The 144179-nt window shown below is 34.1% G+C and overlaps 6 protein-coding genes and 3 non-coding genes across 10 annotated transcripts; 8 read left to right on the top strand and 1 right to left on the bottom strand.

The window, feature by feature from the left end:
* Positions 1 to 38269: 38269 nt before the first annotated feature.
* On the top strand, positions 38270 to 81590 carry P5CS (Delta[1]-pyrroline-5-carboxylate synthase). Of its 2 annotated transcripts, none has more exons than XM_089636971.1 (10): positions 38270 to 38362; positions 38930 to 39228; positions 49917 to 50081; positions 66260 to 66403; positions 71519 to 71626; positions 74097 to 74270; positions 75410 to 75598; positions 78364 to 78556; positions 79483 to 80490; positions 80987 to 81590. In XM_089636971.1, exons 2-10 carry the CDS (start codon positions 39064 to 39066, stop codon positions 81247 to 81249), a joined length of 2409 nt encoding a protein of 802 aa, XP_089493097.1. In that variant the 5' UTR covers positions 38270 to 38362; positions 38930 to 39063; the 3' UTR covers positions 81250 to 81590. The 2 variants fall into 2 exon arrangements, with proteins under 2 accessions (XP_089493097.1, XP_089493098.1); XM_089636972.1 differs by having other exon boundaries at positions 38347 to 38362; positions 38790 to 39228.
* On the top strand, positions 54063 to 54181 carry LOC149419657 (5S ribosomal RNA). Its single transcript, XR_016302818.1, has one exon. It is a non-coding gene; the product is annotated as a 5S ribosomal RNA (ribosomal RNA).
* LOC149419656 (5S ribosomal RNA) lies at positions 54505 to 54623 on the top strand. Its single transcript, XR_016302817.1, has one exon. It is a non-coding gene; the product is annotated as a 5S ribosomal RNA (ribosomal RNA).
* LOC149419655 (5S ribosomal RNA) lies at positions 54947 to 55065 on the top strand. Its single transcript, XR_016302816.1, has one exon. It is a non-coding gene; the product is annotated as a 5S ribosomal RNA (ribosomal RNA).
* Positions 81591 to 85673: 4083 nt separating the features above from the next.
* LOC149419653 (putative delta-1-pyrroline-5-carboxylate synthase) lies at positions 85674 to 97171 on the top strand. The gene is made up of 7 exons (XM_089636970.1): positions 85674 to 85968; positions 86238 to 86405; positions 87466 to 87579; positions 89234 to 89335; positions 90841 to 90993; positions 92323 to 92502; positions 94268 to 97171. The coding sequence occupies exons 1-7, from the start codon at positions 85945 to 85947 to the stop codon at positions 94415 to 94417; spliced, it is 891 nt and encodes a 296-aa protein (XP_089493096.1). The 5' UTR covers positions 85674 to 85944; the 3' UTR covers positions 94418 to 97171.
* An 18338-nt stretch (positions 97172 to 115509) lies between these two features.
* On the top strand, positions 115510 to 116562 carry LOC149419652 (uncharacterized). Its single transcript, XM_089636969.1, has one exon. It carries the CDS (start codon positions 115682 to 115684, stop codon positions 116450 to 116452), a length of 771 nt encoding a protein of 256 aa, XP_089493095.1. The 5' UTR covers positions 115510 to 115681; the 3' UTR covers positions 116453 to 116562.
* Positions 116563 to 118552: 1990 nt separating this feature from the next.
* LOC149419650 (tubulin alpha-1B chain-like) lies at positions 118553 to 128373 on the top strand. The gene is made up of 5 exons (XM_089637512.1): positions 118553 to 118787; positions 119683 to 119872; positions 126294 to 126576; positions 126745 to 127101; positions 127607 to 128373. The coding sequence occupies exons 1-5, from the start codon at positions 118553 to 118555 to the stop codon at positions 127862 to 127864; spliced, it is 1323 nt and encodes a 440-aa protein (XP_089493638.1). The 3' UTR covers positions 127865 to 128373.
* On the top strand, positions 120927 to 123738 carry NO66 (Bifunctional lysine-specific demethylase and histidyl-hydroxylase NO66). The gene has a single exon (XM_089636968.1). It carries the CDS (start codon positions 121067 to 121069, stop codon positions 122930 to 122932), a length of 1866 nt encoding a protein of 621 aa, XP_089493094.1. The 5' UTR covers positions 120927 to 121066; the 3' UTR covers positions 122933 to 123738.
* A 670-nt stretch (positions 128374 to 129043) lies between the features above and the next one.
* LOC149419649 (aldehyde dehydrogenase family 16 member A1-like) lies at positions 129044 to 143896 on the bottom strand. Its single transcript, XM_089637217.1, has 9 exons — positions 143664 to 143896; positions 141531 to 141897; positions 140253 to 140406; positions 138700 to 138779; positions 137476 to 137579; positions 136037 to 136574; positions 135074 to 135134; positions 132905 to 133054; positions 129044 to 129821 (listed from the first exon to the last, which is right to left on the bottom strand). Exons 1-9 carry the CDS (start codon positions 143736 to 143738, stop codon positions 129269 to 129271), a joined length of 2082 nt encoding a protein of 693 aa, XP_089493343.1. The 5' UTR covers positions 143739 to 143896; the 3' UTR covers positions 129044 to 129268.
* Between the last annotated feature and the right edge of the window lie 283 nt (positions 143897 to 144179).

The following is a 144179-nucleotide window of genomic DNA, read 5'->3' as shown; positions in this document are numbered from 1 at the left end:
TTCTATGTAACCCTTTCAGACCAAAATTAAAACTTGCAATGGTAGAACATATTTGGTACTAGTTAAAAATTAGTGGAATTATTTGATGCTAGTTAACAATTGGTGGGATTATTTGAAAATTTTAGATTTTTAAAAATTATTTAGAAGTTATTGCTTCTTTTATTTGAAAGACCATTAGGTCCCAGTTATCGTGTTACACGTTAAACGACAAATCGTATACCTACTGTGAAAAAAATACCATATAAAAATCGATATTGCCAACATATCTTACACCCAGTCGCATATCGCGTGGAAATCAATTTTGTGGCCTGTAATCAATATAATAATAATTATTATTATTAGATGACTTGTATAGCGCCGTTTTTGTGCAAAATCACCTCAAGGGCGCTGATCAATATGTTTTGGTAATCTTTCAAGTTGACTTAACTATTTTGTAAGCGGGTTAATATTTAGTTACAATTGGGAACTGACTTACCCCTACTAACGTAACGTGGTGGTTCTTTGGAACATGTCTTGTGATAGCACCTTTGTAAACTTTCCAGGTTTTTTCAGAAAACTCGACATTAATTCACTCCGAGGGTCACTCAAAACGTGTATAGAAATACTCGTTGTTGATGACAATGCATTTTATGGCAATCGCGGACACACGCGGATGTACAGGTATTTCTCGGAAATCATTAGTAATTACTATACGAAAAAAATATCGATCCTACCCGGTCGGCATTTGGCGAGGTAGGTAGAGTTTTCGACTCCAGTTCCTGGGTACAAAGGTTTCATCCTCATTTAAAGCAAAAAACGTTTTATATAAAACAGATGTGACAAAAATGTGCTGTTAACTGTTGATTTTTTTTAATTTAAAAATAAATAAATATGAAAAGCAACCAAAAAGGAAAAATATCTCAAAATATTAAAATCTCCTTTGTTGCAAAATTCCACCGGTTTTTATAAAAAAATAACACCGTTTTTCGCCAAACATAACGCAAATTTCACAAGAAAATAACCTGACAATCAATGAATGACTAAGTAATCCAAATTTTTCAGCATTTTCAATGAGCAGGAAACTGAAAGAAATACGCGAGGTCTAGTTTTTCTTCATTCCGTTGATAAATAGCTCCAGCCTCCTTTCCAACGTAATCAGGCCTTTCAAATCGCTCCCTCGACATATCTGAATGTATCCATTTTTATACCTCCTTTATTCCTTGACTCTAGAAAATAATTTCATTTTCACCCTTCGCAAAATGTAGGTTTGATTCTAAAGCGCAGCGTTTGCCTTATTTTGTTTTTGCGCTGAGAAATAAGGTCGATAAATAAGGGACTGTATAATAAATTAACTTGATGGCTTCAAAGAAATAAGGGTTGATAGATAACCAAGGAAAGGATGGTGTTTGCTTTCCATTTGACCAACTATTTCCCTCTGACCCATTTAACAAACAAAGACCATGTTAAGGCGAAATAAGACTCTAATCATTTTAATTACTTCTGTTGAACGTATTACTAAAATCTAAAATGTTTTCAAAGGGATCCCTACGGACGTAAGTTATTTATATTAGAGATTATTAAAAACAGGACCTGACGATTAAATTATTGAATGTAAAACGGTTTGAAAATTTTATAAAACGTTTTTCAACTACAAAATTAGCGGTAATCACTAGATTTTATTTTTCTAGACGATGAATTATTAATTTCCCGAGAGATGCCTCTAGAAACATTTGAGATTTTATTAATGCGTTAATTAGAAATAATTAAAATAAATTTCACGGAAAGATCGGTTTTCTAGCCTTGCTAGGGCAAAGTCGACCGTGCGTCCTTCCATTACGCTGGGCCGTGCGTCGAATATTGTTTTAACACGACTTCATCACAACCAAATTCAGTCATTCAATCTAAAACTAAAATGATAAATCATTAAGGCGATGCCGTACGTAGTAATGCAAAATCATGTGTTTTTGGTTTGAATATTTGGTCGCCTAGAAATGTCTCAGATACTTTAAATAAATATCGCGAGTATAATACATCTTGGCCTTTGAAATAATCGAGAATTTTTTACATCAGTCTTTTTATAAGCCCAGAAAAAAATATTTTTTAAGGCCTATGAAAACTGCTTTAAATTTTTTTCTAATTTCCTACTTACGAACCCATTTTTGGTTATGGTTTTATTGTATAATGTGGCAAATTTAGTTATTTATAAAATGATCGGAAAACATTTAAATATTTATACCTGAACATCCAAAAAATAAAATAAAAAGCACTTTTTGGCCATGTTTTTTTTTGCCTAAATCAAAACAGCTGGATGATGTTAAGCGGGAATTTAAGCCTTATCGCCATCTACGTAAGGAGTGTTATTAATGGCGGCTCGATTCAAAATATTATACGACGTATGGCATCGCCTTAAAACTGTTCTTCAATATTTTCCAATAAATTTTGTCATTTTGTTATTCGCTCTTTTCTTTTTGTAACCCCTAAATATTAAATGAAGAACACAGATCAAATAAAATGAAGGGTTACAATGTAGCTACTCAACTTACAAAGTCAACCTCCACATGTTACCGTGTAAATTCACTAACTAATACAAAAGGGCATGGTACAATATCCAGACAAAACCTCGGTAACAAATATGGGCATTCTGGTGTAATAGATATTTTCAATTATTATTTAAACCTTCTATCTTATAAAGACTCCTCGAGAATTTTCATTATTTTAGAAATTTCATTTTTTTTACGTAAATACCGCACAAGTTTCCCAACATCTGGAGCCAGTGAAACTATTGGATCCCCAATTTAGGAATTTTTTGAGGGTAGAGGGAGTAGGGAAGAGAAAGAGTTGAGTAAAAGGAAGATAGGAAAGTACCTGGCTATTTAGATCTGGCAGCCAAACATGGCTAAAGCCAATTCAAGCAACGTTTCAATTCTGAATGGCGGTCACACCAGGGTGATACTGATAGTATATTAAACTCTAGAACGTGCCTCCAAAAAACTATGTATTATTTAAATAAGTAAATTATTATTATTAAAAGTATGTTTATTTATTAAAACATTTATCTACTACACATAAAGCAGGTATACAAATTATAATTATTTTAAATCTGACTAGCCATTGCTAAACAGAGAATAAGAATAAAAAAAACTCGTTTCGGGAAGATACTTTTCGCTTTGAGAAAACGCTCTCTCAGGGGTATAACATTTCTTTGATGTTATGTTTGGGCTTTGAGCTTTGAGCTTCGAGTTTTGACCTTCGAACGTTGATTTTGAAGCTTTAAGCTTCGAGTTTTAAGCCTCGAAGTTTCAGTTTTGATCTTTGGGACTTGAGCTTCGAACTTTGAGCTTTGGGCTCTGAGCCTTGAGTTTATAATTTTGGGCTTTGAGCTTTAGGCGTTAGGTTTTTTAAGATAGTCGAATAAAGTTATTTGTCCCTGGCGTAGCCTGGTCTTCGTGCTGAGTTTTTCTTCATGAGAGAGAATTCAGATGATACAGTGTTTTTTTTTTTTTTTATATTTACTCCACACAGGAGGCCCTCAAACCGCCCGCTACCAACACAAAATCAATTTTATATATTAGAAGAAGGTGAACCCCGCAATTCTTTGCTATTGCTAAAGCCTTTCTCGAGCATCTCCGACTTTTTCCTCCATTCACTACTACAGGGTTTTCCAATAAGAGGTGTTATTTTGAATAGCCCGCTATTTCGGTAGATGTTACTTTTGAAGCTGTCATTTTTTGACATTTGACAAGTAGAAACTACGCCATTAATAAAAATGGAACGATACACGCTTCAACAACGCATTGAAATTATTAAAATTCACTTGAGTGAATCAAATGCAAATCATCTTGAGTGATGAGGCCCATTTCCACCTCAGTGGCTTCGTCAACAAGCAAAATTGTCGCATCTGGGGCTTGGAAAACCCAAGAGTTATTGTTGAAAAGCCTCTCTATCCTCAACGTGTGACTGTTTATTGTACTTTACTTTTTCGAAAATGAGGCTGGAGCAACAGTTACGGTGAATGGATTGCGCTATCGAGAGATGATTAATGATTTTTTATGGCCGGAATTAGATGGTATTGATCTGCACAACGTTTACTTTCAATAAGACGGTACTACGTGCCACACAAGCAACGAAACCATTGATCTTTTACGATTGAATATCAAAATAACAACTCTTATTGGAAAACCCTGTATTATTTCGGTATTGATATCTCTCCTATTTAATATTTTGTATGGGTATTCATAAATTATTGGAAGTTGTGTAAATGTCAATTTAACATAAATAAATTAATATTTTTAAATATGATGTAATAATGAACATTCCTACCCGTATACATCGAAATAATTCATGAATAGCGGTTCCTCAATCAACATTCCACTAATATTGTGAAAATGTCCTAAATGTCGAGAATGGTCAGCTCAGTTCAAATCATTGATTTTTTATGAGAGTATAAATGATTTTAGTCAATCGTTATGAAAAAAAAAATCATAATTTCTGTAAATAATACTCAATTCTTTGTCTATGAAATTCCGTTTTGACTTGACATTATCTTCCTTGTGTACATTTTCATATTTCATATTTTTAATTTCTCTATTCATGTACTCATATATAAATGTGCTCTCCTTTCGCTATCATCTCTGTTTTTATTTTTCCATTCATTTGATGTCATTTTAATGGACATTTTTCCGTAAAATAACAAATAAATAAATATATCATTGAAGAAGTATATTATATTTTATTTTCTTCAGCGATAATACTTATTACATTGGCGGGTAAAGCCTTCAAAAATTGAAGAAAATGTTTTTTCAAATAAATAAATCATCACGATAAGAACCTTGAGAGTCTTGGCCATTTCGTTAAATCGTCCTCACTCCTGCCTGTTTCTTCTACATGTAGAAAAATGAGAATTGCTGATTTATTACAAAATCTCTTCAAATTACTGGTAACCCGGATAGAGCCTGCAAGCCGCTTCCTGATAGACTTAAAATCGTAATAATATTGGAACATGTGTTCATGCACCTGCATTTGTCTTAATGATACAAAAATGCTCGTGACAAAACATTGGTATTTTACTAAAATTTTATCAAGGTACCTATCAATTCAATGGTTAACAGACTGAAATTTCTTTTTTAACCGGATTACGAACAATTTGAAGAGATTCTTAATAAATTATCAATATTTTTTATCAGTATGTTTTCTCCGTTTATCTGTCCCTAATCTTCTTTGTCCTGCATACACATTAAAGAAATTCCTCTTTGGTGGTAGGTTATCTTCCAGGTTGGCAGATAATCTACCACAAAGATACAGTTTTATAAATCTGGTTATTGACCCATCCGAACAATTTGATTAGCGCGTGGTAACACATCTGTCGGACTATGAACTCATTTTTATCAATCATTTTTAATGATTCAACTTTGAAAGTTCCGCTCAAAAAGATCCAATACCCTTTTGCTATTCTTCGTTAGATTCCAGATATGTTAAGAGTATTTTATTGGATTTTACATTGAAATTGGTTTCTTCTCGAGAGTATTTGTCTTGAATTGAACTGTTTTATAGACATTGCAACTATTGGTTTGGGTGTTTTTTCTATAAATTTTATAATTGTTGTTTACCAAGAGGTCCAAAACATTGAGTTCGCCATCTGCTAGCTTAGTTCTGCATCTTTGCACAAGCCCCATTTTATTTTAATTCAAATATTATATTCAAATATATCAAATTAGTCGTAATACGCATAGAATAAAGAAGAATACTGAATCCGAGAATGTTTGCCTTTCTTTTTAAAAAAATAACCGCTTGAAAGGTTGGCTAAAAAAGGGGAAGCGTAATGCAGAATAATAATCCAAAATACAATTATAGAATAGTATCATTTTTCTATCGCTATGTATAAAATAATAACCTAAATCAACCTGAAAAATAATTGCTTTACTACTCGTCACGATATTGGAAGAATTTCAAAGAAATTGGCAATATGTTTTCAATATACTTTTCACAAAGTACTTCCAGCAAACTAAGATCTGAAAAATTCAAGGTGAAGTCGTATCCGTCGAAATAGATTGATTTTACTAATTTTTATTCATACCTTGCTTAATTTTTTCCATTGCAGGTATCTTATAGTAATTATTAGTGAACCTACTTATCTACTTTTTAAGTGATCGATTCAAAATTAGTAAATTATTATTTTCCATTTCCGGTATTTTAATTTATTTTATTACAGTAACTTGAAACGAAATGCGGTTTTGGTAATATTCATATAAAGAATGTGTCACGATAATAAATAATAAACATTGTTTTTATTTTCATTATTCTGTCTCTTATTCACATACCCTTTGGGAACATTCCTTACTAGGAGGTTTCAACTAACAAATTGTGAGAAACATTTTTACCTACGCATTGCCATCGTCTCCATTTCAAAGCCATTGTGCTTGGTGCCGAACGAGTAAAACATAGAGTAATTTGGGTTATTTATTGCGGCTATCGGGGGGTTGGGAAGGAGATAGGGGAGATACTGCCAGTGAAGAGATGGTTTCTCTCGTAAGTGCCAACTTGTTGGAAATTTAAATAAGCAACGTAGCTGCTGAGGAAAATTGTTTAGAAATTATCAAATCGGTTTAAATGTCAAAGTGATATTAAAAAAATAATTGTAACTCAACTTATTGTAATGTATATATTATTACGTATTGTATAATTATATACTGTGAGCGTAAACAAGTTATTAATTGTTTTAAGATTAGAAGCAATCCGATTTTAAAAAATTGCTTCTAATGCATATTATATTGATAATAGTTTGACTTTTTTAAAAACGTACTTTCGGGTAATTTCCTTCGAATTTTTCAATTAACGTCATGATTTGAGACCACTCCTTTGTCTTTATCATACGAATAATCCAATTGTAACAAAGAATAAGAATTTTAAAAAGTAGGAAGTAAAAACTGCACATGCCACCAAATGCATAAGTCATTAGGTGTCGCGTTACTTTGGTTGAAAATGGTAACACCTTGTTATCATTTTTTTCCCTATGAGTTTCTCAGTTTCGTAATATGCCACTGTCCATTATTTCGATAAAATGCTTCAACCCAAACAAAACACATTTAAATATTGTTTTCTCTTTCCCAATTTAAAGACAAAGTATAATTAACCCACAAAGCCCCTCCTGGTCTGCGGCACCAATCGTCATAATTAATTCCCAAAACTTTGCAGAAATTTCATCAAATTTATATTTTCTGATATTGTATTGCTTCAGTTTTAGATTAAATTCGGTTTGCATAATTAATTATACGAAAATAAATTTAGTCAGGCTTGTCCTTTTCGGAATAAATATATTTATGGACCGAGTTTCTACTCTCTCTCATCCCAAAGGACCAGTGTAATTTGAGACGATAGGGCGTTATTTACTTTTCATATTTTGGTCATTAACATTAACGGCTAGATCGTTAGGGCGTTTTTGTTCTGATAGAGAAATTTTATTATGCTCTTAAAATTCATTAAAAAAACTATAAATGTGTCCAGCGGCGTAATAAAGCTCAATTCCTCAAACATAATTTCGATTCATTTTCTCGAACGTATGAAAACCATCTTTTTGGAATGAGTTATTGAGTTTATTTTTATCTTGTTTATTTTTTTTAAATGGTGTATTCCAGAGGTGCGGAAGTTTGTTCATAAGTCAAGTATTTTGCCTTTCCCGTATCAGAACCGTTAATTACATCGGTTACGAATCCAGACAAATGCAAATTTATCCAAAAATTTTCGTTATTTTAATAATGTGTTTTTTTTATTTTGATTAGTTTTTGGGTTATTAACATATGAACAACTTCCTTAATGATGGACACTGTAACGCTATCCAAAACGTTTGCTTAAGTAGGAGGAAGCCCAACACCGCATAGTAACCCAAAAATTAATCGCGATATGCTTTTGGCCTCGAAAATTTCAAATCATAATATTTAATGCTTCTTATTTAATTTTCTGGACAGTGAGGAATACATATGGTAGTTAGGACCAGAATTTTTGCACTTAAAATCCCGACTTCTAGTATTACGCAGTGTAATTCAAAAGCTTATATTATTAAAAGTTGAGGAAAGAAGGAAATGGTAAGAACAAGTCAATCAAATATATTAGACTGCTTTGCCAAAAGTTGGAATAATACAAGTATTTTAAACCCTATGACAATTTAGAAACTACACAAACGTCCCAACTACCCGAAGTTTTGAGGCATCTATGCATCGTATCGCGAGGTACGAGCATGTATGTATCGTAAGCTTTTTTGTATCGTTCCATTCTCTTCGCATGGGCCTGTGGGGAAATAAAGTGATGGACCACGCTACACAAAACTACCCGAAGCTTGAACGTTGGCATTACCAATAGTGATATCGTCAGTTACCAGCTACAAGTAGATAAGTAACATTATCAAAAAAAAAAAAATCCATTTAATTTTTCAAATGAGTTTTTAATAATCAATTGTTCTTTGCAATGTACTTTCAAATCATTGAAAACACATTGATACATTTTAAAAATAAATTTTTCTTTTCAACGTTCTTTTAAATCATTGAAAACACATTGGTTCTTTTTAAAGGGCATTGTAAACAAAACTTAATCATTAAAAAATCGATTTGAATAAAAGTTAGTTAGCCACTTGTTCTTACCGTCGATATGTCGTAGCGTAAGAAGTTGAAGTAAGTGGGGAAGAGGAAGGTTGTAAACTAGGTGGCTATTCAGTTCTGGTCACCAAACACGATCGGAGCCATTTCAAGCAACATTTCGATTCTTAATTGTGGTCTTTCAACAAGGACTATATGGAAATCCAGAAATAATTATACCGAATCGGTGGAAATCTTTAATTCATCACAAATACAAAAGATTGTTACTGAGATAGTTTACTTATGTATAGTAAATATGCACTGTAGTAATGTATAATTTTCAATATTCAAATGGGCGTTAAAAAGTTAATAAATAAATGTAAGACGTAAAGTACATTATAATCTACGCGTTCATAGATGGCGTTAATTTAATTATTTTGTGAATATACTCTGCAAGTAAATCTTTAAAAAATTAAGACGAATTATTTGTTTGCATCGGTGATTCTATCCAATATTGTATTTGTATGCCTTTCTTGAAACAATTGAGTTTGTATTCATATTCATAATGCCTATGTAAGGGCGTAAAAGTGTAAATAATGAAATTAATGCCATCTATCATCGCGTAGATTATGACTTACGTTACGTTTACCCTTAAACTCCTCTCTTCTTCCATCCCTCTTTATTCTCTCTCCAGTCTGTCTTTTGATATGATATAATGTATCATATCAAAAGACTGTATAGTCCTCACAAAGAAACAAAGTCTTTACAATATCTGAAAAACTTTTATTTCAAAAGACTTCGACAAGAAATATAAGCATCAGGTTAATATTCGCGAAAAGTTTCTTTTCTTAAATTTCCTGCTTTATTTGGTGCCAAGATAAGATACTCATTTTAATTTATGAGAAAGTCGAGGAACGTCAACGAATTTTACTTCCGAATAATTGAAAATAAACTGCCTAGGGAATTTAATGAAAATTGAGATCGGTGCGACTTCGTCGTTCTTTTTAGGATTGTTAGAATATCACCTTTTTAATAACCTTCTCGAAATTACCAACACCTTCACATATTAGTTTTTTTTAATATACCGGACACGCGAGACTATCAAAAATATTTCTGTTTTTGGTGCAGACAATCATTATTGAAATAAAGGAATTTCTTTGGAAAACAGTAGTACCGTATTGGAAACAATAGGAAGTTCATATGAAACATGACATAGTAACTAAGATGGGAACCCAGCAGTAAACGTATAATTAATTCATAGTTCGCCATTTTTTTATTATATAAACGCATTACCAAATCATCTTCATAAAAACACTATGTAACCCACATGTTGATAATGTTAGTGCCCTCGAGGTAATATCTTACGAAAATGGCCCTGTAAAAATTATCCAATTATACAGGTTGTATGGGCATGTACCCGACAAACATATTCCTTAGCACATTTGGAGTAAAAAATATTATGGGCGCTTTACTGTCCGGAAACATTTTTTTCAATTTAAAACAAAAAATAAATTAAAAATTCTACACTCCGTCACTGTCATTGGCGTTGTTTCTTGTGTTCAACAGCTGTTATTAGCAAACGTGTCAAAAAGCGTCCTCGCTCTTTAATACACACTAAATAATAATAGTTAAAAATGAGACGAATGGTGCCATGCCATTTCGTTGTGATTGTAAAAGCGCGCCAATGTCGGTACGTACGTTCATTATTCAACGAAACTCGAATAAAATATTGCCAGATGGGTTTTTAAACTTTGACAAAGGATAAAACATTGGTGACATGTGGTGAAAATATGAATAATAAATTTTTTATTTAAAAAAATATTATCGGACAGCTAAGTGCCCATAACATTTTTTACTCCAAACGTGCTAAGGAATAGCTGGTTAAAGTTTGTCGGGTACGTGCCGATACACCCTGTATAAAGTTATAATTTACTGAGTATAGCAAAATCATTGGAAAACTATCTATTTTTGGAGATGACGACCTCTGAGCTTTTTGCCATAGAGGTCATATATAAAATAAACGTTATAATATTATTTTTATAACGTCAGCCACAGACATAGGAATTAATAGACGAGAAGATAATGGCGAGGGGTAAAATCAACTGTTGAAGAACGAAGGGCGTAAGGCTGACTGTGATTCGTCAATAAATCAATCTGACAGTAAATAGGCATCTCGCATTATAATATCACCATTTACTTCTTAAAAGTAAAATCTGCTTTTGAATGAATAGACATTTTTGCATGGGAGCGCAAATTACTCGCCACGTTATGAACAAATTTGCGAAGTCCAAATTTGGCAAAAAAATTCGGTTGTATTTTCAGAGTCGAATATTTCGTTTAAGTATTTAGTTAAGACACTTTTATAAATGTTCATAATTTACTTCCCAGCAACCAACCAGCTTTGTGTTTCGCGTCCAGACGTTTCTCGATGTGATAGTATAATATGTTTCTAAAACTGATCTATATTATACGATGTGAATATGCTTAAAATAAAGTAAAATAATGCTTATATATGGAATGTAATACGACAATTGGGTTTATTCTCTTTTTCACGTCTATTTTTACAAGTTTTCATAGTACAAGTCAACATTTTGCCGTGTTATTTCGTAAAATGAACCGATGATGCCTCGACCATAGTTCGCACAAGAATGATGACGTCACGTTTTCAAATTTCACTTGAGGCCATACGCCAGCACAGCCGGTTCCAATGGAACCGGTATGGGGAGTGGGGATAATACGCTTTTAATCACTTAGGGCAGGTCTACTAATATTCATATGTCTATGACGTCAGCCTATTTCTCGCAAAGTTTTATCATCAACCAACAGAAAAATATCGGTTGTTTTTCCCAAAGAACTTTTATGATTAATATGTTATTTTAATGAATTCTTTTGATAGACCACTTAAATAAGTCGAACCAATATTCGAAAGCAATCTTAATATGTCTGTTAAGACAAACGATTTATATCTTATTTCAAGAATCTGGGGGAACTTTTTAAACGTATTAGTTTATGGAAAGAAGGTTCTTGTCAAATATATAATGAAAAATCTTAATACATAATTCACCTTCGACATTAATCACAAAATGTTACGGGTAATGTTGTGGAATTTTAAATTCAGTGCCAGAGCGGAGAGAGGCCGAGGTAAAAATATGTCTAGGGCAATAAAATCACAATTCTCAATATTTTACGCTGAAATCTAGCAAACTGAGCATGAGACCATTGCAAGATTCTCAAAGACTGCGAGATGGGGTACATTTTACAGGTAGAGAGAATGCCATATGAAATCATATCAAAATTCATGACTGTGTGGGTGCCCCAGTGGAAGCGATCGATAGGCAGATAGACTGCGTGGAAGAGGATTGCTGCAGAACTGAAATTTAATGAGTTCTGGAGACGAATATTGAGGGACCGCAGCCAGTACAGAGTAACGATCTCAAAATACACTTATTTGGATATTAGGTCCACCTGAAAAAACCTTCGGCAACGGAGGCCGCCAAAGGGAAAGATCTGATCTTTTCAATATTTAATTAAGAATGTGAATATTTCATTTATTTATTATTTCTTTACATACATTACAGTGTCTACCAAATTATTTACATTTGTATATAATACATAAATTTAGAACTGTTGTTAATATGGTGTTTGTTTTATGCTGGGTGTGAGGTAGGTTTGAGTAGGTGACACTGTGGTGGGTAATGTTATAATATGTTTCGTGAACACCTCACTGGAAGAACCTGTGCTGAGTTATTATACTGTGCATTATATTTACGTAAAGAATTATCTGATTTTATTATATGCAGTGGATAATATCTGTTTTTAAATAATTTCTGTAATTAAATTATATCTACATTAAAATAATATCAATAATTAAATGATATGTATAATATCTACAATTAATTAATATTTAAATAGTATCTTTAATTAAAAATATCTATATTTAAAAAATATCTACAAATAATTAATATTTATATTTAAATAATATCTACAATTAAAAATATCTATATTTGAACAAGATCTACAATTAAATTATATCTACATTTAAATAATATCAATAATTAAATGATATGTAGATATAATTAAATAATATCCATATATAATAATATCTAAAACTGTGTAATGCATGTAATTAATAATATCTGTAACTAAATAATATCCTTAATTAAATAATATTTATAATTATGTTATATCTATAATTCAATAATATCTGTAATTACATAATATGTACAATTTAAAATTATCTATAATTACATAATATCAATATTTAATAATTATCTACAAATAATAATATATTTACATTTAAATAATATCTATAATTAAAAATATATCTTTTTAAACAATATCTACAATTAATTAATATTTATATTTAAATAATATCTTTAATTAGAAAATATCTTTATTTAAAAAATATCTACAATTAATTAATATTTAAATACTATCTACAATTAAAAAAATCTTGAATAAAATAATATCTACATTTAAATAATATCTATAATTTACAAATATATTTAGTAAAATTATATCTATATTTAAAAATGTATTTAATAAAATTATATCTTTATTTAAATAATATCTAAAATTAATTAATATCTATATTTGAATGATATCTATAAACGTGTTTTGTACTGTACAAGGGATCATTTTATCTGTCTTGTTGATTTGTCAGAATGATAGCCTCACTAATTTATCCTTTGATTTGAGAACTCAATTCTCATAGGAGAACTATTTCAAAGCAGACTTGAGCTACAATGATTTAGCGCATCTTGCTTGATACAAATCCCACGTGGCTCTCTGCAAACAAGTTGTACAATTACTCAAACTTTGCATTGCACCCATTGCACAGTAGTAGCAGTGGTGTAACTTCAAAATACTACCCAACCTGCCAAAATCCATTCCCTCCCAAACAACCATAAAAAATCTTAATAGTTCTTTCGTGTCAAAAATGTAGAGAAAACAAACCAATGTAGGAAAACTTGTTCCAACTAAGCGACTTATGTACGTTTTCTCGTGTAAAAAATGTACATAGAAAAGTTTTAAAAAATGTAAGTTTATTTGATAATTATATTCAAATTAGCCGTGTTCAGTGTTCAGATCTGAACAGTCGAGTGCTTCCTTCCACTTTCCTATCTTCCTCCCATTCTCACTTCCATCAACCTCAAAACATCACAAACATCACGTAACTACCGGCTGCGCCAAAATTGTTTACTAATGTATTGAAAGGTAGATAACGTCATATAATAATAATTATGGCAATGTTTTTTTTCCTTAAGGCGATGCACTACGAAGTAATGCAAAATCATGTGTTTTTGGTTTGAAAATTTGGTCGCCTAGAAATGTTTCAGATGCTTTAATTAAATACTGCGAGTAGAATACATCTTAGCCTTTGAAATGATCGAGTATTTTTAAGTAAGTCTTTTTATAAGCCCAGAAAAAAATAATGTATAAGGCCTATCAAAACTGCTTTAAAGTTCAAAATCTCCTACTCACGAAGACATTTTTTGTTATGATTTTATTGTATAATGTGGCAAATTAAGTTATTTATAAAATGATTGGAAAAAAAAATCATATTTATGCCTGAAAATCCACAAAATAAAATAAAAGACACTTTTTGGCCATGTTTTTTTCTTGCATTAATCAAAACAGGCGGATGGTGTTAAGCGGGAATTTAAACCTTATCGCCATCTACGTAAGGGGTGTTATCGATAGCGGCTCGATTTAAAATACTACACGAAGTAGTGCATCGCCTTAAATTGTTAATTGGATTGATTGACCGATTTATACAATAATACTAGAGCTAACTTAGTTTAGTACAGAAAGATTCTGAGATTCTGATCACATTACTCTAAAGGTTCATCTGTTATCTTCTCACTCTAACACTACGTAAATCAACTTAGCATCTTAATTCAACAAGCAAATTCTGGACAATTTAACGTTTGTGTGGCATCCACGTAATTAAAAAAATGCTCGTAAACCTTTAAACATGTTTTAACAGAAAGTTGTGGTGCATTTTCCTCGGATGGCATTTACCTGATCAATATTCATTATATGGACTTGGTCTAGCAAAAACCTATTTTAATACGATATGACAAAGCCCGTCATCTAAGTTGAGTTAACGATATTTGCGAGCACGGTCAGAATATGATTCCGGCAGTCGATAGACAAAAGCCGCCGCTTTTAGCGCGGCCTCCAAGATGTCAGATATGCATAACTGCATATGCACAATATGCACAACTTTTTGGATAATGTCGTTTGTTATGCAAAATAACTGGCTTATCAATGAATGGAGGTGAACTAACTAAGATCTTAAAATTTTAAAACATCGTATACTATCACTTTTTCAATTCGACATTGTCAATTGATTAGTATTTTTAAAATTTACGTAGCCGTGTAACGTTTAGGATTGTCAATTCATAAAATTCTTCAGTGTTTTAATTAATTTCATTATTAATATCAGTTTGGCTATTTACAGCGCAACCGTGCTCGAAAAATCGGTTTAAAATTATCGGCAATTACGCCTATCCATCTGATATTATAAAGTGGGCCAGAAAGACACCCCCCGTCCTCGGGTCCCTCGCACCACAAAGTTGAGCCACTGCACACGAAGAATTAGGGCCCTAGTATTCTCAACCCGTTGCAAGATATAAGTAACAAGCGGATGCATAACCGTACTATTCCAATCAAAATAATGCTTTTAGATTGCACAACTGACTCTCTAATCAAGCGGAGGCACATTATAGAATGCAGTATAAACGCAGAACAAGCGCATAGAAACCGACTAACCAACAGGCATCTCCCACAGCAGCTAAAAGGCTACTGCGGTGCATTACATAATTATAATGCACAATACGAAACTGCGGCAGAGGTTTTTTATGCATTAGCGCAGATTGCGACAGATGTGGCTTACCGGGGTACACGTATGTGGGATGCACTGGTTTGGGCAAAATTAATGTAATTAATAAGGAAAGTTATTGTAATTACTAGGAAAATTTATTGCAAATATTTAGGGAAAACTGTCGCAAATAAAACTATAAGGGAAGGTTGTTATAGTATATTGTGAAAGTTAATTCGATTTATAAACCGCATGGATCTCTGCTGCATTGCTTTAAAGTCTTTCATTCGATCGACAGTCTAATCTTGATGATACGATACGACTATAGGAACCAGGAGCACTGCAATCCTGGTGCAACTGGTACTCCAGGGGACTTAATAATAATAGGCCAATGTTGGACTGTAGGATGTAGGAATTGATGCTGTGGTTTTCATTTCTCGCTTTTCTCCTCTTTTTGCTTCTCGTTTCTTCTGGCTTCCAGCTTCTTTCTTCACGCTTCCAGCATCTCGTTTCCAGCTTCCCGCTTCCAGTTTTCCACGTATAGTTTTTGTTTTAATACTGCTTCCCTTTTTTCTCTCGTTTGTCGTTGCTTCATGCTTTCCGCTTCCGCTGCTTCTTACTTTCTGTTTCGGGCTTCACGCTTACTGATTTTTGTCTCTTTGGTTCACGCTTCTTACTTCTCTCTTCCAGTTACTTGCCTCCTGCCTTAGCTTTTCAGGCTTCTCAATGCTTCATCTATTTATAAAAAAAACTTATTTGATTTTATATCTCTTTTACGACAATGCTTATTATTATTTTAATGAAGGGTAATTTTTATAAAGTTTTTTTTGTTTTTTAATTTTTATAAAATTTTACTTTACTTTAAAACCAAAAAAAACTTTTAAACATTAAACTTAATTTTTCAAAGCAAAAAAACCTTTTGTTTTCTTGATGCTTATTATGAAATAAACTTTTTCCGAAATCAAACTTTTCACAAAATAATCATTAATTATAAGATACTATAAAAATGGGGCGTTATGGCTTGATAATCTTAATAATGAATTAAAATCTGCTCACTCATTAAATCTAGTAGAGACCCACTTCCCTTCACACGCGAATAGTTTTCACTCCTCCTCCGGCTTAATTAATATAAATTCTGATGAATAGTTATTAGAAACCTTGCAGTGAAGGGTGTATTGTAAGGGCCGGCTCAGCCTTGCCCTAGAAGTGGGGACAGGCCACTCGGCTTTCCTAAAAACGCTGAATATTCAAATTTTCAAACGCTTTATTTTAAATACGACCGTTATTATACCTACATAATATATATAATCTGATATAACATTTGAGTGAATGTGATTAATTATCTTGTTCCTAATAAAATACAATAAGAAACTCTTTGCTCAATTTCATGTAGTTGTTTCTCGCACCAATTTTACGTACAATTATTCTTGTTCGTATGTTCGTGTGAGAAATGAAACTTGCTCTGTCATTATATTTAATTTTAATAACTGTTATATCTGCCTTTACTCCAGCAGACTCGGGTGTTAGGAACTCTTATAATTAGTAAAAGGTTCTTAATATAAAATTGTTTATTTACGTTACAATAACCTGTCTGGCTAGCTACACTGTTCGTTACCCGAGGGTAGGTAAATCTCTGAACGCCCAGATGCTTGCTCTATGCGATAATATCTCTCGCTAGTACCTGTTATACACTAGCGTCATCTGGCGGGCCCTGGCGTAGGCGTTATGTCTACCGCCATCTACCGATTAGCTACTCAACCTAATTACCATACATCACAATAAAATATTATTTGAATACATTTATTTGGTGGAATAATATGTATAATTGGTATGTATATATGTAATATATTATAAAATCATGTGTTATTGGTTTGAAAATTAGATCGCTTGGAATTATTTTAGATTCTTTAATTAAATACTGAGAGTAGAACACATATTTTACCTTTGAAAATATTTGCTCTTTTTTGATCGTCTAAGTCGTTTGATGTCATTTTTTAAAAAAAAAACAAATTTTGGGGCTTGTAAAAGCTGTTTTAAAGTTATAAATATCCTACTTACGAACCCACTCTCGGTTATGGTTTTTTTGTATGGTGTGGAAAATTATGCCCTTCAGAAAATGTTAATGTTTGTGCCTGAACTTCGCAAAATAGGATAAAGATAATAACACTTTCAGCGACGTTTTTTCCTTGCATGAAACATAACAGGAGGTTGATGTTAAGCGGGAATTTAAGCTTTATCGCCATCTTTATAAGGAGTGTTATCGTCAGCGGCCCGATTCCAAATCTTACATGATGTGTTGCATCTTCTTAATAAATAAAACTTTTTTATACCCAACCTACGACAAAACCAAGTTTTTTTGTTGTTATAATTTAATTTACAATACGGCAAGATTAGTACTATTATTAGTAGAACCCGCCAAATCAGATATCGGTAGCTTATGCCATTTAGCGAGATGTTATCCAAATTTATAGGGCCGGGCCGAGACGTCCCTACCAATGCTACCCTAGAAGACCACAACACCAAACCGGCACGTGGCTGAAACTAGAAATAAATTTCATCTTAAGAGGAACGGCTGCGGTGCCTGTTTCATACAAAATTTTAATTTGGATTTACGGCTAAAATACTAGAGTAAACTGTTTTTTTTTTTTTTAGGTAAATGACATGGTAAATATAAAGTACGCATATGGATCAGATTTTCGATTTTTGCCTTAAATTATAGAATATAGGCCCCAGAAGATGACGATTTTACATGATTTTACGAGGCATCTTTGGCAATTTTTTGTGTCCAAATGGAAGATATTTTTTGAAAAAATCTCACATATCCCGTCTCAGGCATATAATGAACTATACAATAAAATTTGAATCTTCACTGAAAAAAGTTTTATTTGCTTCAAAAGCCGAATTTGGAGGCCACAAATTCAACGTATATTTAACTAGCTTTTTTGTTATTGTCTCATTCGCACTTTCTTGAGTCGGGCTGGCTAGAGTAGGTGAAGCACGGGCCGGGGGGCAGGGGCCTCAGAGAGATCGCCTGCCTAACAAATACATGCATACATACCTACGTCAATCGTCCTTCATTTTTTATTATTATTGCTAGTGTATGTATATGTGACATTCGCAGTCAGCCCGCGCGGACATATAATTGACGAATTTGTTACTTTGTTTACGAATAATATTATTTTTAAACTCCACAGTTTTTAACCGAAGCATCCCCAAATAATTTATTTCATTCAACATGGGTAAGTAATCATTATTTGAGCATTTTTAACAATGATAATTAGGTTATGAATTAGGGTACTCACGTTATTGATTTTTATAAAATGTTATTTGTCTTTTAGGTCGAAAGTGGATACGTGGTAAGCCACCCAGTATGCACCGGAAAAAGAGGAAGTGCAATGTCAAAAAGACAGAAAGAACTCGGAACAGGTGAAAATTAAATGCAATATTTAAATCAATATTTATTATAAGTATTTATTTTTTACGGTAAAAATTTAAATTTAAATCGATGTGAATTGTGGGATTTTGAGCAAACGGTAAGCAAATAATTTTATTTTCACAAGAACAAACTCTCGAGAATGTACACAATAACATCAAGATACCATCTTTTGGTTAGTAGTGAGAGTTTCATTTTATTGCCGTTCAGCTTTTAGTTTTGATGACAGTGTTTTTACACATTGGTACAATTCAATATTACACCGACGATCTTTAATTAAAAGTGATTAAATTTAAGAATAAAAACCGTCCTCCATTTTTGCCTATAATTGCTTGTACTATTTTGTCGAATTTGTAAGTATAATCACTACACATATTGATCATACCTTGACAGTATAATATGCGGTCTTTTGTTTTCACGGTTTGATGCCTGATTTTTTTTCTTTTAGTACCGATGTGATTGAACCCGAAATATCATCGCAGAAAATGTCAGACGTATCACCCGACATTATATAACATATAAGTAATGCCTTTAGTTAGAAAATTTGGAAAATTTTGTGGTTGACTGACAAATTTTATGAAATTAAATTTTTAATTAAATTTTATTTATGTAATTATTTATTTGCTTATTTATATTGGAGTCTGTTCTTACTATACAACTACTACCTGTCCGACTTTTTTTTTATTTTTCACCTTGTGCACATGTATTGTGTAGATTATAAAATAGGGACTAACTACCATAAATGTATTCCTCACTGCCTAGAATGGACGGAAATAATTATACCGATTCATTGAACATTTTTTAATAAAATATGCTTGTTGCTATTATTCTTGCTGTTATTGTGCTGCTATTTTTATGGTTATTTTTATTTATAGTTGTATTACTTAATTTTGTTGTTCACATAATATTCTTCTTACACAACACTTAAAAATAATCTCGACCAAAATCCCAGTGATAAAGTCAGTGCGTGTTCGGAATTATATACACAGCGACACGACTTAATAACTTTCTTCCAGATAAAATAAAAAAAATGTGATTCACAAAAATTTCAAAAGTAATGTAAAAATTAAAAAATAAAAGATTATGTCAAAGGTACGGCCTTTACCGGTGCACTTACACAAATTTTAAGTAAGTGTATATTTCTATTCTCTACAATTATATTACTTACTGTTCATATATTATTTACTGCTGTTAATTCTATGTACTTATCTAATTTATAAACTTATACACCTATTATTACTATTATTATAATTTCGTCTGTGGCCACATGTACGATGCACGTGTACAATTTCCGTATCTCCTACAATAATACACGTATCTGCTAATTTAAATGAACTAAACAAAAGGGTGATTCCCCGTTTAGATGCAAATATATTCACGCACAAAAGAAAAAAAGCATTTCTCTTTTACTGGCCTTTTATGCGTGATATTGTCAGTGCCTAACGTGTACATGCGCATATACCAACACTATTAAAGAATAGGTCGGAAGCCCTTGTATGCTGTGCTGCTAATGGAATGAACTAAACGAAAGGGACATTTCACCGACTTCGTGCAAATATTCAAGCATTGAACTTAATTTCTTTTTTATTTAATCTCATATTATCTAACTTTTTTTGATCGCTTGCAACGTCAGCCGTACTAAAAGCCAGGTACTCCCTCTCCGTTCCCCGCCGCACGCTCCGTTAGAGAGGGACACAGGACAATAAATATTTTTGCGGGAGTCGAAATTTCGTCCGCGAAAACAACGCTCTTAAGTAAGACAAATCGTTAATTGCCTGTTAAGAGTTTAGTATGAGCACTTAGAGCTCTGAGCCCCGATAGTTCTTAACCTATATTACCTGGCTAACTAACTTTCATGGCGGGATTCACCATTCAAAGTTGAGTGACGCGCTAAGTGGGCTATTAGTTAATCATTATGTTATTAATATGTCATGTTCGGTGGAAATTCTGAAACGGAAATTAAGGCAATGCCATACGCAGTAGTGCAAAATCATGTGTTTTTGGTTTGAAAATTTGGTCGCCTAGAAATGTTTCAGATGCTTAAATTAAATACTGCGAGTAGAATAATCTTGGCCTTTGAAATAATCGAGTATTTTTAAATAGTCTTTTTATAAGCCCAGAAAAAAGTAATGTATAGGCCTATGAAAACTGCTTTAAAGTTCAAAATCTCCTACTTACGAACCCATTTTCGGTTATGATTTTATTGTATAGTGTGGAAAATTTATTTATTTATAAAATGATCAGAAAAAAATAAATATTTATGCCCGAACATCCACAAAATAAAATAAAAGGCGCTTTTTGGCCATGTTTTTTTCTTGCATAAATCAAAAAAGAAGCGGGTGGTGTTATGCGGGAATTTAAACTTTATCGCCATCTACGTAAGGGTTGTTTTTGATAGCGGCTCAATTTAAAATATTACAATGACGTAGTGCATCGCCTTAAGGCGACACAATACCCTGATAACGGGGATTTGCCCCGACGCTCACATTTTAATTATTTCTGATGAGCTTATTACTAAAATCTTAAATGTTTCTAGAGGGATTCGAAGGGATGCAAGTTATTTATATTTAAGATTAATAAAAACAGGACCTTACAATTAAATATATTATGTAAAACGATAAGTACATTTTATTAAATGTAAAATGTTGTAAGATAAGCGGCAAGTACCAGATTTTATTTTTCTAGACGATGAATTAGTAACTTCCCGACGACTCCCTCACAAAAGATTAGAGATTTTATTAATGTATTCATAAGAATTAATTAAAATAAAAACACTCGCGAAAATTCAATTTCTGGCCAGATACACGAAAGTCGACCGCCAGTACTCCAAAACTCTGGATTGTTCGTAGTATATTTGTGTGCGCGTTGGTAAGGAGTTATTACGTAATGACTCAGACGCCGCCAAAGTTCCGGCCTGTAAGGTTGTGTGTCATCCGGCCCGTCGCTGCGGTCATTTCTTTTGCGTATTATTTTATTTAATCAAACGATTACTTTGAAATCTATTAGTGAAATTTTCTTTTTTTTATAATTTAACTTCTTCCTCAAGTGAGTAAAGGTTTTTTATATAAATAATAAATATAAATATAAATAATAACCAATACAAAAGAATACATTATTAAATGCGTAAATGTGTAGGCACTTGAGAAAAAAGATGACACTAAAGTATTGTCGTTATGTTATTACGTATCATTTCTAGCCCAAGTAGACTTTTTTACTATTAATCCGTTTTTTACGACACTTGGCGAGCTGGCTGTCAATCAGCGGCACAGAATGTTATAGAGTGGCCCCTTCACTAGAATCGTTTTCCTTTATTTACGCCCTACTGGGCTTTTACATAAATTTCTAACTATACAGTCGTTGTATAGTTAGAAATAGAGTAGTTGTAACAATAGTATATCTAATAAATTATGGTAAAATAAAAGGAGTTTTTTACTAAGGAGTGGTATTCTCTTATATTTCAATTAAGTGTTTGTGAAGAGTTCGTTTCATTACTAATACTCCAGGGCAATTAGCGATTCGCGATCGTAATTATTCCGGTAGTCCCAATTTTTTTTATATGTTTTATAAACTGGTCCCCTGATGTAAAATCTGAATTTCCGACCTTGGCACACCTGTGCTCGCGCCGCCATTTTGAAAAAAACCGGCCGAAATCGCTCCAAAATCTAGTTTTTCCAAAATATCTCATTTCCAATGCAGATTTTGGCTAAATTAGCTAAACAATTAAAGTAGAACATAAAATTACTTACAACTTTTGCGAAAACAATTTTCTTCAATCTCTAATAGGTACCGAGGTAGAAAGTCGTAAAGGTGCGTATATTTTTGAAAAAAACAAGTTTTTTGCGCGACTAGCTTTGGTTTTTTGTAAATATCTCGTTTCCAGTACAATTTTGTGAAAAAATTATTGATACTAATTTTGTAGAAAATAAAATTTCATAAAATAAATAGGTATTTAATTTATGTGTTTTAACTCTAATATGTATCCAAGCTCTAATCCACCAAAACCAGTTAAATTACCCAACAACAAATTTTTGAAATTCGAAAGTTTTTTTTTCCATAAAACAAAAACTCTACATCGAAAGTTTTTCTCCATACAGACAATTAGACATATGTCACCTATAAAGTACCTAAAGTCATTCGAATATTAAAAAGAGTCATTAATCTTTTAAGTTTAGATTGTTAGATCATTTGTTGTAGATAGAATTGTGCAATTATCTCCCCAAGTTACTGCACTTACTTACGTTGAAATGATTTTCAATTTTAAGGTAAAATTGAACCAATTTATAATAAATCTCTTGGCTAATATATATACTTACGTTTCAGTTAAATATGGGAAAACAGAAGACAAAAGGAGTTTTATCCCGAACAAAATTACGGCACCAAGGAAAATGTTTAACGTATAAATAAATAACGTATAAAAATATAAATTATATACCTATTTATTTTATGAAATTTTATTTTCTACAAAATTAGTATCAATAATTTTTACACAAAATTGTACTGGAAACGAGATATTTACAAAAAATCAAAGCTAGTCGCGCAAAAAACATGTTTTTTTCAAAAATATACGCACCTTTACGACTTTCTACCTCGGTACCTATTAGAGATTGAAGAAAATTGTTTTCACAAAAGTTGTAAGTAATTTTATGTTCTACTTTAATTGTTTAGCTAATTTAGCCAAAATTTGCATTGAGAATGAGATATTTTGGAAAAACTAGATTTTGGCGCGATTACAGCCGGTTTTTTTTTAAATGGTGGCGCGAGCACAGGTGCGCCATGGTCGGAAATTCAGATTATACATCATGGGATCAGTTTATAAAACATATAAAAAAATTGGGACTACCGGAATAATTACGATCGCAACCCCCTTTTTGGCGCTATGTGTACTGGCCTATAATACGGAATCCCCAAATATATCGACAACATTCTCACATTTATAACCCAGATAACATGTAGGTACGTTTATCATCAACAAATCAATACAAAAACCGACCAATATCATATAACAACAAAGGCAAAGGCATATGGCAACAAAGAAAAAAAGAACAGGTATCCGCTAGTAAGCAGGGTGAAAAAAATCAAAGGCAGAATAAAGAACACAGAAAAAATGTGCAATTAATGCTTGCTTCTAGACTCAGCAATATACCACCTCTATCTATATTACAGCAGGTAATTTATACACTTGTATATACCCGTCTATACGTACTTATACGCTCGTGTGTATAATTCCAAAATTTGATTGAAAAGTGAATTAACATAATGTTTCTAATATTGTTTTTATTTCATCACGAAAATACTTAATATATCAATAATCCGATGCCGAAAGGACCGATTTCACCGGAGAAAAATTCTGAGCAAGTAATAACTGATTTAAACATATAATTTTATTATGAACGTATTGAGTCGTAAAAAATTTTCAAATACATATTTCCCATACATATTGTTTTCAATTATATATCCGTAATAGAAATTTTAAACCGTTAAATATTTATGTTATATACAGAAAGCCTACCTCAAACATTAACGAATTCTTAATGTATCATGAATCTATTTTAAATAACTGTACAGATGATACCCTTATCTTTGGTGATTTCAACATTGACATTCTTCAAAAAAATAATACATCTCTTAAATACATCAACACGCTAGACTCATACAACTGTTTCATATGTAACACATCCTATCCTACACGAGTAACAGATACCTCTACTTCTCTAATAGACCATATCATCTCAAACAGACAAAATATTTCCTCAACTACTGCAAATATAGATGCCTAGCTAAGTGATCATAACATTTTGATATTAGATTACCAAAACAGCTTGAAACATCACACTAATAATAGAATACATTCTTTTTAAAACAACACCAAAACCGATAAAAACATGTTAAAAACATATGTAGAATCCCACAACTTTCCACACCAAACCACCAGTAATGCCAATGAAATCTATAATAATTTTAATGAATACATCAAAACAGCAATAAAATCATCCCAACATAAATCTGAGTTACGCATAGGAGACCAACGGAGGGGTAATACTCCATGGTTTGATGCAAAATTAAATGCACTTATCAAACAGCGCAACAATGCGTTTAAAATCTGGAAAAAAAATCAGCAAAGTGATATATTCACAGCACTGAGAAATAAAACAAGAAATCAAGTTACCAACTATAGAAGATATGCTAAAACCAAATACTACACGACTATATTTAAAGAAAACCTGCGTAATCCGCGACAGACATGGAAAATAATAAATGCAATTCTAACAAATAGCTCGACACCCCAGAAAGATGAAATTGAATGTCTTCTCATTAAGAATGAAGAAATAACATGCCCAACACAGATAGCTTCAACTTTTAACAACTTCTTTATATCAGTTGGGGAAAACTTAGCAGCTACAATTGCATCATATCCAGATAATTCTATCACTATAAACACGGATCAAAAAGCAATCCAGTCCTTATACATGGCCAAAACAAATAAAACAGAAGTTCTCAGTATCATCTCTCAACTAAAGTCTAATGCATCTCCAGGTTTAGATGGAATTACACCAGTGTACCTGAACTTTTGCAAAGATATATTAGCTGACCACCTTGTATTTCTTATTAATCAATCCCTGAATAGTGGAATCTTCCCAGATCAACTAAAGATAGCAAAAATAATTCCGATTTACAAAGATGATTGCAAAAAAAATCCTTCTAATTACCGTCCTATATCCATCTTCTTTGTCGTCTCTAAAGTTTTTGAAAAGGTTATTAAGCTTAGGCTCACTAAATATCTCCTATCAAACAATTTACTCGCATCCAGACAGTATGGATTCAGAAACCAATCTAACACAAAATGTGCTGCCTTCGATTTTGTATACGCCCTCCAAAAGCATATAGACCAGGGTAAGCATGCTGCAGGCTTATTTATAGATTTAAAAAAGGCTTTCGATACGGTTGACCATGGGATACTACTAAAGAAGCTAGAACACCTAGGCATAGTAGGCACTCCCCTGAAGTTACTGTGTAGCTACCTCTCTAACCGACACTGTCAGACCTTTGTTGGAAAGGGGACAAGCAGCATGGGAACGATAAAATGTGGCGTGCCTCAGGGCTCCGTACTTGGACCATTACTATTTTTAATATATATAAATGATATTGCTAAATGGGGACTTAAGGGTACAATACAACTCTATGCAGATGACACAGTGATTCTTTATCACAATAATGATTTAAACGAACTTGAAAAGGAAATGGAAAGGGATGTAGCTTGCCTGGCAAACTGGCTGCGATTAAACAAACTTAGCCTAAACATAAAAAAAACACATTACATACTGTTTGCAAATAAAAAAATGTAAGTCTTAATATAAGTCTTGATAATAACCACCTTGAAAGGGCTGATGTTACAAAATATCTTGGCCTTTTCATTGATTCACAACTCACATGGAATCACCAATTTAAACATGTTCTATCCAAAATTACTCCTATAACTGGTGTTTTATATAGACTTCGCGGGTTACTTCCCCCCTCTCTATTAAAATCGATTTACCATGCTATGATTCACTCACATCTAATATATCTCGCCGGAATCTGGGGATTTGCTACAAAAAAATGATTTCAGAAGTCCAAGTCGTCCAAAATAGAGCCCTGCGAAATATTTTCAGTTTACCTTGGGACACACATGTCAAAGACATCTACAGAAACACCCAAATACTTCATTTTAATACCATTCCCACTTTTGAAATAACGAAAACTATATTAAAAGTAATTCAACACTCGGCACATTCCAACACTACACTCTATTACAATTACGACGTACACCAACACAACACAAGAAATCACAACAAACTACATATACCAAAAATCAAATCAACAAAATATGGACTAAGATCCCTGGAATACATAGCTCACACAAAATATAATCAACTACCCAACGAGATCAAATGTGCAAGTCAATGTAAAAAGACCCAAACTAACATACTCAAACTTCATCTTATTAATGACTATCTGAAATAATAATGTTGTGTATGTCCCATCATATGTCCATTTAATACATACAGCTATATGTTTCATGTAATGCGTATCATTCCCGCAATGAGTTTATTAACTCCTGGGAGTACAATGCTTTATATAATATACTATATTCTGTATTGTATACTTTTAATAAAAAAAAAAAAAAAATAAAAAAATTGACGTAAATAAAGTAAAAGTTTTGTTTACACAGGAAGAGAAGAAACCCGTTATTCTGGAAGGAAGGAGAATAGAAGACATATTTTTTCTTTAACTGTATTAAATAGAATTTCGCAGCACGACTCTTTTTATGATTGTAATTATCTAACTTAGAGATAGTTGAGCGTATACTTCGAGATGACAAGTTCTGGGAAGAAAAAATGCTTATTAAATTAACTAATTTTTAAATGGATTGCATTCTTGTCGAGCTTATCGATCCTGGAGTCACAAGGTCTATGAATGTTCGTGATGCTCCACATATCTTAGATATTGTATGTAAAGAACGTCAATTTGGAAATCGTCGTTTAGATTTCGACGAAATGCTATTTATTGAATAATTATTTTCGTTTTTTATATAAAATTATTTTTACTATTTCTAACTTATATTATAATAAATGATGGCCTTTATACAAAAAAAGTTGCATCTTATGCTTTTTACATTACATAATTATTTGTTTTGTAACTTTTTGTAAACGATAATAATAAATATTGAAAATGACTGATATTTTATTTATCTTGTCAATATATTCAGATATAATTATAATCAGATATTATGAAAATGATTCGTGATTGAATACCGTATTGCTTTGACATCTGTCAATGAAGAACACGTCGGTTACGAGTCATAAGTTACTGCCTACCGTCTATCAGTATGGTTACAGAAATCTGATAAGAATCATAAAATCATGAGCTCCTTCTGCAATAGGTAACGTTTCTATCGAAATTTACCTAAAACATGCACATTCAACTTAATATTACTATTCACATAGTTTGAAAGACGCCCATTATTAAGCATTTCATGTTCAAACCTTACTCATGGGTACCATCTAGTGGATTTCATAGCTGCTCTGACTTCGAACCGAGTTGACCGCGCTTGGTCAACTCAACGTGTCGTGTTCCCCGTTCAAATTTACTTCATTCCTCCACACCCCGAAACATTATAATATTTGTTTCGATACCGCGGAGCGCAAGTGAAACTTTTTTGGCTTCGCCCACTTAAAGCGCGTTCACGCCCATAACTGATATATTTTTAGGATCTTATTTCGTCTTAAGTGAAACTGCTTTAAGCTTGGAAGTGAAACAACTTGATGACGAAGCTGATTTTCATCTACATACCTTGATTGTGAATTCCGTATCTTTGCGTGAATATATTACAATTATAGTTTTGCAGATGGCCAGAAGAACAACTAAAATACACAATGTTTACAGTGTTTTTATTCTCTTAGTCAAAATAATGATTTAAAATGAAATAGTTAAACTATTTGTGTTGTGATATTTGATATTTTTTACGCCCTTCTAGGCTTTCACATTTATTATTTTTTTATTTTATTTTTTTTTTATTACAAGATAATACATTACAAAATGATAACAAATTTATAATGCATTATTCCCAGTGAGTTGACAAAACTCATTTCGAGAAAGACAACATTAGATTAATGACAAGACAAAATAAATACATTAAAATAAATAAACGCAGATGTTTTTTTATTTTTTTTTTTATAGTGAATACCTCACAAGAGTCCCAACTGCTCCCGTCTGGAGCCAGTGAGACTATGGCATCCCCAATTGGGGGATGTTGTGAGGCTGAAGGTAAGTGGGGAAGGGAAAGAGGAAGGTGGGGAAGTACCTGGCTATTCAGATCTAGTCACTAAACACGGCTAAAGCCATTTGGAGCAACGTTTCAATTCTGAATGGTGGTCTTACACCAGGGCGATACTGGTAGTATCTTCCACTCTGGAACGTGCCGCAAATATACTATATATTATTTTAATTAATTAATTGTGAAATAACACAATTTAATCAAATAAAATTTATTTGCGCACGCCGGGTTCGAACCCGCGACCTTCGGAATGGCAGTCCAATGCGTTACCACTGGACTATGTCGGCCGTCAAGATGTTAATATGGAGTTCCAATGAAAGATTGTGTTAGTCATTAATAAAACTGCTGAGGAAATAGCTTCTAAGAGCTTTTGCAAATGTTTTTTTGTTCGTTGCCGGAAGTTTCAAATTACTAGGTAATGCGTTATATTGCTTATGTGCAATGTATTGTAAGGAGTTAATTCCAAATGTATTCGTGTAAGTAGATGACGATAGGTGTATTTGATTTAGTGATCGTGTTTTGTGCTGAAGAACAAGATAAAAACATAGTATAAGTAGTGAGATATCGACAATCATACACAAAGCTTTTAAAGCATGAAATAACATTAAACTGATAAAATAAATATGAAACAATATTATTCAAACATTTTAGAGCAAATAAAATACTATGGAAACCAGAACAATACCACATATAAGACAAATCACTAAAAGTTAATTGCGCTACTATAATTTGTAGGATTCAACGTGCTGGAATAGATTACGCTTAATTCAATAAATGTTGGCAGTAAATATATCAATAGGACTCCTAAACTTGTTGCCCAGGTAATGCATCCTATTGGTTAGTGAGTGTGTATGATAGTTAATTGTAAATGAATTTGTATAAAGAGATACAAATTTCCGAGGGTAAATCCGTGAAAAGTGATCATACTGAGTCTGCACAGGTGTAAACAAATGATTCGTCTTAATAGTTTAAGGCTTACAAAAAAATATTTTCATAAAATAATTAAATTAACACCATGTATGAACGTGTAGATTATAACGTAATTTATGTTAACCCTTAATGACGGAGCTGTTTATAGTGCTTATACCGATATAGAAGTTTTTCGATTCAAATTGAATTAATAGAGACATCTGTTAAGATTTCTGTGAAATATTTACATATCACAGTCTAGAATCTAGATCATCCGAAGTTTTTAAACGATTTGTGGTGAAACCTTTAAAATATTTATATTAGTGTTGGAAGAAGTATTGAGTAGATAATTGACCGTTGTTGCAATGAAACAATTTTTTAAGTTTTTTGCACTGGACAAATTGTTAAAGACTCATTGCGCTGCCCTGGTTCTTGTATGTTCAATAGGCCTTTTTATGGACGGATTGTTTTACAGAATTTGAACAATTCATCAAATTTTAAAGTTGATTTACAATTTCTGTGGAGGTTCTATTCTAGTTTTATTATTATATCATCATTGGCCAGTGACTACACACAACTGGAATAATAACAGATCTTGAATTTAACCGGCGACTACTGGCCACTGGCTCCATCTTGCGGACTTCCCCGCAAGCTCTATGCACTGCCATCTGTGCGTGCATCTATGAAGCTCTTACTTCCCAACAATATCTAATATTTTCTAAGAATAATATGTATGTTTATATTCCTATTATTATCTCTTTAATACTGTGCCATTATATATGTTTCTATTACTATTCTTGTATATCTAATGCTCTCTTGAATATTATGTATGTTTGTATTACTACTATTGTCTCTTTATTACTGTGCCATTATACGTTGTTGTATTACTCTTCTTGTTTTCATCACTGGTGAAGATTGTGTGTCTTCTTGGTACTCCAGGAAGTCAAAAGTACGGTGGACCTGATTGACTGATGACGGTCTCGAACCGTTCTAGCAACGCCGGATATATTTGTAGGTACTGGGGCTAGATGCGGGAGCAGGGAAGCGCGGCGCGGATCACGTGCACGGTGCACGGGCACGGGGCGGGTTAGCCACCCATCGTCATTTGCAGCTGAGCATTTGAACAAGACTCACCGGCCGTGTGCTAAGAACTGCTCTAGGTACCTCGATGTCGCCGTGTTTATATAGGTCACTCATTCGAGAATAAATCGGTCCGTTGGCGGCTTCGCTATTATTCTAGACAGGTAGATGCAGCGTCGTCTTATTTGTAGATTCCAATGTGATGCGCGTTTCATGTATTGTGCTTCTAGAATCTATTAGTAGCTGCCGCTACATAAAGTATTCAAAAATAATTGAATTGAAACATTGCATAATTCAAAATACATCTGGAAATTTATCAGATCGTAAAAAAGCACACAAGATTTTTTCCAGAAATACTTGAATATCTTAACTGCCATAACCATAAATTATCGAAGATCAATTTCTCACATTTTTATGAATGTTCTATGCACGCACCCTAAGCCCTGTCATCGAAATATACGCGTAGATGAGAGGGTGAAAATTTATAGATTTTGCGGGCGTTATTATGATGTATTTTCGTCCATTTTGTTCATGGCCCATTAATTAAAGCCATTAACGTGTTAAATTAAGGTAATAAAAATATCCTGCTCAATCATCTTTAATCGGCTGATAATATTCAAATGCGTTTTTAATGAGCCATTATGTTTTATTTATCTGTAGAACATTAATTAAAACAATGATCTTGGTTATTTCACAATGTCTGTGGCTCACTTATTTTAGGGACATCTATTCAGTTTCCGATATCCTTCCAATCACGATCCTTTCCAATCAATCAACAGCTGAACAAATCAACACCACTAACATCAAGCTACAAGACACCCACAAAAATACCAACACAAACTATGAGATAAAATCTTTGAAGTACCTATATTGCCAACGCACTGTACACAGTGTCTTTAAATGCGTCAAAGTTTAGACCCGGACAAAGTTTTTGAATGATTTAATTGCTGAAAAGGGGAAAAAAGTAAAGATTCTCAGACTGAAAAAAATAAATTAAAGTTTTTTGGTATCAATACGAGATATAGATTCACCAGTTTCCCGATTTGTCTACGAGTTTTCGAACATCCTCTGTCTAATAGTAAACCTAATAACTGTGTATAAAAAGCAAGAATAATAAAACATTGAATTTTGGGTAAACAATTTCATTTTCCCAGTTTGTGAATTTTCTGTATCATGTTTCTTTGAAAATTGTTAATATTATCTTCTTCAATGATTGAAATAATCGAGCAGTAAAAACAGAGTTTATTTTTCTTCAATATATACACTGATCAACTATTTCAAAGACTTAATAACATAAAAATAGGTTTCCACGTTCAAGGAGTATGGGTAAATATATTAAGTACACAAATTATAGGGTTCTAATAATATTAATATGATCCGTCCAAATTAATCGTTATGGTTTTCAAATGTATAAGCAAACTCATGCAAACACCCACAGAATGGCTAGACGGTAGAAAAACGGATGTTAGTCGTGGCCTCAAATACCTGGCACATATTATCACAGACGATCTGAAAGACATCGAGGAAATGGAAATACAAAGTTGAAAGATATGCTTTAGACCAGGTATACGAAGGTAACCTCAAATGGATACTATTAAACGCATTCTGCATACGCTGAACACTTCAAAACTGTGGATAGATCCCAATGACATAATCTAAAAGTCGCCTACAATAAAGCTGCTGCCACACGCAAAGCTCACATCAAAAGTTAATGTACAGCGCATCATCTTTTCTACCGACACACGACGCTATCAAATATTTCTTCCTATGGTAGGAGAGGGGGTCAGTTGAATTCGAGAGCGGCCGAGGAACATAATTTCATCTGTCAAAGTGACAACTTTACTTACTGACAGCTTGAGCACGTTTTCGAAATGGATGATACTTGTCGCCTATTGCTGGATCTGTTGGACAACAATGAAAACAATCAACAAACGAACAAACTAGAAGCTTCTCTATGTAGGTATCAAGCCGTCCAACTTTATCAAAAAACCGAATGATATTACCATATAAACATACTGAGATTAAAAATATGATTAATTTTGAAAGGGCGAAAATTTGTTTACTTCAAATTCAAATATTGATTACATTTATATTTTAAATATATGTTAAGTATGTTTGCCAAATAAAGTTTTTTTTATGTTTCTAAATTTACTAGCACACATGACGATATGAGCTAACATAATAAATAAGAAATGCATTATTAGGCTGCTTATGTCATGGCTGTCAAAGGGAACACGGAACTTAGTTGGTAGCTCCGTAATTAAAATGACCCCCTCTCCTTTTTACGGCGGAGAGGGGGACGCATAACTTTTCAAATATCGCGTCGGGAGCGGTTACGTAAAATTAATTCGGTTAGCGAAGTTCAGAACCACACTTATAGCGCGTTATCTTTTTACGTGTGTCGGGTCTGTATGGGATTGTATGGCGAGCGCTATTGTGCTTTATATTATCTGTTGATGTGAGCTTTGCGTGTGGCAGCAGCTTAATGTTTATAGCCGACTACTCCGCCTGCCGAGATGCTGCAGCGCTGCGGAAATGTTCCTGGAGATCTTCTCCGCCAGCATATGGGAAACTTATGGCGCAGACTACGCCAACCAAATAATATAATAATCATTCCCATGGTTGCTTAAATGTAGTCTCCCTGGTGGTCTTCTGGAGACGGGAGATGGTAAAATATCCTCCAGACATTTTTCACTTCTTTTCCGCATTTTTAATTTATTTTTTTTGTTACAAAAATACATAGTTTGTTGTCGATTTCCCGAAAATGAATAAATATATTTAATTAATGAATTTATCCAATTATTATGATAGGGAATGGATTTTATATTTACTCTTATGTCACCCGAACGCGGCAATATTATTTTTTTCTTATAAAACGCGAAAACTATTGCCTCATTATTAGCCGAGAGGCAGACAATTTTTTCTCTAATAAAGCATTTAATTGGTCAAAAGACGGTCGTTAGTGGCTTCTTGACTTCTGTTTTCAAACTATTTGTTTAGTGTCACTGTCAAACACTGACAGAGCCGGATCTACAATTGAGGAGCGGTTTCACGAAATATCTGCAAAAACTTTTTTTGTGGGACGGTTTTAAGTGATTAATGGCTAAATCAATTTTGGGATTATCTTTAAATGGACATTCAAATAACTGTAAAACATGATGCATATTAAGAAACCACAATTCATTTGTAAAAAGCCATCTTTATTTAAAATGACGTTGAAATTTGCGAATTTTTGAGAAAACATAAATATCTACCTTTTAAAAAAAAATTCACCATCGCAATATCCCTTAAATTTTAGTTAACAAAAAATTTAATAAATGTGTGCTTTATTTAACACTTGAAAAATAATACATTTGTATCAAAAAATTTTGGTAAAGAATAAGAAACAAAGGGGGTAAACTTTTTTAGGGGGTCTATTTAGATACATCGATTTAAGATGATAATTTGAATATCAAAATAATACCTCTTATTGGAAAACCCTGTATATAAGTTCGCTGCTGTGTTTGCTTCTCACGGATCGCTTACATTATATATGCACGTAGTAATTTCTTTTCGATATATTTATCATTTTCTATTACACATAAAGCAGGTAAATATATTGAATTTTTAAAATCTGAATTACTCATTTCGTACAGTTTTAGGTAGATTGCCACAATTGCGCAAAGGACCCCATCGGGTCTGGCGCAACTGCGTTTGGCACGACATTTTATCCAAATAAATAAACCCTTTTATTTCCAGTACATGAAAAATGCTTAGTAGCAGTTTTGTATAAATTTTTTAAAATCGGTTATGAAAGACAAAGAACTCCTGACGCACTTAATGAGCGTCCAGAATGGAAATATTTTCTGTAGCAATCTGATACAGTTTGAAATAACCAATTATTCAGAAAGGCGGGTTTCTGTCGACTGTTTTATTTTCTTCAGTTTTTATTATTTTTTTTATATTTTAAATGAATATTTACAGAATAAAAAATTCCAATAACAAAGATACATTATACAAATACACAATCATAATTGCCTAATTAGCGATTTAAATTTATTAATGCTCAGGTGGAAAATGTCGATGTCAGAGGCTAGTGAGTTTAGAAGGACTATCATTATTCCGAGAGGCATTGCTGATGGTAAGTTAGTCCTACATCTCGGAAGAATGAATGGTTTGTGCCTACGCGCTTTTGCAAAGTTATCAGGGACGTAAAATAAAATTTTATTCAAAATTTGTGGATTGTTGATGTGACCGTTCAACAAGTTATAGGCCCGATCAGCAACGCAGCTTTTCGCCTGTTGACAAAATATCGATACCCAGCATTCCGGAAAGGAAGGCTGATGGGTATAAATAGGGATAGTACCCGAAGTCTCTAAGATAAAGATAACGTAAAAAATTCTTTTGTACTTTCTCCACCATCGAAGTGTACGTAGCATCCCAGGGTCCCCATATTATTGAGCCACTTTCCAAAATACTACGTACTAAGCTAAAATATAGCATGCAAACCACGGCAGAGTTGCAGAAATGCCTGGAGTTACATAGCACAAATCCAAGCACTCTCAAAGATATTGAATTATTTAATTTTATCATATTCAATTAAAGCTTCGAATATCTACACCCAAAATATATGGAATTCCAATTTGTGATGATTATTTTTTGGGATTTTAGAAATCCTTGTGGTATCCTTCCTCCAAGCAGGTGCAGGTACTCGCTGTTTTTTAAGGTTTAATAATTTCTGGTAGCGCCTAGTTCCTATTCCACCCCTGCCCTTCAGAAGAAGCCAGCATTTCGGTCCATTACAGCCACTGAATAGATAGTACGCACTAGAAATGTTTTCCATGTAGATTTGAACAAAAACGAATGTCGCCTTTGACTTCAAACCATTTAGTACGCGCTCTGTCTCTCTCACACTTGCCTGACATCACAAATCGCCATCCCATTTGAATTTCATGTATCTTGCTGTTCCGGTTCTAGAGTGTTCCGGTTTGGTGTTTGGTTTTTAATAAAAATCTACACTTTTATTACAAGATAATTTCCATTTAAAATTTGCATACTTGGCCTTCAAAATAAGGCAAAGAGATTTCTACAAACTATACCCATGGTCTTTTCCAACCTCTAATGTTAGAATTTTGATATTTATTGAAAAAAATTGCACCAATTTTTATTCAAAATTAGAGGAAAATTACTGTCTACATCTGTTAAATATAAATAATGAAATACAGTTCTGTGTTTGGAATTCGAGGCCCAATTGGCCAGATTTTTGGATCTTGAAACAGGCCCACATGGCACTTCTTGTCAGTCTATGATTACAGCCCGTGACAGTCTCCGCCTCCAGGAAGAACTGGCGGTGAATTAATTGCCCACCGCCCCCCTCTGTCGCCCCCTAACCACCGCCACCGCCAACCGCAGCCGAGACATATTACTGCCAAACTTTTACAGATTAAAGGTGACCCCAGAGGTTTATTAGAAACCCCTAATTGTCGTCCTAATGGATAACTGCGACTGTTTAAAAATAAATTACCAAAATCGCTTCGTTAAAATAGACACCACGGAGGATTCCCAGAAGAACGAGCTGAATTTGACTAAGGGACAGAATTTTAGTTGATTTTTAAGCTCGGCTTGAGAAACATTTACTTCGTCAAGTTGCTACTTGACAACCCAATCTGACTCATAACATTCCTGAATATGCTGAAGTTCGAAGTCAAGTCGAATAGAACTTCTCGATCAGGTTTTCCTCCCTCCCCATTTTAAAATACATTCAGATTCAATCAAAAAAATTCAACGTAAATTCGACACATTAATTTTAAACTCGGTATTCCCACTGAAAGCACAAACTATAGTTATTTGATGAAAGAATTAAATTTATTAATACTCAGATCGAAAAATTATATCCGACTTAATATTTATGTTCAAATTGTAAATGGTAGTGTCGACAGCCCAGATTTACTTAAGCTAATTTAATAAGCCCACGAGAGCTGCTCGTTCCAAAATCATGTTATGTAACAATACCAGGACTGATTATTTCCAACACTCACTTACACCTAGATTACATGTGCCCAAAACAAACAATTGGTGAACTTACTTAAGACTTGGCTTACTGAATAATAATTAATTTTTATTAGCTTACAATAATTACTTATGTTTTCATAATTTTCTTTTGCTATATTTCTATAAAATTTTTATTTTTTTGTTTTATCTAATTGTAAAAATTTAACTGTAAACACACTATAAGATTTATAATGTAAAGAACCCGTTAGATAAACTGCTAACAAGTAGTTTATCGGGTCTTTTTTGTCCTTATATTTTTAAAGCGTTTAAAAAAAAAAACTTTTTTAAACATGAAGTTGGTAATAGATACGCAGATGAAGCAGATCTATTTAACTGCACGGTGTAGGTACAACAAGGCTAAACAATCATATTTTTTCAGTCAGTATTAATTTAACCTAAGTCTACCTATAAGTTTCGCTTGTACTTGTACAGGGTGTAGCAAAACAGACAATGTTTTGAATGCCTGGTACATCCATTTTCAAAAATCGAAAAATAATCATAATTATAAGTTTCACATACAAATCAGTACAAAAATAGAAAAAGGGAGGTTAAGTAGAACAAACAAAAAAAACAAAAAATTAAACAGACAAGGATATACACATAAGCTAAAAGCCAAGGTAGAAATTTACAAGAAGGTACTTACCCACTAATACATTGGTAAAAATAGATTATGCTCGATTACAAATACAGGAGATAGAAAAGGAGAGAAAGAAAGAAACAAGTCAAAATCCAACACGACCAGATACGTATTTTCGTTTATATATGTTTAAAAAAAATATAATATCTATTTCTAATCTGTCTATGTTTTGTATCCAGCTTTTCATTTAAGTTTTAAATGTTAAAATAATTTTGTGAATTTTGAAAGAGATGTTTAAGTGACACCTAATAGATTAAGATCACTCTTTTAATAAATCCTCGGGTATCGATGTGCTGCATAGAAATGGGATACATTTACGTTTTAACAATCTAGAAACTGTGGAAATAAAATCCTAAAAATAAAAAAAAACCAACCGATCTACTTTCACCCTTACCTCCCCCTCGCCCTCACAACCAAAGTTGATGTTGTCTCACCCTCTTCTATGTTTACTATAAATACTCTGTAACTATGTTTTTGATTGAATATGTTTTTATATAATCCTGATGGAGTTCAGGGTGAACTGAAACCGGTTGGTTTTACATATTAAAAGTATATACAATAAGGTTGTATTAAAAATTGACCGATCAGTGGCTGGATGCCACCCAGGCGTAGTGTATTCAACTCCTCGCCTAGCTAAGTCCTCCATCACAACACAAGCAAAATTTTCAGCTTAGTGTGGTGATAGTAGGAGGTTTTCAAATATTGTTAGGTTATTCTTAACCCGGGAATTTTCGCCTTCGTTTTTTGAATTAAAAAAAAAATCACACAATCAAACTTATTATTTTCTACGTATTATAATTATGTATATCCACAAAGTGTTTAAATAATTACAAGTTATCAATAAACTTTATAGATATATTTTCGCTATAAGGAACATAATATCATTTACAAATAACAAAGTTCACCAACTCTGAAACCAAACAATCATTTTATCTATGTTAGCTAGTGACTTTCAGTACGGTATTATTGTTCTTCTATCGCTGTACTTGCTTCAGATTAAAGTTCTTACTGCGATATCAAGTTCAAAATGTCAGTACTCGTTACACTTACTTACTAAACGGATGTGTTACGTCTTATTTAAATTTCAAAAGTAAAAAAAAATGCTTTTCATTATTTTATCTGTTCATTTTTGTGATATTTTAAAAAAATAATTTAATACAATTCTGTGTGCAAAACGTGCGTCCTATCGTATTTCCTTAATGTGCTACATCGACACTCTTATTTTTAATTTATTTAAATTAACTTTATCACTATATACCATTAGCGATATTACGTAACTAGAGGTCACTTTGTATAGTCTAATCATTACTCGATTTACATAAAAATAGAATTTTCACCAAATAAATTTAGTAGGGCAAGTGTGAAAGATACTTTCAGTTTTGCCTTGGTTTAATACCACCATTCAGAATTGAAACATTGCTTGAAATGGCTTTGGCCATGTTTTGTTACCAGATCTGAATAGCCAACTACTTTCACCTTCGTTTTCCATATTTATTTCTCTTCCTCACTACGTTCAGCCTCACAACAATTGAGGATGCCATAGTCTCACTGGCTCCAGACATTTAGGAGCAATTTGGACTCGACTATTCACATTAAAATCAAAATGTCGCTTACTTACGCACCCAGAATTGAATTAATTATATTTCGTACATTTTAGTAAAGTTTTACCGGTATCGACAAAAAAAGATATTCGTTACTTAGCTTGTACGTTAACAGACATTTCGGAAGTAAAATCCGTGCAGTGCTCTGAGAGTGGTTCACTCACTGTCAGTTGACAGTACCTGTGACGCGATGTTGGGTCAGCAAGTATGTCGCCTGTCAGCGGAAGTGCTGGGTTCCGGAAGGCTGCTGGCGACCGGAAATGGAAGGTTCTACCGGATGGGTGGCGCGGTGTGCGTGCGCAGGTCCTCTGTCTTTGAGACCAGAAAGGCGTCGCCGGAAGTGGTGCCAGGCGAGGTGAGCAAGAATTAATGTATCCCCCTCTTGCACACACCTAAATCGGCTCAATCAGAAAACAATGCTTTAAACAACTCTAATTCTTGATATACAACACGGTAGATGAGTCCTTCAATGTAAATTCGTGATATACAACACGATAGATGAGCCCTTCAATATAAATTCGTGATATTCAACACGGTAGATGAGCCCTTCAATGTTAATTCGTGATATACAACACGGTAGATGAGCCCATCAATGTAAATTCGTGATATACAACACGATAGATGAGCCCATCAATGTAAATTCGTGATATACAACACGGTAGATGAGCCCTTCAATATAAATTCGTGATATACAACATGGTAGATGAGCCCATCAATGTAAATTCGTGATATACAACACGGTAGATGAGCCCTTCAATGTAAATTCGTGATATACAACGCGGTAGATGAGCCCTTCAATGTAAATATTTAATTTAGGAATAACTTACTATGAAGGTTATACCCGTTAATGTAATATGTCATTGAAGAAGAAGATAATAATAATAAATATAAAATAAACATGAAACAAAACAAGACACAGAAAATAAAAAAGAAAACGATCACAACTAGGAATCGAACCCATGATCTTTTGTCTTTATAGGTCCCAATGGTCGAGTGGTTAAGACGCCTGTCCCGTTATCTAAATTATCTCTTTCTTATTGTGTTTCATATTTTACAATGATAAATATTAAATGCTTGTCCAGCTTGGACTACAGTAACCATTCATTGCATGACCAAACCTCTGCCATGACATTCTCACCCCAACTATTTCGCTACGTTTGGTAACTTAGCAAGTGTGCCCGGGTTCATGGGGTCGGAGTTATCTGATGCGTCTGCCCACCTGTAGTGGGCCGGCTCGGGAGAGGCCGATTGAGGGAGACTTCTTTGACCTGTCCAGCCCGACTCTCTCGACCCAACGCAGGGAGAGTGTTGGATTCATACTGTACATCCTGACAACAAAAGTTCCTCTACTTAAAAATTACGTTCCACACAGCATCCCCATAGCCGATATAAGCCCTGGTGGAAATTAATTTCCTCAATGCTACCACAGTACTAGTAGGTTTTTTTTATTTTTTATTGTTCTTCAAAGTACAATCCCATTAACCCGCAATTAAGCAGTTTGTCAACAGGATGTTCATGTTCAATTACAATATAACATATTTTCATAATATTATTACTTATCACAATACAACTTATACATCATATTTATCACCAACCACTGCCATAATCAAAAGTATTACTAATACAGAGTATCTTTGCTTAGTAGCCATGTTTTCAGCATATATCTGAATCTCTGAGGTAATTTGCATTTTTTTATATTGCTTGGTAACATGTTGAATATTTTGGGCACGTTGTATTTCAGGGTTCGCTGTCCGTATTTATTGTTATGTTTTGGTACAAGCATTCCTTCATTTTTTGTGAACCTAGTATTATGTTCATGTTCCACTTTCCTCTTATATTCAGAGTCAGATATATGCTGAATCAATATTTTGTGCCATATAAGGCCTGTACCGGTAAGACAGTCAAGTTCCGATACAATAATGATATGTTTCGCCTCTGTGAAAATATCTGTTTTGGAACTAGTAATTTAATCATAGAATTTTGTACTAATTGTATGTAATTTAAGTTAATTTTGCAAGAGTGTCCCCATGTGGTTATTCCATATCGTAAAGTAGATTCTGCAAGTGATAAGTAAATTATTTTTAAAATATTCACAGGAACGAAACATTTCAATTTGTACAGTTTACCCACTATCGCCCTCAGCCTTTTACAAATTTTGTATATTTGCAAGTCCCATTTAAAGTTGCAATCAACAGTCACTCCCAAATAAACATATTCACTAACAAGTTCAATACTATCGCATTTGCAGTTCTGCAAAATACATGCAAAATTGTGGGATATTATTTAAGGCTTATTCAGAACTGAAGCATGTGGATATCGTATGTGCATCAATTTGGTTTTTTGGTATTTATGATTAGGCCTGTGTCGTGTGACCATTTTATCAGGGACGTAAAGTCATACTGCATATATTTAATACCATTAGATAATTGATCATCAGATATAACAAGAGCAGTGTCGTCTGCGTATACAAAATGTAAGAACCTTAAATTATATGAGCTAAGTTTGTTTTTAGCAGTGTTTACCTAATAAATAAATAAATTAATGTGGTTATTGGTAATCGAAAGGGCCCATATTATCAGTGGCTAGATAAATATTATTCACTGGAAACTAATTATAATATAAATATTGTATTTCTTATAGACATAACATATATGTTTCCACGCAAGTTTAATCTTTAACCTCTGTTCGTTGATTAATCTCAAGAATTATGGCACATTAGTTGATTGATGGCAGATTTGCATGTGTTTGTATGCAAGAGACCCATGACCCATTTACTCTTTCCTGACAAAGATGATGTAGGCCACCAGGGAAATTATTTTCCTCAGGGCCTCTGTGTGGGGTCAACTTTAAAACAAAAGGTAATTTATCAAGTTAGAAATAATGCAAATCGAACAGTCCTATTGCCCACCATCTGGTTATATTTAATACAACTCATTAAAATACCCCTAAATATTTGCAACGTAAAACTATCGATCATTGAAAAGCCTTTACAATTCTTAGATCTTTTTGGGTGGGATAACCTTCAGTATTTTATATCAGTGGCTAAAACCAATTTAGTTAGTTAGGGATCATGTTTCAGTAAGTTTGCACTATTTAAGTTCTGAATTAAACCTTCAATGAACATAAAACACTTGGAGCTAGTATTTATTCCCTGTACCATAAACTAAGGACGCGATAAACTTCAACTAATCTATTGTCCTAACCCGTGGTAAAAAATAATGGACGTTAGTATTATTTTGACTCTGCTGTGTCAGTGTTTACTATGATGGAATAAGAGATATCGGGTGCAGTTAAAGTGTAGAAAATTTCATCAAGATATATACTCGTACATCAACGCAAAATAAAGTATTATTAATTCTAATGTCATCAATAATATAGGTGAACTTCTGGGGTAAAGCGAAATGATATACAATTTATTTCTGATCAATAAACAATATATTTTGTTGGTTAATAAATACAAATTAAATGGTTTCATCAATAACCGCAAATTCACTTTGAAGTGTCATTTTAATTTAAATAAGATAAATAACTTTAAATGTACCACTATTTAATAAAAATAATCGACATGTTTCTAAAGCAATGGTTACTTCGTTTCAATGTCTTTGTCTAGGGGTGCGAAATATTGTACTGCACTTTTATCCAGACGAATAAACCTTTGGTTTCGAAACACGTCGATTATTTTGATTAAATAGTGGTAAAAATATTTTTTAAATGTTTGTGGAAAAGCTATGTTAATAAACTCACTCTGCCTCAAGAGGAAAATGGGTTTTGAAGTACTCAGTAAGCTTTGTATTTTTGTCGTGGTTCTGAATACAGTCTTGATGCTTTCTTTTCTCAATATCTCGGTAATTCTATCCGTTGCATTGTGAACATAAGCCAAGAAAGCGCAACCTTTTGGCTCTTGTTCAATTACGTACAGACTTTCTCAATGCCTCACGAGATTACTGCAGATGCAAACAGGATCTGCAGATTTGATAAGTAGGCTTACGAAGGTTAGGGGTTAGGTTACTGAGGAAGGAGATATTCTTGTCAGTTTTTACGTAGGATCTCTTTTCACTAATATGCCTCTAGAAAATTCCATGACAAGGTTCGAGGAAGATATTTGTAATCTTTTTGAAAATTGCCTGAAAAATACTTTGCATTCCAGGTTGAACTTTTTGAGCAAGTGGAAGGAGTTGCGATGGGCAGTTCGTTATATAATCAGTCCATTAATTCTTCTGTGCTGTTTTTGTTTTTGTTTATCGCAATTCTGCTTCGTAATTTGTAAAATAGTTAATAAAATTCACTGAAAAAGCCGGGCATTATGCAACAAGAAATAATTAGTATTTATTACATCCATCCATCCAGACCAAACTCACAATATCACTCGCCGCTCTGATGTGTTTGTTATTTCGTCACAAGTCAATGTTTTTATTTGTTGTTGTTATACTGACCCCACGATAAGGTCTTCGTATTGACATGAATCCGTTCAAACATCATCTTTATTTAATAATAATATTGGTATCTTAAACATATATAGACCGGAATCGTTATCTTATTAACAACCTATTAAAGTAATTCTTGAAATATTATCAGCCTTTCAATATCTTAGCATACATATCTGCTTCCTAGTTTTAATCACAAGTTTGAAGTCTATCGACAATATTATCACTATAGTAAAATATTTAAAACCTTTCGAAGATTGCATTTAAGTAAACAATTCATATCATTAAAAATAAGGTTTTCGTAGGTACTCTATATTTTCAATTTTCGACCTAAGTTGCGCCATCACGGCTAGAAGCCAATTTCAAAGAAAAAAAACTGATTAAACTGTTTAACTGGTTTAACTGAGGGTTGAGCCTTCCTACCCAGGGACTGGAGTCAACCGTGCTAACAACTAAGCCAAATCTCAATTGGGTAGTACCTACATTTATTTCGAAAGTGAATTGCAGTAATGTCATTGACGAAATGCGAAAATATTGAGATTTTCATAAGGACGTGTTCCGACATCGTCATTTACTAGAAGCATATCAGAAAATCTGTGAATTCATTAAGGCCTGCAATCCTGTTCTTAACCGGATTCCCAATAATATGAATAGATTCTAAATAAACTAGCAATATTCATTTTTCCGTCAAATCGAAAAATCCGTCTAAACTGTTTGTACGTAAATCCATAACTATTTACTACGTATCCTATAATCGATTCCGCTAATGCGTTATATTTACAATATAAAATATATTTGTTAACAACTTTTTAACGGTGATAAAATTTCGATAATATGGTTCTTAATCTATTACATATAATAGCTGATGTGTACCCGGCGTTATTCAACTTTTCTCTACATTAAATAAATATATTATGCATGTTTTACATACATAAATCTTTCGAAATAAATTTTCTAAATTATAATGAAAACCCTATCAAAATCCGTTGCGTAGTTTAGAAAAACTAAGCGCACAAACAGGCAGACGCTGATATCAAATTTATTTTTTACTATTTAGAAATGACGAAATGTGAAAATGTTAGGATTTTTATGAACACATCGACATTTTCACATCGTGACAATACAATGGTATTTTACTGAAAGTTTATCAGGAAACCTATTAATTCACTCGTTAAGGGCCTGTAATCCTGTTTTTAACCAGATTACGAATAACTCGAAGAGATTCTCAATAAATCAGTAATTTTTCTCCGTGTACGTAATAATCGATTTTTGTCTACTTACAATTCAAAGGCCATAAACATAAAATGAAGTCAAGATGAAATGACAAAACTAAATCGATCTACAAATCTATCCGTTCAGTTAGGTGTCGCTACTTTATTAGATATTGCACGGATAAAAATTAGTATTGCTAATTTGTTCATAAATTATTGGTAAACTGGTTGAAAACGAAATTACACAAGATCCCAGCTAATTTTGAACAAGAACTCGTATCTTCTCTGACCGTGACCGTTTGGTCCTCGGTTAGGGCTATGACCAGTTATTATTATTAAAAGCATAAGACAAATATGCTTATTTTGCGTGTTGATTTGTAATCTGTTATCACAGATACTCTGGGCAAGGGTCAAGGGATGATATAGGATGTTACCTCATACAGGACCCTACCGAGATACAGGCTGGGTTCTCATTGCCTCGCAAAACCTGGTCCGCCATCAATAGGTTAAGGTGCTCCCATAGCCGCTGTGCCCACATGATGCACAGATGGGGTCTTAAAGAGTCGGCGATGTGTGAATGTGGTGCGATACAGACCACCGAACATGTGGTCAACGAATGACCGCTCCATTTTATTCCCCGGCGGGATTGATGAGGTTCAATGGCGACGCCTGAGGTCCTAGACTGGCTCATAGACCTAGATATTCCCCTCTGACCCTCTTACCATACGAAAGAAGAAGAAGGATGTTATATTCCCTTAATTTTACCTAATTATTGAGCATTTCTTTAGATTAAACTAGCAAACAGATCACATTTTGAAAACTAGGTTTATTTTCAATTTATTCGTTTATGTTTAGCAATTCTTTAAACTTACCGAAATTTTGATTGAACTAACCAATTTAAATCTGTGAAATAATCGTGAATTATTGTTTGGTGTTTTCCTAACTTCAATGATACAGAGCAAAATTTGAATAGTAAATAACATGAAAACAGTTCTGGAAAACTTTTCAAAATGTCCAGTCTGTTTAACATCACGAGTTTTTGTTTTTTCATTAAGGCGAAGCACTACGAACTAGTGAAAAATCATGTGGTTGCTTTGAAAATTAGATCGTTTAGAAAGATTTCAGATGCTTTAATTAAATTCTGCAATTAGAACCCATCTTGGCCTTTGGCATACTCACGCAAAGCCTAGAAAAACTGGTTTAAAGTTCAAAATATGTTTTTTTGGATAACGTGGCAAATTAAATTCTTTGGAAAATTATCCTAAAACATTTATATATTTGTGCCTGAACTTTGCAAAATATAATTTATATACAAATTCACCTTCCCTATCTACTTGATTTTAAATGATGGTCTAAAACACCCTTGAAGGGTGAAAGCCAGGAAAATGTGTAAAAAAAAAATAAGAGCAGGCGGCTGGTGTTAAGCGGGAATTTAAACCTAATCGCCATTTATATAAGGAGTGTTATTGTTAGGAGGTGCATAAATACGATGGAAATTTAAATCTTTTTAACAAACTAATTGCCATATGAAAATAATATTTTTTCCTATTCATTCTCAGGCCTAGACAAAATAATAATATCATGTCATCAAATATTCCAGCTTGACATTAAGTTTCAATTTCGGATATTAGCCGTATTCGAACATTTGTCAAAATAAAACACAGCTTTTTATAAAACACAAAGCCGATGAACTGTTCCATATTATGAGTTTACAAGCATGCAGGGTGTCCGGGGGTAAAGTGCGCTAACTTCGGGAGGTGATACTACTTGAAAGTAGAAGTAAAATAGGCAAATATTTTTTTCGAAATTCCAATGTTTATTTTCCCATGCAAAAATTTATTTTTCAACGAAGATTTTTTTGTGTTCCCATTCAAGCAATTCAACTTTTAACCTAAAAAATACCTTAAAACAGTTGAATTTCTAAAAAGGTTTTTCATCTTTTTTACTTCTAAAATCACGTAGAATCATCCCCGAAGTTAGCGCACTTTACCACCGGACACCCTATATTTAAACACAATATGAAAACATATGCAGTTTTTTTTATAAATCGCCTATAAAGGTTATTTCCATCATTTTCTTTCATTTCATATTTTATAAAATCCTTTTTTTTTTTGGAAAACCTTGTACGGATGACTGGTGTTTGTCTTTTTTATAAGTTAAGTTATACTAGGGGTTTATGGTAACTATATATATATATATATATATATATATATATATAAATTATGTCCATTATGTCTGATCATGATAGATAGACTTGGAGGTGTAATGACTTTATAAAGATGTATCATTTGGTGACAGATATAGATATATAAGTAAGTTATCTCTTTATATATCTCTTTATACCATTATGTCTGACCATGATAGATAGACTTGGAGGTGTAATGACTTTATAAAGATGTATCATTTGGTGACAGATATAGATATATAAGTAAGTTATCTCTTTATGTATCTCTTTATACCATTATGTCTGACCATGATAGATAGACTTGGAGGTGTAATGAGTTTATAAGTACGTATCATTTGGTGACAGATATACCACCACGTAGCCCGCGTGATTAAAAATATCAGAAAATGTCTATTTTTGAGGTTCTTTTCCTTTTGTCCTTGCTAGATATTATACATACGTAATTTTAACGTCGGTACCAAGAGTTTAATGGGATTGATAATAACTGTTTGAGTCTTGAATCTCTCATAATTACCAATTGCCACAGTCAAGTTATTTGTGATTCATAGCTCCATAACACTGAAGATTTATTAAATCGATAGATGTGTACTGTGGGGGTGTCTGTGCCGAAGTTAAGCTCAGTTTCACCTTACTTCCAGTGAAATTGATCAAACCTTTTCAAATATAGAAATACTTATTTTATAAGCAATAATTATTAGCCTGAAACACTCATCCACATTGAAAAATCTCCTGATAAAAGATACATGATGCCAACGGGACTTGAACCCGTGTCCTTTCGATTTCCGGTCGACAGCTCATGTATCTTTTATCAGGAGATTTTTCAATGTGGATGAGTGTTTTAGGCTAATATTTATTGTTTATAAAATATTGTTACCCTTTGTGCTATGCATAAAAAATCTTGTCTTAAACATTAGTTTACCAAAAAAATAATAACAGAAATCCTTGTTTGTTTACTTTTTCAAATAAATGTAATAATTACACCGGCTTAAGAGTTGAAAGGTCTTAATCTCTCCGGCTAATTTGTTCGGTTATGGGAACAAACTTCTGTTGTCGGTGAAGTCAATTTGTTCGCTTCTCGGAACAGCTATCATGGTCTCACAGAAATTTTTGTATTTCCCTTACTGTCATGGTGATAAATTATGATCTAAACGGTGTTAGAAAGGAAAAAACTTCCACGATGTATGTTAAAAAAAAAAATAATTAAACGCAGAAGATTTAAAAACACGCCTCTACGAAAGCAAAGGTTCCGACCGCAATTCGACAAAATTTAATTAACTCTGTGTTAAATTTTTTTACATTTGTCTAGTGAAATATATATTTCTTTTTTCGTTATCAATCATTTTAGTTCAATGTTTACACGAAGTTTATAAGGTGTACCATTTTTTTTTGCAATATTTTTTTTTTATTTAAAAACCGATATGTTTATTTCTAATAATAAATTTTGAAAGGAGATTTTATTCACCTTTCAAAAACAGTGTTTGGTTATCGGTTATGTTCATAAATATTCCATTTATTTGGATTTTATCGCAAAACAGAAAAGCACACAAATTGGGTGACCGGATAAATCATCAAAATGATAATCCATCACATCTTCAAAAAGTTATATAAATTCATGGAAAGTGATGAACCAAATTTTTATTAACTGGATTAAGTAGGTTAGGTTAGGTTAGGTTTAAAATTATTTTTTTTAATCGTTTCTAATGACTTTATATCACTTTTCAAATGTGTGTTGAATTGTCACTGTGTTGAGTTATCATGGAACCCAAAAATTGAAACCGTTTTTATGAAATATAACGTTCAATATTCTAGAGTGCCACAATTTTCTTTCAAATCGGTTCAGATAACCTTTCTAGGGATTTATTGTACAGCGCTCCGTGATTACCGCAGTCTAGTCCTTATCCCAGGTAAGTATGGAGTACCTACCGAAAACTGGCGGAGTTAATTGCCGTAACTAGCAGCAGGTGTCGCAGGTAGTCGGTAGTTACGAGAGTCCTCTCGCTGGGCACAAGAGCTGTAACTCCATTCAAACTTCGGATGGTGAGCTCGGTGGCAAGGTGCTGCTAGTTAACCGATTATTGTTCTAGAAAAGCAATTTCCTGAGCAATACAACATACTCTCGAAGAAAACGGATATCTGAATTGAAATACCCAAGACGTCGTAAAGGTTCAAAATTAGACCCAAAAAACCATATAAAATCACTACGAAAGAAAGCTTGTAAACTTGAAAACAAAAATTCTATCAAATTTTTAAAGGAATCTTATAATATCGTAGCGTCATAATAAAATATATTTATTTCGGTGGTGTGTCTCTCCTGTGTAACTCTGGTTCAATGATCTCTGGAACTAGATATAAAAAAAACCATTTAAATTCATTACAAAAGAATGCTTGCAAACTTATAATTAGAAGTAATAAAATTTGAAAATTCGTAACATGACCATCAAAAATACTGATTTCTGCTGTGTCCGTCCTGTGTAACTCTGGTGCAATGATCTCTGGAACTCGTATTTGCTTTGAAGCTATGTGACATTTTAAAAATTGGAACAGATCAATGAATTATTCAAACAAACGAAAAATAATTTTATTTAATAATAATTTAGAATGTTCCGTAATTTTTCACGGGTCTGCGCTAGTCATATAATATTCGCAGTCAAATTTCCGTGGCTATTTCAAAATCACAAAGCTGTCGTCAATGCTTTGAGAACTGCCAAATACTTTTTTTTCTCGAATATTTTGATCAATCGTTGAACCAGCAGTACTCGAAGAGAATAGCCTATACTCAGGCCCTGAACAATTTCTTGCAATGGTAATTTTGTTCCTTCTCCCTCTATATATAGATTTTTATTTACACAAGTCGCATCTAGTTTGTTATTTATCGATGCCTTACAATTAGATATAACTATTGTGTATATTAGTTTGTACTGCTTGGCTCACTCTGGTGAACAATTAAACCGATCTTAACACCGTCATAAGATATTTAGTGTAGTTGGTACAACACCTTCTACGCGCGACAGGTATAAGCGATCTTTTACGACATTACATTTAAATGAAGTAGATATTGCGGTGTTAAAATCACCTTGAAAAGCAATCATGTTTACAATCAATTCTCGTCACTTTGAGAGACTAACTTTTCTACTAGTATTAGTGATAAAAATTTCGTGTATAATATTTTGAGTATATGTCAAACCATGATACACCAATAATATTTAGTGTCTAAATTTTTCAGCTCGACAGTCTGGATGACCGCATCGCCCGAAGACAGTCCTCCTTCGGAGAAAGGTCCCAGCTGAAGTACGCCAAGAGGCTGGTCATCAAGTTGGGCAGCGCAGTAATCACCAGGGAGGACTATAACGGCATAGCGCTGGGCCGACTGGCTTCCATCGTGGAACAGGTAACGGAATAGTAATACAATCCTTATGCAAGATGTAATACGGCTGCTATTCGCGACTGTACAAATAGCAAAATTGTGAGGAACAAGGTCGTGAGAGCACTTACGTTTCTTTAAGACCCCGTATTCCAAATTTCTACCGACATTTAAGGCAATGCCATACGTAGTAATGCAAAATCATGTGTTTTTGGTTTGAAAATTTCGTCGCCTAGAAATGTTTCAGAAGCTTTAAATAAATACTGCGAGTAGAATACATCTTGGCCTTTAAAATAATCGTGTATTTTTTAGATAAGTCTTTTTATAAGCCCGGAAAAAAATAATGTATAAGGCCTATGAAAACTGCTTTAAAGTTCAAAATCTCCTGCTTACGAACCCATTTTCGGTTACGATTTTATTATATAATGTGGAAAATTAATTTATTTATAAAATGATCGGAAAAAAATTAAATATTTATGCCTGAACATCCACAAAATAAAATAAAAGGCACTTTTTGGCCATGTTTTTTTCTTGCATAAATGAAAAAAGGCGGATGGTGTTAAGCGGGAATTTAAACCTTATCACCATCTACGTAACGGTCGTTATTGATAGCGGCTCAATTTAAAATATTACACGACGTAGTGCATCGCCTTAACATACTTACTTCCCTTGAACACTTATAGTCTTTCAGCGTTGATATAGCTAAACTGGGAAGAGGGTCGTATATTGCTCGGGTTAAATCGCTACTCATAACAATATGCATGCCTTTTTAGACTGACAGCATTTTATTCCAAACCTCAAAAACACGGTCATTTTCGAATTTCGCGTTTTGTTGCCAACTTAACGTTTCTACAGATATCATTGATCCGATCTGTTTTTATTTGCATTGAAATCCCTCTAATTCGATTATGCTATCGCATTTGCTTTGGTAAACCGATATTTCCATAGAAAATATCCCTCCAATAGTGCTGCAAATAAGTATCACTGCTTTTTTTACATTTTCATTAACTCGTTCAGGAATTCTTCATATTGCCGGCGCTATCCCAGCTATCACGACTCTATATTGAGGGGCCAGCCGATATAAATCTGACAGCTATATAGCCGGTAGACGCAACCGCAGCGGGTATGATTAACGTTTTCCAGAATCCCGACCTTATACGCCCGTATAATATTTATACCTCGATTATGAAAGACCTTTAAAGTTCTTAAGGCGAAGCTTAATGCTAAATCACTATTTTGATTAATCTTTATAACGACTTGGTGTACGTTATGAATACCAAAAAATATGCTTTAGATAAATTGCAAGTTATACTATCACTTCGCTTGAGTAGAATACAAATAAAAAATACATTACTCAATAAAAAATATAAATATAAACTACTAAAAAAACATTTTTTCAACAGAAATGTGTGTACGCGTAAAGGAAACAATTTTAAAAAATCAGTATTTTACCTAAGATTATCTGTGATTAACTTTTTTGTTTTCTTGTAAAATTATTTACAAAATAAATAAAAACCACTTTTTGCTTCAAATCGAACATTTGTAAACTCCGTTTGTCAAGGGATTTTAATGCCTATTACCTACAATATAAGGTATACCAAGAATACGCACATTTTTGGCTTGTAGCTTCCTCTTAAAAAAATAAATGTTATTTTTTAAATCTATCTCCATTCAGATGCCAAGTTGAAAAATTAATTATATAAAATTCCCGCGGTAGAAAAAAAAACAAAAATTATTATAAGAAAAGACGGTTGGTTCTATTTAAAATGCTGCAGGTATGAAAAAATGTCTCAGTGTTTCTTTACTTTCTTCGTACATCCAATACGCCTAATGCTACTTAACTCAGTTGTCGAGAGATTTTGCTTTATTTTACGTAAATAAATTTTATTAGCGCGCTCCCTCTTTCATTCGTATTTACATATCCCCCTTTGGAACCATCTTTTTCTATTCAAACGCTTATAACGTTGTCTTAATCAATGCCTAACATGATTCCATTAGTGTTGAAGAGATCGGATGATAAGACAGGACTGTAGTTTTTGTAGGCTTGATGAATGCGGTATTCAGAATTACACTGCATGCTCCTATTGCACCTTTGTGGTTGTAGTTGCTAGAATTCAAGGAAACTTTTGTTATAAAAAAGAGACAAGGAGTAACCAAAAATGTGTCCGGTGGCCATTATATTGTTTTATGAAGCTTGCTTTTGATGAACGAAAATAGAAGAAAGGCGCCTTGAGCAAGCAACTAGAATGCACATATTGTAAATTTGTCCAATCTTGAGTAATATGATAAATTTTCTCATGTCCTGCCACAGTTTTTACAAGATGATATCTTTTAATCTATTAAAAATATTTATAAGAATTTTATGAACATGTTTTGAGCTCGTAAAACTATGTCAATTATTGGGCTTAGAGGCACCCAATGCAATAACGTTGTGAGATTATTATCTTATCATATTTGATACATCGTAATGTGATATTTCTTGTGGATAAAATTTTAAAATTCATATTAAAAAATAGAATATTAAAATAACAACAGCAAAGGAATGGAATACGGTATTCTTTTAATATTTGCAACGTATATGTATTTAGTTTTGTCCTCAAGAAATTTGACGGTAACATATTTTTAAAACTTTATATTATTGTATTTATCATCATATATTCTCTATGGGGTATTAAACATTACCGTTGTACGTTTACGTAGTTGTGATAATGCATATTTTTGAAAAAGGCCTTGATTTTCTAGAATAAGCCACACATTCCTAACGCTGGTTGTGATAAAGACGAAAATTCCTTGTCGCTTCGTCGGAATATTTGGAATTGTGCACAAAATGTCACCATAGCATTTTTTTTTAATTTGTGAAACACGGGTACAAAGTCAAAAAAAATACAGTGTGTGGCAAGCCTACGCACGACGGAAGCGAAACTTTTAGTATTCTTCTCTCTCTCTTTTCATTTCATATTATTATTATTCAGAATGCTGTACATTATAGTTTTAAAAAGCATAAATTTATTTATAGGCGTGTTGTTAACAAATGAACGTTTAACTAGATTCCTAATATTGACATATTTATAAGTAGCATGTGATAAAAAAAAATTAAAAGTTATAGAAATATGGGATTCGAGCCCGGGTCCTGCATAACGAGTGTCGAACGCTCTGCCTCTAGACCACGAGGAGAGGTATCTCGCGCGACGAGAACCGCGTATAACGTGTACTCCTTAATTGACTTTTAACGTGTAAATTTTCGTTTTCAAACACGGCAAATGAATAATATCACATAACGTCTCGTTAACGCTTTATATAGGGTTGAATAGAAGATATATCGGCAGTGTGAAGTCATATCTGTCGTTTTTAAAAATATTTCCGTATATTTGTCCGTTTTGGAAAATATCTATCTTGTTTTAACATTCTCATACCCGTATGGAGTCATAATTTTGAAAACAATTTCTAAATTTTGAAAAAATTAATAATTGGTGTGTTTTTTACTAAAAAAACTTGTCACGCACGTCTGCGAGAATGATTAGTCGCGTTATCGGCCTTGATTAGTAATTTTAATGATTCAAAATAAAAATAATTAATCAAAATACCGAGTGACTCTACCGGCTCGATTTGTAAGCTATATTTCGACAAAAATATCATATAGGTACCGACCGTTAATTCTAGACAATTACTCGAGTGAACACCTGCCGGTCTAGAGTCTCACTAAATGGATTTAGACATTTCGGGAGACTATCGGTTAAAATTAACAAATTTATGTAATTTTTTAGAAAAATATTTTTAAAAATGTAGATATTTTCTTAAATGTATGCCTGACAAAGTCGCAGCACGAGAGCATTTTATCACTTTTCCTCGTTTAAAAAAATCACAAAAAGAAAAAAGTGGGTGTGTCAAGCCTACGCAAGACAGAAGTGAAACTTCTAGTATTCTTCTCTCTTATTATTAGGGCTTTTTTATACTAATTTTCATATATTTATTGGCAGGTAGAGTAGAAATTAATATTGTTTAGCGTTTGCCAACGACCATACCATGTTGAACACACCGGTTCTCGTCCGATCACCGAAGTTAAGCAACATTGGGCGCGGTCAGTACTTGGATGGGTGACCGCTTGGGAACACCGCGTGCCGTTGGCCCATTTTTTATGGTAATTTCATGTTTTTTTTTATTTTTTTATCGTTACTATCATTAATAATATCATAAAATTCTTTAACTTTTCAAGTATGCTACAGGCCTAAAATATTACTTAGTGGATTGATATTATGGTCAACCATTGAAAAAAAAAATTCCTGCAAAGTTATGGATGTAATTACGATCTTTTTCAAGCGCGTATGTAATGATTATTTTTATCAACGTCGCACACACCTTGCTAATGTTTTCAGTATTATTAGGGCTTTTTTATACTAATTTTCATATATTTATTGGCAGGTAGAGTAGAAATTAATATTGTTTAGCGTTTGCCAACGACCATACCATGTTGAACACACCGGTTCTCGTCCGATCACCGAAGTTAAGCAACATTGGGCGCGGTCAGTACTTGGATGGGTGACCGCTTGGGAACACCGCGTGCCGTTGGCCCATTTTTTATGGTAATTTCATGTTTTTTTTTATTTTTTTATCGTTACTATCATTAATAATATCATAAAATTCTTTAACTTTTCAAGTATGCTACAGGCCTAAAATATTACTTAGTGGATTGATATTATGGTCAACCATTGAAAAAAAAAATTCCTGCAAAGTTATGGATGTAATTACGATCTTTTTCAAGCGCGTATGTAATGATTATTTTTATCAACGTCGCACACACCTTGCTAATGTTTTCAGTATTATTAGGGCTTTTTTATACTAATTTTCATATATTTATTGGCAGGTAGAATAGAAATTAATATTGTTTAGCGTTTGCCAACGACCATACCATGTTGAACACACCGGTTCTCGTCCGATCACCGAAGTTAAGCAACATTGGGCGCGGTCAGTACTTGGATGGGTGACCGCTTGGGAACACCGCGTGCCGTTGGCCCATTTTTTATGGTAATTTTATGTTTTTTTTTATTTTTTTATCGTTAACATCATAAAAAATTTTATATCATTCTTTAACTTTTCAAGTATGCTACAGGCCTAAAATATTACTTAGTGGATTGATATTATGGTCAACCATTGAAAAAAAAAAAGGCGTTAAAAACAAAAAAATTATGTGCGATGGCCGAGAATCGAACTCGGATCAACTGCTTGGAAAGCAACTACGCTGACCATTACACCACCAACGCCAGTTGTCGAGATGAGCTAAGAAGCATTTATATTTTACTTCAAAACTTTGACTAGATCAAATGAACTTTAATCGGTCCCGCATTTTCGTTTCGGTCATGAGTTGGTTTTACTCCGGTACTCGAAATTGCATGACGCGGGTAAAGAAGTTTCACTTCAAAAAAAAATAGCTAAAGCGGGGATCAAACCTAGGTTCTTCACGACGACAGTCCGGCGCTCTGCCTCTAGACAGCGAAGCTGAGTTTGGAGAGTGACCTAAACTAGATATATAATATTAGCTAGGCTCCTATAGCGAAATGATGCCGTTTTTCGTGACGGTCATGAGTCGGTTTTACTCCGGTCCTCGAAAATGCATAACGCGCGTAGAGAAGTTTCACTTCAAAAATGTTTTCTTGTCATAATTAGCTAAGAATGATGGATATATTCGTACATACAATTACACGTGATTTTTAAAGTCCTGTTCCATTTTTCAACGTTTTCTTTGCATGTTTAAAGATATGTTATCTTGACTAAAACAACGAACGCAGTTTTTGTTGCATTTTTTTCCATTTGATTATGCATTGAGCTTTGCTATGGAATACTCTGCGGAGAGCCGGAACGAATTCAAAGGCTTGGTTTCTTCGAAGGTTTCCTGATACTCACAATTATTTCCCTGAGGGTTCAACTTTCAATTTATTTCATCCGAATACACAGAGAACTGTGGCTTCGTGCAATATACATTTTTCAGATATGAACTTCTTCTAGTGTTACCAAGACTTTGTAAATATACATTTTTGATTACTTTAGGTTTGCTTTGTCGCATTAGAGTATTATTTTGCTGCACGGTAGAAAATTTTGAAAATTATCTGTCCAAATCTAGACAAGTGAAATGATAAAGTAGATAATGTAGTATTTTACTGGACCACTAGACGATAATTTTCTTATTTTATACTAGCGCAGACCAGTGATAAATCACGGGATATTAAAATATTGTATTTTTTATAAAAGTCATAGTAATATTAAAAAAACTATAATAATTTTTAAAAATTACAACGGTTGAGAACTGAACCCCGATCAACTACGCTGACCATTCTAATATATTTGTGTAATGAAATTAGGTATGTTTTTTTTAATGTTAGTGAAAAAAACTCCAGTGAAAAGTATTAATGCTTAAAAATATATTTTCACACAGATCAATAAACGCTGATTCCAAATACGTATAAAACACCATCACATTAAATCACACCGTTTCCTTTGTACGACAGAATCTGCTGATTCTGACACGTTCTGACATCACAACCAGTCTACGTGAGAAATACATGTATGGTTTATAATGTTTTTTTTTCCGTAGTAATGCAAGTTTTTAAAAACAGGTTAATTGTTTATCAGGTTCGGTTATGGATGTATTTTCGCGCTTTGGTTCAATACAATAAAATTAGCGACGATATGCTAACATTTTTCTTAGGACGGGTAGTTTCGGAGAATTTGAACAATTCATCAAATTTCAACGTTCATTTACGGGTTCTGTGAAAGTCCTATTCAAATTCTGTTATTATATCATTATAGGCTAGTTGCTTGACAGAACTGAAATAAAAACAGATCTTAAAAATATCTTTCAGAGAACTTGAAAATTAACTTTGAAATTTGAAGAATTGTTCAAGTTCTCCGAATTAACCCGTCCTTGTGTTCTTCAATGATAAAAGTCAAAACGCGTCTCGACTCCCACAAAAAATACAGCGCCGGTTGAAAAAAAAGTGGGCTTTTGAGACTGGTGACTGATGACGTCACGGGTCACACACATAGATTTGGTGCGATTTTGGGAAACTCGAAAAATTATTAAAATTAAGTATAACAATAAAAAATACTGGTATTTAAGTTAGGTCATCATTGATAAAAAAATAAAAAGGGACGTTCCATATTACTTACAAATTTTAAAATCACAATCCCAAATTATAATTATACTAAAATGAAACACTTTGTATACCACTTTTGATCAATAATAATCTACATATTTCAAAGCCAATGGCTTCTTCACCAGAATAATGAAAATTATCCTAACGAAGAAGCCATCGGCTTTGAAACATGTAGATTTTTATCATTAAAAGTGGTGTATACAAAGTATTTCATTTTAAAATAATTAAAGTGACGCTACAATTTTGCATCATTTTGCTACTATTATGAATTACATATTATATACATATATCGGTACAAAATTTATTTATAATCTCAATCTCACCAAAGAAGAAACTGGTTCTTGTGCTTGGTAAGCGAGTTGTACTAACTATAAGGAAAATAGAATAACATTATGCAATAGATAAGTATATATACATATAATATGAACAATTGAAACTTCTGGATCATCTAAATGTGTAGGTGTAGGTACATATATAGGATTCTGTTACATACTAAATATTGAGCAATTAAGAGAGTAATTATAAACATCTAAATAAAGTAGAGATGAATAAAGACTAATAATAAATATGAAGAAATGGAAAAACAGGCAATTATTTAGTTAATTATTCCTGACAAGTATAACTTTAGTTTGAAGAAGAAACCCAATTATATCGCTAATTAATAATTTTTGATTCTTTAGAAATAAAATTACTCAATTTTCCTCTTAGCAGGGCAAATAACACCCCACGTTTTTCAGGAGTAACAACAGCTAGTACGGCATAAAGTACTACTTTTCTAAGGGAAAAACATTTCAAAAATGAACTTTTTCAGTATTTGTTTCTACCATTCCAAATTTCGCCAACATCGACATAACATTATAAACTGAAATTTTTCGTCTGTGGCTGCCAAGTTTGTGCATTTTATATTTTCTCTTTGTGGAATTATTGTTTTTATTATTTGTCGGAAACGAACTGCAGAAAATTGCTGTTACTCGACACAGAATGGACTTTATCTGTCCCTGAAGTTCTCAGAATGCGAAGAAAGGATTATATGTTACCATTAAAGTTGATGAAAGTCGGGCATGACCCAGGAGATATGCCGTTATATTATTCATTAATTTTAATTTAGCCATTTGTACATCCAAGTTTAAAAATGTCTAATTTATTTTTCTTTTAATTAATTTGGCTCCTACAATCCCGCTTGAGTTTATCAATTTTTGCAGACTTTATGGTTTTCGGTAGCGCACTATAATATTGTATTAATTTTTGTGGTAAACTATTTTGTGTATTGGCTTTGTCCTTTTTGATAGCCTAATTTCATTCCACGTTCTTGTGTTATGCCTGTAAATGTCCTTGTTGTGTAAAAATCTGTTTGAAACGTATTTTAGTAATATGTTATTATATTTTATGTATAAATACCATCGCGTTCAATCTGTTTCACTGTTAGTTAATTTAGTTCTTTTAACATTTTAGTTACTTTTGAAAATCTATTTCGCCCAAGTACAGGGTTTTCCAATAAGAGGTGTTATTTTAAATAGCCCGCTATTTCGGTAGATGTTACTTTTTAAGCTGTTTATTAATAAAAATGGAACAATACACGCTTCAACAACGCATTGAAATTATTAAAATTCACTTGAGTGAATCAAATGCAAATCATCTTGATTGATGAGGCCCATTTCCACCTCGGTGGCTTCGTCAACAAGCAAAATTGTCGCATCTGAGGCTCGGAAAACCCAAGAGTTATTGTTGAAAAGCCTCTCTTTCCTCAACGTGTGACTGTTTGGTGCGGTTTATGGTCCGGCGGAGTCATTGGACCTTACTTTTTCGAAAATGAGGCTGGAGCAACAGTTGCGGTGAATGGATTGCGCTATCGAGAGATGATTAATGATTTTTTATAGCCGGAATTGGATGGTATTGATCTGGACAACGTTTACTTTCAACGAGACAGCGCTACGTGCCACACAAGCAACGAAATCATTGATCTTTTACGATTGAATATCAAAATAAAACCTCTTATTGGAAAACCCTGTAGTTATTTTGTACAATAATGTTTTTTTTAATTTGGACAAATGCGGTTAGGTTGCCACCCTGCCATCATGGGTTCAATCTTTTGCTATATAGCCCAATAGCTAAGCCCTCCATTATCGCAGAACCAACACTTATATTTATTTATTTATTTATAAATTCACCCCCGGCTGGGCTTTTACATGTTATTTTCTTATTTTTTTACAAAGACACAACAAAATCAAAACGAAAACAAAATCAAAGTAAAATCAAAAAATAAAAGACATAATAAAACACAACCTCTTAAACAAAAAAGTGGAAACATGACACTCCACCATGCAAGATGGAAAAATATAATTTGAAAATTACAAAACTTTGGTAAGATAAACAGAGCTACTTAGTTTCTATCACAGACATAGGAATTAATAGACGAGAAGATAATGGCGAGGGGTAAAATCAACTGTAGAAGAACGAAGGGGGTTAAGCTGACTGTGATTCGTCAATAAATCAATCTGACAGTAAATAGGCATCTCGCATTATAATATCACCATTTAGTTCTTAAAAGTAAAATCTGCTTTTGAATGAATAGACATTTTTACATGGGAGCGCAAATTACTCGCCACGTTATGAACTAATTTGCGAAGTCCAAATTCGGCAAAGTAAATTTCTTCTGTTTGCAGAGTCGTAGTTAGTTTCAGAGTATTTAGTTAAGACACTTTTACAAATGTTTCATAATTTACTTACCCCAGTAAACAACGATGAGCACACTTGAGAATCGCTACATTGTGATGTGATAGTATATGTTTCTAAAACTGATCCATATAATACGGTGTGAATAAGCTTAAAATAAAGTAAAATAATGCTTACTTATGGAATGTAATACGACAATTGGGTTTATTCTCTTTTTCACATCTATTTTTACAAGTTTTCATATCACAAGTCAACATTTTGCCGTGTTATTTCGTAAAATGAACCGATGATGCCTCGACCATAGTTCGCACAAGAATGATGACGTCACGTTTTCAAATTTCACTTGAGGCCATACGCAAGCCCAGCCGGCTCCAATGGAACCGGTATGGGGAGTGGGGATAATACAGGTCTACTAATATTCATATGTCTATGGTTTCTATAGTTAAATTATATTATATTTGATATTCTTCTTTCTGAACTCAATTGGGTAATGACTTGTTTATATTATGTGAATGATGTGTTGAATATATCAACAACATCTTTATAGTCCTTATCCAATTTTTTTATACGGCGAACGGGGGTATAGAATTGAGATTCTGTATTGTAGTTATCACAATAGAACGGTAGATAATGCCTCGATGTTGGTTTGCGAGGTATATGTAAAGAAATCAAGTATAATACTTCAGGGCTGTCAATTATTGAATTTATGATTTTATATCAACATTTTAGGTCATTAACTATTCTACGTTCAGATAATTTTAAATTGAGTTGATATAGTAGATAATCATAGTTGACGCATTCCTTTGTAATACCCATTCCGAAATTAATAAATCTTAAGATTTTTTTAATTCTTTCTATCGTGAGTGAATGACTAGCGTAACTAGGTGCCCACACTGTCGAGTTGTACTCAATTTGACTCCTAACCAATGACATATACAATTTTTTATAGGTTTGAATATTTTTAAATTGGCTGCAAATTCTCATAACAAAACCCAACATTTTCAAAGCTTTATTTGATTTAATTTCAATATGGTTTATAAAATTCAGTTTTTGGTCAAAGTTTACACCTAAATCATTCACCTCGGTTACAGCGGTTAGAACTACACCATCGATGGAGTAATCATAAATAATTGGATTTTTTATTCTATGAAATTTCATAATTAGACACTTGTTTATATTTAGTTGTAGATAGTTCTATTGGCACCAAACAAATAGTTTAAACAAGTGTTTAGACAATGTTTAGACAATAGTTTAGACAATGTTTGACAGTCATTCATATTTCTTATAGCTTTGTATATTTTCATATCTTTGGCAAACATTGAAACTTCGACATCGCTGAATATAGTGATCACATCGTTCACAAATATAAAAATAAAATTGGTCCCAAATGTGACCCTTTTGGGACACCGCTGGTAGCAATAATTTATAAGAAATAAAGCAATCAATTTAAACGGCCAATTGCCTGTTACTTAAATAACTGTTAAACCACATGTATAAATACCCTGCTATTCCTAATTTATGAAGCTTTTTTAACAACAGATCGTGATTAACTTTGTCGAATGCTTTGCTGAAATCAGTATAGACCGAATCAACTTGTAACTTCTTAGACATGGATTCGGATGTATTTTTTTCGTAAATTAAAAGATTGGACAAAGTAGATTTCCCTGAAGTGAAACCATGTTGGTATACATTTTTTTTATTACTCTTTATTTTGGCTTTCACCCATTAGGGTTGATCTTGGCCATACACAATTAACATTTTTGTCTTATTAACAAATATAACAAATGACAGATGATATATCATAAACATAACATAACGTAACATAAACAAACCTAACATAGCTTACTTAACGTAAACGGTAGAGAGTTGGTAACAGTAGTTAATCACAAAATTATAAAAATAGGAACTTGTGTACAATAATAGTGGGCGTTTTTCGTTATCTAACCAAAGAGATTTTTCCAAAATTAGTAGCGTTTTTATAAATAGAACTATGAAACTGACAAACAAATACAGGAAGTGGGAGTATGTAAATGTGATTACAAAACATAACACAAACATACGTATAATTTTTTTCCAAACGGTACTATGAAAAAGTTAAAACTTATAAACAAATACAATAAATGAATCAATAAAAATATACAGATGAATATAGAATAGTGTTTTAACTAAAACAGACAAAATATACAGAGTTGGGATTAGTGAAAATAGATGAAAATAAAGATGAAATAGGAACCTGAACAATTGTATATAAATGAAAGTGAAAGACAATTTAAATATTATTCTAATTGCTCTATTTTGGAATTTATTTTTAAGCATATTTTAGAAGTATCAGAATCAAAACAAGGAGTGTCCAAAAAGCAGGGATCTTTTCTTCTTTGGTCTCTCTGTATACTTGCCAATTGTCTGATAGCGTGGTTATTTTCTTTTCATACATTAGGTGTAAACCTTTGAACGCCATGAAATCCGTATTTTAACGCCAGCGCATCAGCAGCTGATGTGCTTATGGCTAACCGCGCATGCCTCGATTTGATGGTATTTTGTACCTTACAAAATGCTCTGGCATACTAAAATATATTTTATTCTTTTGGCATCTTTATATTATTCTAGCTTGTAGTTTCGTCACTTGCAAATCTATTAATTTTATCTTTGATCAGACGTCAAAAATATAATTTTCAAAAGTTATAGTAATGTATTAATTTACACCTGGAAAGCCTTATATGAAAATATAATAATACTAATGAATATTTTCGTATTTCTTATATTAAAAAAAAAATAGAATTTCTCTGAATATAAGTAGCTATCCTGGGGAAATATATATTTATATTTATATATATATATATATATATATAAATACATTACCTGTTAAGAAAGAACAATTTACAAAAACATCATTTTGCAAAATCGAGTAATTTATTACGATAATAGTGTCAAGCTGCACACAGCGATCAGTTCGGCATTTGACCCTGACACACAGGTCGTCAGTAGAGTCAGTATTAGTGTCAGTGTCAGTCCATGGGTTAAAAAAATCATTTTTTATGCTATTTACAAAAAAATTGCGTACCTAGCGAAAACAATTTGATATCGTTTGCATGCCCCTATTTTACAAAACCTCCAACATTTTTATGTGCCCAATAATGATTGCACAAAAAACACAATGTAATGGTATTGTTCAGCAATCAAGTAAAAATGTGGAATCGAAACAGTAGATGTGCATATCGAAATCAAATCAAACATTTTTCTGAATAACGTTGATTTTCCTGCACCACTTGCAGAATCTTCTATTGTTATCTATGTTTATAAAAAATAACGTTTCTTTTTTATACCCTATATATTGTGTTATAACACATCTGCCCTGATGATGGACACTGCAATGCTGTCCGAAACGTTGGCTAAAGAAGGAGTTAGCGCAACACGGCATAACACCCCAGAAACAAATAACAAAAATACTTTTTGCCGTGAAAATCTTAAATCATATTCGATATAATGTGTGTGTTTTTTTTTTAATAATGGCAATGTGGATTTCATGATACTACATGCAGTGGATGGTATAAAAAGTCGGGAACGACCGAAGACGACATGGCATAATCAAATAAACCTTATGTGTGGCAAAATGTGGCATATGTGATGAAGATGAATGAAGAAAATTTTGTAAGTAGAATGTGACATATATGATGAAGATGAATGAAGAAAAGTATGTAAGTAGAATGTGGTATGTGATGAAGATGAATAAAGAAAATTTTGTAAGTAGAATGTGGTATATGTGATGAAGATGAATGAAGAAAAGTTTGTAAGTAGAATATGGCATATGTGATGAAGATGCATCTGTGTAAGTAGAATGTGGCATATGTGATGAAGATGAATAAAGAAAAGTGTGTAAGTAGAATGTTTTACGTGGAAGTGAATTGTAGAAAAGGTCGAGGATGCCCAATTAAGACGTGACACAATTACTTGTTCAATTCTTTACATATAAATACACTAGATTTCTTAACTTCAAAACTTTACCTTCAAACAATTTATAAGTCCCCTAGCAACGCCGGGTAAACATCAGCTAGGATTACATAAAACAAAGAGTTTCAGTGCAATTGACCCGTCTCACAACGCTATCCAACCGGGTAGCGATATACTTACCCGGTCTTTAGTTTAAACAAATTGTATAAATAAAAACAATAAGAATTATTCTATAACAGGTTATTTTAAAATACCGCGGTCGTTTGGTGTTTAATTTTTCAAGTCAAAAATGATGTCAGTTATTATTTATCAATTTTTCCCGAGCTTAAACAGCATTAAGCTCTATAACAAAGGGTCTTGTAAAAAGCTTAAATCCGAAAGCTCTACCAAAAGCCGTAAACGAATATTGCCGTATTACTGACTGGGCAGGGCGTGGCTGAGTTTTATATGCGACAAGATTAGGGCCTGATTAAGATTGATGATGGCTTCGGCCAAAGGCAGGAATTATAAACAGTGGATAAGCCTGGGATAAAGGGATTTTGCACATCCCTGGGAGAAACATGTTAAACCTAACACTGCCCTGTTTAAAAAGGACTTGAGCCATTTTAAAACAGATTTAAATTGCGTGCGCAGAGTTTTGAAACGAAACATGTGGAATTAGATTATTATTATTCGGTCACCAAATTTTGGTAAAGAACATGTTTTGTAATTTAAAAAGACATGTTCAAGCGCGGGGGCTGTACCGAAGCCAAAATCAAGTTAGCCTCTCATAAGCTGAGCATTCTGTACAGGACCCGCACATACTGCAGATAGTATACAACTGCTGACTCTATACGAATTTGACAGCAACCTTTGGTCTGGATCTACAAAATACCTGAAAAAATGTCTCGACTCTGTGCAGAAACTGGCGGTCCGTTTGATAGATTCTCCTGTGTTGACAAACGGATTGCAATCTTCAGAACACGGGTCTTACGTTTCTGTGTTTCCTCCCTCCTTCAACATGGGTCACTTCTAGAACCATGCTCATTCGTTCCTATCCTCAAATAGACCCCTACACAGCGTCCCCAAAGATGATATGAGCCCTGGGGGAATTTATTTTGCGTCAAAATTATTTAAGTCAGTAAATAATATCAGTAATTTTGTAGCTCACGTAGTATTTGGAATAGATTAAATATAAAATAATAGAAACGTGTTTAATTGATGCAGTTGCATGTAGTTCACATGACATTGTTTACATATAAAGATTAAATAGCGCTCATTTTTGGCTTCCCTATATTATGCACATCAGTAAAGTTCATGGGTTGAATGCAGTGAAATTAAGTTATCTACATATAATATAGTTTTACAGGGCATACAGCTTGGGAAACAAAATTATTTATGCGTTCTTTTTGTGGTTTTTCATGGCATACGACGCAGTTGGGAAATCAGCATTGTGAAATTGCGCATTTTTGTTGTTTTTTATGGCATGCAGCAAATTTCGGAAACCAACATTGTAAAATGGTTAACTTCACAAAGTTTAGCATGATTTACCTCCTCCCTTAGCTGTTATGTTGTTCAAATCAAAAAGAGTTATATCCGTAGAAGTTGCTAAGAAAAAAGGCGTACGTTTTTACCACATCTCAGTATTTTCAATGTCTCTCAATATCTCACAATATCTTTCAACGTCATTCAATTTCGTTCAATTTCCCTCGATCTGTTTCAATGTCTCCATTGGTCCTTCCAATGTCTTTCAACGTCTCTCAATGTCTCTCAATATTTATCAATGTATTGCAATGACTCTCTGTGACTCTGTATGTCTTTTTACTTCTTTTAATGTCATCCGATATCCCTCAATGTATTTCAATGTCTCCATTTGTCCTTTCAATGTCTTTCCAACGTATTTCAATGTGTTTCAACGTATTATAATTTCCCTCAATTGTCAGTATCTTGTCTTTCCAAGGTCTCTCAATTTGTATCAATGAATTTCAATATCCCTTAATGTATCTTATATCTCCATTTGTCCTTTTAATATCTTTCCAATATGTCTCAATGTTTATCAATGAATTTCAATATCCCTACAATGTACCTAAATATCTCCTTGTATCCCTTCAATTTCTTTCCAAGGCCTCTCAATGAATTTCAATATCCCTCAATATCATGTATCCAAATATCTCCATTTGTCATTTCAATATCTTTCCAAAGCCTTTCAATGAATTTCAATATCCTTCAATGTATACATATATCTACATTTCTCCTTTCAATGTCTTTCCAAGGACTGTCAATGAATTTTAATATACCTCAATATCAATTATCCAAATATCTCCATTCGTCCTTTCAATGTCTTTCCAGGGACTCTCGATGAATTTCAGTGAATTTCTATATTCCTCGATGTCTACCAATGTTACTCAATGTACCTAAATCTTTTTAATCTAATGAATGTGTGTTAAATGTGACCAGGTAGCCGAGTGCCAGAACGAGGGTCGGGAATGCATCATGGTGACCAGCGGCGCGGTGGCCTTCGGCAAGCAAAAACTGACCCAGGAACTACTCATGTCGCTCTCCATGAGGGAGACTCTCTCACCCAAGGACCACACTAGAGAAGTACATACATTTTTAATTAAAAACACTAATTTCGGTTGTGATTATGTCTGTAACTCTGGGCCAATGAATTCAAGAACTTGGAATTGATTTGAATATATGTGTCATTTTCATTTTTTTACTGACTATGGGAACAATTTAGACAATCCGTGATCACCACAAGTATTATATTAATTAATTAATTTAAAAATCTGTAAGTATTTGAAATGTGTATTTCTTTTGTTAAAATTTTTAAAAATTTCTGAAAAATTTCGTCTTTAAAATTGACAATATTTATTTTTGAAATTGAAGCGAAATTGGATACGTATCAATGTCCAAGTGTCCAGTACTGTATTATCGACAGTATAATATTTAACCCAAAAAAAATATAATTGCGTAAGCCAAAATATTATGTTGTCCTAAAAATCACAGAAAATTATGTAGCACTCGTCTAAATAAATTTTAAAAATGCAATAATAGCAATAGCCGCTTAAATTCCAAAACCGTATCCTCCCAAAACACATTAAAATAGGATACCCTTCGAAAACATTCTCAAAATGACACGTCACACTTAACCCTAAGTAATAGGTACCTACCTAAATCAAATTTTCAAGTTGTTGCATCCGAAATTGCTTACAAATTACAGCTTCAGTTGAATATGAAAGAGGGCTGTAAATAATTTTAACGAGTTGTTTGTTGGAATTGGGTGATAGTATGTTCAGGAATGAACAAGGTAAGGAAATAAGGAAAAAACGGAAGACCAATCGCTTACCACTGTATCTCTGTAAAGGAGCACACAACACAATCACAATACAGTGAATTCCATCTCAATATCTCGAAGTAACTACAGCCGAAACAAAACGAATGAATAATTAAAAACTATGCACTTTCAAGATAGTTCACTTCATTCTTTTCGAAGATTACATACACGAAATACACCAACAACTTGGTTCCAAGGTAGTCCCAATCGTTCTTCTGTTTTTTTTTTCAAAACAAACGTACTCGAATTTGAATTATGTTCTCGCCGCTGTTCCAAATTTCAAATACTTTTCCATCATGGTGATGGTTAAGAATAGGTAGGAACTTGATAAACGACATTCCGGTAAGAACTATATTCTCATTTCGAAATCAAACACAAGTAATCAAAATCTTGCATTTATAGATGTAATTTAAAAATTGGAAAGATTGGCATTCTCGGAATGAATACAAATAAAAACATCGTGGGCGAATAAAATTAGTTCTTACCTAGATAGCTTTCATTTAAAACGACTTCAAGAAAGAGCTAGTATGTGGGGTAGGTACTCGTACCTTGCCGTAAAAAAATGGTTTTTTTTTAATTTGCTTGATTGTTAGATCTAATATTGAATATTGGATCGCATATGTTCATCAAAAATGTTATCTTCTCTTATTGAGTAGTGATTTGATGAAATAATATTGTTCCATTCCATGGGAACCATTTATTGGATATTCAACACCCCTACTCCAAGTGATTCGGTACGTTTGGTGACTTAGCAGGGTTGCCCGGTTTCATGGGGTGAGGTTTGTCCAGGCCTTGACGGATTCGTTTGCCCACCTACTGCGTCGCGGGACAGATCGGGAGAGACTGGTTGAGGGCGACCTTTTGACCCCTCCAGCTAGACTCTCTTTCGACGCATCGCCTTGCACCGAAGTGGGAGAGATGTCACTCATGAATATATTCACCCCCAAATTCCTACCCACCTCTCATATCTTTTTCCTTCCCAGAACGTCCTTTCCATTAAAAGACAGAAAATATATATGTATATATATTTATCCTCTAGTTTTATTCAAGTGTTGCTAGTTGAAAATGCCCTTAGCTTTTATAATCAGTTTCAAACGTTACTTATCTTTATCTTTGTATCGTGATGTGCAGGTAACTATGACTTATCTATAAAGTGCATTTTGTCTAGTAAAAATATTACCTAACATGACGTAATGTACCTACTTACATAATAATATCAATATTTATTATTATTATCAATAAACGCATTGAAGTATTTTGAAGACCACCTTGAAGCATGATATAATATTATCATTTACTTAATTTAAGTATGTTATTCCATTAAAGGAACGCATCTCAAAACCATTACACAAAAAAGGCCTTCACAATGCCAGCGCCTCTAGCGGCAAATGGGGCAAATGCATTTACAGTGCCAGCGCCTCCAGCGGCAAATGCACAGAATTTTAAACATTTCAAAATGTGTAACCCTTCTCTAAAGTTTTATAGGTGGCTGCTATATTATTAGGAATAATAAACATCCGCTGTGTAAGAGTATGTTTATAAAACTATTAGCACACACGAAGATGTGAGCTAACTTAAGAATAATAAATAAATAAATAATATTTATGATCGAACTTAGTTGGGCGGCCATCTTGACTGTCACTATAAATAGAAATGTTTTGATTGAGTGCACCATCACTATCCGAAACAATAATTAAATAATACTACGAGTATTAGAAACTTTCAGAATATATCAAATTAGTAACGTTAAATGGACGTCGCGGTCGTGACAAAAATGACATCAAAATTCTTTTCAAAATTATAAATAACCATGTTAGACTGGAAAACCTAAAAAGAGTGTACTATGCGATTGTTCAATCTATATTACAATATGGTATTATTGGTTGGGGAGGAACATTATAATAAAATTTTGAATCCACTTAAAGTAGTTCAAAGATTGGTAATCAAAGTAATTTTGAAAAAACCATCAAAATTTTCTACCGAAATTCTTTTTACAATTTTCAAATTACCTACAGTAGACAAAATGTATCAAAAATATTCAATACTTCAAATTTACAAAGAAATGCAGTCAAATACTCATAACTTGCAATTCAATACATCAGCAAGATACCAGAAAACTATTAAAATCCCAAAATTTAACACTAAGCTCATTCAAAATACCTATCTTTATCTAGGCATAATTTATTTTAATAACCTTCCATTAAATTTAAAAAATATCGAAAATATTCAGGAATTTCACCTCAAATTAAAAAATTACCTTAAACTATTATAAGTCCAAAATACGTTTACTACTTACATCTAGAAGTAATATTGTTTAAATCTTGTGTTGTTTCTTTATAAATTATTTACCTTAATACTAACATGTACATAATTGAACTAGAATTCCCTCACCAAACACAAGAGCATTGTCTCTTTATGGTGAGGAAAGGCTACTTTAATTTCTATTGTTTTCTATCTTTTTTTATCCTGTATACTTATCTATGTAAAAATATATATTTTCAAATATTAAATAAAATAAAAAAATAAATAAAAAAATGTAGAATCTTCTGTATTGATCAAAATCAATATCAATCCACTAAAAAGCCCCGAAACTTTCCATATTCCTTTGTGACTCTAGTGCGAATGTGTCGACTGTTAATACTAATATAACATCCACTATAGTGGCAAAATACCGGATATATTTAGCGACAGCCCTCGGAACTAATTTTTTCGAAACCCTTGTTTTCACTTGACATGACCCACACTTTACATATTTATCGATGGCCTAGCGCACAGTGCAGTTTCAAGTAAAAACAACGTATTTTGTAAAGCATTTATCAACACTACTTTGTAAACAGATGTTTCATGTAAAAATTTCATTACCTATTCAATCCAGAATGGATAAAAAGTGGATATTCACATTCATTTTGTTGCTTTACATCTTGTGAGTGTTCAAATTGCACTTAACACATATGTACGCTAGGCCATCGATGTGATATCTTGTTTTTATTGTTATTGTTGTTGTTTTAGATACTTATCCTTTCTAATAAAAGTGTTCTAAATTTTACACAACTGTTCAACGGTTGTTTATCAGTTGAACTGATATCAGTTGTGGTGTTTGTCTGTTATGTAAAATTTGTTTTGTTTTTTTTTTTTATTTATTCATAATTGATTTGAAGGATACAATGGTTCTACGTTGTTTGATCTCCCGTAGTGAGGATTTAAATTACATATTATTAAAATTTAGTATTATGGATAATATGAAGTAATTATGAATAAATTTATTTATTTATTTATTGACAATTACAAATTTCATTTTTAACAACAGTATAAAACAAACAATAGAAAATCGAAATAAAATATAATGATTTCTCATACACTATTTACATTTAAAAAGTGGTGGACTAATTTGGCTTTAAATGTATTGAAGTTTAAATTAAATATGTCAGCGACATCACTTAGTTCATTGCCCAACCTATGTATTCTTTCTAACACAGAATTCGTAGCGAAGTTATTGTTGTAGAATAAAATATTCCGTCTAGTATATTTTGGAGGTATATGTAAAGAAAGCAAATTTATAGTGTCAGGGCAGTCCAACCTTGAATGAACAATTTTATATAATAAAAGGAGATCAAATATTTTTCGCCTTTCAGATAATTTCAATAAGTTAAGTTTACTGCGTAAATTGACATAATTGATTTCAATAATAGGAATACCAATTTTGAAATTAATAAAACGTAAAAATTTATTTGAATTTTTCAATTTGTAAACAATGAGAGTTGAAATGAGGACACCAAATGGTTGAATTGTATTCAACCTGACTTCTAACCAGAGACGGGTGTAGTAATTTTATAGTTTTTATGTTATTAAAGTCTTTAGCGATTCTGAGAATAAATCCAAGCATTTGTAATCCCTTACTGGTAATGCTATTAATGTGATTCAAGATGCGTAATATGGAGTCAAAGATATATTAATTCGAGTTTGTTCTGAAATAATTACAAATATTTTTTTTTGTGCATTTGGATGATTTCGGTTCTAGTCGGTATTTGGTGTCAGTATATTTTATTTATTTGTGATCTCCCTATATTGTGTATCCAGCTTTTTATTTTATATTTAAATGTTATGATATTGTTGTGAGTTTCGAATGAGAGTTGGATTTTATTGTATAAAAGAATAAGAATTGCTATTTTTTACAACTACTCATCTCAGTTGAGAAATCTATCCTTGTGTTTGAGATGTGTTGTGTTGAGTGTCAACAGTTTTAATCTAAGTGTATAATATATGATAAAATATAATGTACTAATAATAATAATAATTGATTCTAATTAGTTTTTACATGTTGTTGAACATTTTTTTTTATTTGGTTCATAATTATTATCATGTATTTATTTTTATTTCAGGATGCATTTAGTATATTGGAACCCCGTGCAGCCGCAGCGGTGGGGCAGTCTGGCCTCATGTCACTTTATGAAGCTATGTTCTCTCAATACGGAGTCAAGATTGCACAGGTAGATTCATTGAAGTATTATATTTAGATGAGACATGTAGCAAAAAAATAGGTTCCACTTTTTTACATCCAATTGATCTTCAACGCACCCAACGCTCTAACTAAAACTACTGAATTCGGTCTACACGCACCGCTTATCGCGTTCTAATGGTGGAACACGTTTGGAGGAGATATTAATAAGCAATAGCACGTCTAATTGTATAGCTATATGTGTAGATTTAACAAATTCATGTTGATGGTAATTTCTGAGCCAGTGAATCATTTTGAAATTGGTTATTAATGTTTCTCGTTTCTGAATTGGCAACTATCCTTCCTTAGTTCATGCTTTAATGTTTCTCATTTCTGAATTGGTATTTATCCTTCCTTAGTTGATGCTTTAATGTTTCTCGTTTCTGAATTGGTAATTGTCCTTCCTTAGTTGATGCTTTAATGTTTCTCGTTTCTGAATTGGTAACTATCCTTCCTTAGTTGATATTTCAATGTTTCTCGTTTCTGAATTGCTAATTGTACTTCCTTACTTGATGCTTTAATGTTTCTCTTTTCTGAATTAGGAATTATCCTTCCTAAGTTGATGTTTTAACGTTTCTCTTTTTTGAATTGGTAATTATCCTTCCTTAGTTGATACTTTAATGTTTCTTGTTTCTGAATTGGTAATTGTCCTTCCTTAGTTGATGCTTTAATGTTTCTCTTTTCTGAATTAGTAATTATCCTTCCTTAGTTGATATTTTAATGTTTCTCTTTTTTGAATTGGTAATTACCCTTCCTTAGTTGATGCTTTAAATTTTTTTATACATATTAATAATATGTTTTCAATCAACTTTTATTTTTTAATTTTTTTTTTAACAATATTGTTACAATAGTACATAATAAATCGTATAAGAACAAATAGTGAAATATATATTTTTAAGTATTTCTACGCCAATTAAGAGAAGTAACTTTTGAGTTTGGTGTAGGAGTAAAAAGTAATATGGAGTGTATGATAGTACAGGATGTGGTAACATCAAATAATATAAATTTTGCATCAAAGACTTGCAAAAAAGTCAATAGATGTCGCACATTAAAAATAAAAAATAAGATAGGTGCATCTAAAAAGACGCTGTCTAGATTGCATTTAGTTCGGGTTGAATCTTGCCATCATACATAAAGATAGTTTCCAATAAATAATGTGCGGTGAAAAAATGAAGACAATGTTTGTAGTTCTTATTCGAAGTGTGATACAGTGAAATGTGACCGAAGGGGTAGGGTTCCATTAGCTCAGTGGTAGAGCGGTGCCCCGGCAAGACAAGGGTCCTGGGTTCGAGTCCTAGATGTGACCATATCCTTTTCTGAGTTTTCTGTTTCATATTTTCGTTTAGAAATCGCTAATATTGTCTTCAATACTTAAATATTACAATTTGAGGTATTACTCAATAAAGTTATTCCAAAAAATAAATATAAATTTTGTTCGAAATTAAGTAACTGCACTTTGTTAACGATGTTACGAACGTTCAGTTTTAAAAAAAAATAACACAACATTTTTTCTTAAATAATACCAATTCTGTTATTTTTAACTCCAACTAATTAATAATTCAATAAATGTAACTGATAGTCCCATATTTAATTTGCTCCTTTAACCTCAGCTGAAACTGTTTCCCCTCCACTTACCTACCTCTCTATAATACATGGTTTTCCAATAAGAGGTGATATTTTAAATAGCCCGCTATTTCGGTAGATCTTACTTTTGAAGCTGTAATTTTTTGATATTTGACAAGTAGAAACTACGCCATTAATAAAAATGGAACGATACACGCTTCAACAACGCATTGAAATTATTAAAATTCACTTGAGTGAATCAAATGCAAATCATCTTGAGTGATGAAGCCCATTTCCACCTCGGTGGCTTCGTCAACAAGCAAAATTGTTACATCTGGGGCTCGGAAAACCCAAGAGTTATTGTTGAAAATCCTCTCTATCCTCAACGTGTGACTTTTTGGTGCGGTTTATGGTCGAGCGGAGTCATTGGACCTTACTTTTTCTAAAATGAGGCTGGAGCAACAGTTACGGTGAATAGATTGCGCTATCGAGAGATGATTAATGATTTTTTATGGCTGGAATTGGATGGTATTGATCTGGACAACGTTTACTTTCAACAAGACGGTGCTACGTGCCACACAAGCAACGAAACCATTGATGTTTTACGATTGAATATCAAAATAACACCTCTTATTGGAAAACCCTGTATTTGCTCTCTTCGAATTTTTTTTTAATTATCCAATTTAAGAATATTTCTTAATTTAATAAATATATAAGTACATTTCCTAGTGCGCCTCAAGTTCACTTAATGTGTTTGTTCCATTTCATGTGTTGGTTTATAATTACACTAGAAAAGATTAGAAAAGAATACTATTGCACAAAATTGTATTTTGGAAAACAAAAAATCTTCATTTTATAAATACATAATTAATTAAAAAAATGTTTGTTGTGTTCCCCAGGTCCTGGTGACTAAGCCGGACTTCTACAACTCGCAAACCAGGAAGAACCTGTTCTCCACCCTATCCGAGCTGATCTCCCTAAACATTGTGCCCATTGTCAACACTAACGATGCCGTCAGTCCTCCCATGCACATTACTGATGAGACCGAAGTCTCAGGATCTCCTACAAGAAGAGTAAGCATTTAAAAAAATAATCATAATAAAATATTGTTGTATCTCCGAGTTTCTTCATCAACTCTCTTATTAAATAAAACACTTTGAACTTCAATGTGATAGATTGACAACGGGCTCTGATATTTTAATGTGATAGATTGACAACGCGCTCTGATATTTAAGTGTAATAGTTTGACAACGGGCTCTGATATTTAAATGTAATAGTTTGACAACGGGCTCTGATATTTAAATGTAATAGGGGCCTTTCAAGTATTACGTTAACAGATTTATTACAATTATTTACCCCCTCTTCCCCCTTGTCACCAAAAGTAAGCAAAGCTCTTACCCCCCCCCCCTCCCATGCTTACGTAAAAATTGGTACCTATATGCATTTTTCTGTTAATGTATTCTGTTTTTTTATTGATTCATAAGCAGCACTTATAAAATTGACTTAGGATAGAGGACTTTAATGCACATAATATTCATTTAAACAAACTAAGCGAGTACCTAAATGTATTAATTATTTGTGGGAATCCCCGAATATGTATTCGGTTTTCAAACATAGACAATGTGTGGGTTGCCAATGTGTAAAAAAAAATAACTACTGCTGAGCAGTGCTGACGTAATCACTATCTCGACCCCCCCACTCCCCCATGTCATCAAAAATAAGCAAAGCAAAGACCCCCCTGCCCCCCTATAGTGCTTACATAATACTTGAACGGCCCCATAGTTTGACAACGGGCTCTGATATTTAAATGTAATAGTTTGAGAAAGGGCTCTGATATTTAAATGTAATAGTTTGACAACGGGCTCTGATATTTAAATATAATAGTTTGACAACGGGCTCTGATATTTTAATGTGATAGATTGACAACGGGCTCTGATATTTAAGTGTAATAGTTTGACAACGGGCTCTGATATTTAAATGTGATAGATTGAAAACGGGCTCTGATATTTTAATGTGATAGATTGACAGCGGGCTCTGATATTTTAATGTGATAGATTGACAACGGGCTCTGATATTTTAATGTGATACATTGACAACTTTATATATCGTACACTCGGTCTCTACAACACTCGACAGCTTAACGTCATCTATGGTTAACTTAATAGACTAATCTATTTGCCATCTATGGGTGAGTGAGCATCTTGGTTTTCAGGGCATCATCATCAAGGACAACGACAGCCTATCGGCCATGCTGTCCGCCGAGATCTCCGCTGACCTTCTGATCCTGATGTCCGATGTAGACGGCATTTACAACAAGCCGCCCTGGATGGACGGAGCCAGGATGATGCATACTTACTCCTCAAATGACCCCAGCAATATCGAGTATGGCAACAAATCAACGGTAGGTACATTCTTTCAAGTGAAATCAGCAAGCAATTAAATAGCCGTGATTTTCACTTATCAATAGGAACCACACTGTCAGAATTACAAATGAATGAAATCTAAAAACACATGAAGATAATTACACCTAGGTAATAAAATTACACATACTGTACTAAATTACACATGTCAAAATCTGATTTTTAATATAATAAATGTTTTATCAACTTCCATTTTTTTAACAAATATAGATAATGATATCCTAACTGGGATCTCCCGTGCTGAGGATTTCATTTACATATTATTTTAAAAAATATAGTGATGATAACATGAATTAATTATAAATATATTATGTAGTAAATGTTTTTTAGTGCAGTTGAATGGTTTCAGTTTCAGTTTTTTTTTTTTATATATATTTTATTTATTTTATAAAATACAGTATAATTATTTAAATTTACATAGTAAGAACATATTTCAATAAAAATTATCATGTTTACCTTTACAAGAGTCTAAAACTCGTGTGTAAAGGGAAAAAAATAAAAATAAAAACTTAACATACATATGTAAATAGAAGAAAAAAAAGAATCATAAAAACATATAAAGTGAAGAAATTTTAGTTTTTTTATACAATAATTTATAAAATAATCGTCATTCTAATTCGTTAAATTATTTAAGGTAGTGAAGTTTATTTTATTTTTAAATTTATTATAGTCCGGTTCTAACCTTATCTCTGTCGTTAGTTGATTAAACCAAACTACTCCAGTGTACGTGTAATAGTGTTATGCAAAACTGGAGTGCATTAATGGAGTGCATAAGCGACCCATTGTATTTTGCCTATTGCTCTCAACACGAACCATGGCATGGTGTGACTTCTTATAGAGATCTTTGTGGATTTGAAGCAGCGTATTTTTTGTATGTATTTTGTATTTGTGTTTGTTTGTATTTGGTGTCAGTATATTTTATCATCTCATCTCGTACATGATCCCACTGAGAGACAGAGAGGCATCCCGGCTCAGGGCTCACTGTCTGGCAAACTGTCATCAATAGGATAAAGCCCTAAATCAATACGATATTGATAATATCCATATTCCACGGTGAGTTGGCGATATTTGCGAGCACGGTCAGAATATGATTCCGACAGTCGGTAGACAAAAGCCACCACTTTAAGCGTGGCCTCCAAGATGTCGGATAAGCATTCAATATGCACAACTTTTTTGATAATGATAACTGGCTTATTAATGAATGGATGTGAACTAACTAAACTCTTAGAATTGCAATAAATCGTATACACGATTCCAGAGATGTGCTTTATTTCAAATAAATCCATTTCAAATGGAAATACAAAATGCAAAATGGGTATTTTCCATTTTGCATTTTAAATGCTTTTCTAAAAACCATTTTGCATTTTGCATTTTAAATGCTTTTCTCAATGCATTTTCCATTTTAAATGCTTTTTTGCAACATTCTTACTACTATCTCCACTCATTTTTTTTCATAAGCCCCAAATATCAGTCGATCCTCAACCTCGCTATGAGAGATAATTTACATTTGTCAAGTTGCTCCCTGGTAGGAGCCCTGGCAATTGAGTGATACCATTACAAAAAATACTGATTCAAATACTGAACATGGGGCCATGACGCCGTAATATTAGATGTTAGATAGCAGTTTCTATTTTTTTACGTTGGCAACATTAGTCCCGCGCAAATATTTTGTGTTTTCATAATCTGTAGTCGTGGTGTTTTTGGATTTACCATCATGTAATATGTTTGTTCTACATTGATGTCCATTATTAAATGACAAAATTGTTTAAAAATTCTATAATTATTTTAATTGTTTGACCTGAGAAACCATTTTGCATTTTCAATGCATTTTGAAAATAGGTATTTTGCATTTTGCATTTGAAATGCTTTTCTAAAAACCATTTTGCATTTTGCATTTTCAAATGGAAATGTTTTGACCCATTTCCATTTTGCATTTCAAATGGTTTTGGGTACCCATTTTGCACATCTCTGCACGATTCATAGACTTGATTACTCTTATGGTTCAAATATTGTTACAATATACTGTCAAATTACTCATCTGGTAACGCATCTAATACATACTTTTTTTCTTTATTTTTGAAATATTTTGTGATTGTATGTAGTATTACTTTATGTTTGTGATAACTCTATGTTTGCTTCGATCAAATGTAAGTTGTTAACCTCGATTAGGGCTTAGTTCTACTGAGGTTGATTTTTATGAGAAAAAACATGGTTTATATATAGCAAATAAATTAATTAATTAATTCTACTAAGATGCGATCAATTGATTCTGTGAACAGCCAATATATTTTAAAGTTATTATTTCAAATCATCATTGTCAATTTATTTGTATTTTTAAGCTTTACGTAGCGATTGGATTACAAGGTAAATGTCAATTCATATAAAATACCTCTATTGTTGCCAGCGTATGTCGATTTATAATTTATTGCATTTAAATTATCGGCCTAGCTATCAACAGCGCGACCATACTCGAGAAATCGTTATAAAGTCATCGGTAATTCGATATTGTATAGATGTCGATTTCACTGTGCTAAAAAGCCTTAGACTGGCTCGCAGATTTATTAAGTCCTCTTTCGACCCTTTATTCTTTACTTACACCATACGAAAGAACAAGAATGGATTTAGATGGATTTTTTTTGCTGTAATTTAATCACGAGTAGTGTTATATATAAATATTTACCCACATTACGATACTCGTAAATAAACAATAATAATTATTAAATTGCATGGCCTGTTTGTTCGTTAGGTGGGAACAGGAGGGATGGATTCCAAGGTGAACGCTGCCACGTGGGCGCTGAACCGCGGGGTGAGCGTGGTGATCTGCAACGGCATGCAAGAGAAGGCCATCAAGACCATCATCAGCGGCCGCAAGGTTGGCACCTTCTTCACCAATGTTGAGGGGGGCGGCATGGCCTCCACCGAGCTGCTCGCTGAGAATGGTGAGTAAACTGCTGATGATGATGGTTCACTTTTAAAATACGTATACAGGATATATCAGCACGCACCCAAAAGACTTTAACCAGCGATTCCAAGAGTAGCGTACATACAAGGTAGAGCGCGTATCACATCGCAACATGTGGCACTGTGATCAGTGGCGATGTGTGATACAAAAAAATCATCAGACGGCAAAATGGCGTCCACGTTTTTTACTCCAAACATGCTTCGGGTAGGGCGAAATGGGATGGCGATATATATTTTCAGGCAAGTGTAAGAAAAACAGAGAGCGTGCTAAATGGTCTATAACCAAAAGTTACCACATCAGTGGCACATTTGTTTCCATTCAAATTTGTATGGAATGCGCTTCTAGTTTTCACCTTTTTTGTAAAGTTTTTAATAATATTTACCTAATATTTATAATAAATAACCATAACAAGTCCTCCAATTTTTCTCCTCATATTGTGGTTTGACCTTAAAAACTTATTGCTCTTCCGATAAATTGAAATCAGTTTATTTTTCTCATGTCTGAAGTTGAATGATGAACTCTCGAATGATGAGCTACTTTTGTAGATTTTTATTTATTCAATTAAATACAAACATTTTGTTTCACTTCATTGCAGAAAGGAGAAAGGAAAACCTCTTTACATATTACACTAATAAGAAACCACATTTCTAAGTGTTTTTTTAGCTCCCTGGACCCTAATTATTATTTCGCAAAATTAATATCTAAATATGCCATTTTCTGCGTTCTATTTTATGAACTTTAAAATTAGCGTGGGCTTATCATCGTACCCAGTTCCCATACATTTAATTTACATAATTTAAATACACACCAACCCACTGCTGTTCAACATTCATTTTTAGTTATTTTACAGACACTTGTTTACATTTTTCATGTTATGTATATTGTACATTATTTATTTTACAGCGCGAAATGGAAGTCGCCTCCTGCAATCTCTCTCCCCCGAGGACCGAGCTCTGGCTGTTAACAAGCTAGCCGAACTCCTCATCTCCAGAATGGACTTTATCCTCAAAGCCAACTTGGAAGATTTGGAAACAGCCAAAAACAATAACTTGGCTAAGCCACTGTTGTCTCGACTAACACTTGACGACGCTAAACTAAGAAGTTTGGCCGTCGGCCTGAAACAAATTGCAGACTCCAGTCTTGAAAACGTTGGAAGAGTTGTGAGAAGGACCAAGCTAGCAGAAGGATTAGATCTTACACAAGTCACAGTCCCAATAGGAGTCTTACTTGTCATATTTGAATCAAGACCTGACTCTTTACCTCAAGTAGCAGCTCTCGCGATAGCTTCTGGTAATGGTCTCTTGCTCAAAGGAGGCAAGGAAGCTATCAATTCTAACAAAGCTCTGATGGAACTTGTCAAGGAAGCTTTATCAATCGTTGGCTGCTCAAACGCCATCTCTCTCATTTCAACACGAGAAGAAATAAGCGATTTACTTTGTATGGAGAAACACATAGATCTTATCATTCCGAGAGGATCTTCAGATTTAGTTCGCAACATCCAGAAGCAATCGCAACACATTCCTGTCTTAGGGCACGCTGAAGGAATCTGCCACGTGTACGTGGACAAAGCAGCCGATTTAAACAAGGCTATGAAGATAGTCCGGGATGCCAAGTGTGACTATCCCGCTGCTTGCAACGCTATGGAAACCTTGCTCATCCACGAAGACCTAGTTAAGAATGGCACATTCTTCCTAGATATTTGCAACATGCTGAAAAATGAAAATGTCAAGATTAATGCCGGGCCAAAGTTGACAGAGCTGTTGGTATTCGGGCCACCTCCCGCCAAGACGATGAAACATGAATACGGATCTTTGGAATGCTGCGTTGAGGTGGTAAAGAGTACAGAAGATGCTATGGAACATATTCATAAGTTTGGAAGCAGCCATACTGATGTTATTATCACAGAAGACCGTAAGTATCTAACCAAGATTCGTTCAACTTTTTTAAAGATAATTAAATCCACAGAGTCGGAATGTTGTAGTTCTTCCGAAAGTATTCTCTTTAAGTACCTAATATCGTAAACTAACTGAATGATCAACATTACTTACCACATGTCTGTATACAGTTTTAAAAAACTTAATAGCATTGAAATGGTTAATAATTGGGCTCCACATATTCTGTAATTTTGATTGCAAATAACCTCCCTTATTACCCCACTTTATTTGATCCATAGCTTATTGGACACGCTGTACATTTTATTATACCTTATAAAATATTGTAAACTGTTGGTTTTCCAAACAAATAAAATAAAAATACTGTAACTATGAAGTCGCGTAGCCACTTTCTGGGACCACGATAGGTACGTCACCTTGTTACGCGAAGAGATTACGTCGTTATTATTTCGCAGTAACGAAATCACTCTGTGTGACCGAACCTTTTTTTTCGATGTTTGTTATTTTTTTAACAGCCGAGGCCGCAGCGACATTCCAGAAGCACGTTGACAGCGCGTGCGTCTTCCACAACGCGAGTTCCAGATTCGCAGATGGGTTCCGCTTCGGCCTCGGAGCTGAAGTGGGAATTTCCACGGCCAGGATCCATGCCCGCGGCCCCGTCGGAGTCGAGGGTCTCCTCACCACCAAGTGGATCCTGAGCGGGAAGAACCACACCGCTGCCGACTTCGGAGAAAACGGCCAAGAAGTGTGGCTCCACGAATCGCTGCCAATTAGCTGACTCAAGAAACTTATTAACAGAGTTTTTTGATTTTGATTTAAAAAATGATGGAATTTCTCATTTTTTAACATAATAATCACCGACCAACTTAGATACCAGTATTTTTTATTATTTTTTTAGCTTGTTTTGCCAAGATAATTCTTTAAAACATTTTTTAACTCATATATGACACAAGATGGCGCCCAAAACAATAAATTTTGAAAGCATTGTATTACTTGCAATAACGGCCTAAAATTTTTGCATCAAATTACGTCACAAAGTTGTAGGTATATTATAAGAGTATAGAGAATTTTTCGTTTCATGAAATTTGTATAACAAAAGTGATTTGTATAACACAAGATTTAACTTTTTTTTTTTTTTTTTTTTTTTAATACAGTTTGATAATGCCTTCAGAGGGCGAAACAGCTGTCACGCGTAATAATAATTACACAGCAGAACTTGTTTAAAAATAAACTGTTTTTATAAACCCAATAATAATATTATTGTATATATAAAAAATAAAAAAATAAAATGGAGTTCTACAAATTAAACTTAATAACAATAAATACAAGATTTAACAACTCCCCAGTCCTCGGTCATATTTTGACAGAAGGTATTATTATTTCCCTTAAAAATAAAATCCAAATTAATGGAATATTTCTGAACGTATCCGAAAACTAAAAACTGTTTTTGAAAGGTGATGAAATACGCTTTCAAATATTATTATTAGAACAAAACATATATTTAGGGAAATATTTTATGTATGAATGCAAACATAAAAAATATATTAAAATATCACACTTTACGTTTTTTGTAACTAAAATTATTGATAACAAAAAAATATAAAAACACACGTAGACAAACAAACATTAGTAGTATTACAAAAATATCATATAAAAATTGTTTATAAAAAATTCAAATTGTTTTCAAATCTTTGGTTTCATAGAGGTGAACTTTTTAATTTCTCTGTGGTTAACTTCTAGATTTGAATATATTGCGTAGTGTTTTCTCTTTCTAACACGTTTTAGATGATATTTTTCACCATGACAATAAGGGAGCTACAGGTCATGTGAGATCATGTGAGTTATTCCCAAAAGCGAACAAATTAGCTTGAAGGGTAAACATTATATTTATTTTATACCTTTCCGTATTGTGTTGTTTTATATTATGAGTTGGAAGGCCACCACGCAATGTGTAATAATAATTAGGACACTAGAAGCTAAAATATAAAAAAATAATGCATGAAAAGATGCTTTGTTTTGTCTTTTTGATTGTTGTAGTCATCTAAAATGGTAGTTGCTAGGTTTTGAATGTAATTTAATTAAATTTGTTAGGAAATTATGTTATTATTTTAATAAACTAATTTTAAAAAACTGTCTTATCATTTTCCTGATTTGTTGTAATAAAAATGTAATATAAGTCAAATTAAAATCTTATCTTGTGTTTGACATAAAGATACACAATATTGGTGTTCTTCAAAACAAACATCTAGGTATTTATACCAATTTTTAAAAAATCTAAATATACAGAGGCGGATTTGCCCTTACGCCTATGTAGGCCCGGGCCTAGGGCGGCCAGATATTAGGGGCGGCCAATCGTGACAAAAAAGTCACAGATGATAACAAGAAATTACTTCTTAAGTACCTAAATATTCTACGTACGAAATATCGATATGCAAGAGCGTGTTCACACAGCACACAGCGCGCCCCTACGCCCCGCAGCCGCCCTCGCCGCACCAATCATGCTCCGTCGCTCGCCCGCTCGCGTATTTCCAATCCCTACCTTGATTCAGTTGCGCTAGTGACTGAACCGCGTTAGGTATTGTTATGCATAATAGCGTGTTCACACACAGAGCTATAATATGCGTGGGATGGCGTATTTCAGCATATCGCTCTCCATACTTTCCAATTTGGAATGTACGGCGATCGATATGCCGAAATACGCCATCCCACGCATATTATAGCTCTGTGTGAACACGCTCAATCACCTTACAAAAGCTATAATAGATAAATAAATCAGAGATTATAAAATAATACAATAATAAGATGTTATTTATGCCAATTATGAACTTTCCACTGATGATAGTGAATAATAAAGTGTGACATTAAAAAGGTATTTTCTTTAAAAAATATAAAAATAAATATTTTTAGTTAAAATCTATGAAAAAGGGGGGGAGGGGTGGAGGAACGTTGGAATAGGATTAAGAGGCAAAGGATTTTTATTTCTTTTTAGCATTGTTCTAAAGAAGCCTACGGAGTTCGAATTTGTGAAATCTATGGTCAAAATAGATAAAGCTTTATCTTATCAATTTATAATAAATTTAATTTTATTACTCAATTGACAAAACTAAGCCCGTCTGAAGTCGAAGAAAGGGCAAAATCATTACAAATGATTTATTCTAGTGATTTAGAAGCCCATTTTTCAGAAGAATGTCTCCATTTTCGTGCTCACTGCAGTGTGAAAAATAAGGATCGAAACAATGCTGTCAGTTTGATAAAATGGTTACGAACTGAAAATCTTCAAACCATTTATCCAAACGTGGATATTGCTCTTCGAATGTGTGTGTGTACTCCCGCCAGTAACTATTCTGGAGAACGATCATTTTCTTGTTTACGACGTGTAAAAAAATATTTACGCACAACAATGGCGGAGCAAAGGCTGAACAATCTTGCTTGGCTTAACATAGAAGCAGATTTTTTAAGGAAATTGGATTGCGAAGATCTAATTAACGATTTTGCTACACTTAATTGCAGACGAGAATTGTAACTGCCAGATTTTTGTTTTGAGTTCAGTTTTTTTTTATGTTAGATAATGCTTTACGTAAATTTTTTTACCAACGTTTTAATTTGTATTTTAAGTTTAGTTATTATATTCGAATATGTACCTTAAGCTGATTTTTATTTAAAAGAGTTGCTGGTTTCTTTTATTTGTTTGGAGACTTAATAATAACTTTTTATCCAGCCCGTATCTGGCAACCCTAATTGTAACTGTGATACACTTATATATTATTGTATGAGAATAAACCTGAAACAAGTTAAATAAATTAGAAAGTATTACAAACTAGCAGCTATTATAGTTAACTAAATTTCTGAATCGGTTTCGATAAAAGTTGTCAATAAAGTAAATTCATTGTGTAGTCTAGAGTCTATATCAGGGGTCTCCAAACAACGGCCCGCCAATGTCATCAATCCGGCCTGCGACAATCGACAATTATACAGTAATTGAACTAGCGAATTTAGCAAGCGTATTTTTTTACATTAATTCCACACAGGAGGCTTTGAGGAAAATATTTTCCCTCACGACCTATGTCATCTTAGGTGATGCTGTGTGGAGGGTCGTTTTAAGGAAGGGAAGGATAGGAAGTTGTGAAAAGGAAAATGTATGAGGGGTGGTTGGGTAGGAATCTGGGGATTAGTGTGTCCAGGAGTGACATACGTATGAATACATCCCTCCAACTGCAGTGCAAGGCGATGGGTCAAGATAGTCCGGCTGGAAAGGTCAAAAGGCCTCCCTCACCCAGTCTCTCTCGATCCGGCCCGCCACGCAGCAGGTGGGCAGATGTATCCGCCGCCAAGACCTGGACAAATCTCACCCCATGAACCATGAATGATAATGGCAGGAAAATTAAAACGGTTTTGACCCTAGGAACTTACTGAAAAGTTTGGATACTCCAGGTCAATATGATGGGTACTGAGAAAGGGGCGGCTACATGGTCTGGGGCCTTAGGGCCTAGGGCGGCCAAGACTGCAAATCCGCCTCTGTAAATATATACAGGGTTTTCCAATAAAAGGTGTTATTTTGAATAGCCCGCTATTTCGGTAGGTGTTACTTTTGAAGATGTCATTTTTTGACATTTGACAAGTAAAAACTACGCCATTAATAAAAATGGAACGATACACGCTTCAACAATGCATTGAAATTATTAAAATTCCCTTGAGCTAATCAAATGCAAATCATCTAGAGTGATGAGGCCCATTTCCACCTCGGTGGCTTCGTCAACAAGCAAAATTGTCGCATCTGGGGCACGGAAAACCCAAGATTTATTGTTGAAAAGCCTCTCTATCCTCAACGTGTGACTGTTTGGTGCGGTTTATGGTACGGCGGAATCATTGGACCTTACTTTTTCGAAAGTGAGGCTGGAGCAACAGTTACGGTGAAATGATTGCGCTATCGAGTGATTAATGATTTTTTATGGCCGGAATTGGATGGTATTGATCTGGACAACGTTTACTTTCAACAAGACGGCGCTACGTGCCACACAAGCAACGAAAACATTGATCTTTTACGATTGAATATCAAAATAACACCTCTTATTGGAAAAACCCTGTATGTATTTACAAATTTTACAAGGTTTTCTGTTTTAAATCATTGACGTTTATTTTTTTATCAATAGATGGCAGTCTAAGTCACTTTTTTACTGTTGTTTTCCGAGGAAGCATACTTTTTGCTTCCAGTTTCTTTACTAAATAATTAGATTTTCTTTTCTGCGTTCTCGTGGGCAAGAACTGCTTTATGTTATCAAATATGTCCTAAAATTAGCACTGACAGCTGATAAATACATAACAAGAGAAAATCCTAATCATCACTTAACTTAAGGTCTTATCAGATTATGAAACTGACTGCAATGACAATATTATTATTATTGTAACTTGCTGGAAATCTGTGGTAGTTTTCATTTTGCATAATTAACAGGAATCGCTTCCTCCAAATTGAATCATGTCAGTTTGTAAGGCTCAATTGGTGAGTATGTCATCTTGTTTTAATTTGTATTGTTTCTCAACTCTTGATTTAACAACTCGGCTATATATATAGTGTACCTAATGTCATTTACCTAAACCTAAATAAAATCGTTCATACAAATGTAATAGGTTTATTATTAATACTATTATATAATTTATAACCTAGAAAATTTATTTCACAATCTCTCTCTTTTATCAGCTGTCTAATATTTGATGTTTTATATCTGATCAATGTGAATTGTGGTTAAGAACTGATTATCTCTTGTTCAGCTGGAATTGCCTAGCTATGTTAAACGCCAAAAGAAAGAGAGAACTTTTGAGAATCGACAAGAGCTGAAGGACACCGGTAGGTTCCTCATAAAGCTGGGAAGTTCCGTTGTAACTCGGGAAGATGGAAAAGGAGTAGCACTGCCACGACTGACATCTATTGTGGAACAGGTGAAGCTTATTAATTGATTATTAACTGAATGAAGTCCATTATACATATTTAATTATTTCTAATATAATCTGACAGCACTAAACAGTTTTTTTTCTGCCAGATAACAATTGATTTAAAAACAATTCGTATTTAGTTGTTTACTCTTTTCTTCTGATATTGTACAATATAACTCAGGAAACAGAGTTATTTGTAGGTAATATTGAGATTTATACCGGGCCTGCCACTTAGAGCTACGTTGCAACCTCTCTTTCCGTTAACCACCCGAGCGATGGGTGTTTGGTTTTCCATTTAATTAATATCATTCCTCTAAATATTTATATGGAAACATATTTGAACTGCTTACTACGGTTTAAAGCCAATGAATCCACCCAGATTTCACCGCTAATACCATATTTTTAGGTTTTATAAATTTGGCACATTATGGCAAGCGAGACGTTTGAAACTTGCCATAATATGCCAAAAATCAGAGGGGTTATATGCAGCTTGCTTTCTTACTTACCTTATTGCAAATGAATTTCTATGAATTATGTTTATTTAAACATTGTAATATGGCTTGCCAATTTTTACAGAAATTTTTTACAATCCAACTAGGAAGTTTTTCCAATTTTAGCACAATCAATTTGCTCTCCGTATTATACATATAATATTTATGTAATAAATTTGACTTGTCAATATTAACTTTTGAAAGGCCAAGGTGCCAAACAAAATGTCTGTAACCAAGTGGGTCTTCCGATGACCCCATGCATTTTTCTGTCTTATGGGCTTTTAAACTAGAGAAATCCCAATTATTCCGTCAATTATTAATGGTAACTTATGTATGTGCGCAGGAATACGTAAAATATAAAATGATATGTCAAGTATTTAAGCTAATATAAGGAGGATAGTAATTTTGGAGGATAGTATTTTATTTAGGAAACAAACAGTCATTTATATATTTAGCATAAACAGCAATTATTTACAATATTAGACCAATAGTGTTCCATTAATTCTAGTCGTTGATTCAATATTTGCACCTTATTAGTCAAAGAATTATTTTGTTTTGTATACTTTTTACTCTAGCTGGCCATCTGTCACTCCAAAGGCATTGAATGCTGCATCGTGTCTAGTGGAGCCGTTGCCTTTGGGAAGAAGATACTTCTGGAAGAGTTAAATAAGAAAGGACTACCCAATACGGTAAGTTTAAATCAAACTGAGCAACTGCAGACTTATAATATTGCCCAATTGTTCGATCTCAGTGTTACAAATTGACATACCGTCTTTTCACTCAGCGAGTGACCATAAGTTTGTTAAGTTGTGTATAGAAAAAAGTAATAGATAATGGTTGTGTATGAATTCTTGAAATAATAACAGTAAATCACATTTATTTTATTAAGACTTATACAGGGTGTATCGGCACGTACCCGACAAACTTTAACCAGCTATTCCTTAGCAAATTTGGAGTAAAAAATGTTATGGGCACTTTGCTGTCCGGTAACATTTTTTTTTAATAAAAAATTTACTACATATTCATATTTTCACCACATGTCACCAATGTTTTATCCTTTGTCAAAGTTTGAAAACCCATCTGGCAATATTTTGTTCGAGTTTCGTTGAATAATGTACGTACGTACCTACGTTGGCGCGCTTTTACAATCACAACGAAATGGCACGGCACCATTCGTCTCATTTTTAACTATTATTATTTAGTGTGTACGAAAGAGCGAGACACTTTTTGACACACTTGCCAATAACAGCTGTTGAACACGAGATTCAATGCAAATGACAGTGACGGATTGTAGATTTTTTATTTATTTTTTGTTTTTAATGGAAAAAAAATGTTACCGGACAGCAAAGCGCCCATAACATTTTTTACTCCAAATGTGCTGAGGAATAGCTGGTTAAAGTTTGTCAGGTACTTGCCGATACACCCTGTATGTACTCTTATTCATGTGTCGAGTTAGGAGACTAATGTCCATTATCTTAGGCTCTTAGAATCTCTCTGTTGCTAAAAACCTAAAGGCTCCCCTTACCTTGATATCCACCCCGGAGTGGCAACCCTATTTAAAACTGATAACTCAATAACCTCTATGATCTCTCGATACTAGAGCCATCTATATCTTGTAGCTCGAACTATCACAGATAATACTATAATTTTTTGTGAATTTTTCCATTTGTCCCAATAATTAAATAAAATTACCTAGTCCTAATATGAAAACTCATAATATAAAAACGGCATCATTTTCATTTTACGTTGACATTTTTTAAAGATTTACTTAATTCTTAGCATTCAAAAAATAAAAGGTTTCCCCTTTTTGATACTTAAAAAAAAAAAAAAATTCTATAGAAATGTTTGAACGCATAAAGGAAACAACTTTAAAAAAATAAAGTGTTATAGCTAAGATTATCCGTGACAGTTTCACTTGATTAACTTCTTTGCTTTCTTATAAAATTATTTTCAAAACAAATAAAAACCATATAAGACAAGGGTCCTGGGTTCGAGTCCCAGATGTGACCGTTTCGTTTTCTGATTTTTCTGTTTCAGATTTTCGTTTAGAAATCACTAATATTGTCTTCAATATTTAAATAAAAACCAGTTTTGTGCTTGAAATCGAACGTTTCTATACTCAGTTTGTCAAGCGATTTTAATGCCTATTACCTACAATATAAGGTATACCAAGAATATACACTTTTTTGGCTTGTAGCTTCCTCTTAACTATTTCGTGCCCAGTTATTTATATACATAATGAGAAAACATCTGTAGCACAGTGGTACTAGATCTGGCAGGTATTAATAAACATGCGGTGTGAGATAGAATTAAAGAATAATGTATGTTTATTAATATTTTCAGTTGAATATTTCCCAAAAGAGGGCAGCGGCTGCCATCGGCCAGCCTGGACTGATGTCTCTATACAGGACCCTGTTTGCGCAGTACAACATCAATGTGGCTCAGGTAAAACTATTTCCCAACCTTAATCTTCCCTATCTCTTTCCCCTCCCCTCTTCCTTCAGCCTCGCAACATACTCTAATTGTGGACGACATTGTCTCACTGGCTCCAGACAGTTGGGACGTAATTGGGACATAATTGGGACTGTGTACAAAGTAAATAAAGAGAAACATTCTACTAAAACATGTAAAATCAGCAAGTATTGGACATAAGTGAAGGGTGACCAGTGATGACAATAAAAAATTGATAAAAAATTATTTTTTTTTAACCCTAGATAACTAAACTGTTTTCATTGTTTCATTGTAACTACACTTTCGTGGAGTGGACTACGCAATAAAACACTAGAAATAAATCAAAAATATTTAATTAAGATAGGAACTTGTTACATGGCACAAAAGTAAGGTTTATAATGAACAAATTAATATCAAAATATCAGTCTACACCAGAGGTTCCCAAACTTTTTTGCCCCGTAGACCACATGCCAAACGTTTTTTTTTTCGTAGACCCCTTCGAATATTGAATTTTCCTAAAACTATTAACGTCCCATGAGATAATCATTCATTTTTTTAGTAAAAAGATTCCCTTCCCTTGCCTGCCCAACAATTGTGTGGCGGTATAGTTGCTCTGTCTTTACATTGTGCAGACAGGGGAGCCCTTGTGAGGTATTACACCAAATGAAAATGAAGCAGGATAAGCAACGGGAATTTCTTTCTGTAGCTGGCCCTACAGAACTGCCCCTTAAGTTCTTTGTTAGCGCTTATTCCGATCAGTTCTTATTGTCATATGATATCCGATTCTTCAACATTTCACTTCCACAGTCAAAATGTCCTCAAACTTAGTTTTGAAGTCTGTGTGAAGTGCATTTAAATTTTGAACGTCATTATTACCCTGGACATTTTTCAAAAACAAGTTGGGGAAATAGGAAAATTCGCGACTTCCAATGTGCAATGTTTTGCTTGAATATATTAATTCTGACGAGAAAAGGAACGTAGACTCTACTTATGTACCTCAATTAACAACTTTACGAAATATAAAAATACAAATATTAAACAAGTAATTTCTCAGTCATTATATTTGTATATATTTGTGTTAGGTCTATTGTGTCATTTACGGAACTCCTAAATGTTGACTTGAGGTAAATGGGGGTCCGCTCATATGTACCCCCATTTGAATCTCGTGAACCCCCAAATTTTCTCGAATTTCGTCGAGTAGCGCGTCGTCGCTTCGACGAGCGATTAGTTATCTAGGGTTAAATAAAATAAAAAACATTAAAAAAGTCACCGTAGACCAAAATTTCATTAACACTTTTACTCAAAGTTATGTCAGGAATCACTGGCTAAAATAAATCAAGTATGTCCCTTAACACCCTGTTTACGGCTCTAAATATCATGTTTTTTAGCATTCTTATTAAAGTAACAATATAGTATTCCTATCTCACCCAACCGTGCAATTTTTATTTTATGTTATTGTTGTTACGATTTCAATCAGTAATATGTGCATTTTTTTATAGGTCTTAATCTCAAATGGGAGCATGGGTCAGCAAGATGCCCGTGACATTATTAAAAGCACACTAAGTGAATTGCTTTCTCTTAACATTATCCCCATTATCAACACAAACGATGCCGTGAATGTCCCAGATTCAGGGCGCTCTGACGACGTCAATGTAAGAATCATTTTTGTAGTACTTTTTAATCTAACTCCAAACTACAAATCAATGCGGGGGTACCACAAGGATCTTTGCTGGAACTAACATTGTTTTTGTTTCTCCTTGAATGTGCACCAATTCATTGCTACGCTGACGACAGCGCTGTTCACGAGGGTTACCTTTTTGACTAGCCCCTTCCACTTACGATATCCAAACATCTCGAGAAGTTTTGAGACAAAAGTTGACCACCACCTCGAGAAAAACCAATCTGGCCACTTACAACTTCTCAAAAATCCAAGCATGTCTGATTTTGGCAAAGAGGGAGATCAATGACAGTCTGGTGCAATTTGATGGAAGCACCCTTACCAATTTAGACTCCATTGAAATCCTTTTAATAAGTATATCAGACCGGCTCAAGTTATAGGGGCTCTATAGAAGGCCAAGTAAATCTGGTTTCCAAGAAACTGGGCGTCTTTTAGAGGGTTAGCAGATTCTTCAATAGTGACCAGCTGCTAACGCTATGCAAATCTCAAGTATGCCGACCAAATGAATTTGGAAGCCACCTCTGGGCTGGAGACCCACAATACTTTATAAGCTTACTTGATTCTGTGCAAAGGAGGGCATCCATTCCATTGACAATCCATTGTTAACAGACCGATTGCCATCTCTAATGCGCAGACGCAATGTGGGCATGCTGAGTCTGTTCTACGAGTATTTAATGCAGCCTGCTCTAAGGAGATAGCAACGTTGATCCCCGGTGTACCGGTGCATGTGCGTGAAACTCGACGGCCACAAGCGGAATACGCTCATGAGAATGGGTCGTTTCTTCGGCTCGTTTTTGATTAGTATATGGAATGAGTTACCGGCATCTGTTTTTCCTCCTTCATATAATCTGAGCCTCTTCAAGACCTGCATTAATAAATCCTTTACTACAGTCTCTACCTTAACCTGCCTTATAACGGCGACATACTTCCCGCGCCTTTACACTTTACAGTAAGGGGCATTCTTGTAAGGTGTCACTTAAGTGGAAGGACGGGTTGTTTCACAGAATTTGAACAATTCAATTATTTTCAAGTTCTGTTATTATTTCAATTTTGTGAAAGAACTTGTCAATATAATATAACAGAACTTGAAAAGAACATTAACAACACATTGACATGTTTTGACATTGCAGTGGTCTCACTAAAAATCTGATCATTTGGTTGGAAGAAATTGCCACTTGGCATTACACCTACCTTTGAAATGTTTACATACTATGAAGTAAATTGTTTATTCTTTTCAAATTTTTTTTAATATATTTATGATTGGCGAAAGATTCTTGATTGGTATTTATTTACAAAATTCCAGCTCTGTGACAATGACATTTTGGCCGTGGCCCTGGCGGCGGAGATAGAATCAGACCTGATCATCCTGGCCACCGATGTGAACGGACTTTACGACAAGCCTCCGTCGGAACCTGGCTCCAAACTCATCAGCAACTTCCAGCCGATGAAACAGACAGGAATCAAATTTGGAGGAACTTCCAATGTAAGTCATGTCACCATTTGGAAAACACTAATGGTTAGATTACAAGTAGCGAGTAGCAGGGACAGCGATAAGTGCTAACTAAATTTTCCTGAGAAAAGTGATAAGTGCCATCCACACATGCAGTCATGCAAATAACGCCACCGAACTGCAATGATGCGTGCAGCAGGTTCAGAAAAATATAAAGGATTCTACAGTCAACTAAATTGCTACTTAACAGTAACTTCATACTTATCACTGTCTTTGTTACCGGGTATTTTTTACATAGGCATATAGCTGTAGGAATTATAAAGAGGATGAAGAAACTTCCATTTACCTATTTTGCCAATATCCCACTTCGATGGGAAGAAGGCTCCGATATCTAGGAATTCACATTCAAAACCAGGAGACATTCGTCAATACCCAATGACAAATTTGGTGAAGAGGCTGAACTAATATCAAGAGAATAAGATATGAGAGATAGTTCAATGGGCCTATTATTTTTGATAAGGAGACCGTCAACATAACTCCCGCATGTATGAACAAAATAGATTTTGGACTAGACAGCATTTACATACTTAACAGTTGCGTCGAACACTACATTCTACATCACAGGTGTGATTAACATGATTATAAGCTTACTTGCTTACACTAATCCCGTCGTCCCACGCGTCGGTACGAGTACTTATACATTTGCGAACTGTACCACGAATTACGGGAAAGGAACTAATCAACTGCAAGCGGCGTTTCGCGCCATTTGCGGTTGCTTCGTTTCTTTCCCATAAGTTGAGGTTCAGTTCGGCAGTTCGGCTCGCGGATGTATACGTAGCATAAGCAATCAACATAAACCAAATACTATAACGTTCGCTTTAGTAAGATAACGCAGTGTAAGTAAGATAATACAGTGTGGAACTTTTCTGCATAGTCTCTTGCAGCATTCGGTTTATGTCGATTGCTTACCGACCCATGGGACGATGGGCTAAGACGAATACAGAACTCTGAATAAGACGACTTAGTGCCAGCAAGTTGTCCTTATACTTATATGTTGCTTTGTTTGCTTTCTCACTTTATCTGATGGCGTTTAAAATCATTAAGAAACAATAAAAATAATTGTATTATTTAAAATATTAAGTAATTTGGGTGTACATATTTACAAATGAAATGTTATTCCTTGGTTTTTACTAGTGTTTGCCATGCAATGGAAACACTTTTTCACCACGCACAGGGGCATTTTGTCACTCATTTACGCGATTTGGATAGAGATAGCACATGACCTCACGCTACGCGTTACAGATTAGTGCTAAATGAAAAGGATGGCAATAACCCTGTCTTTTGCCTGCCATTTTGAGCTCTGCAATGTGTCTATAAGTTGTGTAATGTCATTAGTTGTTATTGAATATTTTGGTATTTTTCCTGTTGCCATTATGTGTCTTTCCAGGTATGTATTTCTAGGCGGGACATTATATCGTGGGTGAATTCAATCATCTTCGCATTTCCTACAGCCATTTGTATATACACCTGAAGTGCCAGTGTCCTGTTAACAGTCCTACCAGCTCCCTCATTCAGTTTCTAACCATGTAACCTAAATTAATAATTCAGATGTTTTACATTACGTAAACCATGTCAATAGTCAGAACAACAGAAGGATTTGTATGAGACGATGTTAGAATTTAATGAAGCAAGTAGTATGTGCTGAAACCGAGATGTTTAGCAGTCAATCCTCTCGCTTCCTGCAGAGAAACGAAGTGATGGTTAGTTACTTAGATACATAAGATTATTTATTTTTCAGATTGGAACTGGAGGAATGGATTCTAAAGTGAAGGCAGCGACCTACGCCCTGTCTCGAGGAGTGAGCCCAGTCATCTGCAACGGAGAGGAGCCCAACTTCATCACAGCCCTTCTGGCCGGAGACAGTGTGGGAACCTTTTTCTATCAATAAAGTATCATGCGCATTTAGACAATTCAAATCATCTATGGATATTGTAGTCACTGATTAATTAAGTGATTGTAATATCTTAATTATTGCATATAACGGTTAAATCAATAAATATCTATCTCTTGCAACATATAATAATAATATACTATAATAATAATAATAATAATTGGATAATTTGTAGAGCGCCGTTTTTGTGAAAAATCACCTCAAAGGCGCTGTACAATTTATTTCCTAGGATCTACATTTGTTATTTAAAAAAGATACCAAAACATACTTACCTGGCAAGTCACACAAAACTGCACGCAGAGGACACTATATCAAAAAACACTGGTCATCGCATGACCTTAAGTCTGCTATAGTTTTTATTTTAATTTAACTGTATTTTAACCGTCTTAAAAAGCCTACAAATTGTTAGTTGTTATCATTTTTATTTATTTATTTTTAATTATTATTTTTATTTATTTTATTTTATTTTTAGTATTTTTTTTTTTTTACATTTTGTTAATTTAAATTGCCGTCGGCTGTGAAAGTGGAGGTTTCTGAAATTATGGATACGACTGTCTGAAAAGGTGCGTTTTAAGTTTAGACCTAAATTCTGTCGAGTCTGCGATCATTCTCAAATCATGCGGCAGTCCATTCCAGGCTTTAGGTCCTGACACGGCGAAAGCACGCTCACCGAACTTAGTATCTGGTGTGCGCTTTGGTTCCTTCAACCTTCCGATAGCTGATGACGTTGCTGACCTAAGGGTTGACTGTCGGGAATTGGAATCTTCTGCAATACACAATTCTGATAAGTAAGCCGGAGCCATTCCGTTAAGTGACTTAAATACCATCCAGCATATCTTGCACTGGATTCTTTCAGGACATTTGAGCCAGTGCAGATTTTTGAGATGCTCTGAAATGTGGGAGTATTTAGATACTCCGGTGATAAGCCTTGCCGCGGCGTTGAAAACGGATTGTAATTTGTTGATTTGACATTTGGGGAGACTTGCATATATTCCGTTGCAATAATCTAGACGTGAAACAACATAGGAATTGACTAACAATTTAGTCGCCTCTGTTGGCAGGTTTCTCTGCACTGCTTTAATTTGCCTTAATTGAAAGAACCCCGTGCTTACAGTTCTATTCACCTGAGTTTTAAGGGAAAAATTAGCGTCCAGATTGACACCCAGTAATTTGATGCACGTTTTTGGAGTGATGTCACTTCCTGAAATGGTTATTGGGGAGTTTTCAATGTTATGCTGACGTCTGCTTGTAGCAGTCCACAGAAACTCAGTCTTTGTGGGATTCAGTTTCAATCTATTTGAGGTCATCCAGCGAGTAATTGCTTCTATACACTCAGATATACGAATTTTTAGACTGTTTATTTCTTCTGGTAAGCAGTAAAAATAAACTTGCTGGTCATCAGCGTAGCAGTGAGATAGAAGGCCAAATGATTCGATTATTTTAGCGACATCATTTGTGAAGAGGATGAAGAGTAGTGGGCCCAGAACGGACCCTTGGGGTACTCCAGATGAAAGGATTGCATAATTTGATTGGTTTTTTCCCACTTTTACGGCTTGTAAACGGTTGGCCAGGTACGATGTCAGCCAGGTCTTAACATCACAGTTTAAACCAAATGATTCATCCAATCGTTTAATAAGAAAGTCATGGTCAATCGTGTCAAATGCAGCATTCATGTCCAAGACTGAAAGAAGTGCCAGTTTACCCGACTCAATGGCAGTAGTTATGTCCGACAAAACACGTAGTAACCCGGTTTCTGTGGAGTGGAACCGTCTATATGCAGATTGGTATTTAGTTAATAATTCATTTGAATTTAAGTGACATATGACCTGCGAGGCTGCGATTTTTTCAAATATTTTTGATATAAAAGGCAGATTTGAAACGGGTCGGTAATTTGAAAGATCTTCAGCGTCCAGTTGCGGTTTTTTTAATAACGGAGTTACGATAGCTGATTTAAGAGATTTTGGAAAGTCACCCGTGCTAAGTGACTTATTGAAAAGATGAACTAAAAAGGGAGCAATTTCATTGCAACATTTTTTCAGTAGCCACGTTGGGATAGGGTCGAGCGAACACTGCTTGTTCGGTGAAGTAAGAATTAATTTCCTTACTTCTTCGAGGGATGTAGGTTTAAAGGCAGAAAGGTTTTCTCTATTGCATTTAGTAAAATACGGTGGTGGAGCGTAGGTTGTTAGGGCTCGTATTAACACAATTTTGTCAAGAAAAAACTTGGAGAAGATTTCCGGAGCTATGTCGATGTACGGTTAAATCATTGTAAAGAGACCCTTGTTTGTTTAGAGGTGTACTGGATGGAACAAAACATATTTAAATTTTATTATTATTTTGTTTTTGTTACAAAGCTGAATAAAGAATCATAAAAAGAACATTGTGAAATTGAATTGTTAGTGATAAATGTCGCTAGGCACCCAGTATCTTTGGGCATTTGCTGGGTAAGAGGGGACTGGGCGAGCGTGTGTTCAAAAACCAGTTTGAAAAACTTTTTGGACCTTTCAAAAATATCAGTGTACACAAATACACTAAAGCGTGTCCTCTTTAAAAAGATTTGCCTGTGCTTTTATTTTAAAATGGATAAATGCAAAAAATTTTGTACATTTAATATCCCTACATAAATTTTGCCATCATTAGCTTAAATTTGAAGCTAACTACGTGCTTTGATAATCAACTACATATATTTTATTTTAATTAAAAAAACATAGCTTAAGAATAAGTCTGTATTATTTATTATAATATATAAATACCTCCATTTTATTTAGATACCTACTACATGCTTTGTAATTAAATATGTAATTTTATAAAGAATATATTAATAATTTATTTCTCAATTCTCATTTTAAAGTAGGTCGAAGAGTGTAATAATAATATAATCATACTGATACGTCAGTCCAATATTTAGACTAAGGAAGATTTAGATTATTTTGAGATTGACGTTGGAAATGCAGATCAAAAGTCAAGTCATTTGTATTTGTATTATCGTTGCTGTGACTACCTCGCAAAACATCTGGCCATAACTGACACATTTTAAAACATAATAATGATAAATAAAATGCCAGAGAATTAAAAATTCATTTATCTTACCACCGTTGTAGCATTTTTTTTATAAAGTAAAGGCCATGAAATAATGCTGAGGATTGTGACCCCAACTCCAATTGCTCTGATGGACCAGACTCCTCCACTCCTCGTGGTCCCGTGCTGCGTGGAGAACCGTGGACACTGACGTTTGGGGCACCAGTATATTTGATCACTCCAACGCATTGGTGGCTTCTCCTGTTCACTACCTACCCGCTACCAAAGCTGTCATAATTTCAAACACGATTAATATTAAAATAATTTCGCAATTTTTTTAACATTATATGTATAGGTTTGGTGGAATTATTGCAGGAGATCATTTTTAGTATTGTGAATTTGTGTAATACATTTCAGCAATCTTGAAGAGGCATGACAATATTAAAGGCCAGCATCTTGTCTGACGACCAAGACAATCATTCGGCAATAATTATTTATCTTGCTTGAGATATATTCTAGCCAGTTGTGATCGTTGATTATTCTCATCTTTTTTGAATGCCCAGTCCATATTTAATGCTTTATTTATATATTAGCTGACATGTACCCGGCATTACTGGGGGTTATCCTTAGGAGATATACGAACACCACCGTGAACTTTTTTGCAGGCCTTTTTAAGATATACAATTCCTTAGGACATTATTTTGAGGTATCTCATAAAGTTTATCCAGCGTTGGCAATGTAGTGCTCGAAAAAATATTTTTACGACTTGATTATAAAACATTGACTTTTCTCTACTTTCTATAAATACAATATGCATGTATTATATATGTAAACCTTCCGGAAGAAATTCTCTAAATGATAATGAAAACCCTATCAATATCCGTTGCGTAGTTTAGAAGAACTAAGCGTACACACAGACAAACACAGATTGCAACTTTATTTTAGACTATTTAGAGATATTTTAAGGCCAGATATAGCCGATGCGTCGATTCATTATTTTATTTTACTTGTGGAGTTTGTTTGCATTTCATATAAATAAATTAACATAAGTTATCATCGTCTTTGTCCAAACCTCACATATTATACGATACTGATAAAATTTAATTAATGAGGTATTTATTTAATTTTTCAAAAGAAGCAAACAGATTGTGACTTGACATTTTAAATAAATGAAATAAAAATACTTGGTATTAAGTCACTTTATATACAGATATAATAAAGACTAAACAATTTAGAAGCTTTGGAAATAAATAAAAAATCGGTAAATTCAAATGTTGAAATCATTAATAACCAATTATATTTATCTGTCAGCCCAATTCTTAGTATGTTCCCCATTACTTCACTTATCCCAAGTTCCCCTCCCCCACCTCTCTCACACAACTGACGCTCTGTCTCACTCTAGTATACAATATACAATAAAATTTATCAATAAAGTGACTTAAAATCAAGTATTTTCATTTCATTTAGATATTTATTTTTTAATATGTACCTACTTTATAAATGAGAACTATTTAATGTTGCATCATTGTACAATATTAGCTATCAAAATAATATAAAAATTACTTGAATTCTACTGAGACTGGTTCAGATATTTTTTATCACGGAATAAAAAAGAACAATATTAGTATGCATGAAAATGATGCAATATTCTTAACTATTTCCATTTTTTATGTAAATACCGCACAAGAATTTCAACTGCTCATAACTGTCTGTAGCCAGTGAGACTACGGCATCCCCAATAATTGGGATATGTTGTGAGGCTGTGGGGAATGGGAAAGTGTGGAATACCTGGCTATTTAGATCTGGTCACGAAACTTGGCTAAAGCCATTTCAAACAACTTTTCAACTATGTAAGTATCTTGGTATTCAATCAAATGAAATTAAAAGATTTTTTTGGTGTTTCTTTATTCATAAAAATTTTAATGATTACAGTTTTTTGTTTTCTACATCCACCATACTAGGCACGTGCCATTTTTTTAGATTACAATGTTAAGATGTTAGGATACACAGAAATAAGATAGAGAAAATAAGATATTAAAATAAAAATAGAAGAAAACGTATGAATACAATGGAATAAAAGAGCAGTTAATTTAATTTAATGACACGAGACATTTTTTGCAATATTTCCTTCCCTTTACCAATTGCCAATTCTGAATATTTTTTATACACGGTGTCCGGAAACTCGTATTACAAGCGGGAAACTGGAGAATCTACACCACATGGGGAACCCAAAAAAACATAAAGTTTTTTGATTTAAGCATTTTCACAAAAAAAAAAAAAAAAACCAAAAAAAAAATATTTTTCGGCTATTTTAGGGTTAAAGTTTTTTCTGGTGTTTAGGGTTGAACAACAGATGTTTTAACCCTGCAGAGCAGAAATATTTTATGATTACACCTGATTAAATGAAGGGTGATTTCAAAATAATGCTTCAAATCCGAGTTTCTTCATTTGTTTTACTTTCAAATAGTTTTAATTAGTTGGGTACTTTGATCTTCAGTAATAATTTATAAGAATTTAATTTAAAAAAATAAAAAATAAATCAACTTCTAACTCGATTTACTCGATAACGAAAGCTCAAATAAAAAAAATATATACTACAAAATCGACTCCAAATGTGATGTAGATTCACCAGTTTTCCGCTTGTACTACGAGTTTCCGGACACCCTGTATAAAGATGTTCATTTTCCGATTTTCTGGTATCTATATTGAGTGAATTAAATATCTTGGGAGCAATATAGGAAAATTGTCGCTGGGCAAATGCTGTTTTTGTTGTTGGAATTACACATTTTAGGTATGACGAGTAACGCATATGAATATTTTGTTGTGTTTTTTTTGATGATATTTTTTTCCATATGTATATAAGAATAGTCTTAATGTATAATTGACGAATATCTAGGATTATAATTTTTTTGAAAAGTGGCTCTGATGGGTGTGACGGGTGACATTTGAACATTATCCTTAGCAATAGTTTTTGAGTTAAAATCAAGGGACGGAGAATTGAAGATGCACAACCTCCCCATCCCACAATCCCATATGTAGCAATTGTTTGAAAGAGTGCAAAGTAGACACATTTTAATGATTTTAGGTTAAGGATAGATCTGAGAGATCTGAAAATGTAGCATAACTTGCAGAGTCTTTTTGTAGTATAATTGATATGTGCATCCCAGCGCAGTTGATCATCTATAATATGATATAAAGGCTTTTTTAATACATGCAATCATAGACTAAAACATCAATGCACACAATTTATGATTATTAACTGTTGGTGTGCCGCCGCAGAATAATCACCAAGCGCCTTCTCATTCTATTTTCGCTATAACTTACTTGTTTTTTTGTAAAGTTATGTGTTTGTAAATTGTAGTGTCTTACCTGATAATCTTTTTTATGTATTTTATAAGAATAGTATATAATCTACCATTTGCAGTTTACCCAGAATAGCTGGTTATATTCAAATAATGATATTTTCAGCTTATCTTCAAGAATATGCCCAATGTATAATACATTAATAAAAGATGTAGCCATGATAGCACAGAATCTTCTATGGTTTTTTTTTATACATAATTACCTCTTGTGCAAATAAAGAAATTAAGGCCGAATTACACCTGCTGAGTCTCTCACTTTGTTACTCGGTTGAGCAACTTATTGGAGAGTTGAGGTGATTACATGTAGAAGAGACACTGGGCAAGTCAGTTCATTGAGATTAGTTTAAAGTGCTATCAACATAGCGAGGAAAAACAGAAAAATTAAGAGAGTTTTACAACAACAAACGTCACACACTCCTAAAGTGAATCACCAAGTGTGCAGGTGAAGTGGGTACTTGCCCGACCGAGTCATAGGGCCTTGCTTCTATCCACCATCTCGCATGAATCACTCGCCCGCTACTGGGCCGAATTCTGACTGTACTGATCACATCAGCCAAGCACTCGGCCAAATGCACTGTCTCGGCCGAGCAATCGGCAGGTGTAATTCAGGCATTAGGGATAATGGCGTTAGTTTACCAACTGCCCAGAGCCAGTAAAACGATGTCGCCCCCATTAGAATAGAGAATCAAATTGAAATTGAAGGAAGTGACAGAGGAGGATAAGAAGTGAAAGACAGTTTGGAATTTCCTGGACAAGCAATATGTTGGAATTTTTAGCAGTTCGACCTTGGACGTTTGATTTTAACATGTTACATTAGCTCTGTTACATACGCACAACAAAATTTATTGTTCGTCTACTATTGTTAGTGTTTACATTCTTAGTACGAATATTTATGTTGATATCAGTATGACCTCAGTCGTGACATTTGCGAGTTTCTACGCTAACTCTGTACCACAGGGGGTAATCTACTCCTGTGATAATGAGCACAATATTTGTTATTTTAATATTTTATCAGTAATAATAAAATATTTTCTGTAAGATTGCTACCATCGACCAATATATGTCAATAAAAAATATTTATTTTACACAAATAAATTTACTAAATATGGAGATGAACTTCTTAGTGTGGGTTTGTTTTTACATAATACAAGTCTGCAGTTTTATACTGAGATTGATCAAATTTTTCACACTAGACCTTTTAAGCAAGAGAAAGGTCATAGCCTACATTAGATATCGACAAACCACCCCCATCCACTTTTTTTTTCAATTATTATCTACATCTGATTTCTAAAAACTCTTCATGGACTTGCCAACGCCGGAGACTTCATCTTGTCAAATATATACGCCTGGTGTATCTCGCTCATGCAATATACACAACTCTACAGCTGTAGAAATTATAGAAAAATGACAAAGCATAAAATATCTCTTGGTAATAATTGATGAAAATCTTAGATGAGACCTACATATCAAAGGTATCTCGGAATAACTTATATATTACTTTAAAAATCTAAAAAATTAATGTGGTAAATAAAAAAGACATAAAAAAAACTATTACGCTTTATGTCATTCTCATATTCAATATGGATTTATAGGATGGGGATCTGCTGTACCTATCTAAGTATATTTATAACCTGAACACAATTCAAAAACGAATCATAAAGACCATACTAAAAGTACCCATAAGAACGCCTTCAATTGAATTTGTATAATTTTCAATAGATTTGATGTACCAAATGTACAACAAATATATGCTAAAAATATTATATTGAAACTATTCAAAAATACTGAATCCTCTCCTATTCCACATATTCATCACACTAGATCAAATCACAATGACATCAAAAATTTCCAGGTCATAAAACCACATTCGGACAATGAAATTACATTTATATAGCGACATAATTCCACAACATCCTCCCCCCCAGATATAAAGCGAATAGAAAATTTGAATGATTACAAATCAAGAAAAAAAATCTGGCTGAAAGAGATTAAGAGGAAGCTACAAGCCAAAAATATGTATATTCTTGGTATACCTTATATTGTAGGAAATATGCATTAAAATTGCTTGACAAACAGAGTCTTGAAACATTTGATTTCAGGCACAAAACTGGTTTATATTTATTTTGTAAATAATTTTATAAGAAAGCAAAAAAGTTAATCAAGTGAAACTGTCACAGATAATCTTAGCTATAATACTGTTTTTTTTTAAGTTGTTTCCTTTACTTTTATTGAGTAATTTATTTTTTATTTGTATTTTACACAAGGAAAACGATAGGAAAACCTTCAATTTATCTGAAGCATGTTTTTTGGTATTCATAATGTACACATTCTTTATAAAGATTAATCAAAATAGTGATTTAGCATTAAGTTTCGCCTTATGAATAAACTCTGAAAAAAACGACACAGAAAACTAATAAAACAGCACAGGTCACCCTAGTGAGGAGGACTAAGAAATACAATTAACTAAACATTTATTCATTATTATATTTTGTATGTACAATGTTTAAACAGTCGCCATAGTAAAAAAAATGTATGTTGCACAATTATATTTGACAACAGGTGTCGAATGGGCGCAGAGTATTTCCAGTGGAATTAAAAATGGGGGAAATAAGTTTGGGAACCGTATGGTCTGTACTGAGAACTATACGGGGGATAAAAGTCTAATATAATACAGTGTACTCTTATCTCGATGTAAACGTTTTGGTTCAGACACAATGACATCACCCATCGCGTTGACTCTCCTCTAACGATCACGCGGCCTGAAAATGTGCATGAATTCTATATGGGATGTATTTTCATTTAAAAGGTTTACGGAGTAAGAGACTACACCTACTATTAATGCTGTTTGTGGAACCAGCAGTGAGCAATGGTGCCTAAATCTACTTCACTGGTACGAGTGCAGTTCCATAAAGTTGCGGTCTGCATGGTGATAATAGAACACCGGAAGGAGAAAAGTTTTACTACCTTCGCTATTTTATGAGTAGCTTAGCTTGAATGAATGATAATCTTGGAAGCGGAAACTAACCCACTTCCCGACATCTAATCAAGCTGAAACTCGCCAGATAGACTCGTTGTCGATGACAATGCTTTCTTTGTTGCATTCAATACCATATTTGGTGGCAATCACGTATATGGACATTACGCATTTCTCTGAAATCGGATGACATTACAATAGTTAACATACGAAATAAATGTGGGTTCTACCCAATCGACATAATGCGAGTTTGGTAGAGTTGTCGACTCCAGTCTCTGGGTAGGAAGGTTAAATCCTCAGTCAAACATTTATTAAGTTTTGAAAAAATAGGTAATAGTTGCAATAAAAAAAACTTTCTTTTATGGGTTGATTTTTTTTAAATTTAGCTGTCAGGTATCTGAAATTTGCAGTCGGTGGCGCCGTTCGTCACAATCTGTATATATAAAATAAATAAAAATCGGTAGTTCCTCCTTGGCCGCAGGTCATGCAGATAAAATAACTAAAAACTTGGGTAGGCTGCCTTTTGTACATAATTAGATAATTAACAAAGAACCTTTTTATGTAGGTACTAATTTCGATTGTCTGTGGTGCGACTGGTGCGTGATGACCTCAAATTTCAAAATTGGAACCGATTATTGTGTGAAGACAAGTGATTACGTCGGTACTTACCTATAATCAGGAAATTGTATGTCTTATTTTTATAACGCTTTTACTTCACAAATCATACAATAATAATACAAATCCAGTGTTTTGAAAGGTGTTTTTTTATAAATACAAACAATCAATACAATCATTTACAATTTTATCAATATACAATATTTTATAAATACTTTCAGCTTCACTAATCCTACAATTATATCCCATTATTTGAAAGGCAATGTGATCCTGAGGCAAATATTTTGTAAATGCTTTTAGCTTCTCAAATTCTTCAATATATTTTATATCCAATTTTGACAGTTTGGCGGTAATCAAAAATACCAACTCCACGTCATTTGAACTGTGACGTCTTGTTTTGCAGTAAGCTGTAACCGGATATTTTGTGAATGTAATTAATCAATCAATCTGACGCATATTGTTTTATTTTGCCAAGTCGGTAAGTAGGTACATAATACCTTCCCGATACCCACATACCCTAATGCAGTGTTCCGCAAACTTTTTGTGTTCAAGGTACACCTATTAAATTAAGAAATTTTAGAGGTACACCAAAGAAAAAAGCAATGTTTATTTGATATTTATTTATTACTAAAATCAATATACCTAATACGAAAAGATGTTTAGTGAGAAATGTGAGCCTGTTCAACTGAGCACAGGCGATCGAAATTTGGAGCAATCGTTGATTAGGCTGGTCTCATCTTTTCATTGATCGTCCTCAGGCATTCTCTTTTTTCGATTCAATAGTAGTAAGAGTTGAAAATCCCAATTCATATAAGTAGGTTGTGGCAAATGGTAATATATTTTTAACAGCACGCTTTGAAAGCAGTGGAAACTCATTTTTTATATGCAGCCAAAAATGTGCTAGCTCTTCTTTGGAAAATTTTAGTTTTAATGTCCGATCAGTTTTTAACTGTATGAATTCTTCCTGCTCGTTTATATATAAGTGTCCAAGGGAAATATTATCCGAGAGTGGATTTCGTACCCAGTCCATAGGTTGTAGTTCACACTTAAAATAACAGTTCATTTTATCTGCTAATAGCTCCAAGTGTTTCACTATCAAAGCCTGCACTTTGTTTCTGAATCGGCGGCCATGACATTTGGAAACAATTTATTACTACCATTGACAGCGTGGCTGATCCATAATACCAACTTAGCGCGAAAGCTTTCAATTTTGTCAGAAGACATTAAAATATAAGAATTCCTGCCTTGCATTTTTCTGTTGAGCTCATTTAAATGAGCGACTATGTCCGCCAGATATGCAAGTTTTACCACCCATTCTTCTTTTTCAAATACAGGAGCAAAATCTTAACCCTGTGCCTCTAAAAACGTCTTTGACTCATTTTTTTAGCTCGTAAATCCGAAATAGCACTTTTCCGCGAGAAAGCCATCGTATTTCTGTATGAAACAGAAGTGACTGATATTATCTCTCATCTGCTCCCATTTGCTTTCTTATTATCTTCGCAATACCTTGAATTTTTTCCGCGGCACACCAACTGATGACCACGGTACACCAGTGTGCCGCGGCACATGCTTTGCGGAACACTGCCCTAATGGGTATGCCATGGCTCCATTGGCTCCGGGCAGTCGGGAGCAGAAATAAATCACTCGCTGGGACCAGTTGGGACTCTTGACTTTTTCGGTGTTCATACAACAATAAAAAATAGAATAAAGAAATCTTTCGTCTTAGAAAAATTAACAATATTTTAAACATAAGTATGTAACTATCTACTTATTCATTAACTATAGACGTAAGATAGTGATTTATTGTTAAACTGCAACGCACTTATAATATAATATTATTATGTTCAAACAATAAATATTATTACAGTAAATACGCTTTTCCTTCCGTCAATCATTGTCTAAATAAGGATTTCGTAACGCCGATAGTAATATCAGTGTTTAATAATAATAATAGATAATAATGCACTTATGATGACGTTAATATTATTATAGGTACGTTATTAAAACTTATGAACACCGTGTAAACATGCATTGGTTTGGTGATCAATCGATTATTAAGAAATACGACAAAAAAAAAAGAAAAATTAAAATGTTACTCGTCCATTTTTCTTTTTCCTTTTGTACTTACCATTTTGAAATATATACAAAACTTTGGTAACTAGAGACCTTAAATTAATCGTTGTAGATCATTAATCACAAATGCGGTATTTTTACGCTAAATTCGAATTTTTTTCGCGAGAGAATCGATTTTCTGCATGGTCACGCGAATTTTTCCGCAATGTTCTGAAAATATATAACATAGTTTTTCTTCTATAATACATCTAAAATTCAATTACGCGCTGACAACTGCGACACATCACGATTGGGTAGGGCCAGGGGTGAATCTAACGGTCAGCATTTCAGAAAATGCTTATTGGAAACCCCTGCTGGACACCTCCGGGCCCCTGCAGTTTTGTTTTTATCCTGTGGGCCTGAGGTGGCACCGGAACTCATGCCCACAGACAGGGGGCGGCCAGGGACCGAATAATCTTTTTTTCACTAATTCCACATGCGAGACCCCAATATAAAATAAGTTCTTTGGATGTGCCCGCATTGGGATACTGTGAAAATGATACACATTGAGGACTCAGGACTCTGAACTTAATCTGTATATTAAATTTTCGATAAGGTCCCAAGCTCAGAGACGGCCCGGCTAGGGGCTAAAACGAAACAAAACTTGGAAAAAATTCATGTATTTATTTGAGCGGAAAATGTTCTTTGTGCAATGATGTAGGACTTAGCTAGCATTAAATTGAACATGCGAAGCCTGGATGGGAATCCGACGAATTTGTCCACTTGGCTACTAGCCTGTTTAGCTGACATGTTTTAAAGGCTTCCCTTTTAAACGCTACCAGAAGATTTCCATTTCAGAAAATGCTGAAGAATTTACGTCTAAATAAAAAAACTAAATTCCGTCTAAATAAAGTTAAAAATTAATGGTTTGCCTTCCGACTTTTGTGAATGTAATAATTCATATTCCAATCCCTTCTGCTGGGGATACCATGTAAAAAAATTAGTCTGCGGCGCTTTTCCGTGTCTTTGTGAAAGTTATAATAGCCCAGCTACACTACTCGCGAAGTTGATCGAAGTTGACCGAATACGATAGTGTGGGCACGAACTTCGCTTCGCTTCGGGCAACTTCGCTTCACTTCGCCCGACTTCCGATTGTTGTCGGTATATGCGCCCGAGTCAAAGGACTCGAAGCGTCACGGCATAAATAAACCAATCACTGACTGGTTGGACTGAGTTACTCGCGAAGTTGCACGAGTGTGTGGGCACGCACTTCGAACTTCGGCTAACTTCGTCGAGGACTTCGTCGAAGCGTCGAAGCGAGTAGTGTAGCGGCCGCTTAACAAATTTTCCACTCCCCTCTCTCTCGTCACTTAACTACTCCAGTTGGGAACGCCATAGTTCCAGAGGCTCCGAGATTAGTCTTGCATAAACTCCAACAATAATAAAAGCAACAAATAATATAAAATATATTATGATAAAACTATACTAACAGATCGAACAGAGTCATAAATAATAGTCCCGATATAGTTTTACATGACAAAATTAAAAAAATAACTTATATCATTGATGTCGCTATTCCAAATTCCTGTAATATTCAAAAATCTGATTCTGAAAAAATAAGAAAATACACAGATTTAGGAAATGAGATTAAAACAATTTGGCATTCTCAGGCTATAGCAATATTGCCATTTATTATTTCGGCTACTGGAATTATACCTAGCTCTCTCATTCAAAATGTAGGCGTATTAGGCGTCTGTCAAAGAATTTATATATAAAAGGGCAAAAATCAGTCATTTTCAATACATGTGGAATGCGAGAGATTTTTTAAATATCTATATTGAGGGATCAGTAGGATTTATAGGTCCAGTTAGGAGTTCTACCGAGCCGAACCCTCTGATATGAAAATATCTGGAGTCGGTGAATTATTTTCCCATTTTATCTCTGGTGAGTTGTCTTGTATTGTTTTGTATTTATTATGCTTATATATTGCACTTGCATCATGTGGATTGACTAGATGATCATTTGTGGAAAAGGGTGGAAGGGTTTAGTTTTTCCTGTTGGGAAGATTTAACCCGGGCATTAAGTGGGAAAGTAAAATAAATTGAGGCTTACTCTTTTCTTGTAGGTTTATATGTGTTTCAAAATGTGCCCCAAAACTGAGCATGCCCATCTAAAATTAAGTTTTGTATGAAAAAGGCCGCGCTACCGTTCCAATTTTTTTAATACATAAAATCACATTTAAAACAGACTTTATTGTTATAAATATTTACAATATTAGATAAACTGTCAACACAAAATAATCACTAAAATTTATTTAGAAAATATTAGAAACTTCACAAATTTCCACTTAGAAAGTTTCCATTCACGCCATGATAATATTTACTGTGAAATTCACGTAAGATTCTGCCGCTGAGAACTCCGTTGCATTCTTTCTTTCTATTACACACATCGTTTATAAGAAAGAGGGAGAAGTTGCAACTGAGCCATCAGCGGTACGCCTCTATTAGAATATGTTAACACGTGAACAAGACGACGTGTTCACGAAACAAACTTTGTATTATCCTATATCATTATTCATAACATTAACATCACGCCACACGTGTTCGTGGGATTGGGGCAAGTGGCGTAACTATTCGGGCAATACCTGCGGCGAGGGGGCAGCTCCGGTTCATGTTTAATTATGCTACGTAAGATGCTGTCACTGTAAAAGGCCAATGTTTTATCCAAAATGGGAAACATCAAGCATTTTTAATCAACCACAGAAAAGTTGTTCTAAGCTAATGTAACCTAACCTAACCTAATAAATCAAAAAATTAACTGAACACAGCCTAATGCTGTGTATACACGCGCGAGCCGAATCACAAGCTGAACCACGATTTTATGGGAAAGAAACAAACCAACCGGTTTGTTGGTTCGTTCCTTTCTCATGGTGGTTCGGCTCGTGCTTCGACTCGCAAATAGGCAGCAATACAGAACCTAACAATGATTTATATGTAATCTAATCTAAGACGTAAGGTGTATGTAGATACTCATTTTGAAGTTCTTACAGGAAATATTTTTTCATGTTCTATTGTTATTTCGGTTCTGTCAAGCAACTAGCCTGTAATTATATAATAACAGGACTTGAATAGGACTTTAACAGAATTGGATTCAAAATCAGATTTCGGAAATCATTTTCGGATTCTGTGAAAGTGCTATTCAAGTTGTGTTATTATATCATTATAGGCTAGTTGCTTGACAGAACTAAAATAATAACAACTTGAAAAAATCTTTCACAAAACTTGAAAAAAAAAATTTTTAACCAGTCCTTACATATTGTTATTTTAAAAGAAAACCATAAAATTTAATATGTTTATAAAAGGAAATCATAAAATATATCACTAAGCAGGTACACCCGTATACCCGTTGATAATGAAAATGTTTTTTAAATAATATTTTTTTTACATTCATGTCGTAAAATAGAACCATCAAGGAAATTGTGTTTTTTCGGGGGTCTATAATTTGAAGCTCCGCCACTGATAACGAAGGAGTGTATTCTTTATTATTATTATTGATATTAGTATTGAGTCAATGCATCCAACAAATTGGTATAAATATCAAAGTTATCCAGACAGGCTATCATTTGCTGTCCTCATTTACAGACATTAACAACTGAGATAAAGTTTTATTTCTGGATTAATATTTACATCAAATCTTCAAACATATCTGACAGCCCGCCAAAAGTGACAAAAAGTGATACCATTTGAAAAAAAGCGAACTGCTCAAGTTTAATCTTTCGAGTTCTTAACGTGAAAGGCTGTCGAGTTGTTTTTGAAGAAAGCAAAATGGACAAGAAGATCATTGGAACCGCTACCCGCTACATTGTAGGGAGGAACGCGGTACAGACGGTGTACTGGAGAAAATCAATGGACCGCCTGGGGAAAGAAGGAACTGGATTCGTCAAATATAATAAAATCTGCAACTTTGGCCAGGAGAAAAGTTCTCGCCCATCAAACAGTGAAACCTTCGAAACAATTCGTAAACACTACTCATAAGTGTTTAACTTCAATGTGATTTATTATGATTACCACTTGGGTAGTTCACCTGCATATTATACTCGCTTGTGATTTAGTTTAATATTTATTTTACTCTGTGTGTAATACGGAATATTTTATAAGTAGATAAGTAGAATATTTTAAAAAAATGTGTTTTATTAGATATACTGAACTAGTTGTACATAGTGAATATGACCTATTTTACGTTATAAAGTATTGTTTTACAAAAATGTAAGGTGACCCAAATTTAAAATCAAAAAGTTTTTCAGTTTTACAATTTATTTCAAAAGGTAGGTAGTCACTACTTCTCGATGACTAACTTAAAGCTAAAATAATTTTACTTTTATACCGTTTCAAAATTCTGTTAGAACCCAAATTACATAATATGTGAACCTATATGTAAATAAATATTTATAACAACCCTATTCCGTAGGTATTATCAATTTATTTTTAATTAGTATTCCTGTGGTATTTGCACTTCCTTCTCTGCTATATACATATATATATTTGATAACCTACTTTTTATTACTCTGTGAAATTTTCACTCGTCGAATCAGTGGAAATATCTAGAAATAAATTTATGTATTTAATGAAATATCGTAAGTCAGTCATAAGTTATAGATTGTGTTATTATACTTACCAAGTACAGTTTGAGGTATGAGTAAGTATTCTACTTTATAATAATTGAAGTTAAATTATAATTTCCGGATGTTTCAAACAGAAAACTTATATCTAACTTAATTAATCTATTTTGAAACATTGCTACAGATAAAAAAAAAGGAGCACCTTATGATATTGGTCGTTATTTTTTTTTTAAATAACATGTAAGTATATTTTTCTTTCCCTTTATATTTTGAAGAAAATGGCAACTACAGACTGGTCAATTAATTATAGTACAGTAACAAAATAAAACACTTTGGATAAGTCATGTAGTAATGAAAAGTGATGAAAATGGTTAACTAGGTTAAGTTATGTTAGGTTGGCTAGTTAATCACTGGCTATATCACTTTTGAAAGGTGTTCTGTTTCGTGACTTTTCCGAATAAAATATAGTTTAGTCACAGGGAAAGAAATCAGGTGTTGCCAAAATATGAAAAAAGAAATGAATATATAAAATATTAAAAACTGTTTACAATTTTTCCACAGCACCCACTTCATCATTTTCGTTTACCTTCGCAAAATAAACCTTTCCAGTTGTTTAAATAATAATTTTAATCCAAAAGCCAAGACAAAGGTAATTTTTTATCTATGCCAGTTTGTTCAGTTGATGTGTTATTTTTAAATATACTTAATAATATAACACTGTTAGAAATTTCAGGTAAGTCGTCTGTTAAATATTAAAAACAGAAAGTTTATAAAAAGCATTTTACACGCCTGTTTATGAAAATAATGTTAAAACAATGTTTTGTGTGCGTAAAACTAGGGCGAGATATTGTTACATCAAGTAATGAATAACACTTATTTTATATTGTGATAACTCCCTATTGTTACGTAATATTACCGCCTGACAAATTATATAATCTTTTAACGAATAATGTTGGTCACAAAAGAAACAATAGCCATAAATAAATTCAATCTTCATACAAAACCACAATGAAACGTATGGACTGTGTTTTGCGATCCATCAATAGATCAATACATAAATAAACCAATCACGATCTATAGAATAGATGCAGTCGTGCCAACCAAACAGGTCGTTTTAATGGATGGTGTTTTGTTATCTTTTAAATGAAGATTTATAAATTCTACGTATAATAATATATGCATAATAAAACTTACCTATGTATTTAGAATACGTATATATTTTTTAACTAAGCCACAATATTTGCAAGCGTGGGATGTTTTATTTTTGTAAATACGATAAAACGGAATCTAATAATGTATTAAATTAATGTAATAAGCCAAAACCATTGAACACAAACTTAACTTTCGCATTCAAAATGTTTCTGGATAATAGCTACCTACCTAAGTACGTTAATTTCAAGATCATGTGAAAAACGCATGCATCTCGTTTGGAAAAGACGTAAACTTACTAAAAATAATACGATAATTAGGGATGTATTTTTATAAATACCACAAATCGAATACCTTTATTTCAACCTACTTTACTTTAATTACAGTCCCTAACTAATCAGATGAGATAAGTGTGCAGTACTTACATAACACGTTATTTAATCGCGTAGTTACCTACTAAACTTATCTACAAAATCAGCAATCACTGTTCTATACTGACTTTAAATAATAATCGGGTGATTGGTTTATTTATGATAATCGGTTACCTGATGGTTATCTGTATCGTGCCGCTGAAAGCTCGGTAGTACCCTCTCGTCCCTCTCTTTCTGTTACATGTGTTGTTTATCAGAAAGAGTGAAAGGTTGCAACTGAGCACTGAGCTATCAGCAAACTGCCCATGCTCCTACATGCTCTTCATCCTGTGATAGTACGCTCCATAATAGGTACCTACCTAATAGTAAAAGCACCAACCTACGGTGAATGGTATTTCCATAAAAAAAACCACTCACGGTATATCGTATGATACGATATACGATTCGTATCTATCTATCGCTATCTATGTACCTATGTCATTTTGACGTTTAACCAATTAACCAACTTTTGCCTGATTGGTTTATTTATGCTTTTGCCTAATCAACCTCGTCGGTTGTTACATTGTTTAGCCGCAGTCCCCAAGTTTAAGTAGTCTAAATAGAATCTACTAAGTTTTTAACATGAAATTCGACGGAAAAGTAATCCTTATAACCGGCGCCAGTTCTGGAATCGGAGCAGCTACCGCCATCCACCTGTCAAAACTTGGAGCCAAACTCTCCCTGACAGGCCGCAACGAAGAAAATCTCAACAAAGTCGCCGCCGAGTGCGAAAAATCACTTAATTTGAAGCCTTTTGTCATCATTGGAGATGTGTCCAGCGAAACCGACGTTGGAAACATCCTAGAAGCTACAATCAAGCATTATGGAACATTGGATGTGCTCGTGAATAATGCTGGAATCATCGAAACAGGCAGCATTGAAAATACCAGCTTGGCGCAGTACGACCGCATCATGAATGTAAACATACGTTCGGTGTACCAACTGACGATGCTTGCAGTTCCACACCTAATCAAATCCAAAGGAAACATCGTCAACATCTCAAGCGTTAATGGCTTAAGATCTTTCGCTAATGTGTTAGCGTACTGCGTATCCAAGTCTGCGTTGGATCAGTTTACAAAATGCACAGCTCTCGAACTGGCAGCAAAGCAGGTGCGGGTTAACTCGGTCAATCCCGGAGTGATTGTGACGAACATACACAAGCGAGGAGGGATGGACGATGAGGCATACCAGAAGTTCTTGGAACGGTCAAAGGAGACACACGCCCTGCAGAGGCCCGGGCAGCCGGACGAAGTGGCCGAAGCCATCGCCTTCCTCGCAAGTGAGGCCGCCAGCAATATCACGGGAGTGACGCTGTCCGTGGATGGGGGTCGCCACGCCATGTGCCCACGCTAATCTAAAACTATTATCACATTTGCTGTCAGACTGTGACTATTGATGTACCTATACCAATTTGTGCCTCTACATTAACTTACTACAAAGTCAAATGATCTTAGTTTTATGTGAATTGAGTACTATGTTTTAAACGCTAAAACGGAAAGTCTGTCCCATGGCTTCTGGAACCGATACAGTGATTGTAGTTGCAACTCTCATTATCACGATTGGTAGTAAGTGTGTAAAACTATGACTCTTCACATGATAACCCAACACAAGTATTTGATTCGATTGATCGTGCCATGCCTTCCTGAGATGTCCCAGATTTCTTATTTCATCCATTCGTGTGTCATATAATATATTTCCCTGATATTAATTTCTCCGTTCATCTGCTCTACATGTACAGTTCATCTAAGCGTTACTTTTAGAATCTTGTCGACTCTCTCACATCAACCTATTATGTAATAAGAATATTATTTATTTTTTTTAGATTACATTCCTATTTATAAGAATAGGTAATTTAAATAAATTTAATACTATGTACTTTCTTACTCAATTGTTTTTTTTTATGTATTCCTTGTACTTTTAGAGATCCGTTGGGGTTATGACATTAAATGTTGAGAGACTGTACGAAGTAGGGAAGTAGGCACCTGGCTATTCAGATCTGGTAGTTATACCTGATTAAAATGCTATTTCAAGCAATGTATCTAGTTGCTTTCAAAAATTAAAGACTACATACAGCCTAAAATTTTAGATAAAAGGCTAGTAAGAATGCACATTTTTTAAAGTAATTATTTAGTAATATCATAGGGTAATTACTACAACTACATAGGTAACTCCGAAATCAGCTTTTTCAAGTTGTGCACAAAACTGTGGCTTTATTTCCTCGCCCATGTCTGCCCAAACAAAAAATGTGTTAGTGGCATACATGGGTGAGGAATTTTGATGTGGTATTGGGCGTTCCTCTAAAAAGCTGATTTCGGTGTTATCTAGTTGTAGTAATGAGAAAATGAGTATAAGAAAGTCCAAATAAACACAAAGATTTCACATTTGAAAAGGAATCTTTACTGAACCATTAGAAAGGCCACCATCTTGAAACAGAAACGGAACATGTCTACAAACAAATTTACAGGCAGACAAAATGCAAAACATTTGAGTTAAAAAAAAAAACTTCTCTACACTCAGTCAATGAAAAAGGTGCACATGTTATTACAAATGGCCAGATTGCACAGAGTACCCAGCTATGTTTAGGCACTAGATCTGAAAAGCCAAATACTTATGAAACTTTTTATATTCCTTTCTTTCCTTCACTTGTCTTTTCTTGATACTCACCAAACAATCAGCAAATTAATCCGCTCTATATTTATACTTTCTTAAGTAATCATTGTAAAAAATAATATTGCATTGTTAATGTATCGATTGTTATCTGTTTAAACTACTTCTTGTGGTTTAGTTTATTTACGGAGAGATAATAAAATGTGCACACTGCTCTCCCGTGATTTGTTATCAGTATTTATTACAAGCAAAATACATTACAAAAAGTTCGATAATAATTATTATTAATCTACAAGTGGTTCGCCTACTCAGTAGGTACCTACCTACCCCGATAAATGTTTATTCGTAGTTCGTACAAGCAACACTGCAAAACTTGATCTGTCATTATCCTGTCAATGTCAGATTGTGCATTCAAAATATCGGTTTTTGAAAGTGAATTAAATAGCTGAAATAATAATGAATTTCGCCGGTAAAGTCGTCCTCATAACTGGAGCCAGCTCGGGAATAGGTGCAGCTACAGCTGTACACTTGTCAAAGCTGGGAGCTCAGCTTTCATTGACCGGTCGCAACCTAGTCAACCTCAACAAAGTAGCCGACGAGTGTCGTAAATCACACGATATCAAGGCGTTTGTCGTCACCGGTGATCTGAGCAATGAATCTGACGTCCAGAATATACTGGACTCGACAATCACTCACTACGGAAAGCTCGATGTACTAGTCAACAATGCCGGCTGCCTTGAAGTCGGAAGTATCGAAAATACAAGCTTGGCGCAGTATGATAAAGTCATGAACACTAATGTGCGTTCCGTATACCAGCTGACAATGCTAGCAGTCCCCCACCTTATCAAAACACAAGGAAACATAGTCAATGTATCCAGCGTCAATGGAATCCGTTCTTTTTCTAATGTTTTAGCGTACTGCGTCTCTAAATCTGCCCTGGATCAATTTACGCATTGCGTAGCCCTTGAACTGGCTCCCAAGCAGGTGAGGGTGAACTCGGTTAACCCGGGAGTGATTGTGACCAACTTGCAGAAGTCCGGGGGAATGGATGATGAGACTTATAAAAAATTTCTGGAGCGCGCCAAGGAGACTCACGCCCTGCAGAGGCCGGGAGAGGCTAGTGAGGTGGCGGAAGCCATCGCCTTCCTGGCCAGCAGTGCTGCCAGTAATATAACCGGAGTTACTTTACCAGTGGACGGGGGTCGCCACGCTATGTGCCCCAGATAAACTAAACAAACCAGTACCTATCTAATTGCCAATTAATTTATTTCTAAAATTTTTCCACAATAATTATTTTTGTTAGAGATATCTATTTTATACATTGTTGAAGATAAAAATTATATTCAATTATAAACAATTAAAATAATTATAGAATTTTGAAACAATTTTGTCATTTAATAATGGACATCAATGTAGAACCAACATATTACATGATGGTAAATCCAAAAACACCACGACTAAAGATTATGAAACCACAAAAAATTTGCACGGGACTAATGTTGCCAACGTAAAAACATAGAAACTGCTATCTAACATTTAATATTACAGCGTCATGGCCATGTTCATTATTTGAATCAATTGCCAGGGCTCCTACAAGGGAGCAACTTGACAAATGGAAATTATCTCTCTTAGCGAGGTTGAGGGCCGACTGATATTTGGGACTTATGAAAAAAAGTTGAGTGGAGATAGTAGGAAGAATTTTGCTTAAAAAAGCATTTAAAATGGAAAATACATTGGGAAAAGCATTTAAAATGCAAAATGGTTTTTAGAAAGGCATTTAAAATGCAAAATGGAAAATACCCATTTTGCATTTTGCATTTCCATTTGAAATGGATTTATTTGAAATAAAACACATCTCTGATAGTTACAATATGTTTATAATTTGGTTTTAAATATAGTTACAATATGTGTACGTATGTACATTTATAATTTTGAAGTGCAATAAAATAAAAGATAAGTCAGGAAAGTGAGTTTTTGGTTGCTGTTTTTCTTGTTTCTGATTTCAAAATAATTTATGGGCTAATTTCATTTGTTCCCGTTTGACACATATCAAAATCAAAATGTCTTGACAGGAGGGAAAATATTGTTAAATTTTCTGTTACATTTGGCAAACAACATTAAATTATTAGTTAGAGATGTACAATTGTAAATCATTTTTCTAAAAATTAATTGAAAATGCCTGGAAATGTAAGTTAACACAAGTACTTATTTAAATTATTATTCACATGGCTGTTTAGGTTTCTGTCAAGGATTAATTTAAGAAGGTATTAAAATTCAAACAAGATTTTTTCCCAATTAAATTTCTTTTTCAGGGTTGCTGGCCTGTTTCCAAAAAAAAATTAAATCAATGTCGACAAATAAAAAAACATCAGGTCATTAGAACTGATTTTAGCACTTGATCGTTTCACTCACTACCGCGAGAAAGCCGGACCCTTTAAAAACAGGCATTGACAATCTAGAACAGGGATTGAGGGACAGATTAAGTGAACATTCTTACCCTTTTTTTTCTTTTCCCTTCCCTATCTTTCATTTCTCTCTTTTCCCATCAAGGGCCCCATCTTGTTTCTCAGCAAAGAGTTAAACAGAATTAAAGTTGTGAAAGTAATAACTTTACAATATATATAGACTCGCTGCAGAAATCTCAAAGTGGCAAGCCAAAAAGCAAGATAATTGTATTTCTTTGGATTTTGTAGTTTTAGTACTAAACTGTCACGTGTAAGGTTGTGAGCTACTTCTAAGTAAACTACATTAAAAATATACCAAAATTCCCTGGTGTGTGATGAAACAATGTTTTCGTTACTCGGCAAACACTTGGAAAAGCCAAGATATAAGATTTCATTCATGTATGGGCAAATTATTTTATTATTTAAAAAAGTACAATTATTTCAACTGTTTTCTGAAGATTTTCAGCGCCGTTCGAGAAAGTGAGATTCCGAATGTAGCAACACATAAGTATAAGGAGGACAACCTAATAGCAGTAGGTTATCTCATACAGTATTATGTGTTTGTCTTTTAGTGTAAGGGAGTAAGCGCATATTGTTATCTCAATCACACCAGTGACGTAGAATTTAATATTCAACGCAAATACGAAAACGCCGCCAGCTATTGTTTATTTCGTTCATACGCACATATTCTTTGAATGTCTATCTTTGTCATACATGAACAATGTTTGAATTAAGAATTTACTGGAAACATAAGAATGTTTCTTACTGTCCACAATTTATCTTGAGTTTGTGAGACAATAATGAGTTTAGATGTATTGTAATGTCCTAAGTGAGTGAAAGGTTTTTTTTCTGTTGCTTAATAATGAGATTTTTTTTTTTGTACATGAATTACTTTTTCAAGCGGGAAGTAATCCAGATTCACATTGGCCAAGCAGGGGTTCAAATAGCAAATGCTTGCTGGGAATTGTATTGTTTGGAGCATGGCATCTCGCCCGATGGAAGGATTCACCACGAGCTGTGCTACGACGATGACTCCGCCGGAGCTTTCTTTAGCATCACCAATGCCGGAACCTGTGTTCCTCGACTGATCATGGTCGACCTAGAGCCAACACCCATAGGTAAACATTAAAATAAAACATTTTAGAAGAGATAGGACGGCTGATAAGATCGGCGAAAGGTATTAAAGGACTGAATGCAGTAGTTGCTAATAGAAATTAATGACTAGTATAGAAGCCTACAATGCAGTTGGTAAAAATCTCCAGTATAAACATTAACCTTGAAAGATTTGACTGCATGCATGATATATACGGTTTTCGCAAATATGATCAGTTTGTCACGCAGAATATTTTGGTAAGTATTAATTAGATCTTCATTATAACCTTCAGCATGCTGGCTATCATTTCCAAATTTCTTTGATTACTAAAGACAAACATGTTTTGAAGATTCAACCCACCCCCCTCATCGGCCTAAGTATTGCGTAGGAAAAAAGAGAATAGATAATTAATCAATGTGATGCAAATAATATGTTGTGGTAAGTAGATGTCCAAAAAAACTTTCTAATTCATTTTCCTACCCCCTTTCACCCTCCCCCCCAACTTAGGATCGAACCCATCCCCTTGTGAATGCTATAGCTACACCTTTTTTAATGTGAAACCTTTCAAGAGCGCCTCTGTCTGTACAGTATAAAGGCAAGGGAGTTATGTCGCCACCCGGGTGGCCAGCATTGAGTGGCAGGTTAAGGTAGGGGCTGTAAGAAGTGATTTATTAATACGGGTCTTGAAGAAGCCCGATTACCCAAGGAGAAAATCAGATGCCGATAGCTCATTCCACATTTGAGCCGTGATTGATTTGAGATATAGATAAAGATAAACAATGTAATATAAAAAAAGTGAATGTGAATTTGTATGTGTCTGAATTGTATTATGTAGTGGAGAGTAATACAAATACAGCAATGTTCTAAAAAAGTGAGCTTTGAAAACATTTCAGTATTTTTTATCATTGTGAATTTACTAGATGAAATAAGAAGAGGCACGTACAGACATCTATTCCACCCAGATTCGCTTATAACTGGAAAAGAAGATGCTTCAAGTAATTTTGCAAGAGGATGTTATTCAATTGGCGGGGAGATGATCGATTTGGTCATGGACCGAATAAGAAAACAAGCCGATGATTGCTCTGCTCTTCAAGGGTTCATCATTTTCAGGTTAGTTGAAATTAAACACAATAATTTAGTATCATAAACTCAAACTCTTGAAAAACAAAGAAAAAAGTTTCTAAGTATTAAAAGTTCTTCTAGGAGAATAATATTTTTTTATGTGGACCTACCAAAATGGTTTTTTTACTGTTGAAAAAATATCTGAGCCTTGGATTCGTTTTTATTTAGTTGTATAAAATTTGGAAGATAGTGGTAATAGGCACCCGAAGAGAATAACTGAATACTCCACTGCCCAACATGAATACTCAACCGAGCAATAAGCCAAAATATACTAGTTACTCCCAGTTTGAATACATCTTTTGGACAGAGAAATATTAAATTTTATGCTACGAAACTATACAATGCTCCACCAAATCAAAAAATAATAACATAAATGAATATATATTAAACAAAAGTGAAAACATTGCTGAGAGAACAAAGTGATAATCAACTTACAAACATTAGGAAGGCAATGTAAAGGCAACTTGAAACTAAATATAAACGTTTAAAAAACTACAGGCCGCATCAGAACAGGAAACCCTAGTTAGGATGACTGTGAAAAAAGTTTAATTTATACTTATCTTATACTTTATACCTGCATCATGTACAAACTTTGCAAATGAAACTAATTTTAAAAAAGGGAAGTAGAGACATTTTCAAATCTGCATTGAAAAGGTGAATAAAATGGGTATTTCTCAGGTATTTTTTATCTTTTAATCGTTTCCACCTTAAATAAACCACTCAGTTTCCACACTTTATTGCTTCCGCTGTACAAACGTAGATACCTAGGGGTTTGCAATTTTACCCTCAACTTGTGTAAATTAAAGTGACTTGTGTCAACACAATTTTATAATGTTTTGAAGTTTTCAGGAAAATGTATACATTTTTTTAAAAGTTAGTTTATGAGAACAGAAGTCCCAAAATTATTCTGATTGGGTCAGTTACTCACTTTTTTGTAGTTAAGTACCCACTATTGATTTTTCTTGTTAGTGTGGCAATTAGCAAAAATTATTTATTTAATTTTAAATTTCGAGCGCATGTCTGACATTTCTATATTGAGGTTATGATGTTTTTCTAATTGTCAACAGTTCGTGCCATTTTTACTCTCGGCTTGTGTTTGTGTTTATCATTGTTCTGTGTCATAGTATCTTAGGTCTAAAGCTTAAATAGCCATAATTATACAGTTTTACCTTATTTTCAACTATGGCCGCGGAGAAAGATCAGACTTCCGCGTTTTCAATGTACAAAACATCGGCTCCCAATTCCAACAAATCTGAAAAAGTCAAGGAAAAAAATAAAAATCGACGCCGGTTGGCAAAGGAAAAGAAAAAGCAGTTGATTCCTACATCAAATATAAAATTGGGACTGAATGCCGCTTTGTCAGATGCTTCAAATAATAAAATTTCTCAACTGCCAAAGAAGAAATCCAACAAACATAAAAAGATTTTTAGTGAAAAACCTGAAAAAGTTGTGAAAGAATTGCCCAAAGCCGTAAGCCCAACCAAATCTCCTGTCATAAACACGCCAAAATCAGATAAAATACCAGCCGCGTCTGCCGGGAAGATGAAGAAGAATAAAGCCAGCCCACAATCTAATAAGAGAAAATCATCCGATCAATCTACTCGCATCGGTGCTGAAGTTTCTAAAAAGAAATTTCTAGAGCGAGAACCCAGTCCCATCTCGGATGAGTCGGATGAGCAGTTAAATAACGTTACCTTACTTACCGACAGTTCTCAAGAAGGCAGAAACCTCTTTGAGTGGCTCATCTCGCCCTATGCTATCGAGTCCTTTTTCACAACCACCTGGGAAAAAAAACCACTCCATATAAAGCGTGGACAGGCCAACTATTACAAAAATCTTATATCAACTCCCGTCATTGACGAAATCCTGAGAACTGAAAATATCATCTTCACCAAAAATATTGACATCACTTCTTACGAGAATGATAAAAGGGAAACGCACAACCCGGTGGGGAGGGCCCTGCCGCACGTGGTGTGGGATTTCTACCTCAACGGCTGTAGCGTGCGCATGCTCAACCCCCAGACCTACATCCCCCGCCTGCACCTCCTCAACGCCACCCTCCAGGAGTACTTCAACTGCTTCGTGGGGGCCAACTCATACCTCACTCCTCCCGGCACGCAGGGGTTCGCTCCTCACTACGATGATATTGAAGCTTTCATTCTTCAAATTGAAGGCAAGAAACTGTGGAAGATCTACACTCCCCTGTCGAAGGAAGAAGTGCTACCCCGGGTTTCCTCGAAGAACTTTACCCAAGCCGAGATTGGCAAACCCGTCATGGAAGTCGTGCTGGAGGCCGGAGACTTGCTGTACTTCCCCCGAGGATTCATCCACCAGGGGGTCACAGTCAAAGACGAACACTCTCTGCATATCACCCTGAGCTGCTACCAGAAGCAGTCCTGGGGAGACTTGTTTGAGAAGCTGCTTCCTCAGACCCTGGAGGTGGCCATCAGGGAGGAACCGGCTTTCAGGCAGGGCCTGCCTTTAGACCTCGGAAATCATTTTGGATTGGTTCACTCCGACTCGAATACACCGAGGAGAATCGAAATCATGGACCACCTGAAGATTTTATTCAACAAACTCGCCACGCACCTCACTTCCGACGATGCCGTGGACCAAGTTGCCAAGAAGTTCATGCACGATGCCCTCCCTCCGGTGCTATCAGAACAAGAGAGACAACTTACCGTATATGGAGATGGAGATAAAATGACCAAAGGCGGAATAGTCAAGGATAGAGTAGAAATTCAGCTTGACACAAAGGTCAGACTTCTCAGAGCAAACATAATCAGGATGGTTTCTGAAGAAGGAATCATTCGAATCTATCACTATGTGGAAAACTCTAAAGAGTACCACGCCAATGAACTGCAATATCTAGAGATCGACAGTGAAATAGCTCCCGGAGTTGAAACCCTCATCACAGCCTACCCACAGTATGTGTCCGTGGAACAACTAGAGTGTCAGAATGATACGGACAAAATTCAAATTGCCAGCGATCTTTGGGAGAAAGGAATCTTAATGACTGAATACCCATTAGATTTCCTTGAAGACTAGACAAATTAACAATGTTCAAGTTAAAGGCATATCTCTCATCAGGCCGAAATTACGATTTTATTCAGTGTGGTTTTCATTGTGGCGGGTTATTCCATGCATTACATTTCCAATACATTTCATTCAATACATATTTAAACCGAAGAAAATAATGTCATTAAATGTCTATCTATCGTGTATTTGAAATAAGCAACAAGTTTTGCATTACTTAATAATGTGTTTTTTATGTAAAGTCGACCCAACAAATGGCTGTATTGTTGTTTCATGGATTACATTTCCACTATCAATATATAATATCATTAAATGTCTTATTATATATTGGAAATCATTGACAAATTTTGTATTACTTATGTGTTTTTTTCCATACCATTAGTTGATTCAGCAATAACTAAAGATTGTATTAGATGTTTAGTGGATTACATTTCCAATTCATAACATTTTTCAAACAAATAATAAAATTTAATTCATTGTCATAGTCATTCATTCAATGTCGTATCTAACTATTACATATTTGAAATAATTGACCGATTATACATCATTTCTCATGTTTTCTGTACCAGTAGTAACAATTTTTTATGTTGATGTAACACAACATCAGGTGGCCCTAACTTGGGATAATATGCTTTTGTATTGTATTCACTTAATTCGAAAGGTGTGATTTTTTGATTTATTGAATATAAATATTACTTGCGAACCTGTTATTATTTTAATGTTTTATAGGTATAGCTGTGACTACAATTTATTTTGATTTCGACCTTGAAAATAAATGGATGTTTAGTAAAATAATTATCAACCAAAATGAATAATAAGGTTTGTTTTATTTCTTCCATCAATCCCTCAAATAAATTTACGGTAATGTTTATGTTCTTATGCCTGTAAAGTGTTATATTTTACGGACTCAAATCCGATTCTGAGTTCAGCCGAATGGACTTGATTCGTTGGACTCATTCGTTTGGTTCCTCTCGGTCTTTGGCCGGACTAAACGAATCTGGTGGAATCAAACTCACTGTGTCGTTCCGCTGCTGGAAAGAAACTGATTGAGTTCGTTCGGATGGATTCACCGGACCTGGTGGATCGTCACGGAGTTGGGGAACCATAGAAGTTTCAAAAGTGAACGAACATATAAGACTTACTACATGGAAACTGAATCAATATAGGTTGAGGGATGTCTGACAAAGGGGAGGAGACTGCCATCCCCGATTGGCACGGAATGACGATGGCGTGAGCTTTCTGGAAGGTATTTGCCAATATGCATGCATTGTTGGCATGCCAACAAAAAGCAATGCTACTTGCTATATTTTGACTAAAGATAATGCACTTTCTTTTAGAAAAATGTTTTCGCTAACCAACATGTCGGGTTCTGGCGTCAATTTCAGATCCAACCACAATTCGTTCTTAGTTCCATTATATTTTGCCACTTCAGACTGATTCCGACAGCCAGAAAGACACACTTCTATTTGCAATTAACTTTGAGTCAGGAGTGGAGATGGTGGATTTGGTTTCCATTTTATCGCATTTCCAAATAATAAAATCTGTATTTGGTGAGATAACAAAGTACAAGCATGAATAGCAGAATACGGTCATGAACAGTTATATTATAGATACACTTACCCAGAGATGTGCAAAATGGGTACCCAAAACCATTTCAAATGGAAATGGGTCAAAACTTTTCCATTTGATAATGCAAAATGGGTTTTAGAAAAGCATTTCAAATGCAAAATACCTATTTTCAAAATGCATTGAAAATGCAAAATGGTTTCTCAGGTCAAACAATTAAAATAATTATAGAATTTTTAAACAATTTTGTCATTTAATAATGGACATCAGTGTAGAACAAACATATTACTTGATGGTAAATCCAAAAACACCACGACTACAGATTATGAAACCACAAAAACTTTGCGCGGGACTAATATTACCAACGTAAAAACATAGGTACTGCTATCTAACATTTAATATTACAGCGTCATGGCCCCATATTCAGTATTTTTTGTAATGGTATCACTCAATTGCCAGGGCTCCTACCAGGGAGTAACTTGACAAATGGAAATTATCTCTCATAGCGAGGTTAAGGACCGACTGATATTTGGGGCTTATGAAAAAAAGTTGAGTGGAGATAGTAGGAAGAATGTTGCAAAAAAGCATTTAAAATGGAAAATGCATTGAGAAAAGCATTTAAAATGCAAAATGGTTTTTAGAAAAGCATTTAAAATGCAAAATGGAAAATACCCATTTTGCATTTCCATTTGAAATGGATTTATTTGAAATAAAGCACATCTCTGCACTTACCATAACACGCATAGAACGGGTTGTTTCACAGAATTTGAACAATTCATCATACTTCAAAGATGATTATTTTAGTTTGGTTAACCCTTGAGACGTTGTTGATTTGCACGGATCGAACCTTCTACAAGCTTCCATTTTTTCAAAGACAATAACAAGCACTATTTCGTTCTCTTTCTGACTTAAAAGAAATAATTAATTTTTAGATGAGAGGAAGAGAGATATATGCATTTTAATAATGTGCGGTCGTTCTGGGACAAATATGGTCTTAGGAGAGTATAATGCGCGCACGGCATTTGGGACGGTTTGGGTCTTAGAAGGTCCCAAGGGTTAAACAACTGGCCAGTAATGATATAATAACAGAAATTGAATAGAACCTTCACAGAACTTGAAAATCAATATTGAAATTTAATGAATTGATCAAATTCTATGAAACAACCCGTCTTTAGTTAGGTAGCTTAATTGTTCTATCGAATACCAAAAGATGTCACTAATGGAATATTGCAGATGTTCAGAACCGTGTAATCTGTAAGCAAACCTTAGGCAATATACAGAAATAGTCATATTCAATACTGCCGCAAATAAGTACAAGATAGGTCAATTTCTGGTAACAGAGAATTGTAACATTTATAAATTTTTCGATATATTTTTTTAATAAAACTTAAAAATATAGGATAAACGGTGAAGTGTAGGTGGATTCATTTATTGACTATAAACCACAGTAAGCAGTTTATACGTTTCCGTATTAACGGTGACCGGGTATCTCATCAAAATGACAGTTCAACACACCTACGAAAAATGATATCAAGTCATGAAAAACTTGGTTAGGTACATCACTTTTAGTTGGCTCTATATCACTTTTTAAAGATCTGCTTAGCTGTCATTTTGATGAAATATCATGGAACCCCGTATTAACATTTAGGAAATATAACGGAGGAATGATTTTGGAATGAGTGCGGCCGAATCCTAAACTGAACGCCTGGGAATGTCTATCGCTTAAGGTGTTTTTTTTAATAAATACGAAATAGCTTGATTGGATAAAAAATGATTATATATTATTATAGCTATTTGATATGTTTAGGGCCTTTGGCGGGGGTACAGGATCAGGTTTCACAACACTTCTGCTGGACCGCCTGAGCCGGGATTACGGGAAGATTAGCAAGCTGGACTTCTCAGTGTACCCCTCGCCCCGCCTGTCCCCCGTGATCGTGGAGCCCTACAACTCGATACTCACGGCGCACGGCTCCATCGAGTACGAGGACATCTGCTTCATCATGGACAACGAGGCGTGTTACCGCATCTGCGACAAGTCTCTGGACGTTCCCCGGCCCACGTATACCAATCTCAACAGGCTGGTGGCGCAGGTTTTTTAATTATTTTATACTAAACATATATTTACCTACCCAAAGTATATCATTGTGGTGTATACTCAGTCACTAGCTTGTGATCTGTAAACTAACACTAACAGTTCACTAACAGTGAAAATCATGCAATAAGTATTGCATTTCTAAATTTGTGTCTCTTGTCTTCAGGTTATATCGTGCATAACAGCATCGCTCCGTTTCGAGGGCGCCCTGAACGTCGACCTTTCCGAGTTCCAGACAAATCTGGTCCCCTTCCAGCGAATCCACTTTCCCCTGGTCACGTATGCGCCCTTTGTATCCGCCTACAAGGCCTACCACGAGAAGGTGAACACGCGCCAGCTGGTGACCTCGTGCTTCGAGCCCGACAACCAGATGGTCAATTGCAACCCCAAGAAGGGCAAGTACATGGCGTGCTGCATGTTCTTCAGGGGGGACGTCAGTCCTTCGGATGTTAATGCAGCCATAACGAGAATAAAATCTCTACACGATGTGCTGTTTGTCGACTGGTCACCAACAGGTTTTAAGGTAGGCACCTAGTTAACCCTTCATATTATTCATATAATTCAATTTTACTATGTAAATAAAATCCTCAGCATGGAAGTTCCCAGTGAGGTTATCATTATCTCTACTTGTGACAAAAAATGTAGATAATTAAACAAGCATTATTATCTATGGTTTCTATGATGAATGTGAGAAAGTCATTGTATTTGAAAGAGAGGTTATGTAAACAGTGTGTTATATTAGATTTTAGAGTTGTATCTTAGGGTGTGTATAAACAGGACAAAATTTACGAAAGCCGAATCACGAATTATGGGAAAGGAACGAAGCAACCGCAAACAGCGTTTCACGCCATTTGCGGTTGCTGCTTTCCCTTTCATTTCATAATTCATAGTTCGGCTTGTGCAAATTTGGTTCTGTTTATACCATCTTTACAAGTTTCCCAGATTTAGTGTTGCCATAGTCCCAGAGCTGGCTTCGAGCAAATGTGACCGTTGTGCAGTACTGATGTGACTAAAAGAGTGTGTTTCAGATCGGCATAAACTACCAGCCAGCCACCACGGTGCCGGGGGGTGACCTGGCCGCTACACAGCGCTCGGTGGTGATGCTGTCCAATAGTACGGCCATCCGCGTGGCGTGGGCACGCATCCGTCGCAAGTTCGACCTCATGTACGCCAAGCGGGCATTTGTGCACCACTTTGTGGGTGAGGGCATGGAGGAGGGTGAGTTCAACGATGCGCGCGAAGACATCGCCACCCTGGAGATGGACTACAAGGAGGTTGAAGTTTAAAATAAATGACAACCAGACAATCAAATGTCAAAGATGTTAATGCTTTAATTGCCAACTGGCCAATTACAGGTCAGGATGATAAGGATATATTGTTTAACAGTATTTGAAAAATTCATCAAACTTCAAAGTTATTATTCAAGTTTTGTTACTATCCAAACGCTGAAACAACCGGTCCATACATAACTTAATTTCAAAATTGATGAATTGTTCAAATTCTATGAAATAACCGGTCCTAAATGTTGTGGTTGAAATTTGAAAGAACTACAAATTAAATACAAACTACTGACAAATTAAATGCCAGGGAAGTTGAAATTTGAAAAACAAATGGCAAAATAAATGTGGTGGAAGTCAAATTTCATAAAATTGGAAACATAAATGTCACGGAGAAAGACATTTGGAAAACTGGCCTATTTAATTTACTATTGAAGTAGGTACATATTATATATGTTATTGCAAATGGCAAAAAAAATTTATTTCCTTTCCAAGTTTGTACATAATAATAATTAAACATTACAATCAATCTGACAACTTATGTAGCATGTTTTAACACGCAGAGGGCAGTGCACTCCTTCATTCTTTCAGTAATTATTTTTGGTAATTTTAATCTCTTCAAGAAAAAATCAGCACAATAGGGAATTCTCGTGCATTTTGTAAATACTTTATTTCAATAAAGATAATTATTTTATTATGTGCCTCTTTTTTTTCTTTTTTTTTAAAAGCATTTTCAATTTTTTGTAGTTGTTTTAAAAATTGCGTGCTATTTCGGCTCTGAAAACGGTCATGCGCCATTTTGACCGCTACGTCACACCTTTGCCGCTGCCGCCGCCATCGGTTTGCAGGATCTACTCGGGCCGGTCAACAGTGACGTCACTGTTTGCCCTTGAACGCTTGATCAATCACCGGGCGTTTTTAGCTGCATTGAAATATTTCGTTCGCGCCTGTTTTTAAAGTCATTATAACATTAATAAATGATTTTTGAAAATTATAAAAACTATGTATTCTTGTGTCTGAAGTGTTTCTACATGTGAATAATTAATAATAAGTGATTTTTTGGTGTGAAGAGAATTCCCTATTCTGAGATAAACCACAGCAAGCTGATAAAGAAACAATGGGAAGGAGGTCGAATTTTAAAACACTAACTGAAAAATAAAATTCTAAACAATCAATTCAAGAAAAACATCAACTTCATATTATCTTTATTTATTAAACTTACAAACAGTTAACAAAGAACATTATTGTACTTATTTTGTAACGATTCATAGTATAAAATATATATATTATGTTAATTTATAACAGCATTAAAAGAGTGTATTTTATAAAATGTACTTGGTTGTTTCCAAAAATAAATAACCACATTTTGTCATCAATAATGTAATAAATTTACAAAAAATAAATCTCATTAGATTAATTTGCAAAGGTCTCTCCATAGGTGCTCCAAATATTTTTAACGTTACTGAAACGCATCTTCAGTTCGGTTTTATCCCAAACAATTTTTTCTAGAACACCGTATGCCTCTTCCCAGCAAATATTTGGACGATGAAGTGCCGAAGCGGGCGCGTGTTGATTATGGCCTATCATCCATGTCACTTTTATTGTATCAAATTTGGGATCACAATTGTATTCGTCGTCAACAATTACCACGGGGATGCCAACACTCAAAAACTCTTTACAAAGCTCAAGGAGTAGTCCACTGTGTGTTCTATAAAGGACACCATTTCCAAAAATAATAGCTGCCACCACAGCGTGTACAAAATGCAGAAGGGTATTTTCTGTATCGTCCACAAATATGACTCCTATTGCTTCCCTTATTTCCAGACACATTGTTTTGTCTGGATTCACAGTACAAGTATTTTTGAGCTGTTCACAAACCAGTGCGGCGAATTTGATATATTTAATGGATTTTTCTACCAGTTTGGGAGCATCTTCCGAATTTATTTTCCCATCTTTAGTTTGCAAGCTAAAATTAAAAAAAACATTACATCAATTATTTACTCATATGTGTACATAGGTTTATCATGGGTTGCGATTCGATTTTTTGAAGGAAAATTCTTTGACCGATTTGTTATTATGTCCCCATTTATAGATTGTTAAGTATATATCAACAGTTAAAGGTTTGATGTTGACTAAAATAAACAAAGATGAATAAAATAAACAATAAACAATGACAATTCTAGCGGTGAAAGAACTAACAAATAAACTTTACCTATTTAATCTATTTATTGTTGCAGAACTTAATCATTATATTAGATTTTAATTAAATTTAAAAAAAACTATTTAATCTAGTTTTGTTTTCATCACTTCTCATGATTTTATATAACTTTTTAAAGGTATGTTGTACGGTTATTTCGAGTTATTTGGTCACCAGTATTTTTAGGGCAATAGCAGCCAAAAAGCAACAAGTGAATGGTCGAAATCAAATGATTGTCACAGACCTCCCATAAATGTCTCAAATTTTCTTGATTCTTGCTAGTTCTCACTCATTCAAATTCAATCCAAATCCAATCAAATCATGTCAAATTTCTTGGCTTGGAATAGAGCACACAATACTAAGTTTATACAGAAAAACTGTAAACTTTTTACCGGTGCACATTGGCGTGTAACATTCAGAATCGGGCAAAATTACACACTCCTCACGCTCTATTATAGCAAAGGCAATCTAATCGCACGATTTAAAGGCAAAGCACAAGATGTGCTCTACTCGCACTATTTAAATAAAGCATATACGAATTTTCAAACCAAAAACAAATGATTACTTCGCAGTGCATCGTTTTAAGAATAAACAATTATAAATAATTTGGTGTGACACCACTAGCCGTCATCCAATCATCCAATTCATCCAATCGGACATTCTACGTTCCAAACTAGTGATTGCACTAACCTTGACCAATGGGACATGCTACGTTCCAAACTAGTGATTGCACTAACCTTGACCAATGGGACATTCTACGTACCAAACTACTGATTGCACTAACCTTGACCAATGGGACATTCTACGTTCCAAACTAGTGATTGCACTAACCTTGACCAATGGGACATGCTACGTTCCAAACTAGTGATTGCACTAACCTTGACCAATGGGACATGCTACGTTCCAAACTAGTGATTGCACTAACCTTGACCAATGGGACATTCTACGTTCCATACTAGTAATTGCACTAACCTTGACCAATGGGACATTCTACGTTCCAAACTAGTGATTGCACTAACCTTGACCAATGGGACATGCTACGTTCCAAACTAGTGATTGCACTAACCTTGACCAATGGGACATTCTACGTTCCAAACTAGTGATTGCACTAACCTTGACCAATGGGACATTCTACGTTCCATACTAGTAATTGCACTAACCTTGACCAATGGGACATTCTACGTTCCAAACTAGTGATTGCACTAACCTTGACCAATGGGACATGCTACGTTCCAAACTAGTGATTGCACTAACCTTGACCAATGGGACATTCTACGTTCCAAACTAGTGATTGCACTAACCTTGACCAATGGGACATTCTACGTTCCAAACTACTGATTGCACTAACCTTGACCAATGGGACATTCTACGTTCCAATCTACTGATTGCACTAACCTTGACCAATGGGACATTCTACGTTCCAAACTACTGATTGCACTAACCTTGACCAATGGGACATTCTACGTTCCAAACTACTGATTGCACTAACCTTGACCAATGGGACATTCTACGTTCCAAACTACTGATTGCACTAACCTTGACCAATGGGACATTCTACGTTCCAAACTACTGATTGCACTAACCTTGACCAATGGGACATTCTACGTTCCAAACTACTGATTGCACTAACCTTGACCAATGGGACATTCTACGTTCCAAACTACTGATTGCACTAACCTTAACCAATGGGACATTCTACGTTCCAAACTACTGATTGCACTAACCTTGACCAATGGGACATTCTACGTTCCAAACTACTGATTGCACTAACCTTGACCAATGGGACATTCTACGTTCCAAACTACTGATTGCACTAACCTTGACCAATGGGACATTCTACGTTCCAAACTAGTGATTGCACTAACCTTGACCAATGGGACATTCTACGTTCCAAACTAGTGATTGCACTAACCTTGACCAATGGGACATGCTACGTTCCAAACTAGTGATTGCACTAACCTTGACCAATGGGACATTCTACGTTCCAAACTACTGATTGCACTAACCTTGACCAATGGGACATTCTACGTTCCAAACTAGTGATTGCACTAACCTTGACCAATGGGACATGCTACGTTCCAAACTAGTGATTGCACTAACCTTGACCAATGGGACATTCTACGTTCCAAACTAGTGATTGCACTAACCTTGACCAATGGGACATTCTACGTTCCATACTAGTAATTGCACTAACCTTGACCAATGGGACATTCTACGTTCCAAACTAGTGATTGCACTAACCTTGACCAATGGGACATTAAACGTTCCAAACTAGTGATTGCACTAACCTTGACCAATGGGACATTCTACGTTCCAAACTAGTGATTGCACTAACCTTGACCAATGGGACATTCTACGTTCCAAACTAGTGATTGCACTAACCTTGACCAATGGGACATTCTACGTTCCAAAGTAGTGATTGCACTAACCTTGACCAATGGGACATTCTACGTTCCAAAGTAGTGATTGCACTAACCTTGACCAATGGGACATTCTACGTTCCAAACTAGTGATTGCACTAACCTTGACCAATGGGACATTCTACGTTCCAAACTAGTGATTGCACTAACCTTGACCAATGGGACATTCTACGTTCCAAACTAGTGATTGCACTAACCTTGACCAATGGGACATTAAACGTTCCAAACTAGTGATTGCACTAACCTTGACCAATGGGACATTCTACGTTCCAAACTAGTGATTGCACTAACCTTGACCAATGGGACATTCTACGTTCCAAACTAGTGATTGCACTAACCTTGACCAATGGGACATTCTACGTTCCAAACTAGTGATTGCACTAACCTTGACCAATGGGACATTAAACGTTCCAAACTAGTGATTGCACTAACCTTGACCAATGGGACATTCTTTGTTCCAAACATTTAGCAATTGCCAGAAGGCAAGAGACCTTCTTTTCCTTCGTTGTTTTGGCCCATGCTGCTTGAAGTTTGCTTATCCTTTCTACCTCATAACTTATCTGCGGCTCTTTATACTGGAATCTGAAGGAACAATTTTACAAACAATTAAAAGTTATAAATTTGACTCACCGAATTGTTTCTTGATTTTGAAAAAATAGGATCCTTTTAAATTTGTTCCAAAACATGACACACAAAAATGGTTACAAATATCATTCACCTATACCTATGTATACTAGCGCAGACCTGTGAAAAATCACAGAATATATATGTTTTTAAATTTAAATTAAATTATTTTTTTTATTGCCACCGCCGATACTTGATACGCGACTAACTGCTTGGAAGGCTACTATCCTAGCCATTACACCATCAACTATTGTGAGAACGGCGGCATAAATTCATTATAATATGTACTGAAAATAATAAGAATTACATTCTATGTTTTAGAATGTTATGTAGGTACATCGCAACCGAAATTTTATTGCTTAATAATGTGATCTGCTCATTGCATTATTGAAAAAATATCTTTGATTTTAAATATTTTTACTCATATAAATGCGTGGTGTGCTAAAAATATTACCTGGTCCCTGTGTCAGGTCAGGTAAAGGGTAAAGGCGTAAAGGATGCTAGCAACTAGCAATTTTGAAGCTTATGCTGACCTTTATAAGTGCATTGAAAGGTACACCAAAAATAATATTTAATAGCTGACGTTTACCCGGCGTGTGTTACTCGGGGTTATAAATGTTTTAGAGTTTCTAAAGTTTTGAGGTTTTGAATTTTAGTGTACCTTACAACTGGGGGTGGTTTAGGGTGGAAATAATAATATTGTCAAGAATTGAAAACCTTAATTTTTCAAATATTTGTTTCACTTGCCTTGTCTGCCTTGGGCATCCCCTACACTTCAGTCATTCAATCATTCACTTCCACGTCATACATTCTCCTTACTCCCCTTTCTTCATTCACCATATATCGTCGCCTACTGCTTCAATCATTCACTTCCACGTCATACATTCTCCTTACTACCCTTTCTTCATTCATCATATATCGTCCCCTACTGCTTCAATCATTCACTTCCACGTCATACATTCTCCTTACTCCCCTTTCTCATTCATCATATATCGTCCCCTACTGCTTTAATCATTCACTTCCACGTCATACATTCTCCTTACTACCCTTTCTTCATTCATCATATATCGTCCCCTACTGCTTCAATCATTCACTTCCACGTCATACATTCTCCTTACTCCCCTTTCTCATTCATCATATATCGTCCCCTACTACTTCAATCATTCACTTCCACGTCATACATTCTCCTTACTACCCTTTCTTCATTCATCATATATCGTCCCCTACTGCTTCAATCATTCACTTCCACGTCATACATTCTCCTTACTCCCCTTTCTCATTCATCATATATCGTCCCCTACTGCTTCAATCATTCACTTCCACGTCATACATTCTCCTTACTCCCCTTTCTCATTCATCATATATCATCCCCTACTACTTCAATCATTCACTTCCACGTCATACATTCTCCTTACTACCCTTTCTTCATTCATCATATATCGTCCCCTACTGCTTCAATCATTCACTTCCACGTCATACATTCTCCTTATCCCCCTTTCAAAACACGCACTGAATAAAGATGTTTTTAAGTAAGTCTTAATAAATACACACTAGATAAAGACACCCTACATTAACAAGTTTTGATTATAACAATCAAGTTTTTAAAGTTAAACACTGTTGATATATTAAATTATTAGATCCTTTGCAAATAAAATTAAAGTTATTGACACAACGCACGGCAAGTAAATAGACGGACGAAACGGCAGCGGATGTACGCGGGATGGTAGATTTACCAACAACGCAAAATAATAATGTCCCACACGGCGGACCAATTTTACATTTTTACTTGAATACTGGGTTCACGTCAGCTAGAATATAATAAAATTTGTATATTCAGAATCAACGCTGAATATATTCTCTTAAAGCCATAATATTTTTCACTGGAGTTCCTTATTATATAAATGTCACTGATAATTCAAACATCCGTCGCTTAGCCGAGGTTAGTTTGATTGGTGACAGTGGCAATTAATAACATACCTTGAATTATTGTCATATTTAAAAGTTTCACCAAAATCTGGAGCAAGGTTGGAATCAAATCCTGCAAAACAGAACAATTTTTAAATAATTTCAAATGAAATATGTTTACCTAATTATAATTTTTGAGAAGCTGGATGCAATAGTAACTTAAATGCGCACAAGCTGTTGTTGCTCCCATCGCTTTTTGGTATCTCCAATCCCATATTTATCTGCTGTGTAAATATTACTTTTATAGTTTTTACACAGACGGAGCTACACGCAAAACTTTGATCACCAGTTACAAGTTACATTTCAAAACTTTGAACACTAGTTACAAGTTACATTTCAAAACTTTGATCACCAGTTACAAGTTACATTTCAAAACTTTGAACACTAGTTACAAGTTACATTTCAAAACTTTAAACACTAGTTACAAGTTATATTTCAAAATTTTAAACACTAGTTACAAGTTATATTTCAAAACACATCTGCCCTGATGATGGACACTGCAATGCTGTCCGAAACGTTGGCTAAAGAAGGAGTTAGTGCAATACGTCATAACACCCCAAAAACAAATAGCAAAAATACTTTTGGCCATGAAAATCTTAAATCATATTATATTTCAAAACTTTGAACGCTAGAAGTTACATTTTAAAACTTTGAACACTAGTTACAAGTTACATTTCAAAAATACTTTAGATGTGTTCTCAAAACTCAAAACTACAATTTTCACCATAAGTTTTTATTGCATCCAGCTCTTCAACTGAAATATTATGTTTAATATGTCTCTGCCTCAGAGGAATTGAAAACTTAACTTATGCTAACTTGCGAACATCACTTGAATTTTGTGTTTCAATGGCATTAAAATTGTTGTAAGTGGTAGAGACAGAATAGATAACAGTTAAAAAAAGAGCTATAATATATAAGATTTATAAACAGATGATGACATGTGGATGTATGTTTGTATGTACGTATAATGCTCACCTTCCTGTCCACCTAGAAAACTGCAGTTCAAGTTTTGATTATCCTTCAGGGTAACATCAGGATTCAGTAGCCCGAATGCATTTATCCAAACGTTACTCACATTGGCAGCCAACGCTAGCTCGTTGCAAACTGTTATATTATTTCCCCATATGGAGAGGGCAAACGAAGCAGTATTGCTGATCAAAGACACAGCTTCCTTTGTGGTCCTGAACGACTGAACAGTTACTACTGGCGTTGGGATGCCACTGGACTTGTCCCAAAAGTAGGGTGGAACGTTGTCTAGTAAAACAACGGGTTTGAACAGAGTTTTGGTCCCAATGGTGCTGAAGTCACTATGCATTGGAAGATGTTTGATGCCGTGCTTGGTCGCCTTCTCCAGGACTTTCTCAACATTGCTCATCATCTTCTTGGTAGAATCATCCAGGTTATACGCCTCCGGCAATTCCCATGTGAATTGTTTTACCTTTTTGGAAAGTTTTGTGACAAAACTTTCATAAACACTCTCCTGGATTAGTATTTGCTTCAAAGACCATGGTAACTATAAGAAAAAAACTTGTTTAGTATATGTAAATAAGATAGGTATAATATTATAGAACACGTAAAATAAGATTTCATTACGAGATGTTGCACAAGAGTTTCAACTACTGTTCGGAGCACCAGGACCATAGACATATGAATATTAGTAGACCTGCCCTAAGTGATTAAAAGCGTATTATCCCCACTCCCCATACCGGTTCCATTGGAGCCGGCTGGGCTCGCGTATGGCCTCAAGTGAAATTTGAAAACGTGACGTCATCATTCTTGTGCGAACTATGGTCGAGGCATCATCGGTTCATTTTACGAAATAACACGGCAAAATGTTGACTTGTGATATGAAAACTTGTAAAAATAGATGTGAAAAAGAGAATAAACCCAATTGTCGTATTACATTCCATAAGTAAGCATTATTTTACTTTATTTTAAGCTTATTCACACCGTATTATATGGATCAGTTTTAGAAACATATACTATCACATCACAATGTAGCGATTCTCAAGTGTGCTCATCGTTGTTTACTGGGGTAAGTAAATTATGAAACATTTGTAAAAGTGTCTTAACTAAATACTCTGAAACTAACTACGACTCTGCAAACAGAAGAAATTTACTTTGCCGAATTTGGACTTCGCAAATTAGTTCATAACGTGGCGAGTAATTTACGCTCCCGTGTAAAAATGTCTATTCATTCAAAAGCAGATTTTACTTTTAAGAACTAAATGGTGATATTATAATGCGAGATGCCTATTTACTGTCAGATTGATTTATTGACGAATCACAGTCAGCTTAACCTCCTTCGTTCTTCAACAGTTGATTTTACCCCTCGCCATTATCTTCTCGTCTATTAATTCCTATGTCTGTGACCAGGACCTAATAAAGCATTTAAAAGTATCCAGATAACTAACCAATCCTTTTTGATCCCAGGCAGCTCCGGTCACAATCTCTACAGCTGAATCTAAATCTGAGGATTCGTAAACTGCCATTGTGGTCCCCCAGCTTAAACTGGTACCTGGAAATAAGTAAATATATGTATTGATATTTATCTTTCAAACGATTCATACATTTTATATAATCCGCTTAATGACAATTCTGGTTCATCGCTCCTAAAATATACAATGCATTGAACACCAATATAAAGTCAATCAATTCTATATTCTTTTTTACTATCCGTGTTTAACATTGACTATTTGAAAGGGAACGAGCCTTCATTAAAGAATACATAGTTAAAGTTCCTACTGTTTAAAAAAAAAGTTTTAACTCTGTCATTTATTTAGTTTTATCTTTATTTCTATTTCTATTATGGTTTCTACAATAATATGCAATTTTTAAGTTTTTGTTCTACCACAACAATTTCTTTTTCCATTATGTTTTATTATTCTTACATAAATCATGTACAACTACCATAATACGGGCATGAGCCATAATTTTTAAAAATTTATAAAAAAAAATTAAAAAATCATAGAAAAGCCACTATTAATATTTGTTGGCACCATAGAGTTATGAGTGGCCGTGGTCATGTCTCTTTAAGTGATTTGTGAATAAATGAATCTGACAGTCTGCAGGCAGCTCTATTGCAGTACTAGTATTTTAGTCTTCGACAAGAGTGCTAGACGCGATTGGAGGGGACCCACCCTTTCCCAACGGATGTATAAGGAAACTGATTGTTTAACCTCCTTATCCGCACACGTCAGGACTCTAATTTTTTTTTGTAAAAAGAAGCTACATTTATTTTAAAACGATTCTAAACCCTCCAATGTCCCTGCATGCATGATTGTTAGTACGAAATAATGTATGCATACTTACATTAATAGTAACACAAAATAAGAACACATCAAATATGTGTTTGCCTGGTGGTTTGGCATCTAAAATTAAATAATAAAGAAGGAAAACAATATTTACAAGTGGAAGTATGATTGAAACATAAAAATGTACAAGCCGCGTATCGAGGGCAGTTTACCCCACTAGACGCCAGTCAACATATGAATGATGACTCGGTTTATTCAAGATATGTGTAAAACCCGATAGTGCCAATTAGGTTGTCACGTGGTTTGTCGTCAGTCGTCGAAATGATATGCAGATTTTGCTTTGGGGCAAGTTATACTAAAGTCAATAAAATGTTTTTCCCTTACTTTCATTGAAAAGTACATCTGGAAGGTCTTCCACAGGAGCTTCTACAGTAGGGATAATAGAAAACAGCTCCTTGGTTACTCTGAAATTAAAATTTCATTACAATAAAACAAATAAATTCAACTCCTTGCTCACTAACTTGAAGGGTAAGTCCCGTAAGCCCAAATAAAGATCAGAGTCAACCCTAAACCGAAAATTAACTGTGAAAAGCTTGTTTTGAAAAAAAAATCATTACAAAAGTCTATGGTTTCAATACAATGATTCTCCTTTTCATTATACTTGTCTATGGGCAATGATTCTTCTCCTGACAATGGCGACAATTTACAACTTTAATTACAGGCAACACTAAAGCAGTTATAAGACCTTTAACTCGGTTGAATGTTCAATCCAGTGTACGTTAATTTTTATTTCATTCCGAATTCACACGGCACATACAGAATGATAAAGAAATGAAATGATTTGCGACCGTTTGAACTTAAAAATTTCTAAAAAGAAGCATAGAAAAGTGGTGGGTGTGACCATGGATTAAGGAGAACTGTGTTGGGATTTTCAAATGCACTATTGAGAGAATTAGCGGAAAAAGATCCTGAATCATACTTTAATTATCTTCGAATGGATAAAAGTAAATTTAAAGAACTGCTACTACTTGTTGCTCCATCAATAAAGAAAGAAGATACTGTAAAGTTGTTGAATTCAACTTAATGCAAAGGCTCTTTAAAAAAACAACACTTGATTTCAACATTAATATCTAATGGAGACATTTAAGTCAGGAGTTAAAGTAAATATTGAATAAATATTGAGTTAAAGTAAATATTAAATATAGTTATAGTAAATGTTATTTTAATAATTTCCTAACCTTCAAACTTAACTTTGTTTACAAAAAAATGGAACTTTTGACCCCGACATAATATGGTTGTTTCTTGCAGTAAGTAATTTACTTGAACCAAGTGCTATGTATAATTTTTTGCATAATAAGCGTGAAGCGGAATTTAACAAGTTTATCGAAGATACTTTGATGAGAGAGAGTAAGAACGAGTGTTCATTCCGTGTTCAGACGTTTCATTTTTTTTTCATTCCGAGCGCGAGTGTAACAATCGCCAAAATCCAACATCGACGGAGAATTCTTTCGGCACTTTTCTTTCATTTTGTGTTCAGACGTTTCACTTCGAGTAAAAGAGGCAAAATGAAAGATAGAAATTAATTAAAAGTGAACCGTTTGACTGCTGCTTAAACGAATGAGGAACGAGCAGGTGCATACGTATAAGTTTTGGGCTCAATAACAATTGAAACAAAAAAGTTAGATTATAGTATTTTTCATGACAATGAATAATTTTCTTTTAGCTAACCACCGACATCTTTTTTTAATACGGCCTGTATTAATAACAAACCCTTCATAATATTACGGTAAGAATTTCAAGGTATATGAGTACATATGGTTACAAAATATATTTATGTTGGCAATCTCACCAATGAAGAAACTGGTTCTTGTGCTTGGTGAGAGAGTTACACTAATTATAAGAAAAATAGATACATTCAACAATGTACCATAACTCACCCAGCTTCGTGACAAAGTTCTATGAACAGAATTCCCAGGGCAGCCACATCTTTATCCACGAGAAAAGTTACACTTCTTCCGGAAGCAAAGCACTGGGCGATTTGAGCGAGAACCAGAATTGATGCCACATTCGTGAAGTGGAACATAAAGTGAACTGAAAATACATTTCAATGAATTCCAGAAGATTTTGATGGCTTTTCCACTGAAAAGTACATATTTATGATTTATAAAAATAATTAATTGATTTTGTTGTTCCTTTTTGGCAAAAAATTACCAAAACATTTTAAGGCGATGCATTACGTCGTGTAATATTTTAAATTGAACAGCTATCAATAACAACCCTTACGTAGATGGCGATAAGGTTTAAATTCCCGCTTAACACCATCCGCCTGTTTTGATTTATGCAAGAAAAAAACATGGCCAAAAAGTGCCTTTTATTTTATTTTGTGGATGTTCAGGCATTTTTTTTCGATAATTTTATAAATAACTTAATTTGCCACATTATACAATAAAATCATAACCGAAATGGGTTCATAAGTAGGAGATTTTGAACTTTAAAGGAGTTTTCATAGACCTTATACATTATTTTTTTCTGGGCTTATAAAAAGACTAATCTCAAAAATACTCGATTGTTTTAAAGGCCTAGATATATTCTACTCGCAGTATTTAATCAAATTATCTGAAACATTTCTAGGCGACCAAATTTTCAAACCAAAAACACATGATTTTGCATTACTACGTTTGGCATCGCCTTAACAAGAGCATTAAATTGCAACCTCAACACATCAATCAATTATATCTGCAATGAGGTTGATTAATGAGTGTGATATAGTATGCATATAATATGTAAATATGTAGATGATTATTATATATGTACAAATAGATTAATGTCCACAAACTCATATGTATTAATTTAGAAACCTAGGAAACAAGAAAGCCGTACAAGGTGTCCGGGGGTAAAGTGCACAAACTTCGGGAGGTGATTCACAAGTAAAAAAGATAATTAACTTATTTTTTTTAATTCCATTTTTTTTTTCATACAAACATATTTTTCCATGTAAGAATATTTATTTTAAAATACTTTTTTTGCCTGAAAACTACCTTAAAATGTTGGAATTTCAAAAAAAGTTATTTGTCTTTTTTACTTGTATAATCATGCAGAATCATCTCCCGAAGTTTGTGCACTTTAATCCCGGACACCCTGTACTCTATACTCAGAATATAACTGTATATTAAAGTGACTGAATGAATAATGTACGGATAAAAAGATATGCATACATTTTGGCATTTTGTTTTCTCCGCACACCAATTTGGTCATGTTGGAATAATATCGGAAGTAGTTTGCAATCTGCGTCACACAGGCTTTTGTATCTCTTGGCAATATGCCTCTGACCACATATTCCAATTGACCGATGAGTTCGGACGATTCCTCGAGTTTGGTGGCGATTTTCAAAAGAATATCTGATCTTTCCCCTTTGAGTTTGTTCATCCATTCCAGACTGTTTGACTTGCGTCGGTGGAGAGGGTAGCGAAATAATAATATCTCATTGTCCTGGCTGTCCTTAATTACTTGCTTTGGGTCCTCACAGCGGTGAACTCCAGAATGCCAGGCACCGAATTTTTTTGAAAATCTATCAAAAAATGCCTGCAAAATAAAATTATTTTTTCATATTCATAAAATGTACTTATGGTTAGTACATTTTACCACCTTAAGTCTCGCTTATTTGATATAATTATTATATAAGAGTCTCAACTGCTCCAAACCGTCTAGAGCCGGTGAGACTATAGCATCCCCAATTGGGGTACGTTGTGAGGCTGAATCTTGTGGGGAGGGAAAGGAGATGGGAAATAGGAAGGTGGGGGAATACCTGGCTATTCAGATCTGGTCACCAAGCATGGCTAAAGCCATTTCAAGCAACGTGTCAATTTTGAATGGTGGTCTTACCCCAGGGCAATACTGAGAGTATTTTCCACTCTGGAACGTGCCGCAAGTATATTATATATTTTTTTAAATGAATAAGTTGTGAAATAACACAAATTTTGTGTGAATTTAGAACCAGATCCTCTTTAATTTCTCAGGAATTTATGTTTGAAACGTGTTTTTATCACCGGTGAAAAGATTATTTGAAAAAAGACAATTTAATTTTCAATGATTTTAAAATAATGCAGCAATGTGATGTGTAGACGGTATTAATTATTGTAGCCATATTCATCAGTGACGGCTCGTGACTTTTGGGTGTACATGAGTGCTAATATTACGAAAAAATGGCATTATTGATGTTATTGTACTCGAAAACGTCTTCTTTTTTTTCCTAAAAATCTTCATACAAACAAAAGAATTTACAAAAAAAATTAAAAATCCTTTTGCACTAAACAACATCGATAATGTCGAATTTTTCAAACTAAGCACCCTATCACACTCAAAGGTCACGAGCCGCCACTGATGTTCACCTCATGGCGTAAGGTACATTCCTATAAGGGTGTTAATTAACAAGAACGTTTTGTACCTTTATTATCACATTACAGATTTAAGATCAAAAACCTTGGAAACGTATTGCAGTTTTTGTTTTTGTTTTACTGAGTTCAGGCAACGGAAGGTTCCCCAAAAATTTCATTTACTTGACAAAAATAATTCTTCTTTTGTCGAATTTTTTTTAAGATGGTTAAACATCGTTTCACATTATTTTATAAAAAAATTAAATATTTCAATAGTTTCGACAACTGTGTGACATCTTCAGGGCATTTTCAAAAATAATATTACAAATAAAAGTACATAATAATGAATACTAGTCTTCTATAATACTTCTTGGTATCCGGTACTCGAAGGTTACACCAAAACTAGACGCCAAAAATCACATACTGAAATACCAGCTCTAATGCGATACGCGAGCCGAACTACTGAACTGAACCTCAACTTATGGGAAAGGAAGCGAAACGCCGCTTGCAGTTGCTTCGTTCCTTTCCCGTAATTCGTGACTCGGTTCGTTTTTAGGTTCGCAAATGTATAAGTACCATAAGAGGATTGAAGCTTGCAACATGGTAGCACTTCTACATAGATAAACACTTCACCACAATCTACACATTTGCCCTGATTGGGTGCTTTATTTATGGCCCTGATGATGGACTCTATCTCTTTTAGAAATGTTGGCTAAAAAAGGAGGAAGCTCAACACGAACCAATAACTAAAGACAAACTACAGAATAAAGGATTTTTTACTGGGTACCTACCTAATTAAAGATGTGTAGGTACCTACTGAAAAGATTAAAAAAAATAACCTAATTAAAAACAAAATTTACTGGGTACCTACCTAATTAAATATACGTAAGTACCTACTAAATACTGATAAGCCGATTCCGATTCAATTAAATAGCACAAGATTTTTAAAAATAACCTTTAGTGAAAACTATTTACCTCGACCAAAGAATGCTTCATTTTCAGTGGACTGTCGAAACTTAGAGCACTGAAAGAACCGACTATCGTTGACATTGTAAAACTTAAAGTAATTTTCTCTGCAAAGAGATACTTCCTTCTCCACACAGTTTATTGTTTGACTAAATTAATGATAAGTGGTCTTCTAATGGATAAAAACAACAGACTGATAACCCTGATAACGGAACTGTCCATAAATATACCACTCTGTGGAACTGTCCGATAAAATGTAAACGAAAGAGTTTTTTGTATGGTAAAGCTTGTAGGAAAACTGAACAGGTTCAAAAATATTGTTTGACAGGTGTATATATATATATATATATAATGCATCAAATGTGTCATATCTGATTTAAATCCTTTTGCCTTTTGAGAATAATTCATTAAAACAGAAGGTGCGATATTAAAAGCAGAGGTAAAAATAAATAACAAAACAAATGGTTATCTTAACAATTTTACAGTATGAGAGATCTTTTTACATCTTCAGCAGGATTAATTATT

The sequence above is a fragment of the Hesperophylax consimilis genome, chromosome 11 (genome assembly GCF_061612785.1).
Source record: "Hesperophylax consimilis isolate HC1 chromosome 11, BYU_Hcon_1.0, whole genome shotgun sequence".
Classification (NCBI taxonomy): Eukaryota; Metazoa; Arthropoda; class Insecta; order Trichoptera; family Limnephilidae; genus Hesperophylax; species Hesperophylax consimilis.
This window is presented reverse-complemented; position numbering and strand designations above follow the sequence as displayed.

What these genes read in the sequence shown, in the direction of transcription:
- LOC149419653 (XM_089636970.1), top strand. Translation starts at nt 85,945, where the DNA reads ATGTCAGTTTGTAAGGCTCAATTG. An exon ending in GGCGCTCTGACGACGTCAAT is followed by an intron (nt 90,994 to 92,322) that starts GTAAGAATCATT and finishes ACAAAATTCCAG; the next exon opens with CTCTGTGACAATGACATTTT. An exon ending in AATTTGGAGGAACTTCCAAT is followed by an intron (nt 92,503 to 94,267) that starts GTAAGTCATGTC and finishes TTTATTTTTCAG; the next exon opens with ATTGGAACTGGAGGAATGGA.
- NO66 (XM_089636968.1), top strand. Translation starts at nt 121,067, where the DNA reads ATGGCCGCGGAGAAAGATCAGACTTCCGCGTTTTCAATGTACAAAACA.
- LOC149419652 (XM_089636969.1), top strand. Translation starts at nt 115,682, where the DNA reads ATGAATTTCGCCGGTAAAGTCGTCCTCATAACTGGAGCCAGCTCGGGA.
- LOC149419650 (XM_089637512.1), top strand. Translation starts at nt 118,553, where the DNA reads ATGAATTACTTTTTCAAGCGGGAAGTAATCCAGATTCACATTGGCCAA. An exon ending in CCTAGAGCCAACACCCATAG is followed by an intron (nt 118,788 to 119,682) that starts GTAAACATTAAA and finishes TGAATTTACTAG; the next exon opens with ATGAAATAAGAAGAGGCACG. An exon ending in GGTCACCAACAGGTTTTAAG is followed by an intron (nt 127,102 to 127,606) that starts GTAGGCACCTAG and finishes AGTGTGTTTCAG; the next exon opens with ATCGGCATAAACTACCAGCC.
- P5CS (XM_089636971.1), top strand. Translation starts at nt 39,064, where the DNA reads ATGTTGGGTCAGCAAGTATGTCGCCTGTCAGCGGAAGTGCTGGGTTCC. An exon ending in CGGAAGTGGTGCCAGGCGAG is followed by an intron (nt 39,229 to 49,916) that starts GTGAGCAAGAAT and finishes TAAATTTTTCAG; the next exon opens with CTCGACAGTCTGGATGACCG. An exon ending in CAGGATCTCCTACAAGAAGA is followed by an intron (nt 74,271 to 75,409) that starts GTAAGCATTTAA and finishes CTTGGTTTTCAG; the next exon opens with GGCATCATCATCAAGGACAA.
- LOC149419649 (XM_089637217.1), bottom strand. Translation starts at nt 143,738, where the DNA reads ATGTCAACGATAGTCGGTTCTTTCAGTGCTCTAAGTTTCGACAGTCCA. An exon ending in GAACTTTGTCACGAAGCTGG is followed by an intron (nt 138,780 to 140,252) that starts GTGAGTTATGGT and finishes TTTTAATTTCAG; the next exon opens with AGTAACCAAGGAGCTGTTTT. An exon ending in CCTGGGATCAAAAAGGATTG is followed by an intron (nt 136,575 to 137,475) that starts GTTAGTTATCTG and finishes TTTTTCTTATAG; the next exon opens with TTACCATGGTCTTTGAAGCA.